This window comes from Melospiza georgiana, chromosome 2, assembly GCF_028018845.1.
Source record: "Melospiza georgiana isolate bMelGeo1 chromosome 2, bMelGeo1.pri, whole genome shotgun sequence".
Taxonomy (NCBI): Eukaryota; Metazoa; Chordata; class Aves; order Passeriformes; family Passerellidae; genus Melospiza; species Melospiza georgiana.
The window spans coordinates 4,743,910-4,888,088 of record NC_080431.1 but is presented as its reverse complement, the minus strand read 5'-3'; the positions used below and the strand labels follow the sequence as shown (position 1 = coordinate 4,888,088).

The window sequence follows — 144,179 nt, the reverse complement described above, 5'->3', positions numbered from 1 at the left end:
CTTTTTATACTAAAAACTACGTACATCATATTAACCTTTATTTCCCAATTCCTTTCACCCATATTAGCAAGTGCACCTTCACCATGGACCAATCCCAAAGTGCCAACATCACCACAGAAAATGGATGACAAGAAGAAGAGAAGAAGAACAAGACACACCCTGATCCCTCCATCTTGTCTCCATAACCCCCCCTCCAAAATCCTAAAATCTATATTTCACCCTGTAAATACATCATTCTCACACCATTCATTCCCAAGTGACTCTCATGTCCTCAAATAGGTGGCACATCCCTCGAAGGGTCAAAGTCAAGCCACCAGGTGCTTTTGGCAACATTCCAGGATCTCCGAGCCCCCCAAGGGTTCTCTCGGTAACTCTGGACATTGGAGTGATGTGCTGAGTTCCCACACTGGTGCAGCACAGTTTCAGTTGCTTGCAGTTTGTGTTGAGGTTTCATATCACACCACAGGGCTCTCTCATTGCCTGTGGCCTGACATTTCTAGAGCAGGCAGAGGCGGCAGTGAGCATTAGTGCACAGAGAACATGCTGGAGGCATTGTCTGGATCTCCAGATGGGTTACAGGAGGCAATTAAGAAACTCTGAGCTGGCTAGACTTCTATGACAATGACAAGGAAGAAAAAATTCAGTATCTTGTTGGCTTTTCCCTGCACCTCAGGCCTTTGAAGGGACAGAGGTCACTTCACAGTGGTTCTTTCCTGGACAATCTTCAAAAGTTTTTGTCCTTCCTTGATGGGTTCAGCTGCAGTGATATCCCTTATAAGGAGACAACTCTATCACCAGGAAACCTCTTTTTCCAGGCTGATATTTAAACAAAGGTGTTTCATGTGTGTGCAGGGTGTGGAAGAGAAGCAGAGGGGTCAAGGAGAGGTGTTTGTGCAGGGCTGGTAAGAGAGATTTACCCTGGCAGTGAAAAGTGAATGTGCATGACACAGCTGAAGGCAAGCTTGTGTGTTAACAAAGAGGAACACAAAATGAGATGAAAAGTGAGCTAAAGAATAGGGATTTGACAGCACTCAAAGACATGGTGTGATCCTACAGCAGCCACTCCACCATCTGTGGCCACTCTGGGACAAACCTGCCATAACAGGGAACACCCTGCACTCCCTTGCTTCTTGCAGTGCTTTTATCTGTGTGGCAGGAAGGTGCTGCAGTAGCTGGGGCTCAGCACCAGGTTCCAGGAGTTGTGGCCAGCAGAATCCCCCTACAGCTGCTGGCACCATCCTGATGGATTCAGGCCTTCCTGGAAATTCATGAGGCCTGGTCCTGAGGATCTGAGTGGCTCCAACAGCGAAAGGTTTTAAAACATTTGCAGCCAGAACTGTGGCCAGAATGCTGCACTTGGGAAAGCCTTGGGGAAAACCCAACACAGAGTCATGACAAAATTATATTAAGAACCCCCAAACTTTTGCAACATGTCAAGCTCCAAATTAGCCATCTCTACAGCTCAAAGCATGTGAAATCCTCTCCTGTCCTTGGAAGGGGAGCACCCCGGGGAGAAGGAGATCAAGAAATCCTTAGAAGCACTGAGGAAGCCTCAGCAGGGATTTACCTTCAAGGGCACGGAACTTTACTGCCTGGGGTAAACCAGCAGGTCTCAGCCTGGGGGCAGTGGTCAAAATGAGCAATGTGAGCTGTCAGTGTGTGCTATGCTTGCCATGACCATCATCCTGCCCAGGATGAGCCCGGGCTCCTCTCAGGTTCCACATGAAGGGCACCACTGAGCCACTGAGCACCTCATCCCTGCTGGCCCAGCTACCAAGGTCTTCAATGCAGAGAGGATTTCTGTACAGACACACAGCTTTCCCAGTTCACAACCACAGACATTCATCCCTTTCCTTGAAATAGATTTGCATGCTGAAGCTGAGGAGGTTTGCAAACCAAAACAGGCAGGGCACCTCTGGCCTTGGTGAAGCACGTGGCTGGTGGCCAGCAGTGTGTCAGAGTGGCAGAGAAGTGAAAGCTGTCCTTACCTGATACTCGAACAGCTCATGATTTAACTTGCTTGTGCTCGCCTGAACTCAGCCTGCTGCAAATCATAAACCCATAACCTCAGCCAAAACTGAGGGATTTGAAGGAACTTGGGAACTCCGTTCCAGCAGAAAACCTGGGGCCAGAACAGAAACATTGCACACAGTTCACCTTGCCCATGTGTAAAGTCAGCCATACCCCAAGTGCAGAAGCCCAGGGGTCCCGATGAGCAGCTCAGGGTGGGGAGAACCCCACATCCACATGCTGGTGTAAAGCCAAGAGTGACAACACCACCACAGCAGAGATGGCAGGAATAAGGTGGAAAAACCATTTTTCATGGCCTTGACAGTGACCCAGAGTCCCACCAGAAGAGGAATTGCTTTGGAAAGCACTCTCGCTGGGGATTTATGGGCGAACATGACTGTATATTTTACAGTACATTCTTATGGCCTCATCGGTCAATAATCTGCATTTAACTCAGTCCCTTCAGAGTGTGATGGGCCATAACGCTTGTGAAGCAGCTGCTACATGCTGAAATAATAATCAAGGAAGCAGAGGGCAGAGCTGATAATTGACTCTGCTAATGTGCAAGTCGGGACTTTGAGTTATTGATCAGCTGTGCTTCAGTGGCTCAGCAAGAGCCTGGTCCTTTATGCTTGGAGTTTATTGACTCAGATGTTTCAGGAAGGGGGTACTCTCTTCCCCTATGTACTGCTTTTTGGGTTGTCTCCTCATCTGGGTTTTTTTTCAGCATTTCCCCTGGGACTGGTGTAGCACAGACCCCTGAAATTGCCTGGCAAAGCAGTCTTGCCCCTGCATCCAGCCTGCTGCTGTCCCACACACTCAGATTTCATCATCAGGGACATAAACACACAGTGCTGAGGAGATAACAACTTGCACCCCTCAGCATTTCTTTATAGCACCATTCTGGGCACAAGTACCCCTTTGAATCCATTGCTTCCTCCTGCAGGTCTTCCATCTACCTCTCCTCTTTCTTGAGTCACCTTCTTGAGCTTTGCTGCAGCTTTAGCATGTTCCTCCCTGTCCCCAGAGGTTGTCATGGCTGATCAAGCCATGTCACTGACACCTATGCAGGGACAGGAGCTGGACTCAGTGATTCTTGTGGGTCCCTTTCAACTCAGGATATTCTGTAATTCTGTGTTTGTCCCCATGCTCAGTGATTCCAGACACACTCTCGGCTTCCATGGCACCCCAGGCCCTCAGTCACATGGAAGGGGATGTGGTGGAGCTGACCTGCGAGGTGTCCAAGGCCACTGCCCAGCACACCCATCTCTCCGTTGGCTGGTACCTTCTTCAGGGAGCAGGAGAGCAGCCTGCCAAGGAGATCCTCACCCTCTCCAAGGACTTCATCCTGAAGCCAGGGCCCTCTTATGAGCAGAGGTTCCTGGAGGAAGATGTGCAGCTGAACAAGGTTGGGAACACCACGTACAAGCTTGTCATCAGGGGAGTGAAGCCATCTGAGCAGGGGCAGCTGTACTGCGAGGCAGCCGAGTGGATTGAGGATCCTGACAAGACATGGAAGGACATCTCCCGCCACCAAACTCAGAGGACTTGGCTGGCAGTGTTGAGCCGGGGTAAGGCCTTTGCAAACTCAAAGTCACCTGTTGGCTCCAGCTCCCCTGTGCATTCCAGGCTCTACAGCAGCAGAATTCAGTGCCCCTTCACCTGCCTGTGCCACAGCCCAGGGACACACAGTGGGTCTGGCTGGGCACTGAGGGGCTGGGCTGGGCTGAGCTCAGGGCCATGGCAGCCCTGGCTCAGGAGCTGATGGTGCTTTGGCTGCTCGTGCAGACGAATCCCCGATGCCAGCAGCAAGGCCACAGCCTCACAGACCTGTGCGAGGTGTTAGCAGAGGGCACAGCGTGTGCCCACAGCAGCCTGGATGGATCCTTGGCAGTGCTGTGAGGCCACAGCCTCACAAACCTGTGTGAGGTGTTAGCAGAGGGCACAGCGTGTGCCCACAGCGGCCTGGATGGATCCTTGGCAGTGCTGTGAGGCCACAGCCTCACAGACCTGTGTGAGGTGTTAGCAGAGGGCACAGCGTGTGCCCACACGGCCTGGATGGATCCTTGGCAGTGCTAACTCCAGAGTGTGGAAACAGGGTTGTTACACCGCCTCAAGGCTCTTGTGGCCTTGAAGTCAGCTGCTTGTCACTGTGCCTCAGCACAGGGACCCAGGGATGGGCTGTGTGTGCTGCACAGCTCTTGTTGGGGGTGGTTTCCCTGTCCCTGCTGCCACCAGCTTGTTTCCAGAGCAGCTGGGGCTGCTGTTTGTCAGGCCTTTCCTCTGAGCCCCCTGTCTGCCATCCCTCCTGCCACAGCCTCTCTGGCTGTGCTCCTCACCCTGCCCTTCCCACAGATGTGTGTGAGTAGCTGTGCCCAGGGGAAGGGAGAATCTCTCTCTCTCTCACCAGTCAGCTTTAGCTCAAAGCTGCCAAGACAAGGCTGTGCCTAGTGGGTGTCCTTTAACCCAGGGTGCAGTAAAATGGATCAGTCTCCTGCTGAAGCCCTGCCTGTGGGGGTGATGTTCCCTGTCCCCGCTGCTCAGGGCGGGTGGAGGAGGCCTCAGAGCAGAGCTGGGGCAGCGAGGGGAACTGGTGTCCCGTGGGAGGGCGGTGAGTCAGAGCAGGAAACCAGAGACACAGACGGGTGAGAACTCAGCACTCCGAACGTGGCTCAGGGCAGCAAGGTGCCAGGAGGAGGGGGAGGGAACTGTGCTCTCTGGTCACTTTGTTTCCTGAAACCTGTCTGAGTGGCTAAGCTTTATTCCCCTCATTGTGCACTGTTTGCAGCAAAGGCTTTCCCAGCCTGCAATGGCAGTCAGTGCACTCCTGTTGCATCCTGTTGTTGAGGAGGGCTTGGCATGACTGGTAGTGTGAGGATTCAGGCATCAGTGCCATGGGATTGTTTAGAAACCCTGTCAGAGTTTGGTATTTGTCCTGTGGTGTTAAAGGTAGAAGGGAGGTGATGGTGGTGAGAGGACATTGTGGTGGCAGCGTTGGTGCTCCTGGTATTGCCATGGTGGGACAGCAGTGGGTGTGCAAGCCCTCCATCAAATTTGCAGGGCTGGTTTTTTCCTCCAGCACCCAGTGGGGGACCCCAGGGCTGAGCACCCCATCACTCTGAGAGCCATCAGCCACTGTGACCATGGCTAGCTGCTCCAGGGGCTTCTATAAACTCTGCAGCAAATATTTAGGAATGCCAAACATATCTGCAGCAGCTGGGATTCCTGTTCCCAAACTGTTTATGAAACAGTGTTTGAATTCACAGGGTGCTGTGCTTTAGGTAAATTATTTGAGCCCTTCCAGTTGTGGTCTGGGAGCTGCTCTGTTTCCCTTCCAAACTAGAGCACATAACCTTTCACTTGTTTTGAGACTCAGGGGCACCACAGTGACCCAGGGACACAGTGGTGTGAGCCAGGGAATGGGGGCTCTGTCCTTCCTCCAGGTTTTTGGCCATCCCAGTGCTTTGTGGGGCCATGGCTCAGGGTTTTGGGGTACACAGTACACAGTGGGTCTCCTGCTTGCAGCCACTGTGCAGCCAGGCTGATGCCAGGAACCAGGGGCCTTGAATGCCCAGTGAGGAAGGTGAATGCTGTCATAGCACCCAGAGATGGGGTCCCTACCTCAGACACAGCTGACTGACTGCCCCAGAGGGTCTGCCAAGGGGAAGATGGCTTTAGGTTTCCCCTGTCACTGCCTTCTTTGCTCAGCACCTCCTGCTAATTGCTGTGGGGAGCAGCATCCACCTTCTCTTCCTTCCTTCCTGCCTGATGGGACAAGTCTTGGCATTTCTGCTTTCTGTAGGAACTTAACCCAAATCCTCTCCAGCTTGGACAGCACCTCTTGCCCACAGCCCACAGCAGCCTCTGGGGGTTTCAGCATGCAGGAAGAGCCACAGTAGATTCAGACAAGCCCCTTCATGCACCTTTTTCTACCACAAGAACATAGTTAAAACCACCACTGTGATAAAAGCCCTTTGTGCCCCTTCTTGGCTTACAGGATTCGTGTTCCATGAGGTAAAGCAGCTCCAGGAGGTGAGGCAGAGCAGCACCTGCAAAAGCTGATGCCTCTGAGTTAGGGCAGGGCCCAGTTCCAATGCCTGAGCTGGGCAGGGGCAGGCTGTGGCCCATGGCTGTCCCAGTGAGTGCTCTGTTGGGTTTATCTGCTCTTACGGGGGGAGCTCAGCTCCCCAGGCTCTGGCTCTTCCTCCACCTGCAACTGCTGCTGAGTGTCCACAGCTGGCAACCCTCTCCCCAGGGTCAGGCTTTCCATCCTGACCACTTTTCTTATGAAAAAACCCCCACATTTTAACAGAGAATTCCCTCCTGCTGCCCTCTGCACGGGCCCTGGTGCTGCCAGGCAGGAGGGCAGCACGGGCAGGGCCACCCACCACCCTCCTTGTTTCTGGCTGCCCACAGGCACAGAGCTCTCCGTGGACCTCACTGCCACTGAACCCTCCCTTTCTGAAGGGGACACCTTGCAGCTCAGCTGTGTGCTGGAAGCCCCAAAGAGCAGCAGCTTCAAGGTGCTCTGGCTCCTCAATGGCGTGGAAGTGGCCAGGGTTGATCCCCACGGGGTGTTGACCTGGCAGGAAGAATACGAGGAGAGAGCCAGGCTGGGGCAGCTGCGAGCAGTCAAGCCCAGCAACACAGTTTATGTTTTCACCATCTCTGAGGTGGGGCTGCAGGACAAGGGCACCTACCAGTGCTCTGTGTCAGAAATGAAGACTCCTGGAGGCTTGCAGAGCATCCAGACCGTTGTGTCATCAGGCATCCAAGTGGATGTGAAGCCAGCAGGTTAGTAAATCCTCACAGCTGCTCTGCTGGGTGAAGTCTGCAGGATCCTTGGCTGGGAAATGCTTCAGGTCTGGCCTCATCTTGACAAGGCAGCAAGAGTGCAAATATGCCATAGTTTTTGATAGATAATGGGAAAAGCATTTGCTTTAGCCCATATTAGCATGGCAGACACAGTAGCTGTCAACAAAGTGTAAATCTTTAGTCCAGTCTCTTCACAGTAAGTTTTGGGGCAAACAGGTAGAATTCTGAGGAGTCTGGGTCCTCCTGTGTCTTTGGTACTGAAAATTGTGAGCAACATCTGCTGCTACTCCTGTAAATGACAGGAAAACCCAGGAGAACAGGCACATCTGGGGAGGGGGATCATTGTCCTTTCCATCAGGGTACTCTCACTGTTTTGAATGGATGATTTGTGAGAAACCACTCTAAGGAAAGTGTGTAGGAGGCTCTTGGTTTCCTTGTCATAGCTAGATAATGGTTATTCTGATGTAGCAGGGGCTGCCTGCTGGGACTCTGTTTCTTAACTCATTCTTTATGTATCCGTGTCCCAAGAAAGACATAAAACAGAAAGAAAAAAAAGGAAAACAAAACAAAAACAGAAAACAAACAAACAAACAAACCCCAAAACCAAAAAACTGAAACCACAAAGCTTTCTCCAAATGTATGTGAAAAGGCTGGTTGAAAATTTCAGGCAATTCCCCAATATCACTGGAGGTGTATCGGGGACAGCTAAAGGTGATACAGAAACTCCATCATCACAAGGCATGAAAAGACTCCTTATTATTAGAAATCTACAGTTCTTATAGAAACAATGGTGGACCTAAGACCTGACTGGCCTTTAGGAATCTTCTCTCACAGAGTTGGTGAACTATGAATGGCACATTCTGGAGAACCATATCTATAAACAACAGTTACAGAAAGACAGATATTAATTATTTGAATTATTTCCTCGAAGTTTCCCACAGCTTCTACACAGCTTCCCAGGATTTTCCTGGGAGAACCCTGTCTCTCTCTGCTCAGAGGATATGTAATTACTGCACCCCAACTGCTCTTCTGTTCCAGAATCAAGATTTGTCTGGTCTTCCATGTAATGCTTTTGGAAAACCAACCAGAGTTCATCTAGAAAAATTAATCACTGTGTTTAAATATGAAATCTTTATATTGGAGAGCAAATAGTAAAAGAATAGAATTATTTTACTCCTGCTCAGCCCTGGGGATGCAAATCCAGTGGGAAATGCTCTTCCATGGTCTGGGAATGGTGTTCCTGCTGTTCCTCAGGGGCCTGCTCCAGGTAATTATGGCATTAATTAGTCATGAGGGGTGCCTGGGGAGTAAGATAAATGGTCTCTCCAGATTTATAACATCGCAGACATCAGTCTAAACAAAGGAAAATTGGGAATCATCACTGATGGGTGAGCCTGGCTGGGATCTGGGGGAATTCCTCCAGAAATTCAGGACAGGATTCAGGGATGGAAACCCCCAAAAATATGGAGCAGGGGGGGGATTTTCCTGCATTCCTGGGGCACTTCCCATGGCAGATCCTGCACTGGATCCCTGTGGATCCCTTCCAGCCCAGGGTGTTCCACATTCTGGGATACTCAGCAGAATCTGACCCCAAAGCCCCATTAAAGCCCCATTAAAGCCCCAGACCCCAGGTTTATTCTGAAATGCTGATTTTTGCCTTCTCACTCTCCAGAAAATGAAGTTCTGGGCAGACAGGAGCCCCCAGCTTGGCCCTGGAGCTGCTCCCAGCTCTGCTCCTCCAAATCCACATCCCAAAAAACCCGGCTTAAAATGAACCATTGGCACCTTAGGCAGTTAAACCTGGCTTAAAATGAACCACTGGCACATTATCCAGGGAATTCCTGATTTTCTACCAGCTCTCCTATTCCCAGTGAGGGATCTGCCCTTTCCCAGTGCAAACACTGCTCCCTGATGGAGTCCTGCCTGGGTTTTGGTGATGGTTTGGTGATTATTTGGTGATTATTTCATGATTATTTGGCGATTTTTTGGCAATTATTTGGTGATTATTTGGTGATCATTTGGTTATTGTTTGGTGATTATTTGGTGTTATTTGGTGATTACTTGGTGATTATTTCGTGATTATTTGGCGATTATTTAGTGATTATTTAGTGATTATTTGGTGATTATTTGGTGATCATTTGGTTATTGTTTGGTGATTATTTGGTGTTATTTAGTGATCATTTGGTGATCATTTGGTTGTTGTTTGGTGATTATTTGGTGTTATTTAGTGATTATTTAGTGATCATTTGGTGATCATTTGGTTATTGTTTGGTGATTATTTGGTGTTATTTAGTGATTATTTGATGATCGTTTGGTGATCATTTGGTTATTGTTTGGTGATTATTTGGTGTTATTTAGTGATTATTTGGTGATTGTTTGGTGATCATTTGGTTATTGTTTGGTGATTATTTGGTGTTATTTAGTGATTATTTAATCATCATTTGGTGATCATTTGGTTATTGTTTGGCGATTATTTGGTGTTATTTAGTGATTATTTGGTGATTGTTTGGTGATTATTTCCATTTTGAGAACTGTGTCATCCTCTCCCCAGCAGCCTGGCCTGCCAAGCCTGGATTACTGAGGCCAAACCAGAGATGGAATCAGCACTTGTGGGGTTTGATAAAAGCCACAATGACATCCAAACCCTCCCAAAGCCACAGAGGGCAAAACTCCTGTGACAGCCAGGGCAGGAAAATGATCTGGCTTTGAAATTCACAGCCCACAGACACCAAAGCAGAGGTAACCTGTGCTTGTACCAAAGATTGCCAGGATTTACATGGAAGGTTTATTTCAAAATAAACATTTTATTCTGCTCAGAGAGAGATGGGGATGGGGCAGCATTAAAAGGGGCTGGTGCTGGGCAATACCACCAGGGATGGTTCAAAAGCACTGGTAAATAACAAATTAATTCCTGCATCAAAGGACATTTGGGTGGCCTCTTCAGTACTTTAATTTAAATGAGCTTCTGCAGTCCTTTGGTGCTGCACTTTTGGTACAAAACAAAAGTTAAATAACAAATAAATTCCTGTATCAAAGGACATTTGGGTAGCTTCTTCAATATTTTTAAATCTTAATTTAAATGAGGTGCTGCTCTCCTTTGGTGCTGCAATTTTTTGACAAACCCAAAGTTAAATAACAGATTAATTCCTGTACCAAAGGACATGTGGGTGGCCTCCTCAGTACCTTATATTTAATTTAAATGAGGTGCTGCTGTCCTTTGGTGCTGCATTTTGGGAGAAAACAAAAGCTAAATAACACATTAATTCCTGTATCAAAAGAAATTTGGGTGGCTTCAATATTTTTAAATCTTAATTTAAATGAGGTGCTGCTTTCCTTTGGTGCTGCATTGTTGGTACAAAACAAAAGCTAAATCATAGATTAATTCGTGTATCAAAGGACATTTGTGTGGCTTCTTCAGTCCTTGCTCTCCCTTTTTTGGTGCTGCCTTTCCCTCCATGCCCAGGGGAACCAGAACCAGATCCCAGCTGTGCAAACCTGCACAGGTGTGCAAGGTTACATTTTTCCCCTTTTTTCTTTTTTTTTTTTTTATTTCTTTCTCCGGGGAACCTTTGCTCCCTTTTGCTCCTCAGAGATGGAATGAAGGTGCTCAGGGGACACAAGGTGAGCTTGGGGTGGAGATCAGGATTTGTTGGGGATTTTTTTTTGCTTGGGATGGGGATGAGGGTTTGTTGGGGTTTTATCCAGGGCTGATCTCAATGCCTGGGGGTTTTCCAGGGATGTGCAGGGATCTGAGGGCTTGGCTGGGCTCAGGGCGGCCCTTTGGGGATCAGGGGTGTGTTTGGGGCCAGGCTGCTGCTGTGGGGACAATTCCCTGCCACACCAGAGTTCTGTCCTTCACTGCTCCTCCTGCTGTGGGTGAGTCTGAGCTCCAGGAATTGGGGTCTGTTCAAAATCCCAGAACCCCAATCCCTGACCCCAACCCCTGATCCCTCACCCTCTGCTCAGGGGAAACACAGGACACCAATCCCTGATCCCTCTGTCTGGAGGGTCCCTGACCCTGTGCTTGGTGCTTTAGGGGTAACCCAGGACCCCAATCCCTGATCCCTCACCCTCTGCTCAGGGGGAACACAGGACCCCAATCCCTGACCCCTCTCTCCAGAGGGTTCCTGAACTTTTGCTTGGTGTTTTAGGGGAAACCCAAGACCTCAATCCCTGATCCTGCTCTGGGGGCACCCTCACCCTCTGCTCGGTGTTTGGGAACACCCAGGACCCCAATCCCTGTGCTCAGGGGGAACACAGGACCCCAATCCCTGACCCCTCTCTCCAGAGGGACCCTTACCCTCTGCTTGGTGCTTCAGGGGAAATCCAGGACTCCAGTCCCTGACCCCAATCTCTCTGCTTGGTGTCTTGGGGGGAATGCAGCACCCCAACCCCTGATCCCTCTCTCCAGAGGGACCCTGACTCTCTGTTTGGTGCTTTAGGGAATACCCAGGACCCCAATCCCAGACCCCTGACCCTCAGCTCAGTTCTTTAGGGCAAACCCAGGACCCCAATCCCTGACCCCTCTCCCCGCTGCCACCCCTGCCATAGGACATGGCACGGGACAGGTGAGAGCCCAGGAAAACTCCCCAAAATCCCTCTGTCCTTCTCTTCTCCACCTCCTCCCTCCTCCAGGTGTTTCCTGCTGCTGCTTTGGGGTTTTTGTTCCACTTTAACCCAAACCCCACAGCCACCCAGACATCGTGCTGTTCCCACAGCTGCACCCAAGGGGGAATGGCCCAAAGGGTGGGAAAAGGTTTTGGGATTGTTACTGGGATTGTTTTCCTTGTCTGTAGCTTGTTTTCCTCATTATATACATTCTAGTAAAGAGCTGCTGTTCCTTATCCCATATTTTTGCTTGAAAACCCCGTAATTTCAAAGCTACAGCCTGCAGGGGATTTTCCTTGGATTTTCTATTCCAGGAAGGTTCCTGCCCTCCTGGCAGACTCCTGTCCTTCAAACCAGGACAAAGGGATTCACCCCAAAGGCTGGGGAGGAGGAGGATCCATGAGGAGCAAGAAATCCCTGGCTGGTGCTGCCATTGTGAGTGCTGCATTTAAATAGGGCTGGAAAAATCCCAACCCTGTCCCCATTATTTCTCCTCCATTTTTTTTCCACTCCCCCCTTTTGCTCCCCTTCCTCTTGCTTTTCCTTTCTCCCCCTTTTCCCCCCATTTTAGCCCCAAATTTCCCTCTATTTTTACCCCTCTTTTAGTCCCCTTTTTCCCTCCTTTCCTCCATTTCCCCACAGTTTTACCCCATTTCTGTCCATTTTTCCCCTTGCTTTTTTCCTCTTGTTTTTTCCTCCTTGTTTTTTCCCCCTTGGTTTCCCCATTATTTTCCCCCGTTATTTTTCCCCGTTATTTTCCCCATTATTTTTTCCCATTAATTTTTCTCATTATTTTCCCCATTATTATTTCCCCATTATTTTTCCCCGTTATTTTTCCACATTATTTTGTCCCATTTTCCCCCATTATTTTTCCCCATTATCTTTTCCCCTTTTCCCCCATTATATTTCCCCCCATTATTTTCCCCCCTTATTTCCCTCCCTTATTTCCCCCCCCTCATTTTCCCCCCATTTCCCCCCATTCTTTTTCCCCCATTATTTTTCCCCATTATTTTCCCCCTGTTATTTTTCCCACTAGTTTTTTCCCATTAGTTTTTTCCATTATCTTTCCCCATTATTTCTTCCCTTTATTTTTCCCCCGTTATTTTTCCCATTATTTTTCCCCATTATTTTTTCCCCATTATATTTCCCCCCATTATTTCCCCCTTTATTTCCTTCCCTTATTTTCTCGCCATTATTTTCCCCCCATTTCCCCTCTCATTTTTCCCATTATTTTTCCCCATTATTTTCCTTATTATTTTTTCCCTATTATTTTTCCCTATTGTTCTTCCCCATTATTTTTTCCCCGTTCTTTTTTCCCCATTATTTTTCCCCATTAATTTCCCCCATTATTTTTCCCCATTATCTTTTCCCCTTTTCCCCCATTATATTTCCCCCCATTATTTTCCCCCCTTATTTCCCTCCCTCATTTTCCCCCATTCCCCCCCCCATTTTCCCCCATTATTTTTCCCCATTATTTTCCCCCTGTTATTTTTCCCTTTAGTTTTTTCCCATTAGTTTTTTCCCATTATCTTTCCCCATTATTTCTTCCCCATTATTTCTTCCCATTATTTTTCCCCCATTATTTTCCCCCGTATTTTTCCCATTATTTTTTCCCATTATTTTGTCCCCATTATTTTTTCCCCATTATTTTTCCCTATTATTTTTTCCCCATTATATTTCCCCCCATTATTTTCACCCTTTATTTCCTTCCCTTATTTTCTCCCCATTATTTTCCCCCCATTTCCCCTCTCATTTTTTCCCATTATTTTCCCCCACTATTTTTCCCTATTATTTTTTCCCTATTATTTTTCCCTATTGTTTTTCCTTGTTATTTTTCCCCATTATTTTTTCCCTATTATTTTTTCCCCATTATTTTTCCCCATTATTTTCCCCCGTTATTTTTCCCCCGTTATTTTTCCCCATTATTTTTCCCCATTATTTTTTCCCCATTATTTTTCCCCATTATTTTTCCCCATTATTTTTCCCCGTTATTTTTCCCCATTATTTTTCCCCATTATTTTTCCCCATTATTTTTCCCCATTATTTTTTCCCCATTATTTTTTCCCCATTATTTTTTCCCCATTATTTTTCCCCATTATTTTTTCCCCATTATTTTTTCCCCATTATTTTTCCCCATTATTTTCCCCCTGTTATTTTTCCCATTAGTTTTTTCCCATTATCTTTCCCCATTATTTCTTCCCCATTATTTCTTGCCATTATTTTTCCCCCCCCATTTTCCCCCGTTATTTTTCCCCCGTTATTTTTCCCCCGTTATTTTTCCCCGTTATTTTTCCCCGTTATTTTTCCCCATTATTTTTCCCCATTATTTTTTCCCCATTATTTTTTTCCCATTATTTTTTCCCCATTATTTTTCCCCATATTTTTCCCATTCTCCCCCCCTTTAGGAGCCCCAAGGAGGGGCCCAGCCGTGCTCCTGCTGCCAGCCCAGGATGGATCCCACACCCAGGGGGGGCTGCCAGCCCTGCTGGGGCCCTGGGACAGGATCCCATTCCCATTCCCACCCCAAAGGGGCTCAGCTGCTGCCATGGGGGATCCCAGGGCATCCCCTGGCTTGGGAAGGGGCTTCAGGCAGCCCCACCCCAACTCCTGCACCAGCACTGCTGACAGAATAAAAACTGAAAATTTACACCAAGGTCAAGTTCTGAGCCCTGCATCAATTATTGGGGACAAAAATGACATAAAGTGACCCCAAAATGACATCAAATGACCTTCAGTGTCCTTGCAATGACCTCAAGTGGCCCCACTCAGAGACTCAAAACCCAAAACCCAAAAATGACCTCAAGTAACCCCAGTGACCTCAAATGACCCCAATGACCTAAAGTAACCCCAATTTTACCCCCAAATGACCTAAAGTAACCCCAGTCAGAAACTCAAAAATCTCAAAATCCAAAAATGACCTCAAGTAACCCCAAAATGACCTTGAATGACCTTCAAATGACCCCAATGACCTAGAGTAACCCCCAAATGACCCCAAAAATGACCTAAAGTAACCCCAGTCAGAAACTGAAAAATCTCAAAATCCAAAAGTGACCTCAAGTGACCCCAATGACCTATAGTAACCCCAAAATGACCTTGAATGACCTTCAAATGACCCCAATGACCTGGAGTAACCCCAACATGACCCCAAAAATGACCTAAAGTAACCCCAGTCAGAAACTCAAAAATCTAAAAATCCAAAAGTGACCTCAAGTAACCCCAATGACCTAGAGTAACCCCAAAATGACCTTGAATGACCTTCAAATGACCCCAATGTCCTGGAGTAACCCCAACATGACCCCAAAAATGACCTAAGGTAACCCCAGTCAGAAACTCAAAAATCTCAAAATCCAAAAGTGACCCCAATGACCTAGAGTAACCCCAAAATGACCTTGAATGACCTTCAAATGACCCCAATGACCTGGAGTGACCTTGAGATGACCCCAATGACCTGTAGCAGCCCCAGAGTGCTGCTGAGTGTCCCTGGTCTGGTCTCAGTGGCCCCGAGCAGCCCCGTGAGCTCCTCAGCCTCAGTTTCCCTGCTCTGACCCCACAGAGGCTCCTCGGGGGCTTTGTGCTCCCTGCCCTGTCCCCCTGTCCCCAGTGCCCCCAGCTTGGGCTCCGGGGGTGTCCTGGGTGTCCCCAGGTGTCCCCCAATGTCCTGGGGCTCCTCTGGGTCCCTGCTGGGCTCTGGGGCCTTGGCAGGTCCTGCAGGGCTGGGGGGCAGCTCCAGAGCCCCAGGGACACCGGGGACAATCCCAGATGGCACCAGGAACACCCCCAGGGTCACCAGGGACAGCTGAGTGTGACAGAGCCCAGCAGGGTCTCGGGGCCTCTCCCCTGTCCCACCCCAGTGGCCCTGGGGAACATTGTCCATAGTTCAATAATTTGGGATTTATTCAATCACTGTTATCAGTAAAACTGGCAATCCTTGATCAGTTATTGATTACTGAAGACAGAGCCATGGATTGCTCATGTACTCAACCATAGATCAACAATTCCTCAAATCCTTATCCCTGTTAATAATAAATAAAAAATTCCAAGAATTATAGTCTAGAATTGGGAGGGAGATAAATTATGGAATTCTAGAATTGTATGGGTTTATATATATATATATATATATATATATATATATATATACACACATATGTATGTATATGTGTATGTATAAATATATATGTGTGTGTGTGTATACATATATAATTCAAAAATAATATTTAGATATTTATACTATATATAGTATATAGTATATAGTATATACTATATACTATATACTATATACTATATACTATATACTATATACTATATTATATATTATTATACATTTTACATTATATATTATATATTATATATTATATATATTATTATTTATTATATAATATACATTTATGTTAATATACAAATATATAATAATATATTATATGTTATATGTCATATGTTATATATTATATATTATATATTATATATTATATATTATATATTATATATTATATAATAATATATATAATATAATAATATATTATGTTATATATATGTAAATATATAATAGATATATAATGTATATTTCTTTTATATTTCTATTCTATATTTTTATATATAAATATATGAATATTTTTAAAATTCTTTTTTCCCTAGAATTGCTACGCAAGAACTCTCAAACTATTCAGAATATTCCCATGGATTCCCTTGGATTCTCTTCCTGGGTGATACCTCCGTGTTCTTCTCATTCCTGCTGGATCAGAGCCTTTATTCCATGATTCTCTCAGAATATTTTTCATTACTTTAAACCTTTCCCTGACAGCACCCACGCTATGAACTGGAATTTAACAGAAATTGCCAAAACAGTTCTAAACCCGTCCCAAAGTCAGCCTGCAAAGGATCCAGGAGCCTGAAATCCTGAAATATTTTTCCCAGGAGTCACAGAAGCACCACAGCCCACACAGCCTGAGTGTTCCAGCAAAGGAAATTTTATTTCAACAACAAAACTTTGTTTTGGTTTCTTTCTTACTGACACAGGGATGGAACTCCAAACAGAGAAACTCTGAGTGAGCTGCACACCAGACTGGAAACAAATAAATAATATTAATTGTATTAAGATCAGTAATTTTAATGGTATTAAATCTCTTAATTAAATTTATAAGTTTTATAATATAGATTAATTATTAAATTTATTAATGTTAGAAATATTATTAATATTAATAGAATCTCTGAACATTAATGATGCATCTGCAAACAAAAGGAGCACTTGGACCTTAGAGCTCAGCTGTTCCCTGGGAGAACATTGGCCTTCTGGTTTTCTTTCTTCTTTAAAATCTGAAAGGATCAAACACAGCTGTTACAATTCTACATTAATGTCACTGCTATTCTTTTGTTTAAAAAAAAGTTTGGTGAAAATCTCCACATTTCACCAGTGATATTTTCCAAACTGGGGTTTCAAGGAGCAGGAGAAGCTGAGCTTCAAACCCTGTTACATAAACTGCTACAGGGAAGTAAAAATACAATTAAAACCTTTGTAAAACACAGCTCAAGCCTTGCTATTAAAGTTAACCTGTTCGATTCCCAGTAAAAAAATTACAAGGATAAGAATCAGTTTACACAACAATCTGTTCTTGTGAAAAACCAGCTCACACCTACAAAGAAAATCCCACTTGTGCAAAACATTCATTCCCCAAGAGACAAAAAATGTAAACTATGTAAAAAGAGAAAAATGTGAGAAACAAATGCATTGGTCATTACCAGGTAATAAACAGAGTTTCACTAATTTACTAATTAATTAAAGTCACACACAGTACCTTATAACACCATATAAAAATCAACTCTAAATAAAAATTCACCTATTCTACATAAAAACCCCCACATGTCTCTGTCAATTATGACACCCAACCAGGCTAATTAACTAATTAATGACTGAGATTAATCAGGAGAGGGACGCAGGAGAGCAGAGATCTGCAGGGTGCAACCCCAACCCAGCCCAGGATCCCATCCCAGTCTGGTTTGGACTGGGAGGGACCTTGGAGAGACCTTGGAGGGACAAACAATTTCGGGACAGGAGGAGCTCCCTGTGCCCCGAATATCCCAAACAATTCCTGGACAGCAGGAGCTCTCTGTGCCCCAAACATCCCAAACACTTCCTGGACAGGAGGAGCTCCCTGTGCCCCAAACATCCCAAACAATTCCTGGACAGCAGGAGCTCCCTGTGCCCCAAATATCCCAAACAATTCCATGCCAGGAGGAGCTCCCTGTGCCGCAAACATTCCAAACAATTCCATGCCAGGAGGAGCTCCCTGTGCCCCAAACATTCCAAACAATTCCATGCCAGGAGGAGCTCCCTGTGCCCCAAACATTCCAAACAATTCCATGCCAGGAGGAGCTCCCTGTGCCCCAAATATCCCAAACAATTCCATGCCAGGAGGAGCTCCCTGTGCCCCAAATATCCCAAACAATTCCATGCCAGGAGGAGCTCCCTGTGCCCCAAACATCCCAAACAATTCCTGGACAGGAGGAGCTCCCTGTGCCCCAAACATCCCAAACAGTTCCTGGACAGGAGGAGCTCCCTGTGCCCCAAATATCCCAAACAATTCCAGGCCAGGAGGAGCTCCCTGTGCCCCAAACACCCCAAACAATTCCATGCCAGGAGGAGCTCCCTGTGCCCCAAATATCCCAAACAATTCCTGGACAGGAGGAGCTCCCTGTGCTTCGAATATCCCAAACAATTCCTGGACAGGAGGAGCTCCCTGTGCCCTGAATATCCCAAACAATTCCTGGACAGGAGGAGCTCCCTGTGCCACAAACATCCGAAACAATTCCTGGACAGGAGGAGCTCCCTGTGCCCCAAACAATTCCTGGACAGGAGGAGCTCCCTGTGCCCCAAATATCCCAAACAATTCTTGGACAGGAGGAGCTCCCTGTGCCTCAAATATCCCAAACAATTCCAGGCCAGGAGGAGCTCCCTGTGCCTCGAATATCCCAAACAATTCCAGGCCAGGAGGAGCTCCCTGTGCCCCAAATATCCCAAACAATTCCAGGCCAGGAGAAGCTCCCTGTGCCCCAAACATCCCAAACAATTCCTGGACAAGAGGAGCTCCCTGTGCCCCAAACATCCCAAACAATTCCTGGACAGGAGGAGCTCCCTGTGCCCCAAATATCCCAAACAATTCCAGGACAGGAGGAGCTCTCTCTGCAGCCTCCCCCTGCCCTGAATATCCCAAACAATTCCATGGCCTGCCCCAGCAGCCACCTCTGCTCTCATTCCCCATTTAGAGCCATTCCAAAAGGAAAGGGCTGGATTTGCTTCCCCTGCAGCAGAACAAAGCCCAGAATTCCAAATTCCAGCAGCACCAGTGACAGATTTTCCCTGGATTCAGCTCTGAAATAACACTGGCATTACAGCCAGTCCATCATCTATCACTGAATTCATGTCAGAGTCCACAGGCAGGGAAATCCATCCATGGAAATGAGGAGCTGCTGGATTTCCATGGAGCCTGGAGTGCCACCTCTCCCCCCCAGCTCTCCCTGTGTGCATCCCTCATTCCTGACACCTTTCCTGAGCTGGGATGCCACCTCCAGTCTCACTGCAAACTGCTTGCAGGGATTTCTTCAATCAAAAATCCTGGGAAATTTGCTTTAGGGAGCTCTTCTAAGCAATGCATTTTCTCATAGATTGAGAAGTCAAGGTTTGCTCTGGATTTCATCTTCATGGGGGTCTGGAATGCAGGGTGGGCAATGAGGGACACCCAAAAACCTCCCGTGGCCCAACAAATCCAAGCTGATTTGTTCCTGCTGCTACACTGTAAAACAAACCCCAAAATCCATATATAGAAATATCAAATAATATTAGAAATCCATGTGATGCTTACCTGCAGACATTCAGGGAATAAAGCTGGGTTTTTAACCAAGTCCTGGAGTCTGGAGTTGAAGGAAATTCCCATCAGGATTGAGGGGACAGCTGAGATGTCTCCTGGCTTTGGCTGCACAGGGGGACTCAGAGGGCCAGGCTGAGCACGAGTTGGGAGTGCAGCACTGCAGTGACAAAGGCAAATCAGACCAGGAGCTGCACCCACAGGGACACAGCCAGCAGAAATACAGATGTGATTGTCCCACTCTCCCCAGTCCTTGTCCAGATCTCACCTGTCATCCTGTATCCTCTTCTGGCCCCCACAACACACAAAAAAGGTGTTGATAGAGTGGAAAGGGGCCAAAGGAGGGCCACAAAAATGATCAAAGAGCTGGAGATCCTTCAGCATGTGGAAAAACTGAAGTAATTAGGTCTTTTCTTCCTGGAGAAGGCTTGGGGAGCAACCTCATCACAGTTTTCCAGGACCTAAAGGGTGACTACAATTTAGACAGAGGTTCTCTCTTCACAAGGAGCCACATGGAGAGGGTACAAGAGATTTCATCTGGATATAACAAATATGTTTTTTTACAGTGAGAACAAATCAATCACTGGGATGACTCCCCTGGGATGTGGTGGAGCCTCATCACTGGAAGTTTTCAGGATGTGACTGCACAGGGTGCCAGAGAATCTCATCTACACTCTCTGTTTCCCATGAAAGGTTGAACCAGATGATCGTGGGAGGTCTCTTCCAGCCTGGGCTGTTCTGTGCTTCTGACACTGGTCCCATCTCCAGACTCCAGCTTCCCTCCAGGTCCTTGCCCCTCCTGACCCCTGTGCAGGGCCCCTCCCAGGCACTTTTCCTGCTACTCAGGGACACTGCCTCCATCCAATCCTCCCAAAATTCCCTCTCCCATCTCCTACCAGAGGGAATCATGGCTGTGCCCTGACCAGACAGCACATGCCCTTGACCAGGAGCAGCATTGTCTCTGCTTGCAGACCCCTTTTCTGCTTCTTTTCTTCTGCAGAAGAATTCAATCCTTTGCTTCTCCTCTTATCTCCTCCTGAAAAAGCAGAGAATGAAAGGGGAGACAAACCTGCCACTTTGTTATCCATAATCAGAAGGGTGCAGGGAGTGGAAGAGGAAGCATTCAAGAATGCACCTGAAGGGTTTTGGATATCCCACCCACATCCCCATTCAGCTCTTGGACCCAGAGTGTCATTCGTCCTAATCTGTGCCTTTGCACTTTGCAGCAATCACCCTTTGCATGAGATCACACAACTCCTACACCCACAGCAGCACACAAATCACCAGCCCCAAGCCTGTCCCAAATAAATCACAGCTAATCCACCTGTTGTAGGGGAAGGGGCACAAATCACCCTCAGACCAAAGGGAAGTGTAAAACAAGCCCAGCATGGAAACAGACTGCAGCCACAGGGCAGCTCCCAGGGCTGGAGGGATGGTGGTGGTTACCAAATGTGTGTGTACACATTCCCACTGCCCAAAATGCCCTGCCTGAATTTGGAAACAGCCCAAATGTTCCAGCTCAGCAAGGAACATTTCTACACTGGAGCTTCTGACTTCTGTCATATCAACAGGCACCAGATGTGGGGATATTGCTCCAGAGGTTCATCCCACACTGTGGATCTGCAAATGGGATGGAGACAGAAATGTCTGATCCCAACCTGAACCAGCTGCCTCAATGGTTCAGAACAAGGTTTTGGTCTTAACCCATTACAAAAAGCTGGACAGTCCAGAGTGCCTCACCAGCCTGCTAACAAAGCAAGTGCACCAAGGAGAGAAATATGAATCCCATTTCTGTGCCAAAAGTAAATTCAATTTTGAAGAGAAACTGCATATTCGGTGCAGTGCATCCAGTGATCTCTCAGCTCCAGCCTGCTCCTTTCCTTCCCTAACAGGATTTTCCCAGCACTGCTTACCTCATCAGCCTTTCCTTGGGACTCAGCCAGGAATCCCAGACAATCTGTCCTGTTGCCTCCAAACAACTTTCTGTCTGTCACTAACAGGTCTGCAGCATCCATATGTCCTGCAGCCTTCAGTGCTAAAAACAGTCTTAATCTTCTTCCTCAGCACCAGTTATCAGAATATCTGAGGCAAAAATAGATGCTAAATTTCAGATCATTAGCAGAAAACAGAACCAATTATGAAAAAAAATAGCCAAGAGTAAGAGATCTTGCACTGGATTAAAAATAGATTGGTTTTATCCATTCTCACTGCTTCAGCCGAGCGTGCAAACTGCAGGCTTTGCAAGTTCAAAGGGGAGATGTGTCTGGCTTGGGGGCCAGCAAGGCTGCTCTGTGGAGGGATGTACTCACCTGGCTTGGGTCTGAAGCACAGAGGAAGGTTTGTGCAGCTCCACAGTTTGTGTGGTGGGCCTGGGATGCCTGGCAGGGGAGTGAGCGAGGCTGGCTTCTTCTCTGCTGAGCATGTGGGGCCAGAGGTCTGAGGAGGCAGCAAAAGGGGAGAAAAATCTGCTTTTCCCATGCAAATCTGTTCAACATTTTGGTCCCTGACACAGGTCATGGCCTCCTCAGGGATTTGAAATCATCAGAGAAGAAAAGCTGTCCTTTAGGCTCCCCTCAGTGGTTTTGCTGCAGGAATGAAATATCCTCTGACAGCATCCTTCCCTCACACCTTGCAAAGCTGGGAGCTGAAAACCAGCACCAAAGAAGAGGCAGAACTTCTGCCATCACTGATGTGCCCTTTTGATGGTACCAGCGTGGCAGGCACTGACTAAACAAAAAATCTGTCCCAAAGCAGAGAGGAGGAGGAGGAGGAGGGGAGGATGCCAGCCAAGCAAGCACAAGGAGTCTCCGGGAGATGAAGTGTGTCTTCCATCTCCCTGTCAGGGGAAATTTTGAGAAAGAATGCTTTCCAGCTGTAAGGGAACACTGAAGCTCAGTGGTGCCAGGGGACAGTTTCAGCTGCTGCTGCTGTTCCCCTGCTAAGGATTTGGACTCCAGGTTCAGCATTTGTGACCGTCACCACCCCAGGGCAGGCAGGAACCCCTGCAGCCACAGCTGGGTGACAAGCAGGGGAATTTGCTCATCTGGACACAAGCAAATCAAGAGCTTCCACGTTAAGATGGAACACTGACATGAATATTATCTGAAGATGGATTGTTTAAATGCCTTGAGAGTTTATTTTGGCTGGGACAAGCACAAGGGCTCAGAGAAGGGAACAAAAAAAAAATTATATGCAATTTCCATGAGGATTATTTGTCCTGCATCATCTCAAACAGAGTCCCAAAGCACTATTAGCACTAGGCTTAAGTTCATTTTTTGGGCTCTGTAGTGCTGCTGGGAAATGCTTGGAAGGGGGTCTACATATATACACCTCCCAAAATAAAAAGCTGGAAGATGTGAAATAAAGAGGAATATGTGAAATAAAGAGGGAATAAGAACACAGAAAGTCTGCATGAAGAAGAGTAACTTCAGCTTGGCTACACAAGAGCTTCATCTATTACAAGTACAGTAAATGGAAATAAAACTCTGAGTCAAGCCTTATTTGTCCTGTTAATTCAGCTGAGGATAAAGTCACAACACAGAGGGGAGAAAAAGATATACAAAACAGCTTTAAATAGCTTAAACTAAACCAAATCATTTAGCAGTACACACTTACAATAAAAGCAATTAGCATGCAAAATATTAAGAACCTATTCTGTGTTTAAAATATCTGTGGGCCACAAACAGAGGTGCACAAAAGACAGATTATGAGCAAATCTCAACCTCTTATACCATCACTTCTCAAATTAATTATCTGATAATCACCATGGCATTCATTTACAGAATAAGTATCCCATTTAAACTTAAACCTGCACATAAATAGAAAAAAAAAGTTAATTAACAAAACAATAACGTTCCCAGCAATGTAAAAACTCTGCTGACTCCACTCCCCAGCAGTGGCAAGAGTCTGATGGAACTTTGTGCTGAACTCTCAGATTGAGGCACTGGGGCCTACACATTTCTGACAGCAAAGCAACACATGCTGCCATAAAAAATAAGTTGCAAGTTTGTCAGTGACAAGGAAGCACAAGAAAACCTGGATCCCACTTCAGTGCAGCTTGTCCTTATTTCTACCTCCATCAAATAAAGCACATAAGCCTCCATGGAAATCACACGCTTGCATCTTGAACTGAATAGGGATAAGCAAAGAACATGCTTAAATATTTTGCAGAATTAGATCCACAATCTTAATTTCATACTGCAGTAATTCATTCTCTGAAAAATCTGTTTCTATGGAAACTTATTTTGGATCCAGCAGAGAGATTTTTCCCTTTGATTCTCACTATTAGAGCCAGTCTTTTCTCTTGTCTCTTTCTCTAGAGATATTCTAAAAAAACAGATTTCCTATTTCTTTGCCTGTTTCACAGCAAACCCCTATCTCTAAGTTCCCTCATTTGTTAAGCAGAAAAAATTCTCAACTATCTTATTGTGATAGTGTGAAGTCTTTGAATGCTGTAGAAAAAGAAAGGATAATGGATAATCTAAAAGCTTCATCTTGCCTAGTGGCCTACAGATTAACATGATTTACTGAACTGAAAGGGAATTCTAATGCTTTTAAAAGCATATTTTGGAAAAAACCCAAAACTGTTTTCCAGCCCTCCCTGTGCCCTGGCTAGGTGTGCTGTCCTTTGTGGGGGAGGAGGAACAGCCCTTCATGGAAGGTGTGAATGCTCCCCAGGTGTACACAGCAGCAGAATTATGTTTTTGTCTTTATTTCCTAATAACTCACTCCTGTTTTTGCTATCTTGGCTGTTCTGATCCTCGTGCAGCTGTTACACACACCTGGCTATTCTCACATGAAGGTTTTGCTTCTGAATGACCGTGGTCAGCTCAGACCCCATCATTTCATACCTGAAGCTGAGACTGGTTAGTTTTTGCCACCATCTCTCACTTTACAGTCACCTACACAAAAGTCTTCTCCTGTTTCATTACCAGCCACTCAGTCTCATAGCACCCTGTGAATTTCATCAGAGTCAGCCCTTGCTGCTAATGCCTTGATCAACTTAATATTACCTTGCTTTGTTTAGCAATCATCCTCTTTTCCAGCCCATTTCTGCGTTCGCAGAGCAGCACAGGTCTCATCGCTGGTGACCTCCCTTTTCTGTCAGAACCACTTACCTTCTCTTCTGCCTGGTATTTTTAACAAATAGCTTAGCCCTGCGAGGAGCTGCCAGTTTTGTCCCTCCATTACTTAGTTTCTGTAATAACCATGGACATTGTGGAGCCTCTTTTGGCTCTACACAGACTACAGCCACAAGATTTTTCCCATTCGCATGCTGACTCCTTCAAAGAACCTCTCAGATTTGTGAGCCTTTTTCAATAGCCAGACCATTTCTTTGCTTGGTGCAGAGGTCAATCCTCCCTGCAGGTGCCTGCAGGTCCCTCAGATTTCTCAAGACTGCGTGGCCAAGTGCAGCATCTTGCAGAGACATCCAAACCTCTGGATACCCACAGGAGGCACACAACAAACTCCAGCCTCATCCTAGACCCAAAAGCCTTGTGTTAGTGAAGAGTATAATAAATATAAATATAATAAATATTTAGACATTAGTTCTTCAAGATAATTCAGGTCTTTCCCCAAAAGGATCTCCAGAAGATGCCATTGTCCAGTATCAGCTACCAGGCTCCCAATCACTGCTTCTGGATTAACGACTCCATCCCAAAGAGCCTCTGGGTCTGCCCCAGAATATCTTTGTCAGTTATCTTGCTAATGTTCAATTAAATGCCCAAATGATAGCACAAAATGAACAACACCTAAATTCCCATGCCTTTGCCTCACCTGGAGAATGCCCCAAATTGATGTTCAAAGAGCAGGTTGCCCTTGCAGGATGTGTGCCTTCAAACGCGGGCAAGTGACGCCAGGACAGCCTCCCAAGGACAGAAAGCAGGGGACACTGTGCCCCACAGAGTTAGCCTGTGACATCCCCCCTACCCTTGCTCCCTGTCTCTTTAGCCCTTCAGTAATTCCTCTCTGAATTGCCTGCCTCTCCCAACATTACCAGGCAGCAGCGCACGTCCCACTCCATTAAGCCTGTAAGCCACTGGCTGGATGATATCTGACTCGCGTCCGCTTGCAATTTAAAACGGGCATTTGCTTCAGATCAAAGCAGCAGCGGCAGCAGGAGCAGAAATTAGCATCTCAGCCTCTCTCTCGCTGGTTTCATTGCCACAGTGTGTCTCCCTCATTACCAGGGAAATGAAATGTCTTTACAGTTCAGGCTGCCTCTCTGCCTTTTTATCCCGCGGCCACCGCGCGAGGCATTGCCGCCGCATTGAACATCGATTGGTCATGGCCCTTCTCTTTCAAATGGGACACTGGACCTCTCCTCCCTATTAGCATCCCACGAGGGGGCTGGGAGCAGTCACAGCCCCTCCTGGTATGCCATACTGCTTCCAGCACTCACCCATTAATTCCCTCATGCTTAAAATAATGATAAAACCGGTGTTCTACCCCCAGCAGGTCAATTTTCACACTTAGTCGACAGCCCTAGAAATGAAAGTTCCTCTCACCCCTACAAGGAGTAGGTACAGCACACTTACACACGTTAATCTTGTCAGTCCCACACCACCACAGCCAGAATCTTTTCTGGGGAGTGCAGCTGGCTAAAAGGACACTGAGCTGGTTCCTCCTGCCTGCTGTGGCAGCAAACTGAGCCAAATTCCACCCTACCACCTCTCATCCATCCTTCCCACCTCTCATCCATCCTTCCCACCTCAAGCCTCACAGCTCCTCCACATTACTCCTCACAGCCTCCACATTACTTCTTCTGCCCTGCAAAGCATTACTCCCTTCCTGCCCTGTGCAACTGCAACTATAACTATAATAATTACATAATGCCATATTATCCTCTGGAAGAAAAGAGGGAGGAGCAGGTGATTTGAGAAGGACCAAAAAAATCCAGCAGCAGGAAGATCCAATGTAGCAGTTTCTTAATGGCTAAGGAAGGTTCAGAGTTCTGTGAGTGGTTCTGCTTTGTCTAAGTTGCCAAGGACCAAGGCCAAAGGATAAACAAAACAGGCAGGGGCTGCAGGAACCAGCTGGAATGCAAAGTCTACTCATGGAAAAAAATACATCCTAAACATTTAGTCAGCTAAAGGTTTGGCAGTGACCCAGCAAAGACCGAAGAAAAAAACAGGGGGAAAAGCCCACTGCTGCAAAAACACACATTCTCCTTGCAGACCCTTTCATCATGGCCCTAGGCACACTTACAAACTTAAATTAACACCTGCATGAATAGGAAGCTGCTACTTATGGGGCTCAGGTTAACTGAGCAAAAAGGGCACAGAGGAAGAAAGTTGATGGAGAAACCTCCCTCTCTCTGCCAACCTTTTCCTCCCAGTCCACCAGACACAACAATCTCGTGTTGCAGCAGTCTGCAGCTTTTTGTTTGCAGAAAAGATCCCTCCACAGACCTGCCATGGGCTCCTGAGGTGGCTGAGTGAGGGGGACAGCACAATTCTGGGGGGTGCACCAAACCCAGGTCACTCAGAGAGCTCACACAGCTTTTGGAGATTGACCCACACACATGACTGCCACAGTAGGGTAGGGGCTGTCCCCAGCACTCTGGTAATGAGTAGCAGCCTAAATAATTCAGATTTTGACTAGAAAGATGGTCTTGATGAGGTTCATCCTAGGCCACATAAAGAAGGGGCTGTCAAGCCATCTATTAGTAGTTTGCTGTGGTAATATCTGAGAAGGTGTGAGATACCGAGTGAGGCAAGTAGGGCAAAATTATATTTAAAAAGAAGTGGAAACTGAGTACCATCTTTTTAACTTTAATCTCCAGGGAGGTACAGGGGCAAAGTACTTAAAAATACTAAAAAGAATGCAAGAAAAAAACCAACCCACTACTTTTCTGTTTGTTTTGAACAAAACCAAAGCAGACCTACCTATCTCCTTTGCAATAATACTGAAAACCTGGTGGGAAGGGATAAGCAGCAGGCATCACATATTCTTGACTTCACCAAGGTTTGTAGGCTCTCAGGGTATTCTTGGGCAAACTAAGGAAACAATCCAAATGAAAACCTGGATAAACAGCCCAAAATTAGCAGATAAGCTACGTGCATAGATTTATTGTTAACAGTTGATAGAGAAAAGCAGTTCTTTCCTTCCTTTCCCCTGCCCTTACACATCTGCATTTCCTTTCCATATCCCCTTAAACACAAACCAGGCACCAGGTGGGCAGCTAACACTGCAGCCTTCCCTTGGTGGCCTGCCTCCTTTCCTTCATCCACTTGCCACTTTCCATGAAACCTGTAGGAGTTTAATATCCCAGGAGCATCTGCTTCTCTGTCAAACAGATGGAAACCGGCCCAAGAGTTAAAGCTTCACCGAGACAGGGCTAAGACAGACAGCAGCATCTTCCACAAACTGGTGCCAAAAGCTGCTCAACACCCCCATGAAAATGGGGCTGCAGTTAGACTGGAGCAGCCAACAGCCTGAGCACACAGTGGAGACACAACCTGCTAGACAGCAAACCTGCAGAGAGGGGCCTGATGGTCACGAGCCAAGCGCAAGCAGCGCCGCGCCGTCACACGCCAAGAGGAAATCAAACATCCCACTGGGATGTGTAAACGGGACATAACCCACCAGGCAGGGGGGAAACCTCTGCAGAGAGCCCCACACGCAGCTCTGCGCGCTCACGCTGCGGGAGAGGCAGCTGGGGTCAGGCCAGCAAAGGGAAAAGCTGCACGGGGCCCAGAAAACATCCTGCAGGGAAAGACTGACAAAGCTGGAAGCAGCCCGCACAGACAGAGGTGGCTGAGCAGGGAAACAGCAGCAGATGTGTGCAAAAACTGCATTTTCAAGGGACTGAAGCACCTGCCAGTTCTTCAGGATAAAGTCAGGCAGCCTTCCTAATTGCAAAGAAAGTGAGAGAACAGGTCACCTAGAGGGGCTGTGGTGCCTCCAAATCTCTCTGTGGTCACAGGAAGCAGGTCTTTGAGTGCCTGCTGTGGTTTCTATAAAGCTGCTTTGGTCTGAGGAACGTGCTCAGAGTGTTGCCCTGATACCTGACCTTACAGCTCCCAGGGACCACATCCCATTTTGCACAATACCAGCTATTTATCAGGTAGCAGAGCTCCTCAGCCTTGAAAAAGTGAGCCCTGGATTCCAGGGTATAGAGGAGCTGCCCCACAAGCACACATATGGTTTTTTATTATATGGGACAACCTGGATGTGGCTAATACCAGATGCCAGCTGTGCAGCTTCCTGACCCACAGACAGCCCAGCTGCCAGGGGCTGGATGCTGTCTTCTCCTACAGCAGAAGCAAAGGAGGGAGCTGGAACTTTGTAGGCTCCTCTCCAAGATGGTCTGATGTCTACATCTTCCTTCTGGGATCCAAGACTCCATGTCAGTCCTTTACTGGGTCAGCAGGATTTGGTTTTTTGCGAATGGCTGTGATTCCTCTGCTCTGGACTTTTTTCAGGCCCAGCCAGCCTTGCTCAGTCTCTCATGTTCCTGGGACAGGTTTTGATGAAGACCCATTTCATTTTGGAGAGGTGATGCTCTTTGGGCACTCTCAGGATGTGAAAACAGAGGTGTCCAAGAGCTTCCCCAGCAAAGAGTGGGCAAAGGCAAGGGCGATGACTGAAATGGGACACCAATATTCCACTTCCAGTTCTACCACTGGTTTTTAGCCTGGATACCACATAGCTTTGTCATGACACCTAAAATTAGTAGAAATGTGATACTTTTGTGTCACAGCACAGAAAGAGCTGTGTTTTCCCTTTGTTCCTGCAGAGGAATAACACCACTTCCATCCACAGTGGGAGATGCATATTGCAAGGGTCTCCAAATGTACCACAACAAACAGAGCAGGAAGTGGGTGAGTACCTAACCTAAAAGACAGAAACACTTGTTATGTAAACCCTATTTGCTTAGCAATTCCAAAGCTGCCTCATTATATCAAAAACAAACACACAATTTCAAGGATTTATTGCAAGAGCCAATACAAAACAATAAAAATCCCCACTGCAAGTACTCAGTCTTCCTCAGCTGTCCAGCTCAGTTTTCTTGGCCTCTTCATTCCCGTACAGTTCCATCATCCATCCAGTGATGTTGCTTTTCTTGCTTTTCCTGAATTTGCAGTACCAGCAGAAGAGAGCAAGGGCCAGCAGAAGGATCAGAACCAGTGGTAAGTATAAGATGAAGTTCAGCAGTGGTGGGGATGAGCAGATCCTAGACAAAACAGTTGACTCTGAAAGAAAAAAGAAAGAAAAAGTGAGGCCCCAAGCTGGTTTGAGTTTCTCACTCCTAAGTGCTATTTTCTTAACACTTTTCCTTCAATCTTCAACAGCTACCAATTTTTAAGAATTCATACAGGCTACCTGGGGAGAAGGGAGAGAGAAACCAGGTAATTTACCTCAATTTCTTGTCTGGGGAGGTCAGATAAGGCCCTGGCTTGTTCATCTGAAACATCCCAACAGAAACAGCCCAGTTCTTCTCACCCATTCCAGACTGGGCTCAGTGAGGAAAAGCAACACGCCCTGCCTGACACCACTGAGATGGGGATGAGGCAGAAATCTGTCAGAGGCTGCACTCCTGAGCAAGATGGGATAAGAGGAAAGCAAAGGAAACCATATCAGGAGGTGCCTGTCCCCCCCCAGACATCTGCCCCCCCTTGTTATGCTGATCTGCTATTGTATTTCATCCCCAGAGAGCTGCAGGCAGCTGTGAGCACCATCCTCATCCCTGGCAGCTCGTGCAGAACAGCTCCCCAGCTGAGGTGGAGGCTGCTGGGTACTTCAAAGATACCTGCATCACTGGAGGAACACACATGCACACACATGGCCACCAAAAAAAAAAAAAAAAAATTAAAAAGAAAGGGAGAAAGAAAAAACACCCAGCTAAGACTTTGCCTTTTGTGAAAACCACTTGGCAAAAACACTTCTTCAAAAATTAGAGGAGAATTTACTACCAGTTACTGAGCAATTTTAGCAATGGTTTTTCCACCAGTAATGGGTAACAAGAGCTAGAGGGAGCTGATGAAGGAGAAATCCTGCGTGCTAGAGAGCTGTGATGGATAACAGCAGCAACAGAGCAGCAGGGGGGATGAAGTGCTGTCAGTCCCTCTCTGTGCAATTAAATCCAGATTAGCTCTGCTGTAGGTGCAAAGCCATGAGAGCAGGCCTGTGCCTGGCTGTGGGAGCAGCAGGCAGAGACGAGGGCTCTGCAGGGTCTCTCTTTCCATGCTGCTCAGCTCTGGGAATGGCTGCAGAAGCCAGAACTCGTGCAGGCACCCAGGCTGGCTTCAGGCATGGCACCTCCAGAGCTGAAGGCGAGTACAAGTGCCGGATCCTCTCAGCTGGGTGCAGCATGATTGATCTCACAGTTTATATTTTTTCCTCCACATGGGTCATCTGAGCCTCCTATTTTCTCAAAGCAGCAACAACTCCTGCCTATTACCCTCCTAAAAATGCTTCGTGCACCTGACTGAAACCTTTGCTTTTATTTACTTAAACTTCTGCATGCAGAATCCAGTGATTCTGGATTCCTACCAGAATAGAATCCTATTTTGTGATATATATCTTATATTAAAACTATACTACAAGAATAGAAGAAAGGATTTCTTTAGAAGGCTAGCTTAGAATAGAAAATTGTAACAAAGGCTTGTGAATGACCCAGACAGTCTGGACAACTGGACTGTGATTGGCCATTAATTAGAAACAACCACATGAGACCAATCGCAGATGCACCTGCTGCATTCCACAGCAGCAGATAATCAATGTTTGCATTTTGTTCCTGAGGGCTCCCAGCTTCTCAGGAGGAAAAATCCTAAGGAAAGGCTTTTTCATAAAACATGTCTGTGACACTACCTTTGCACCCAGCAGGCGACTCCACTCACCCCAAAGTGAAGTTTAGAGAGACCTCAGCCTAGCCAGACTTGCCAGAGAAGTCACACCAACAATTTTCCCCCCAAACCATCGAGGTCCTGGCCCCAGCACGGCTCTGTGGAGAGGAGGTGACCAGCCCCCGGCACCCAGCAGCGTTACCTGGCGGGATGGCGATGAGCTGGGTGTGCCCTGAGCATGCCAAGGCCTGCACAGCCCAGTCCTTGCCCTCGCCCTGCTGCTGCCATTGCTGCAGCTGGCAGTAATACGCCCCAGCATCTCCGCTCTCCACGCTGCTCAGCGTCAGGCTGAAGTCGCGGGCCGAGGGGCGGCGCAGGAACAGCCTGGCTGCCAGGGGCCCCTCAGGGTACTGCACGGTGCCATCGCGCCGCAGGGACAGCAGGGCACCGTCACGGCCGCCGCCCCGCACCTGGAACCAGGTGGCTGAGAGCCGAGAGCGGGGCAGGGGGGCTCCCTGCAGCCGGCAGGGCAGCGTGGCCTCCTCGCCCTCCCGCGCGGAGATGCTGCCGTTGGTTTCCTCCATCTGCAGCTCGCGCTCTGTGCGGGGAGAGTGAGAGCAGAAAGAGATGTTGTGGTGTTGTACGGCTGTAAAAACACTGCTGCCCGCACCCACAGGCTGACAGGAACCTTCTGGAGCAAAGTGTGAGGGATTGGAATGGCCTCCCACAGGCCCCTTGCTGCTGTGACTCATTCTCCCTGGGTTGTTGTGTCCCCACCCTGCCCATCATCTCTGCCCCCTGTGCAGTAATGCTTCCTACCCCCTCCAAATAAGTGATAAAGGCATATTTTGGACCAAAAACTGTTTAGGAAGCTGGAATTCTCTGATGCACTTTATTTAGAGCTGGAATGAGGCCGAGAGAGGGAAGAACTGAGTCAGGGAGACCCACCATGCACCCCAGAGGTGCAGTGATTAAGGTGAGAGCAGCTGAACCTCCAGTGTTGTTCCTTAGCAGCAATGTGCTTGCTGCAGGGTAAGGAAAACCACGCGTTTTCCTTCAGGATGCTCAGCAGCACCAGGTAAGGGCAGCTTCTCTATTCACAGCGTTGCACAACCACCCAAGTGCACCAGGTGTTGGAGGGAAAAGAAAAAGGCCAAAATTCACTTTGTTGTGAAGCATTCCACTACATCTGCCAGTAGCAAAAATAGCAGCTCGGTTGGCTTGGGAGGATGTGGTAAATCTTCCTAATTCCCTATTTCCCTTTGAGAGGCACTGACAACTCCTGCATCCCTAAGCCTCTGATCCAACACAGGAGGTGCTGCTTTTCCTAAGCCCTGCCAGCTTAGGAGAGGCCTGGCAGGGGCCTGTCATGAGTTGATCCAACCTTCTCCAGCAGCACCTACACAAGGGATAACACCTGCTCACCTGAGAGTTTGAGCTTCAGCGTGGTCCTTCCCGATGTTCCCTCTCCCAGCTTGTACCAGCCATCCACCAGCCAGAGCCATTCCTCCACCACACAGTAGTAGCTGCCCTGGTCCCCCAGGTTTGCAGACAGGATCTGCAGCTGGAATAGGCTGCTGGACACCCTCTGGCTCAGGAAGCGGGACTGTTGTGCAGGAGAGCTGAATTCAGACCCGTACTCCAGTACGCTGCTGTGGTTGGCCCTGAGGATTTGCAGGGGTTTTGTGTCTGCCAGAGGAGGCAGGAGGTACCAGGTAACAGCAAACTGTGAGTTTTCCTGGGCAAACACAATCCTGCACTGAATGGCTGCATTACCACTGGCAATTTCCACAGAGCTGTCTTTCATATCAACCTGAAGCTTGCTCTCTAAAATGGAGAAACAAAACAGTCATGCCAGATGCAGCTGCCAGTACAGGGATACTGACAAGGAGGGGAATAAAGCTGAGAGAAACACACTGGAAGAGGAGTAAGGAAGAGGCTACACAGAGGAAAAAGGCTCATTAGGGGATGCTGGAGCAGAGGGAGGAGGGAAAGAGCAAATCCACACAGCCTTGTTCAAACAATAGCAGGGAATCACAGCTGGGTGTTAGTGGGCAGGACAGTAGCAGAGGAGGTGCCTTGGAGACCACGGAGCAGGAAAGGGGGATGGAGGCAGCCATTGTGCTGGAGCTGGGAGGCAAAGCCTCTGTCTGAAGCAAATGTGTCTGTCTACCACTGCTCCCACCAGCAGGCTACACATACGTGACAAAAGCGGCCCACGGCTTTGGAGACTGTGAACAAGTGTCTTTTATCATAGAGAGACTACAGAGCCTCTGTGGGTTTCACTAACAGTTGCCATCTCAGGTGTTTGCTGTGGTTATCAATCCAAAACCACACAGCAGAGTCCTGCACACCCTCTGTGATCACACCCAGAGACTGTTCAGTGCTGTGCAGCTGAGGAGAGCAGAGGGAGGGTGCTGCCTGCAGCTCTGCCCTGGGCAGAGGGAAATCCTGATGTGTCTGTGCTGCTCCTGCTCCGAGGGAACCTCTTCCCACAGCACATCACCTGTTGCTGGAACCTCTCCTCCAGCAGGGAAAAGGCTGCAAATCCATATCTTTAAAGGTCCTCCAGCCACCTGTATTTCCCCTCCACCCTCCCCTCCATGCTCAGCAGTCAGGGGAAGGAATACACACAGGTATTACCCTCAGGTAGGGAGAAATTCCTCAGCAGGAGACACCATCAGGGTTTTAAGGGACTGTAGGCTGAGTTTCCATTCTTAGCCCTTTCCTTGCATATGAGCTGAGCAGCAGGACCCCCTCTGCCACAGAGGCTGGGGACAACGGAGCTCCCTTAAGGCTCAGCCCCTGGGTGCTGGTTTGGGGACAGGCAGCAGAGTTCTCATTGAGATGGTCCCTCAGAATGTCTCAGACCTCCGCCCTTGGCCACAGGCTCAGCAGGGCACTCTCCCTCCCAGTCCCAAGGGATGTGGTGGCAGCAGGTTGTGGAGAGGGCTTTGGGACAAGAGGGAGCTGTGGTTTCTTCCAGAGGGGCTGAGGAGTAAGGAGGCACTGCAGGAAAAAGCTCTCACATTTCCCCTTCCTTCAAGGATTCCTTCTCAAAACTCAAGCAATCCACTTCAGAGCCCTTCACTGCCTCTCTTGAGACTGGTCAAAGCAAAATATCCCAACTGATACCTCTTTACATCCCCGTAGAGCCTCTGCCTCTGTGAAATCTGCCAACAAAACCTCCCTGCTTATCCTTTTCTCTTTGCACCCCATTACTCTTCCTTTCTCTCTAGACAAACACATTTTCACCAAAAGTTTGCTCCACAGAGGCACTTGCACAAGTCCCAGTGTCTGCTTATTGTCTCAACTCAGCGATGAGGATTTCCACAGCAACACTCACTGGGATGAGGGGGAGGTGGGTGTTCCCAAGGGATCACAGTGCTGTCCTGCATTTCACAGTGTGCATTTGCTGCTCTGAGGAAACAGGTATGGGCAAAAAGCAGAAGAGAGGGGACAGCAGTCACCCTAGTTAAGACATTGTGCAAGCTCATCAGATCCACCATGAAAACCACAGAGACTTGAGCACACCTGGGAACTAGATGCAAGCTGATGTTTTAAACTTCAGTATTTAAAAGCACACCCGTCCCAGAGCTGGCTCTGTGGAAGCTCAAATGTTCAGAGGGGGACACTGGAGATACTCAGAAGCCATCTGGAGATGGTTCTGGGCAGCCTGCTCTAGGTGGCCCTGCTTGCACAGGGAGTTGGACCAGGTCACCTCCAGAGGTTCCTGCCAATCTCCACCATCCTGGGTTTCTGTGACAGGTGAACTGAGCACACTGGAAAAAATAAGACACCTAGTTCTGAACTTCATCTGCTCAGCACCAAGGATACCCCTCAGCAAGTCAATGAAGTGCCAGGGGATGAGGGGGCAGGCAGGGTCTTGCTGCTAGTATGACCTGGCCTGATACCCACTGGGGCACAGAATGCTCCAGAGAAGAAAAAGCTGCTAGATCTCAGAGAGGAGGCACACACTGAGTGCTTGATCTTGATGAGGAAAATTGCTGTTACACTCTCAGAGATCACCTCAAGAGGAAGCAGAGCACTTGCTGCAAAGTCCTTTTGTTTTAACTCCAGGTCTCCTCTCTCTGTGCTGCTAAAGATCATTTACCAAAAGGGCAGAGGATCTGCCTGCCTCTTCCTTTCTCACATAAATCCATGGTGCTGTTGTCCCTTTCATTTTCAATTTAATTAACCAAGCTGAGCACCTCACTGCCTGTTTCCCTGTGAACCTTGCCTGCTGACTCTTGGCTTGAGCAGTGGAGCAGGCAGAGGGACACAGCTCATGTGGGCTGCTGGCCTGGGGGACACAAAATGAAAATGCCCACTCCAGAGTGGGGGAAGCAGCTGCACTGAGAGGCTCATGGAGCACCAATTATGAGATCCAACCTTAGATACTGGAAATGGAAAAGATCTGTCCTCCTTCCCTGTCTGCTACAATCCTTCGTGGATGTCCCTCCTATCTGAAGACAGTCCGTAGACCACAGCAACATGTAAACTCCTAAAGCACCAACTGACATCAAGTAGTAAACAAAGTGCTGAAGCAAAAAGTCAAGAACTCCAGCATCTCTGCAGGCTCCAGCTATGAGGTTTTATATGAGGCTGGTGATTTTCATGATTTGCAGCTTCAGTTTCTGCAGCTTCCCCTCAACCCTATTGCTGCCTGAGCCAGCTTCCTCCCTAGACCTCCCTACCTTCCCAAATATCCTCCACTGGCTCGGGCTGCCTTTCAAGAGAGGTGGCATTAGAACCAACAGGAAACTCCCACTGCACATCACCCTCTCCCAGTTCCCACCATCTTTTATGGAGTCACAGTCTCCAGCAGCAGCTGCAACACATTTGGAGCCAAATGTTGTGGTCTCATGCTGCTGCCATCTCCTCTGTGTAGATGCTCTGCAATTACACCTGCTCATCTTAATGCCATTTTCAGTAGAGATGGGTGCTCAGAGATGCTGATTATTGTCACCCCTTTGCCTCAGTGCCACCCTGCCCCAGCTGGCTGTAGCTGCAGAGCATCCCAGCTCCACAGGGGTGAGGAATCAGTAACAGTGGAAGAGGAGAGAGCTCCAGAGAAAAGAGCTTAGACAGGGTAGGAAATATATTAGCCTATGCCACAGCAAACCCATCAGTTAAAATACATGAAAAATGCATAATTTCAGTTCACTGGGTTGTGATTCCAAAAATCCAAGGATTTTAGAGGAAGGAACAATTACTGCAAGGGAAAAAAAAAAAAAAAAAAAGAGCAAGAACTCTCCTTTGCTGGCAGAACAGACACGAGGGCAAAAATCCAAAGCAGCCCATGTTCTCACGCCTGCCTGCAGAGCTCGGAGGCTTTGGCCAGGACAAACCCCGCAGCCCCAGCTGTGAGCAGGGCACGCTGGCACCGTGGTGCTGCTGGGGTGGCAGCAATCAGGCTGGCTTGGGGGCTGGGGTCTGTGTGGTTGCAGCATCTCTCTTCCATAAGAGGATGAGGCTCCCAGCGGGACGCTGGCAGGAGGGATGGCAGCGCAGCCCCTGCCTGCAGGGCTGGCCATAAAAGGGAAGCCTGGGCAGGGCCCTGGCTGTGCAGCCCAGCTGTGCCTGGCAGGAGATGCCTCCCCACGGAGTCCCTGGCTCCCTGAGGCTCAGTGCTGGCTCCCAGCCCAGCAGGGAGGCCTGGTGCTTTCTCAGCACACCTTCAATATACCCTGATCAGGGAACGCAGGCATATCCCAGCATCAGCTTCAGGGGCTGGTTTCTCTCCACTGCCTCCCAGAAGCCCACATCGTGGGGTGTACCTTGCACCCCAAACATTCAGCTGGGCTTCTTGGAGGGGCACTGCTTCTTTCCAGAAAACGGGCTTAAAATCCTAGTGGCAAGGCTGATCCCTATATGCTTGGTGTAATCTGCCAACAAATAGATACTGCTTACCAGCAATAATTTCCCAGCACCAAATTTGCCTCCAAGGTTTTGTCAGGTGCTGAGGAAGCACCAGAACAGGCAGCACCATCTCCTGCAGCCCTGGGGACACCCCAGCCATCAGCAGCCCTGGTTGCCCCTGGTGACATTTGATGGATTTAAAGTTGCAGGAGAGACCTCTGCTGAAGGTTCCTCTTACCTGGCAGCACCACTCTTATTCCCACGGCATTGGAGCTGGTGCTGGCTGCTGGCTGCCCCAGGGGCAGGACGTTCCTCCTCCAGACCTCCACCTCACACTGGTACATCCCCTCGTTGGCAGGCAAGGCGCTGTGGACGTGCAGCCTGAAGGAGCTGTCAGTGTTGGCCAGCTGGGCTTTCCCCTGGAAGCGTGGCTGTGCTGCCCCCCAGAGCACAGTGCCATTGGCAAGGACCTGGACCAGCTCCTGCAAGGGACCCGCGGGCGGGCTGGGCTGGAAACGCCACCGCACAGACACCGGCACCTCCTGCAGGGCGTAGCTGGCAGACACCTGGCAGAAGAGCTCAAAACTCTGCCCGTAAGGGACCGTGGCCATTCGGCTTCTCAGCGTGGCCTGCAGACCCAGACCTGCCCGGGAGGAGAGAGCCCTTGGCATGGGGACACAAATCCTACCCTTGGCATGGGGACACAAATCCTACCCTTGGCATGGGGACACGAATCCTACCCTTGGCATGGGGACACAAATCCTACCCTTGGCATGGGGACACGAATCCTACCCTTGGCATAGGGACACAAATCCTACCCTTGGCATGGGGACACAAGTCCCGCTCTGTGCCGCCCCACCGCCACCCTTCCCTTCCCTTCCCAAGAAGGAAGGCCACGGTCACTGCACACCACGGAGATGAGCAGATCTGCACTCAGAGGAGAGGGCAGGAAAAGCAATCAGAGGCCAGCACCAGGGGTGTATCTCTGATCAATTCCGCCAGACAACTCAGCAAGTAGCTTTGTGGAACTTAATTACTGCAAGTAATTATGCTGCTAGAACAGAAATTTTGTATTCCAGCTTAAGGAGACAGGCCTGCTGAGCAAGATACTGCCCCCTCAGATCCCCGAGCATTTTAGCTGTTGTCTCCCACTGGTCTCTCCCAAAACACACCATGGAGGACTCTGGCATCGTGGTAGAAATGGAGAAAACTGAAGCACTGCAGGGCCAAGTGATCAGCCCTGAGTCACCCTGCAGCAGCAGAGCTCAGAGCACAGCAGGCCTACATACCACTGATGTGTCCACCTGTCAGAACCCAGGAAATTCCTCTGGCTGCCCTGGAGGACTCGAGCCCCTGCCCAAGGGGCTCAGAGACCTTGGCACAGAGCCCAAGACCCCTGTGCCTTTGATCTTGACCCATGCAAAAACAATTACCAACCTTTATATGAAGAATTACAAGTCCAGAGAGTTTAAGTAGAATAATAGTTAGTTTATCATGGGGTGAAAAATGGACTTTTGCGGGTTTTAGAAAGGGGACTTGGGGTCCCAAGATGGAGGAATTTGGGTGCACCCTGTGCTCCTTCCTTCTTCTTCCTATCCTCCATGATCTGGGTGATGGCGGCACTTTTGGATTGGTTTAAGATAGGAACTCACTGTCTAACATAGGTGATAGGTACTGGGAAGTTATTGTAAATAATGTACACGTAGCTTTTAGTATAAAAGAATATAGAATAAGCAGTTGAGGGGAGTTGTAGTGGAACCATATTGTTAGTCCTGAGGTGTTAGGAGAGCAGCAGCTGCTCCTAGGATGGGTCAGGGGCTGGTGTCTACTCTGTGATAAGATGTGCTTGGTGTGCCCTTGAGAGTTAGATATTTTCTTGTAGGTAGAGCTCAGTAGGAGCATGAAGACATAGGCTTGGATTATCACTACTGCTTCCTCTAGGATAGTTAGGAAGAAGAGAACTAGTAGAGTTAGAAGTGAAACTGCTGGTATTGTGGAGAACAGGGCTGTTGTGGCTGCAGAGATGAGTTGGATGAGAAGGTGAGTGTAGTAGATAGGGTCAGGCGCTCGGAAAATCTCGCGATGTCACGGAAAGCAGTAGAATTCCTCTCCCCCTAACTCCTAGTGATAAAAGATCACCCAAGAATGTAGTCCCCCCTAACATTAGTAACTTTCTACTACTTACTAACCAATTACAGTAAAGTAAGACCCCCTGACGTAAAAAAACAACTTTCCCAGTATAAAATCCGACGAGACGAGACAATAAAAGTCTTGAACCGTCCACCATACTAGTATCTGCATGTGTTCTTAGCCCGAGTGACCCTGAGCAATAAGTTGCCGTGCCGTCTCCTCAGAACCAAGTCGCCTCGCCTTGCATCAGAAATCTACAGGTGAGTTGGATGAGAACACCATCCAACTGTGAGGGCAGCCAGTGTGCTTCAACCCAACCTGCCAGACAGACCTCAGTGGGTTGGAGAACGAATGTTAGAGATAAGAAATAATAAACAACCTTGAGAATGAGAATAGAAGAATCCTGACTCCTCATTCAACTGCTGGGCTGGGAAAAAGATCCACCCACTTCTCAAACCCAGAAATGGCCAAACTCACCCATGGAGGTGACGGTCACCGCTGCCTCTCCCTTGCCTGTCCAGTTGCGACCTCGGGCCCACTGTGTGGCTTCACAGCGGTACTGCCCGCCATCATCCTCGTCCAGTGTGCTGGGGATCACCAGGGTGAAGGTGCCAGAGCTCTCTTTCTGCAGCCTGAGGCTGCCCCGAGCCCCGCTGTCCCGGTAGGCGCCGCCCAGGCTCAGGGTGCCGTCCCGCTCCATGGCAGCCACCAGCTCCCTGTGCCCCGGCTGCTGCGGGGACAGGTGCCACCAGCGCAGGGACACGGGGCCCGTGGCTCCCTGCACCTCGCAGTGCAGCGTGAGGGGGTCTCCTGCTGTCACCCGTGGGGTGCTGGTGGACACAGACAGGCGCAGGTGGCTCTCTGCAAAGGACAGTGACCATGTTGGGATGCTGCGCTCCTTAGGAAATGCCAGAGATACTCTAGCGTTACATGTAAAGACCAGGCAAAGCTTGATTTTGGAAAAGGAGTTGGGGTGTAGTAATTACATGTCCTCTGAGCAGAGAGAGACAGGGTTCTCCCAGGAAAATCCTGGGAAGCTGTAAGAAGTGGTGAGAAACTTAGAGGAAATCATTCAAGCAATTAATATCTCTCTTTCTGTAACTGTTGTTTATAGATATGGTTCTCCAGAATGTGCCATTCATAGTTCACCAACTCTGTGAGAGAAGATTCCTAAAGGCCAATCAGGTCTTAAGTCCACCATTGTTTCTATAAGAACTGTAGATTTCTAATAATAAAGAGTCTTTTCATGCCTTGTGATGATGGAGTTTCTGTATCACCTTTAGCTGTCCCCGATACACCTCCAGTGATATTGGGGAATTGCCTGAAATTTTCAACCAGCCTTTTCATATAAATTTGCAGAAAGCTTTGTGGTTTCAGCTTTTTGGTTTTGGGGTTTGTGTGTTTGTTTGTTTGTTTGTTTTCTGTTTTTGTTTTGTTTTGCTTTTTTTTCTTTCTGTTTTATGTCTTTCTTGGGACATGGATACCTAAAGAATGAGTTAAGAAACAGAGTCCCAGCAGGCAGCCCCTGCTACATCAGAATAACCATTATCTAGCTATGACAAGGAAACCAAGAGCCTCCTACACACTTTCCTTAGAGTGGTTTCTCACAAATCATTCATCCAAAACAGTGAGAGTACCCTGATGGAAAGGACAATGATCCCCCTCCCCAGATGTGCCTGTTCTCCTGGGTTTTCCTGTCATTTTCAGGAGTAGCAGCAGATGTTGCTCACAATTTTCAGATACAGGAGGACCCAGACTCCTCAGAATTCTACCTATTTGCCCCAAAACTTACTGTGAAGAGACTGGACTAAAGATTTACACTTTGTTGACAGCTACTGTGTCTGCCATGCTAATATGGGCTAAAGCAAATGCTTTTCCCATTATCTATCAAAAACCCAGGCATATTTGCACTCTTGCTGCCTTGTCAGGATGAGGCCAGACCTGAAGCATTTCCCAGCCAAGGATCCTGCAGACTTCACCCAGCAGAGCAGCTGTGAGGATTTACTAACCTGCTGGCTTCACATCCACTTGGATGCCTGATGACACAACGGTCTGGATGCTCTGCAAGTCTCCAGGAGTCTTCATTTCTGACACAGAGCACTGGTAGGTGCCCTTGTCCTGCAGCCCCACCTCAGAGATGGTGAAAACATAAACTGTGTTGCTGGGCTTGACTGCTCGCAGCTGCCCCAGCCTGGCTCTCTCCTCGTATTCTTCCTGCCAGGTCAACACCCCGTGGGGATCAACCCTGGCCACTTCCATGTCATTGAGGAGCCAGAGCACCTTGAAGTTGCTGCTCTTTGGGGCTTCCAGCACACAGCTGAGCTGCAAGGTGTCCCCTTCAGAAAGGGAGGGTTCCGTGGCAGTGAGGTCCACGGAGAGCTCTGTGCCTGTGGGCAGCCAGAAACAAGGAGGGTGGTGGGTGGCCCTGCCCGTGCTGCCCTCCTGCCTGGCAGCACCAGTGGCCGTGCAGAGGGCAGCAGGAGGGAATTCTCTGTTAAAATGTGGGGGTTTTTTCATAAGAAAAGTGGTCAGGATGGAAAACTTTGACCCTGGGGAGAAGGTGCCAGCTGTGAACACTCAGCAGCAGTTGCAGGTGGAGGAAGAGCCAGAGCCCTGGGGAGCTGAGCTCCCCCCGTAAGAGCTGATAAACCCAACAGAGCACTCACTGGGACAGCCTTGGGCCACAGCCTCCCCCTGCCCAGCTCAGGCATTGGAACTGGGCCCTGCCCTAACTCAGAGGCATCAGCTTTTGCAGGTGCTGCTCTGCCTCACCTCCTGGAGCTGTTTTACCTCATGGAACACCTATCCTGTAAGCCAGAAAGGGGCACAAAGGGCTTTTATCACAGTGGTGGTTTTAACTATGTTCTTGTGGTAGGAAAAGGTGCATGAAGGGGCTTGTCTGAATCTACTGTGGCTCTTCCTGCATGCTGAAATCCCCAGTGCTGCTGTGGGCTGTGGGCAAGAGGTGCTGTCCAAGCTGGAGAGGATTTGGGTTAAGTTCCTACAGAAAGCAGAAATGTCAAGACTTGTCACATCAGGCAGGAAGGAAGGAAGAGAAGGTGGATCCTGCTCCCCACACCACTTAGCAGGAGGTGCTGAGCAAAGAAGGCAGTGACAGGGCAAACCTAAAGCCATTTTCCCCTTGGCAGACCCTCTGAGGCAGTCAGTCAGCTGTGTCTGAGGTAGGGACCCCATCTCTGGGTGCTATGACAGCATTCACCTTCCTCACTGGGCATTCAAGGCCCCTGGTTCCTGGCATCAGCCTGGCTGCACAGTGGCTGCAAGCAGGAGACCCACTGTGTACTGTGTACCCCAAAACCCTGAGCCATGGCCCCACAAAGCACTGGGATGGCCAAAAACCTGGAGGAAGGACAGAGCCCCCATTCCCTGGCTCACACCACTGTGTCCCTGGGTCACTGTGGTGCCCCCTGAGTCTGAAAACAAGGGAAGGGTTACGTGCTGTAGTTTGGAAGGAAAACAGAGCAGCTCCCAGACCACAACTGGAAGGGCTCAAATAATTTACCTAAAGCACAGCACCCTGTGAATTCAAACACTGTTTCATAAACAGTTTGGGAACAGGAATCCCAGCTGCTGCAGATATGTTTGGCATTCCTAAATATTTGCTGCAGAGTTTATAGAAGCCCCTGGAGCAGCTAGCCATGGTCACAGTGGCTGATGGCTCTCAGAGTGATGGGGTGCTCAGCCCTGGGGTCCCCCACTGGGTGCTGGAGGAAAAAAACCAGCCCTGCAAATTTGATGGAGGGCTTGCACACCCACTGCTGTCCCACCATGGCAATACCAGGAGCACCAACGCTGCCACCACAATGTCCTCTCACCACCATCACCTCCCTTCTACCTTTAACACCACAGGACAAATACCAAACTCTGACAGGGTTTCTAAACAATCCCATGGCACTGATGCCTGAATCCTCACCCTGCCAGTCATGCCAAGCCCCTGTCAACAACAGGATGCACAGGAGTGCACTGACTGCCATTGCAGGCTGGGAAAGCCTTTGCTGCAAACAGTGCACAGTGAGGGGAATAAAGCTTAGCCACTCAGACAGGTTTCAGGAAACAAAGTGACCAGAGAGCACAGTTCCCTCCCCCTCCTCCTGGCACCTTGCTGCCCTGAGCCACGTTCGGAGTGCTGAGTTCTCACCCGTCTGTGTCTCTGGTTTCCTGCTCTGACTCACCGCCCTCCCACGGGACACCAGTTCCCCTCGCTGCCCCAGCTCTGCTCTGAGGCCTCCTCCCCCCGCCCTGAGCAGCGGGGACAGGGTACAGCACCCCCACAGGCAGGGCTTCAGCGGGAGACTGATCCACTTTACTGCACCCTGGGTTAAAGGACACCCACTAGCCACAGCCTTGTCTTGGCAGCTTTGAGCTAAAGCTGACTGGTGAGAGAGAGAGAGATCCTCCCTTCCCCTGGGCACAGCTACTCACACACATCTGTGGGAAGGGCAGGGTGAGGAGCACAGCCAGAGAGGCTGTGGCAGGAGGGATGGCAGACAGGGGGCTCAGAGGAAAGGCCTGACAAACAGCAGCCCCAGTTGCTCTGGAAACAAGCTGGTGGCAGCAGGGACAGGGAAACCACCCCCAACAAGAGCTGTGCAGCACACACAGCCCATCCCTGGGTCCCTGTGCTGAGGCACAGTGACAAGCAGCTGACTTCAAGGCCACAAGAGCCTTGAGGCAGAGTAACAACCCTGTTTCCACACTCTGGAGTTAGCACTGCCAAGGATCCATCCAGGCCGCTGTGGGCACACGCTGTGCCCTCTGCTAACACCTCACACAGGTCTGTGAGGCTGTGGCCTCACAGCACTGCCAAGGATCCATCCAGGCCGCTGTGGGCACACGCTGTGCCCTCTGCTAACACCTCACACAGGTCTGTGAGGCTGTGGCCTTGCTGCTGGCATCGGGGATTCGTCTGCACGAGCAGCCAAAGCACCATCAGCTCCTGAGCCAGGGCTGCCATGGCCCTGAGCCCAGCCCAGCCCAGCCCCTCAGTGCCCAGCCAGACCCACAGTGTCTGAGCAGCTCCTGAGCCATGGCTGCCATGGCCCTGAGCTCAGCCCAGCCCAGCTCAGCCCCTCAGTGCCCAGCCAGACCCACAGTGTGTCCCTCGGCTGTGGCACAGGCAGGTGAAGGGGCACTGAATTCTGCTGCTGTAGAGCCTGGAATGCACAGAGGAGCTGGAGCCAACAGGTGAGTTTGAGTTTGCAAAGGCCTTACCCCGGCTCAACACTGCCAGCCAAGTCCTCTGAGTTTGGTGGCGGGAGATGTCCTTCCATGTCTTGTCAGGATCCTCAATCCACTCGGCTGCCTCGCAGTACAGCTGCCCCTGCTCAGATGGCTTCACTCCCCTGATGACAAGCTTGTACGTGCTGTTCCCAACCTTGTTCAGCTGCACATCCCCCTCCAGGAACCTCTGCTCATAAGAGGGCCCTGGCTTCAGGATGAAGTCCTTGGAGAGGGTGAGGATCTCCTTGGCAGGCTGCTCTGCTGCTCCCTGAAGAAGGTACCAGCCAACGGAGAGATGGGTGTGCTGGGCAGTGGCCTTGGACACCTCGCAGGTCAGCTCCACCACATCCCCTTCCATGTGACTGAGGGCCTGGGGTGCCATGGAAGCCGAGAGTGTGTCTGGAATCACTGAGCATGGGGAGAAACACAGAATTACAGAATATCCTGAGTTGAAAGGGACCCACAAGAATCACTGAGTCCAGCTCCTGTCCCTGCATAGGACAACTCCCAAGAACCTGCAACCAGGGCCTAAGGGACCTGACAGCACAGGAGAAAAATCTTCTGTAGCTGGCTGACAAGGCTTCCATCAGCTTGGGTTGAGGTGTGAAGTGACTAAAACCTCAGCAAACAAGAAAAACAGTGAATCTCTTTACAGTATCCTCGCCAGTCAAACTATAGTCAGTATTAATTAGGCAATCCCAAGGAGATTAGAGCCCATCCCCTCACTATCTCAAATGGTGAGATCTATCACCAGTAGACTGGTGTAGCACCAAGATAAAAGAGAAAACAGGGCTGAACACCAAGTGGAAGCACCGTATCACCATGTAGACTCAGTGGGCTCACAGCTGGGCCTTTCCCTCTGTACCTCCACCCCACTCCACCCCACTGCCTTCCCTCTCCATGGTCTGCAGGAGCTGCTACCTCCCTCCATCTGTGGGGATCCCACTTGGGTCAATTCCCACACCCACAGAGCCTGGGAACTCCTCTGCCTTCCTAAGTGCTCAGCTGCAACACACTGTGTCTGTGTCAGGAGCTGAAGTCACGCCACGGGAGAGCAGAGGCTTCCTTTTCCTCCCCTCGCTCTGGCTGGGAGGAAATATCCACAGAATCACAGAATAATGAGGTTGGAAGAGACCTCTAAGATGGAGTCCAAACTATGCCCTAACACCTCAACTAGACTACAGCACCAAGTGCTTTATTGCATTCCAGTACTTTATTATTCTTCCAGTGAAAAAATTTCTTCCTAATATCCAATCTATACCTTCACTGACGTAGCTTGAGACTGTGTCCTCTTGTTCTGTCAGTTGCTGCCCAGTGGAAGAGACCAACTGTCCTGGATTGCCAGGACCCCTGCCAGGGGGCTCAGAGAGCCTGGCACAGAACTCAAGACACCAGTGACTTGGATTATGACCCATGGAAAAAGTTACCAACCTTATATGAAGATCTGCAAGCCACGAAAGTATAAGTAGAATAATAACTAGTTTGTCACAGGGTGGAAAATAGAATTTTTGGGGTTTTTAGAATGGGAGAAGAGGAGGCTTAGAGGTTCAGGGGGGCAAGATGGAGGAATCTGGGCATGTCCAGCCTTTCTCCTTCTTTTTCTTGGCCTCCATCTTGGCATTTTTGGATTGGTTTAGAGTAGAAGTTCACTGTCTAACATAGGTGATAGGTATTGAAAAGTAATTGTAAATATTGAACATGTAGTTTTTAGTATAAAAAGATAACACCACCCCGGGGCAGGCAGAGTGCCTCTGGCTGTCCTGCTGAGCGGACCTCGGCAGGCCAGGAGAAAGAATTTTATAGATAAGAAACAATAAACAACCTTGAGACCAAGAACTGAAGAGTTCTGACTCCTTTGACCGCCTGGCTGGGAAAAGAGACTTTCTAACGTATCTTGGGCTCACTGTGAGCAGCTAAAGCCCAGAGAACCGACCCCCACCTGTCTAGGGGGAAGGAAGTTGTAGAAAGCAATAAGGTCACCTCTAAGCCTTCTCTTCTCCAGGCTAAACAGCCCCAGCTCCTTCAAACATTCCTCAAACCAGAGAACATGCAAGGTGATGGATATCTTGACACACCTACCTCAGACCACTCACCACCCCTTTCCCCAGTGTCCCTCTGACAGATGAGATGTCCCTGTGGGGACAGCAGCGACCTGTCCCACTGGGAGCAGAGCTCCCACTCAGGACCCACCTGTGAGGCTGGTCTTGGCGCTGTAGCTGCCGAAGTACCTCTCGTCGGTGTTGGGCGTGTGGCACTCGTACTGGCCGGCGTCGCGCTCCTGCAGCTCGGTGATGTGCAGCAGCACGGCGTCCCCCTGCAGCCGCTCCACGAAGATGCCGCGGCCGCGCACGCGCTGCGTGTAGATGGCGTAGGGGAACGAGGGGTCCACGGTGCTGACGATCTGCACCTCCCGCTCGGGGGCCGAGGGCAGGTAGATGGACCACTGGAAGTTCTGCTCCGCCGGGCCCTGGTAGCCGCTCACCTTGCACCACAGCGTGATGTGGGAGCCCTCCGTGCGGTAGAGAGGGCCCTCCTGGACTGTCACCAGCCGCTGGGCACTGGTCAGACCTGCCGGCACACACGGTGTTTGCAGGGGGCAGTTACAAGAACAAGCCCTGTGACAACAGAGCCCTGAACTTTCTTGTCTCCTGTCACACTGGGGGTCACACGACAGAGCCCAGAGCATTGTGGCCGGAGGGCTGCCGAGCCCGTTTGTGCCTGAAGAGCCTCTCTCAGGCAGCATTGCAGGGGAAGCAGCGACCAGGCTGAGAGCACTGGAGGAAGCTTGTGGTGTGTTAAAATGAAGAGGGCCAGGCTCACAAAGCGTGGGGGACAGGGAGCAGCGGTGCAGAGCTGATCGCTGCCAGAGGAGGAGATGGCAACACAGAAGCTGAGGGACACGGGACAGTGGGGGTCAGCAGCAGGCTGGATGCTGCAGAGATGCTCCATAGACAGAAATGGAGGAGGGCACAGGAGAGGGGGTCAGAAAGAACTCTCCTCTGAAGGCAGGGGGCACAAGGAAGCATCAAGAGCTCCCTCCGTTTCTGCTTGCAGAGGGTCTGGGGATTGCCACCCACAGACTCTCCCCTTCCATACAGCTCCCAGCAGTGACATTCGCTCTGTCTGGAGCTCAGCATGCACACCAAGCAGAATGCCCACAGGACATGGTCCTGAGTTAAAAAACAACTGTGGTGGCTAGGGAAGAGAGCCGGTGACAGGGCTGCCTAGGAAACCTCCAGAAATTCCCTCCCAATGGGAGAGGGAGCGAGGTAACACCCTCCACACTGCAATCAGCCACTCAACGGGGACGTGCATGTCCCCTCACTGAAACCCTCTCAGGGCTTGGGCTCTCGTTTTGGAGTGAAAACACAGTGCAAAAGGAGCACATGCTGATGCACCTCTTCCCATGGCACCTGAGCCAGAGCAGCGCTGGCTGAGCCCCCACATGCCCTGCTTTCCCCACAACACTCCAAGAAAACTCCGGCCACTGGGCAGGGCACTCACCCAGGAGAAGGAGGAAGAGGAAGGCAGCTGCCAGGCACTGTGCCAGCCCCATGGGAGTCCTCTCTGCTTGGATCCTCTCCCAGAGGGGTGCTGGTGGGTTCTCATGGGCGATGGCCACGCCGCTGTTTAGAAAGAGGCTGGGAGGAAACTGTCTCTCAGTGGTGGTTTCCTCTGCTCAGAATGGCAGGGAGAAGTCACGGAGCGGGGTGCATCAGCAGAGCAACACCCCCTGGGAGGTGACAGCCTGCACCCTGTCCCCAGGCCACCTGGGCTAGTGTGACGATGCCCACAGCCCCTTCTGTCACTGTGTCCATGCCAGATGCCCACCTGTGGGCACCACTGGTTGTGGCTTTGCTGTCCAACAGCAGCTCATGGGCTAAACCCCTGTCTCACTGCTTCCCCTTTATTGCACGGAGCAGCTTGCTCCCTGCTGACAGCGAGGAGGGGACAAGGGGCTGGGTTCCAGGGAGGGATGGAAGCAGATTTCTAGGGATGAAGGTTCCTCCAGCTATTGATTTCCCATGGCTGCAGCCAACAGCATGATGCCTTGGGTACAGGCTAGGGTGTCACAGTGCTCCTTGAAGATGGCTGATCAAGCTGTCCCCACAGTGGGGGCATCCCTCCCACAGCACCCCCACAGCCCATCCACTCCATGGTCAGGAGGAACATAGCAGCCAGTCCAGTCACTTGTTGGTTCTTGAAGGATCCCCACAGATCCAGGAATTGGCCAGGAACTATCCTGTATGCAGATCCCAAGGATGTGGGAGATCCTGGCCCAACACTTCTGGCAGCAGCAGTGGGACCACAGGGAGCTGCACTGGAGGGCTGAGGTCAGGAGGCTCCAGTGCAGTCCCAGGGGCTCTGGCACATCTCAGAGATAAGTGCTGTGGCTGCATCACCTGGGACATGCTGCTGGCTCCTGCTGGCAGGTGCCAGGGGTGTCCTGGGACATGGTGGGTCATCCAGGGCCACATCCTAGGCAGGGAAAACCCAATCTCTGAGTCATGTAGCCAAAACACTAGAGATGGGCTCAGAGGCACTACTGAAATGATTTGTTTGGGGATTTTGTTTGGTGGGGTTTTTTTTTTTTTTGGTTTTGGGGATTTTTGGGGTGGCGTTATTTTCTTTGTTTTGGGGCTGTTGGGCTTTTTTCCCCAGGTGGCACAAAGCATTTATCCCTGAGCCATGCTGCTCCTGGCTGCTGCCAGAGGGACTGACTGAATGACTTAATTAGCTCAGGGATTCACAAGCAAAACCCAACCATAAAACAGCTCCTCTTGCTAGATCCCAGGGGGCTTCCAGAGGGAATGAGATTCATGTAACGACCCAAAACAAACACCAGGTCCCTCCTTTCCCCATTTATAAAACCAACTCATATGATAGGCTGGGAAGTGGAGGCAGAGGCCTCTTGCTGCAAGGCTCCACCCTCCATCACCAGCTCCTCAGAAAACCAAATCCAGACCAGGGGATGGGCTGTGGCAGAGGCAGAGGTCCCTGCAGGATCCCACCTGAGCCCTGTGGCAGCAGGACACAGCCATAACTGCATGGTAGGCTTACGTTCCGTGCTGCAGGATTAAACCTTCCCATTTCAGAAGGAAAGGGATGGAGAGGTTTGCTTTCCAAGAGCAGCCCACTGCCAGCACTGCCCTGGGGGATCATCCTGTTGACAGTAAGCCAGCCCAGTTACCACTTTGGAGGAGGGAAAAGCATCAAAAGCATCTCTGCTACAGTGACAGAGTAAATGGAAAGGAAACTTGGAGTTCAACCTCAGTGAGCTTCCGACAGCCAGTGTGCAGATAAACACACGCTTGGGGACAGTTTAACTCCAAGCTTGCAGCTCTAATGATGCATGAGTCACAGTTTGCATTTGCAGTAGAGAAACTGGGGAGAATGGGATTGCCTGGCCCAGTCCTATCCCTGGCAATAATGGTGCTCTGTGGACAAAGCCAACAGATCCCTCTTCCCAGGAATGCACAGTGTAAAACTCATCCTCTTCCTCTCTGGGAAATCAGAGCAGCCAGACGTACAGCAGGGCAGGGTGAAGGGAAGGGATCAGGGAATTCCTTACAAAGACATCATTGCTATTAGAAGCCACATCAGGGAGTCCAAATCCATGGGGAGAAAGTTTCCCTTGCCCTATTTGCATGACACCAGACAGGAAATGACAAGGAAATATGCTTCTTGGATAGCACAGAGGGTCCCTGCCTGTGCCTACACAGAGCAGAGGACTTTCCTCCTCTGAGCCAGGTGCTGCATGTGCCCAGGGCCCACCTGGTGAACTGAAGTGCTGCACTGGCCCATAAGGATTAAACACTTGGTCTCTGTCTCCTGGAACAGCCTGGCTACTGCCAGCACCACAGCAGGGCCACCTCTCAGTGCTCCTCAGCACGGTACAGCTATCTCCCCCTCCAGAGCATAAAGCTGAGGATTGGGTTGCCCAGACCACTGGCTTTGTCTTTCACACTGGTGATGACCATCTTTAATTGCACGCCTCCGTTCTCGTTCCTCCTGCCTCTCCCTGGATCCCTTTGAAGGTGCCCTCTTTGGATGTTGCTCAGCCACTTAGGGTCAAAGCTGTGCAGAAAAAGGCCACCAAAAATGCAGCATAGAAAGCTACCAAGGCACCATGGAAAGTTACCAAGTGAGGTGGAGGCTCTGCTAAAAGAGCCATCAGCAGCATTCAGAGTGACTTGGAAACCTCTTGGCTAGACAAGCTCTGATGTTCAGCTTACACACTGCAGTGAGCCTGGGGAGAGATGGAAATAAGGCAGGCTCAGCCCCACATCAGGGTGGAAAGGCTGTGGAGGAAGCTGTTGAGGGTGAAGGAGGTGACTCAGTAACCAGGGTTGATTTTTAGGGGGAGGAGTCTGTTGAGAACCAGAAGGGATTAGGCAAGCACAGGGGAAAGGCTGTAATCCAGATCCCAGTCTGGCTCTGTGGCTCCCACGAGTTCCTTCACCCCATTTGGGCGCCTGGGGTTAGGGAAGCTGTGGTTTCCTGTGCCTGCAGCCATCACACTCACTGAAAATTCACAACAAACGCCACCATCCAAAGGAAATCAGACCTCAAACCGTGTTAAATGCAAATCCAGCTTTGCACAGGAAGGGTTTTCAGCCTGTGTGGCTGTAAACACCTCTGTGCCTTGCAAAGAGCAGCTGCAGAGAGCTCCCCACATTTCAGGATGCTCTTGTGACCAAATGGGGAAGGGGAATACAGCCCAGGGGTGCAGGCTGTAGGCAAGCTCTCCAAAAATGCTGCCTCTGCCTCAAAACTCATTAGATTGACAGGTCTCTGGAGCTCTGTCCCCCACCCAGAAATGCCACTGCTGTATGCCCACGGTGATGTGGAGAGGCAGGAGGACAGGGAGGGATGGAAGCTGCAGCTCTGAAAGCAGGAGGCTGGCGCCAGGCAGCGTGGGGGGACAGGGGGAAGAGCACAGCATTAGCTGGGATAATCTGGCAGTCTTGGGGGACGCGCCAGAAGCCTGCAGATAATCAGGGGAGCTGGTGCAGCAGACTTTGAAGTCTGCCATCAGGTTTTCTCAGCCCGGCTCAGACATCAAAGGCAGCTGGTTGCTGCCCCCAATTACAGAGTGAGCCGGCCTGCTGCCTGCCTTCCCCAAGGCCGGCGGCTCAGCCGCGCTCCCCGGGGCACACGCTCACGGCCAGAAAGCTCCTGACGAAGCAGAAATGCCCAAATTCCCTGCAGCTCCTGCTGGAGCCAGCCTCACTTCACTGCGAGCTCGCCTGGCTGCCACGTGGCTTTCACCTTGGGCTGTGGGAGCCAAGTGAGATCTCGGGGGATACTGATCTGCCCGCTGATGTGCTGTGGCGTTTGTCAGGCCCAGGAAAACCAGACAGCCACAAAAAAAAAGGGGAAGACTAACAAAAGAGAAGAAAATAACAACCTTTTCTCATGGTGGTGGGAAAGTTGTTGCCTTTAGTCAAATCTTGCATGGCCCTCATGGGACATGGCTCCAACACACGGCAAGGTCAGGGTCTTCATGAGCAAAACTCCACAGCAGCACAGAGAGGCTGTTGGGGTCGGTTTGCACTGAAAAAACACAACACAGTACAGCAAGTGAAAGCAAATAATTCAAACCACAAACAAAACAAGAGAAATTGAAATCTAAGAGCAGAAGTGGCTGAGAAGCAGAGAAACACCTGTCTTGTACCAGCTGCAGCTTTCAAGGACTCTGGCCACGCTGAGTAGCAAAGAGCCGAGAACACGCACAACTCTTTTTCAATGAACCGGTGTTTGCTCTTATTTGCACCATCATTTCCACTGGGGAAAAAAAACTCAAAACAAAACAAATCAAATCAGAGAGAGCAGCCTGCCCTCCATGAATGCTGGTGATCCCCTCTGCAGCACACACAGGGCCCCATCACGTCACGGTGAGGGCTCCAAGTGCAGCCCCCCTGCCCAGCCCGCTCTGCGCAGCACCAGGAGCCGCCCCCGGCCCGCTCTGCGCTGCCAGCTGAAGCAGCATCAGCATCTTTTACGCAAGCAGCATCATGAAAGGCTCTTTGAAGCACAGCAGCAGGGGGATGAGCCTGGTTGTTTCAGTTCCCCATGGACACAGCCTGGGCAGAGGCCGGGGAAGAGAGGAGGGAGGTTAACAGAGGGAGAGGAGAGCAGTCACACTGGAGTTTCTGTGGGGGGGAGCACAGGACGGTGTTACGTGTTGGGAGAGAAACTAGGTTTTCATATTAAGCTGCTTATTTAGGTCTCCAAGTTATGGAGATTCTGCACTTCAAAACTAATTAGATTGACAGAGCTTGGATTCGATTACAGGATTTCCAGAAGCAAGAGGGTTTGAAAAAAATGAAATTAAATAGCTGGCCTGGAAATGCTAGCAAGAGAATTAAACACCCATTGCTGCAACCAATTGTTAAATGCATCTAGGCTGGGAAAATGACAACTCCTATTCCCAAAACCCACTGCACCAGTGGCTGCAGCAGGGAGGTGCCCTCCTAACAAACCCAAGTGGAATATGGACAAAACCATGCTTCCCAGTCCTAGTGGTAGGCAGAGGGTCCCAAGGCACATCAGGAAGCACATACCTCTCCAGTGGCAGTGTGTGAATTGGGAAGGGTGTGAATTTTTCCCTGCCCTGAGGCTACTGCAGTGAGCAGAGCATCCAGGAGCTGTAGGCAGGCAACTGCGGGGCTGGGGCTGAAGAGGGAAGAGCTGGAGGTTCCACAGAGCAGCACTGGAGCTGGCAGGGGAAACCTCGCCATGTAAAACCTCACCACCTATGCAGAAATAAAGTCCCATCCTTACCAGCCAGGACACCAAAGGGTTTTCTGCACCAGAGAAAACTGGCCCAGCACTGCCAACAACGTGGGACCATCTCACAGCTGTGCTCCTGAAATGACAAAGCAAGGGAGCAATGGCAGAGCTACACTTGCACCTCACCTACCATCAAAGGCTTTGCTCATCTGCCTGAAAGAACTCCTGAAATGACAAAGCAAGGGAGCAATGGCAGAGCTACACTTGCACCTCACCTACCATCAAAGGCTTTGCTCATCTGCCTGAAAGAACTCCCTCTTTCCCACTCCTCTGAGATCACAGGAATAGCAGTGGCTTTTCAAGGCCCAACAGCAGAGCCAGAGTGGCTCTTTTTAAAATCCCAGAACTGCCAGCTTCAGTTCCTCTTGAAGCTCCAAAAGCATATTTTCTCTCTTCTCCTCAAGCATCCACATGCAGGTGTCCAAAGAAAGTCAGCTTGGGGACTGAGGGGTTGCCAGGGGAACTTTGCCTCCCAATGTAGGATGGGCTGGGTGTGTTTAGCTACCTGGCCATGCAGTAGATGCTCTGGTTCCTACATGTCACCTTTTCACCCTCCTTAGGTTTGGGTAGAGCACTCTGGACAGCATCATCCCACACTGTCACACCACCACAAGAGCAGAGCACATTGTAGGCAATCCTGAGGCTGCTGCTCTCCTCCGTTTGCACTGCAGAACGGTGTCTTGAAAGGCTAAGTTGTGTTTACTCTGAGCCAAACAAATTCCCTTCAAACAAAAGGCAGGAGCTGCAGTGAACTCCAGGGAAAGCCTGCAGGGTACGCTGCTTTGATTAAACGGAGATGGCAGGAAGAGTTGCAAATGTACACAGTACATCTCACTTGTTTGTGCTCGGGTTGTCAGTCTCAGTGTGAAAGCAACTCCCCCTTCAATGCTGCCACTGAAGGGCTTGATAAAGGATGTGCTCAGGACTGCAACGCAGCAGCAGCTCTCTTCCTTTTGCCTGACACCTTCCACACAAAACAGCCTGCAGAACTCCCCTGCTACTCACAGGAGAACACCTCTCACCACCAAAATGTGTGTTTCAGTCAAGTTGGGAAGAGGTGACACTCTGGCAACACGCTGCTGCCACCAGTGACACGAGGTAAAGGAGGGTTTAAAGACAGCAGTGCCATGCCCAAGGGTCCTGAGAGCTGTCTTGTTAACACTGTACACAGTCAGGTCGAGGAAAGGGAATTTAATGAATAGCAACTCACAAAAGACCTTTATAGATCTTTCTGAAAAGACCTTTTCTGCATTCATCCATGCAGGGAACTGTAGGAGACAGAAAGAAGAGAGGGGGAGAAAAAAGATAATGGCACAAGGCAAAGACATCTCAGCACGGACCTGAAAGGCTACAGGAAAAGCCATCAACTTCAAAGGGACCTTAACATCTTATTTCTAATGAAATGGATTATTCTACCAGTCCGAGCTCTCTGAGCTGAAGGGGCTCTCCCTGAAAAACCAGAGATGGACATTTCTGAGCTAGAGGAAGGGGCCATGCTTTTGTCAGCCTACAGTGATGGGGGCAGGGGAGGGACTGGGCAGTGACAAAAACCAGCTAGTAAGGTCTGTCTCTGCAGGAGAAAGACAAAACCACAATAAAGTAGAAACATAATCCTTTTTTTTCTTTTTTCTTTTTTTTTTTTTTTACTGGAAGACTCACCTTATGGCAATGATTTTGCTCTAAATACTCCAAGAAGCTTTGTCACTCACTGTTGGCACAGCCACTAGGAAAGACACCTTCAGAGGGACTGGACACTGTGGATAACACACCAGGGACTTCAGTGTGAGACAGGGTTGACACCAGTAGCCACAGAGCAGGAAAGCTGCCTGGCTGAAGCCTAGGAACCTGCAAAAGGATAAAACACACAGAGCAGACTGAATTCATCCTGATAACCATCATCCAAGGGCTGTTGCACCTAGGCAGAGGTGTTATACCAGTAACAAAAGGGAGATCAGAATCCACCCTGGAAGTGTTTTCATGGATACATAAGCTATGCTTGGAGAGAACTTGAGGACCCATCACCTGTCTGTGGGTTGAATAATGACCACTGCTCTCTACTGGGATTTCTTCCCTCCTCCCCAGTCCATCACTAGATGGGGCTGCCATTACCTCATTTCTCAGCCCCTACCTGTTTGCCCAATACCTTTATACAAGTATCTTGCCTAATTCTCATGTCTTGGGTGAGCTGTGCTTTCCTCTACAGCAACAGTGAGAAACAAGTGCCTTCAGTTCTTATTCTGAGATGTGTATCTCAAATAGCTCAGATAAATTACATTCTTTAATTACCTGTTACTCAAGTCCAGGGTAGCTATCCTGGGTGTTAACAATGAATCATGTTGTTATCCTGAAAAATGAAAAATGTTCAGCACAGTGGTGGCTGTGAGCAGACACTGAGCAGAATTTGTGTTATGATAGCAAGCAGATGGAGAAAAAAGGCTAAACCATCTTTCTTAGAAAAAAACCCTATCCCTCCTGCTTTGGCAAAGAGAATATAAATGTCTCTTTGGAGTCACTTCTCCATCAGAAATGCTTTCTTTCCTTGCATATTGCCTGGGTCCTCGTGAGGAGAGTGGCTACAAAACATTTGTGTGTATGTGCAAGGGTGCCAGCCTTGCAGGTGATTCTGCAGTGGGCACTGGGCTGGAGCTCTGCAGCCCGAGCCCTCAGCACATAACAATAGATTCAAGAACACTGACAATGTACCCCTGCTCTCCTCCAGAGAGAGAAGCACAAAAGGCCATTGTCCTTGAGATGCAGAGAGACAAGGGCAAGAAAAGACTCCTGAAATGAATCATGAAAAACAGAAGAGATAAGGCAGAGGAAAGAAAACACAGATTAAATCAGCAAACAAGTTTCAGGACACTAAAAGGATGTACCTGAACACCAAAGGAGAGGTTACAACTACTGCACTTGCATTCAGAGCATGCATTTGGCTGTAACCACACACAGATTTCATACATCCAGGCAGATGCTAAGCAGCATGGATATTTTCTCTTTTTACCACAGTCCTACATCCCAGCACCTGCACATTATGCCAGGGCCTTTGTAGAGCTGAAGTCAGCACAGAGGCAACAAGAGCTACAAAGGTAACACCAGTCCTGTCCTCTCAGACATCTCTGGATTCTCAGATGTCCAGGTATGTTCATATTGCCAGCTCTGCTGCAGGAGCTCTGGAAGCTCATCCTCCCTTCTCTCCTAGCTCCACCCTTTAGGAAACTTTTGGGAATTTAGTGTCTTTGGCACTCCTTACCATCCGTTAAGTATGTCAAACTATTGCCAGGATCACAGAAGCAAGGAACTAGAGGGCACAAGCCAGGTTAAGTTGCTAAGGAGAAACAGAACTTGGTGCTCGTTTGCCTTGCAGCTTCATCACTCACCTCTGATGACAGCAGACTAAGTCTGTGCTCTGCTTTAAGGTCCAGCACATGCTGGAGGTTATTAAATCCCACATGAACAAAGTATAATATAATGCTAGCTTGCTTTCCCAAAGCCTGCATTGCAAAGTCCTGCCTCTCTACCCCCTTGGCAGAGGTGGAAGCTCTTACGCTTCTGGCACTTGATGGAATGCAGCTCTGCTGCCAGGGAGAGGAGAACAGCTTGTGTCTATGGCAGCTCTCCTGAGGGACCTGGAAATCCACAGGGCCTGGTTTCCTGCATCAGCCAGGATCAGTCATCTGCTGGCGACAGCACAATGCCATTTTCCTCAGTAGCAGAAGGGGACCCCTGGCAAAAGGCTGTCTGACTGAAAGCTACACGTGGCATTTGAGGTGTATTTGGCACAAGGATGAGAAGTGGCTTTCCCTTCAGTTAGCACATCCCACAGCTTCAATCAGTCACTCAAGACTCTCTCCTGAAACACCATTTGTCCTGATACCTGCTGTGCAGGCCTCAGTCCCCTGCAGCCACAGAAGTGTGGCAAGTCCCACAGGAAAGGCTAAAGCCACACATTTCCTTGGAAGATTTGCATGGCAGGGCTTCAGCTTCACATGACAAAGAGGAGGCAGGTCTCCTCATGCATCCTGCTTGACACCAGCCAGCTCCAGCCCAGAGAGGGGCTTTGGACCGGCCCTGACCCGAGCAGGGCAGTGAGCCAGAGCCACAGCAGCACCAATAGGGTCTGTCAGAGAAAAAGGACAGCCAAGCATGCTGCCTGAGCCTGCTGTTATGAAAGCAACTAAACTCTCAGGCTCTGGCACAAAAGTGCTTTTCAGACTGCCCCTAGGGCAGCAGGCCATACCTCCATCAGCAGCTGGGAGAGCTGAGCCCATGGCAGGTACAAGGCAGTGTTAGAGACCTGACACCTCCCATCACTCACTGCAACACCCAAGCACTTACTTGCCAGTACCCCCTTGCATTTCCAGACTTACATTTTTCAGCTTTCCTTCTTATGACAAAATCCAAGCACGTTTACAAGAATGGTATTAGACTCAGGTCATCCCAGGGGGTGGGGAAGGCAAGTGAATTTCATAAAAGCTCATCCAAACTTACCTGTGAGCTGTAACCCGCACAGCTCGAGGCCAAGGACTCCTCCACCACTCCTTCCTGCTGTCCCTGTGTCAGAGGCTCTGCTGAGGGACTACTTGTGACATTCCTGGATCTCAGCTGATGGCTCCTGCTGCTCCTGAAGGATTTAGAGCTTGATGCCACCTCCCAGCCTCCTGCAAGCACACTCAGCAGAGCACACCTTTCCATCTAGAAAGAAGCCAAAGGAACACACTTTGCTGTCACCTGGCCTGCACTGCAGCCTGTCAGACACAGCACACACCACTCTGAACACAAACTCACCTTGCCAAAGCCTGCCTTGGCCTCCCAAAACCACTGCTGCCTCAAACAACTTCCTGCTGGAAAGGAAATGTGCTGGTTTTGGCTGGAATAAAGTTCATTTTCTTCACAGTAGCTAGCATGGGGCAGTGTTTTGGATTCGTGCTAGAAGTAGTACTGATAATGCAGGGATGTTCTCCTTAGTGCAGGGCAGAGCCTGCACAGAGCCAAGGCCTTTTCTGCCTCTCTCCCCACCCCAGCAGTGAGTGGCATCACAAGAGGGTGGCAGGGGACACAGCCAGGACAGGTGACCCCAGGGATACCCCAGAGCAGAGAGTGCCATGCTGGGCATGTAAAAGTGCTGGGAGGAGGAGGAAGGGGGAACATTCACACTGAAAGGTGTTTGCCTTCCTGAGTCACCATTACGTGTGACAGAGCCCTGCTCTCCTGGGGATGGCTGAGCACCATGGGCAGCAGGGAATGAATTCCTTTGTTTCCATCTATGGCTTTTTCTTTCCCTATTAAACTGTCTAGATCTCAACACATGTATTTTTATCACTTTTACCCTTTCAATTCTCCATCCCACTGGTGGGGGAGTGAGCGAGTGGCCGTGTGGGGCTTGGCTGCCAGCTGGGATCAAACCATGACAGCAAGTCACTTCCTTGCTGTAGGATTTCAGTGTCCTTGCATGGTTGCTGGGGCTAAAAAAACATCCTAAACTCAGCCATTGGCAAAGAAAGCATGAAGTTTTCTTCCAACACTATTGATTTTCCTCCTGGTATTCTGGAAATGAGAAGCCTCGTGAAGGGGTCAAGGAAGACTCAACATCTAACACCAGGTTTTACAGCAGATATTGAATATACACTCCCAACTGTGACTCCTGTCCTTAGCTAATCAAAATAAAACTCTCCCAACAAAAAGGGTGACTTGTACTAGGGTAGAAACACAATAGACTCAGAAAATAATTATGCTTCCCAATTCAGCCCAGAAATGTAGGCAAATATTTAAAACTCGCTGTAAAAATAGGGTTCACGCTTATTTTACAGTGCTGGAAACAGGACTGTGATGTTTACATTTTATACCTTCAACAACAGTGTCTGCACACATGCAGGGAACAAGGAAAGAACTGCCCCTAACTCAGACATCCAGACCCACAGCACAGACATAATCAAAAAGGACATAATCTTTATTTTAAACATAAAAAGGAACATTTTACACGGCATTGTTAGAACTATTCGGTACCTGCATTCCAGAATTGTGCCCAAAACTTTATTTTATAATTTTGAAATTAAAACAAAAGAAAGAAAATATCTTGCCCTTCTGCTGTATGATGTTCAAGGTTGCCCTGGATTGAAATTCCAAGTGCCTGGAGGAATTTACCAGCTTAACCAGGAGACGTGGCAATGCAAACAGAGGAAGATCAATGTGAGCCCTTAGGATACTTTGACAATACCACAGGTTGCAGCAGGGAGGATATGGATGCTTGTACTGCACCACAGGCAGCTTACTCTTCTGATACTCTGCAGGTTTAATACACAACCAGATGCACACACACCTCCACTCACACAAACCCTGGTCACACACAAAATAATAATAACAATAATAATAATAATAAAAAACATGAAAAGTGACCTAGATTTTTTTTTCCCTTAGAGAGAAGATTCACACTCTATTTTTAAAAAAGGGGATAATACAAAATTGGCACAAGTAGAAGGAAACCTGGGGGCTAGGTCCAGCCCATCAGCTTCTAGCCTTCCAACTACAGCAAATACAGGGTGGGATGGGATGCAGCATTGCCTTCCAAGGGGCTGTCAGCAGTACAAGCTAGTGGCAAAGCTTCCTTCACTTGGAGTGACAAAGTTGGTTTGTTATGGGCTGTGGAAGAAGGTCAGCATTAGATAAGGACATGGGGACCTTTCACTAGAGAAGAAGGGAGCCCTGACCAAAATAACCCTGAGTTTTTTTCCAGCAGGGAGGAAGTGTGCTATATTGTGTGTTTGGGAAGAGCTGGCTCATCCATTCCCTAGTTATTGCCCTGCTTATCCATTCCCTAATTATTGCATTATGGTCACAATCCTCTCCCCCTAAAACTTAACCAAGGGCATAGATAGACAAGGAGTCAGTCTGCCAGGACAAAAAGTCACTGATGCTGTGCTTAGAACTTCACCACCACTTCCACCCCTCCCAAGATGTCCCGGTGCCACAAACCTTCTGAGAAGAAAGCAGATGTTAATGCAGGAAAGAAGCTGCTAGATCAGCCAGCATCCCAAACACAAGAATAGTGTTTCATAACATCCCAGGAAAAAAAATCAAGATTTCACTAGAGACAGAAGAGGAAGAAAAAGTCTTGCTGTCAAAGTACTATCTGAGTGAATTCTTTCCTGAACTCCCTTCCTTTGGAAAGAATTGCTACAGATTTCTGGGCTTTCACAGTGGAAGCTGGAGACTGCTTCTGCCTCATTCTTTAGGAAAGGCAGCTAAGTCTGCCTGCAGCAGAGGCCTTGTCAGAGCTCTTCCAGAAAGAAAAACATCAGGCCAGAAAGAAAACTTGCTATGTACCTTCAGGACAAAGTCTTTTAGAGGTTCATAGGTCTGGGGGTCCCAGTTTTGGAATACTACATGAAATGTCTTAAATAACAAACTGAAAGCCCCAGCTCTGCAAATTAAGCCCATTTTGAAGATGTTTCATACTCATCTTTCAAAAATCCCTGGGCACCTCTATGCACACAGATGTGACTGCATTCATGTTCACAGACAGGACACCAAGCAGCCTTCTGGAAAACCCCTTCACATCGGCCTCAGAACAAAGGTCACAATGCAAGACAGAAAAAAACAATTCACAATAAGAAAGCTTAGCACAAAAAACCTTCATAGGCCAGATACCAGACCTGCAGCTCCCTGGAATATGCAGTGGGATGAGAAGCAGATTGTCTAGGACATAACTCATGTCTAATTAGCAACAGCACACCACAGCCACTACCTTCCATGGATGCTCTTCTTTACCATCTTTTAAAAGCCATGGTAAGGACTGAGCCCTGGCCTCACCTCTGCATTTCTCACCCTTCCTGACGCAAGCCAAACCACGGCTGTGACATCAGACTGTGGTGAGGTCCCACTTCCTCGTTGGTCTGTACACAGCATCTTTATTCTGACCCTTATTGCTTAGAACACCAGCCGTGCTGGGAAGACAGAACTGCCTGGCAAAGATGCTGCTCCCCCTCAGGAGCCAGGTCAGCATATTTGGAAGACCAAAGCAGGAGTTCCACACTATAGCACCGAGGAATAGGTCTCAAGCCCAGGGGGAACGCCCCTCTGAAAGGCTCATGCTCAAGACCAGGGCCCTGGGAGCCTGAAGGATTCTTGCTGCCCTCTTGGGCTTGCTCTTATTCCTACCCTGAGCTGCACTGCAGCTACTGCAGATCTCAGGTTCTGCTCACAGGTTTGAGGGTTACCAGTGAGTGACTGGCAGAAGCAGCACTGAAGTCTGGTCTGTGCATTTGGTAATACATAGTTTATGAGTCTCTAAACATGATTAGTTGGCCAACTGCAGATGAAGATCCATCTCTTATTATTTTCATAGGTCACACCATCACCTGGGGAGCAAGGTCTCCAACCTCCCTGCTGAGGCCAGCAGCAGGCTGAGCCTTGTCCCTAGATACCACGTGCCCCCCTGCCACAAGCAGGACAGGGTCTCAGGCACCATGTGAGCAGCTGTAGTGGGGGGAAGAGAAGGTGGAAGGGTGTGGGAGAAGGTGACCATAGGCAGACATCCATCAAATGTTTGAGAATCGACTCTTCAGGGTTGCCAAGTCAGTCCCTACTCACCACAGCGAAGAGATTTGAGCACTGAAAAGAAAAGGTTTTTAAAAAGTGCTTCAAAGACCTCCACCAGGCAAGTCAGGTGTCAGGATTAACTGCAATCTCTTGGAAAGCCAGGGAAGAGAAGGCATACTGACAACCATAAAACAATTCTTTGCTGGAACAGCCTCATGATGGCTCCAGCACAGGAACCTTCCCCAGCCTTCAACCCAACACAGAAAAATCTCTAAGATACCAAGGTGGAAAGAGGGAACAGGATGGTGTGATGGGGACAGAGGGGGAAGGTAGATTGGTTAATACAGTGAAAGTCTAACACTTACCAGCCTCTTTCCCATTCATCATCCTGCCCACCTTGCTTTCATACAGGGACATCTTTCCAAAACCAAGAGGGGGAGAAAAACAAATGAACAAACAAACATTAATGAATTTTGTCACAGGGCCCTGCTGAAAGAAGGCTCAACAGTTTGCACATTAGAAGGACATGATCCCTACGCAGAAAGTGCTGCTGGAAAAGGAGAACTCCCAAGTTGCTAAATATGGCCTGATTGTTCTCAGGACATGACGTGTAACGAGGAGAAGCTGAGGTCCAGGCTGAAACCAGAGAGCAAACGCACTGTCTTGTCTGGGCCCGTGAGCACAGTCCAGGAGCCCCGTGAGTCTCTCCCGAAATGCAGCGTGCCCGGCTGGGCGCTCAGTCCATCTCCATCGACATGAGGCGGCGCCGCTCGCGCCGCGTCTCCTGCACCTCCTTCTTGCAGCACCAGCGGGAGCTGCAGTAGCCGATGAGGCAGGACAGGAGCCCGATGGCCGTGGCCAGGCCGATGCCGATCAACAGCGGGTACTTGAAAGCGTTCAGAACTGGAAAAGGAAGGCACAGTCATTAGACACCGCCGAGAAACTCAGACATCCCCTTCATTTCTGCCTGCCTGAAAAAGGAGAAAATTCCACGTTATTCAGTCAGGGGCAGATTAATTATTTCAGAAAGAAATTACACTAATTTTCCTTCTTGATTTTCATCTTCCCAGGTTTGAAAAATTGGTCATTTAGTCTCTCCCTTTCCTCTTCACCCTAATTCTTCCTCTATAATTTCAAAGCCTTCAAGAGGCTGGAAGCACCAGAAGAGCCCTGGAGTGAGATAGCAAAGTAGAGTTTATTTCAAAAATTATCCTCTCACACATTTCTCCAAACAAAATATTGGATTGTTTCCCCATCAGAGGCAGAGTGTGGCTGCATTCTTTGTAATTGCCAAAAAGCAAGGAGTGGACTCCTTGTGCTTCGAATTATTAGAATTACTATATATTTACCCTATCTAATCAACCTTCAAAGCTGGTGCCTAAACAAAAAAAAAAGATTTTGAAGTACCTACTGCTCAGTTAAAAGGCAGTAAGAACTGAAAGGAGTTTGGAAAGTACAGTTATAATAGTTATCAGCACAGTGGGGAGAACAAAAGCTTCTTGTTCATTTCAAGTTCAGGGAACTTCCAAAAATGACCTCTCCTGGAAATATCAAGAAAGCAACTGGTTCAAAACCCCTCCTGCATTCATTTTACTCCTTAGCTGAATTCTGAATGCAGTATCTAGTGTGCAACTTCCTGCTCATGAAGTCTAGCAACACTTGCAACTCCGGGTGGAAAGCAGACAAGGCACAAAGTGCAGGGAGCAACAAGTCTTGTCATCAGAGAGGGAGGAAGGAGGCAGAGCTCTGATTTTTCTCTTCTCAGCTTTGACACTAACCACAATGTGACTAATTCATACACCCCATCTGCAAACCAAGGCTTCCTCCAGCAGGCAGCAGAAGGGTTAACACTTGAAGAGAATACTGTGCCCTTGACTGGAAGATGCCTCAGCTATGGAAAACATCACCAAGAGGTGATCAGGAAACAAAACGCTCCAACCTTGTATCTATCAACTGTTTAGGCAGAACAGATTCTTCCACTCTGAAGAATCTTGAATCAGAAATTACTAACCATAAAAAAAAAGATGACAAAATCTAATGAGATTACCAGAGGCACCTTTAAAAGCAGTTACGGGGAATGTTTGCCACAAGAAGACATAATAAGGTGTTAAAACCGAAACGTTTCAGCGTCTCACCATCCATTTTGACAGAGAGGAAGATGGGTTTGGCTCTGATGTCGGGCTCGCGCTGCCACACGCCCGTGGCAGAGCGCACCCAGGGCGTCACCAGGCAGTAGTGGTTCCCGAAGTCCTGGTCCTCGCAGCCGTGCACGCGCAGCCGGAACTCCAGAGGGCTGATCCGCTCCAGGCTCAGCTCGCTGCTCCCGTTCCTCCTGCCCTGGGACACGATGCCCCTCCTGTCCAGGGAGGCCAGCAAGATGGGCTCCCTGTCCAGGGCAAAGGAGCGCACGGCAAACCAGGAGACGTCAAAGGACATGTCATCTGTGTGCGGGGACAGAGAAGAGTTCAGACGTGTTGGTGAGTCCTGAAAAGCATCCACAGTGCCATTTCTCAGCAAAAAGGGTAATCTGTAAGCAGCACAGCCAGCACTGGTCTAACAGCAGAGGAAAAAAAAAAAAAGAAAACAGAAAGGAAAAAAGAGAGTCCCCCGAACATGTCCTTTCTAGGAAGATTCAAGCAGTGAACTGCAATGAAATGCATTGACAGGAAGAATGGAGTTGTACAGAAAGGGTGACTTACCACAGGGATGACACTAAAGTGATTTCTTGCCTTTCTGCCTGCTATTCTGAAACTTGTATTTAACTCTGATCTAAGTTTTTAACAAGCAGTCTTAGTGTGTGTGTATATATATATATATATACACACACATACACACATTTATACATAACTTTTATATATTTATATATAACTGTAGAAGTTCTACAGTTATGCTGCACCTATAGTGAATGGGAGTGGGGGGTGCTGGATATTTGCTAGCAGAGGGTGATTTGCAGTCACTGTCTTCATGAGGGCCTTACACAAGCACAAGATCAGAAGGCTCTATCCTGAAGGCACCTTCGTTACATTTACAGTTTGCCTAAATGAACACATATTCTGAACAGTGCTCAAAAAATTACCTGGAACAGTACAAAACATTCAGGAGCAAAGACTGACCATGCTGCTTTTATACATTTTTCCCAGAGTTGTGGGTTCCTGTGACACACCAGACATGATGCCTTGTGCAAGTTTCACCACCCAAAGACACAGTCTATAATATGGATTTGCAGAAACTTACACTTTTGACACAGCTGGCAGGCAGTCAGAGTCCATCAGCACATCCAGCTCACTGTGTTCATGCAAGGTCCTATTGATCTCATTAGCAAATCTCAGCCCTAAGCCTATTAGGCAGATGTAGCTGAGTATCTACTTTCAAAATCGCCACTATTCTTTGCTATCATGAGCCCAGCAACACCTGTCAGAGTCTGAAACCTGGCATGACCCAAAGCCTGCTCACCTGTTTCCTCACAGGTCTTCCTTCCTGGCCCATCAGCAAACCAATGGGCCCAAAGTGGAAACAGAAATTACTATTTCTGTTCCGAGTTTGGAGTACTGGTGCAGTGGGTACACACCTAAGGCAGTCCCAGTGATTCTTGGCAATGTACCAAACCTCCATTTTCTAGTATTGAGAGCTCTGAAAAATACAGTACTAGCAATCTGAAATTTGAAACTGATCTTTTGGCTAAATGAGTGGGTTTTTATCTCTTAAACTTTCACATTTGACCTCCAGGCTAACGGAAGCCTTAAGCCTGCTGTTGTACTGAAATCGTTTACAGATCTAAGTGAAGATGATTTTTAAGTCTATCAGGCAAGCTAGCATTTTGGAAAAGAAGGGAACTTCCATATTTTAAAGGAAGAAAAGGGACAGCCTCAGCTTTTTTACTTGAAGTATATTATCAGCTGGCCATGTGGGACATTCCTTCTTACTGCAGAAAAAAAAGCCAAACAAACCAGTGTTTGGGATATAATTAACTCCTTCCTAAGGTGCACTGGTTTTACACACACCTACAGAAACAAAACAAAAACATGAGGAAGCACATGTTCCTAGCAGAGACAGTGTGTGACCAAGCTGTTTTGGGACACCAGCCAGTTTCTGCCCTGCCTGCCCCAGCCTGGTGCTCTGGGCAATGCACAGAACCTCGGGAGAGCACCTGGCCTGCTGTGCAGCCCTGCAGCAGGAGCGAGGGTCCCAGCCCTACATGGGGCTCAGCACAGGTCACTTGAACCAGCAGCCCTCAGAGCAATCCCTCCTGCCTCCCATCCTGCAAATCCTACTATGAGTTACTTGGCAAGGCACTCGGACCACTTCCCTTGAAACCAATGTTAATAAAAATTACCATAAACACATGTTCAGTCAAAGAGACCAAACTTTGACCTCTGCTTTGTGCACTCATCCAAATGTCTATGGGAAACAGGGCCTCTGCTGGAGAGAGCTCTGTTTATAGAAACCACTCTTCATCCCTGCTGTCTGTTTATGCCAAATATAGTAATAGCACTGGTCCACAGGCAGCACGTTGGGAATTACCAATTCCTTCCAAAGACCCAAGATTGACACTTGCTTTTGTGCTTCCAGGTGCTGTAGGAGCACATGGACACCTTTCAGGATAAGTCAAATTATACTTAACACATCACTGACCTTCCTTAAGCAATACATTTAGATATTAAAAGATAATAACAATAATCTAGTCTTCAGATCCTCAGGCAGCTTTGAAGAATTCCTTCTTTTGCATCTCAGATAATTTGAGGTTCCTGTCCCTTCACATGAGTACAGGCACTTGCTGTCATTTTGAAATATCTGAATCTATCTTCTGTAATTACAACGTGGGACAACATTATTATGCCAACATATTTTATTAGCCAGTACACAGTTTGCAATTAGTGACTCACTACAGACAGTCAGAGGGAGGATTTGGCTCCGAGCACTCTGTCACTATCCTCCTTGAAATAGCTTAATACAGCAAAGTCATCTGATTCATTTCTCTCTATCTCGGGGTTTCATGCCATAAAAACACAGACAAATATAGCAAAGCCAGGACATAAATCTGGTGCTCCCTAAATATCAGAGATGAACATACCTAGCAGCTCCCAAGTGCTAATAAATATGTAGATTCACTGACATAAAACAGGGCACACACTAGGCATCTGCCTCCTTCCACACGTCTTGCATCAATGCTGATGAACCACTCAATTTTTGACCCAAATCTACAAAAACTCCACTTCAAGAACCACACTCCCACTCAACAAAGGTTTCTTTTCCTGCTTCTGTCTGTGCCACAGTCAGTAGTGTGGGACACAGTGAAGTGTCACATCCCAGTGCCCACAAGGGCATCAAGGACCTCAGTGCCACCAGGAGATGCGCCCTAAAGGAACAGAGAGCACTGGGAGCTGCCCCCTGAGAGCTCTGGGAGCAGAGCTGGCAGTGCTGCCGTGCTTCCTCCCCTCCTCAGCCAGTGAGGATCATCAGCATGTAAAGCACATCTTTAGGCACATTTCGATTTGACACACAGGGCTAAGCTGTCTGGGTCTTAGCTACTTCCCTGACCAATCACTCCTCAAAAGAGGGAATCCTATTTCTAGACCAGCTTCTTAGGAACCATACACTTCCACTGCTTAGAATGGAGCTCTCTCAGCATCCTGTTACAGTGTTGAATCCCAATTTTGAGACCCTTTTTGTTTACTACATTTAAATGAGGTTGAATAGGGCTTCCTAGAGAGCTGAGCAAACCACTTCAAGCCATATAAGGGGTAAACAAGCTGGTTTTGTTAAATTCTCCAGAGTGCTCATTGGGTCTGGCTGGAGCAGATAAAAAAAGCCCACATCTCCTTTCAGACACAGTAAGTAATACTCTTAAATCCCTAAGCATACAACCCAAGAATGGGTGATCTGGGAAGTCTAGAGAGATCATTTGTGAAAATGTGTATTCAACAGAAGTATCAGAAGCAGCTTTTATATCTTCAGGGCACAGAAGAACTACTATTCCCCACTGACACACACACATATTCCCCTCGTACCAATTCCAAACACCAAGCACAGCTGCCAAAGCAAAGGAGCACTTCTTTAGAGGAGCAGTTGCTGCCATGTACTGGGCTTAGTAACACACACTCGATTTCAGCAGGGTCTCAAAGAAGCAGAGGAAATTAAAGCATGTAGCAGTCACGCCAAAACCTTTTCTACCCTTTGAAAATTTCCCACAAACACACACTGGAAGCATTGTGAGCTGCCTCTACCAGAAAAAGGTTCAAACCATAAGTGATGCCTCTGGAATAAAAAAATTAAAAAAAAAAATCAATCTAATGAACAAATGGCACTGACGAAGATAACTGGTCATTCAGCTTTTCTTCAGCTCCTTCAAAGTACTAATTTTTTTAATTGTGCATACAAAGAGGGAGAAGAGGTAGCCCCTGAAACCAATGTACTACAGGAGGCATACACACTAATGCACATGCATGCCTGCAAAGTTGAGTGTCTGTGTGCACAAGAGCAGAGCTGGCTGGCATACCAAATACATCCAAAGGATGTGCATCTAACAGGATATCTTGGGAAGCATCCTGCTCCTCCTCTGCTCACAGGGGATCCCATACCACAGCCCTGCAGCAGATCTGACACAAGAAGTACAGATGGCCTTGAAAGCCACCACGCCCCCTCAGAAGGGAGTCAATCCATTTGCTCTTTTCTCCTTTCTCATCACATTCCCAAATGGAATGACCATGTCTGTACTGCAGTCATCTGTTTCCTTCCAGAAGATGCTGATAACTCTTGCCTTGTTTCTCTAAATGCCAGGTGTAGGCTTTCCCTAACAGCGTGCCTCGTATCCCCAGTGGGATGAGACAGCCCTGTATTTTCACACTCTGTCTAACATTTGGCACTAATTTAAAAAGCAAGTCCTCCATTCCGATTGCGAATTAAATTGTGATAGTGACACAGCATAAAGACAGATCAGGGATGGAACACAGAGGAATAAGGCTACCAGCGAGGAACTACATGTTTGCCACCATACAAGCCCTCAATCCCTTCCTCTAACCATCTCCATCAGCCCCCTCCAGCTCCCAAGGCCAGGAAGGCAGATGGATGAGGGAAGTCTGCACACCCTGCATCAATTCCAGCTGTTCCCTGCAGCTCTTCTGCCGGCCTCATCCAGAGGACCAGCAAGGACTGTGTTTCATCACACAGCATGACTGGTTAGGCCCCAAATCCTGCTCATCCTGCAACTGGGGGCTCAGAGCAGGGACTGAAAAGCCCCCTCAAAGCCTGCCACAACCACATTTTACTCCACTCTAGGTTTACTTGTCTGTGCCTCATCTGCCCCATTACAGACTGAAAAAGAAAGAAACCAAACAAACCACCAACATGAAAGAAACAAGATAAAAAAACCACCACAGAGGTCTGCCATGTCCAAGATGACATTACCCAGCCATGGAACAGATTACAGTGCTGACATTTAAGACTCTGCTCTGGTTGCCCATGACTGCTGGAAACAGCATCACCTCCAGCTCCAGGGATAAGCTATCAATTCAACAGACACCCACAAACCCTTGTGAAGTTGCCAAGTTAAGTTTTAACTGTGCTGCTATGAGCAGCTCCTCAGAAGGCAACACCTTTTTGATTATCCTTATCCTGTCCATGTTCCTTCCAGTCTCAAGGTACCAAATACACACAAACCCATCCCAAACCCAACTGCAGTGCAGTTCTGACAGGAGAGCCCCACTGCTACTAATCAGCCTCTTTTCACAGCATGGATAATGCTGGAAGGGACCACTGGAGGTCATCTGGTCCAACCTCCCTGCTCAGGAGTTATCCCAGAGCCCGTGACACAGGATTCTGTCCAGAGGGCTTTTGCACCTCTCCAGAGAAGGAGCCTCCACAACATCTCTGGGCAACCTGTTCCAGTGTGTGGTGACCCTCACAGTAAAGAAGCTCCTCCTCATATTCAGGTGGAACTTGTTGTGTTCCAGTTGTCAAGTTTTAAGCGAGTCAGGGGTGCTGAGGCCTCTTTCACAAGGCAACGCTGAGCTCATTGAGGCTGTCGAGCACCAGCAGAAGCAGCAGCTGCTCCCTGTCAGCAATTATTGCTTTGGAAAGGAAGGCAGCTGCTCTGGGCACTGCCTCACAACAATCCCTCCAAGAGCTTGAGCACACCTCAACGTGCAAGAGGCTTCCTGCAGAGCAGAAGCCACAGGACAGGCTGAGGTGGATGCACAGCACACGCTGCTGCTTGCTGTGCCCAATATCCCAGGCTGTGAGTCTTTTGACAGCAATAAGGTTTACTCAGCTTTTCCTCCCTACCAAGCATTTCAATAATACAATCTACAGACTTCTATCATTTTTTCACAGGCAGCACACGACTGTAATCTGGCAAATTGCTTCCCTGCCACGCTCAGATTTAATGTAGAACAGACATCTTGTAATTTCAAAGTGATGGGCCTTTACTAAGACTGGTGCCTCATCTCATCAGCCACTACATCATAAGTAATATTTTCTGCACAGCACCTCTTTTGTAGTGGTTTATGTGTAGGCTTTTAAGTTTGGCATAAATCATGGCAACTTTATATTTAGATATATTCACATATATTTATATTTACATATATATTAGTAGATTTATTTTAAAGAGATGCTTATATCCATATACATAATGACTCAACTGACTCCAAACCCAAATTTTGGGTATAAGAAAGAGAGTTACTCTCACAGCATTTTGATGAAAAGCAGCTCAGACAATGCTTGGCAAGCAGCTAGGTTTTGAGCAATTTTCTGAACTTTTCAGCTCTCCATAAAAATTTCCTTTTGTGTCTGCTACTCTTCCCACAGGAACTAGGTACTGTATTTCTTTCTTCCACATAAAAAAGGATGCTCAACTCTGAAGGCAATGAACATTCATTTTGGCATTTAGGCTGCAGCAGTCAATTATTATGATTTTTAGATTTACCTTAAGCCTTAAATTCACTCTGAAGTAAGAAGCTGAATGGCCAGTTGTCTAAGATTTCTTTAGAGATGACCATTTTCTTCTAAATGGTTTAACCAATGGACCTCCTTTCCATTTAAAGGGAATAGGAATAGTTTTCATGGCCCATCTGATGGATGTAGGTTGAGATTACCTGCAATGGGGTCAGTTGGTGGGGACAGCAGAGGGGGATTGGATGGTAAGAATATTTTTTTTCCCCTCTTCCCTCAGGAAGTAAAATGAAAAAAATCCAAACTTGCTTTAAATTGAGCTGTGTAAAAACAAGCACACTGTCCTGCTTTTATGCAGTTCTACAGAATTGTTGGTTCTCAGCTCTCCAGCCTCACTCAAAGGACACGGGGCTGTAACTTCTGAAGGCAAATGAGTTACAGGTGAAATAATTTTGCTGAAATAATTATTTCTATTACCTGGCTCTAGTGGCATTCCCTCCATCGTGACGATGCACAGCAAATCTGCCACCTCACCCTGGTAAATTGTGGGGCTGTCAGAATGCACCGAGACATTGAACACAGGACCTAGAAAAGAGCAACCACAATTATTCATGACAGGCTTTACTTCAATGTCCAACACCTTTATTGCACTTTTTTGAAGTATCCTCTCCTAGTTTGTGGAGACAGAGCTCTGAAGCAGGGACAAGCAGACATTTAAGTTTGTTGTAAAATAGTTTTTCATTGTTAGCTATTTAATCCTGTACTAAAACAAAGTACCCAAACCATCAGACCTTTCAGCCAACACAGAGGCTGCTGCCCCAATCTGCCTCCTGCTCTCCAGCACAACAGCAGCTGGTCTTCCACTGGTGACTCCTTCAAGAGCATGGGAGTTCAGATCTTCAGGCTAATCCAGAATGGATCTTTTTGTTGAAGCTGTCAATAGGAATTCAAGTTAAAGCAAAACAGTATCTTAACAATACCAATGGCTCTACACTGGAACAGACAATACAAGAAGTGCATCTGATAATACTTTTCTGTGGGTTTTCCTTCAGGCTCTGCCACAGATAGCATCTTCTGAAGATGTCTCAAAGCCCAAGGGTACAGTAACTCCTTCAGCTGCAAAGTGGTGATGATATCAATGAAAACCATTAGGCTGTTTTGAAATGCTCAGATCCCATGACAACACTGTGATGTTTTAAAAGACTTTTGACATGCATAGGTTAAAATCCCCGAAACTTCTCCAAATTTTGAAAACAGCTGCATCTTTAGTGCACAAGTAACAAAATCACAATTCCTCAGATATGCCAGCACTGTTAATGCTCTCTATTTCACAGGGCAGAAACTGAAGAATATACCAAAATACCTCTGTGACTTCTCTTACTAATCAAGGAGTGAATAGAAGGAAAGCTGATCCCAACAGTGACCTCCAGGATGACTTTGGGGGACAGAGCCAGGGAAGCCAAGAAGAAACTTGCGACTCAGATTAAGAAGTAACCCTTTTTACACTCCCTAGACTCCCATTATTACCTGGCTCACCGACTTCTGGCACAGCAGCAGCAACAACAAGCAGAGAAGGGTGGCTTGGGAAGAAAAAAAAAATCTGTTTATTTGCTCTCCTCCACTCTTTTAGTACAGGAACCCTAAATTTCAAATCCACTGAAGATCAGTGGCAAACAATGCTTTTAATGAAGAACACTTCAGGAAATCATCCAAAACAACCCACTTGTGCCATGCCCTCTCAACAGATTTCTACACTGATAGCTCGCCACATGGCACACACCACATCACTCCCAAACTGAGGTTTTGGAAAGAAACTTGGATGTATCATGAAGCTAGAGCTATAATTTTTGGGGCAATCTTTCTAGACTGCAAGGGCCTGGCTTGTTTTGGTCAACAGAACACATACAGCATGCTAAGAAATTAATTCCAACTACAGTGAACTAATTACTTCTCCAGCTTTCAAAATCCCCTCTCCCCCAGTTTCCACCAGCCCTCTCCTCTGCCCTAGAAGCACTTGTACTTTTGTACACTAGGGTAGTATGCAGACATACAATCTGAGAGTTTGACACTAGAAGATTTTTCTTAAAATTAACACTGCAAATTACCCCCCCAAACAAGGATAAAAGGGTGGTAGAGATGCAATAGAGGTTATACATGGATTACCAACCAAGACTTGTTTATGCTAGAACACATTTAAGGAAACAAGAGACCCAGAACACTGAGATCAGCTGCTCAGGTAGTGACTGCACAAGCAGGCTGCAGCCCTAACTTAAGCTCAGCATGATGGGATCCTTTTCCCAGGAGATGAACAGAGATTAATCTGAATGCTTCCTCAGCATCTGTCTCAACTGGTTTTGTGTGAATTCAATTTGTTTCCTGACATTCACACACACACAACAAGCCTATTTGATTATTTGATAAATCAAGACATTTCCATCCTCTTGTTCAGAGTTGGGCAGACAGAAGTTCAAGGTCCTAGGGGATTAAAGGCAGCACGGATCAGGACACTCCAGCCAACTAAAAGCAGAAAAGTTTCAAGCTGTGTGTGAACTGTCAGAGAAAAGAAATAAAGAGACTGTCAAAATCTGCTAGGAATGTCCCTGCATTCCCAGCACAGTCCCTCTGCTGCACTGATCAAAGGCACAACAGCACCACAATAATCCTGATACTGTCCATAGCTCAGTCTATCCTCAGTCTATCCTGCAGCAGGTGAGGTGACATCCCATCAGGAATACAGGACATGCCCTGCTCCAGCAGACAGGCTGGATGCTGGGAGGGGTTGGGCAAGAGAGATGAACTGCATGGTTCCAGCTCTGTCAGGCTAAGGATGGGCTACCTTGCCCCTGCCAGGTTAAACAAGAGGGCACATAGGATTTTTCAGGCTTTATTTCTAGGCTGAAAGTCCAGGTGGACCCTGCATTGAACAGACACTGCCTTCAAACCCTGGCAAACCAACAAAGCACTGATGTGGAGCAGAGTCAGAGCATTCCTGGCCACTGGATGTCACAAGGGTAAAAGCTGAGCTTGGCTGGTCACTCAGCCAGGGAAATGCAGCACTCCCAACACACTCCTCAGTTTGGGTCACCAAGCACTTCTCCACTGAGCCTCCCACACCAAAGCCAAAACTTCCCAGGCAGGAAGGCTCCAAGGCATCAGCTGCATTGGCATTTCAGGATTGTGCTCTCCCTTGGTAAGGCACAAACAGTTCTTTCCCTTCAGGTATTTCCCTAGCAGGCAACATCGCTTGCAAATTACCTTTTCTACCTCCAGGGACAAATCACTGTCCTGTGCTAGGACTGGATATCAATAGTCAAGAGGTGTGTTGGGGGTTGTGTTCTTCCCTGTTCAGCTGAAGAGGGAAAACAACATTTAATTATTTATTAAAACCTAAGCAAGATTAATTGCAGTGACAGTTCCTCAGTTCAGTCTTGAAAACTGTGTGGCTGCAGCTTCCTAGGGTTGTATATTCTTTGGGTTATATATTCTTTGGGTTATTCTGAGGCCCACATGACCCTGGGCCTCAGGCTGCCCTTAGGCATGAAAGGACAGAATAAAGCACCTTCAGAGATTTACTGCCCTCCTTAAAAAAACCTGAAGAGGCAGGAGGCTGAGTGCCCCATTCCCCCACCCAGTGTTCAAGAAGCTCTGGCTCTGGACCATGACAAGCAAGGCTCAGAACACAAAACTCAAGTACACTTTTCTCAAGTTTTTGCCCTCAAACATAAAACAAACAAACAAACAAAAAAAAAAAAAAAAAAAAAAACAAAAAAAAAAGAGAAGACCCCAAAAAACCAAACAAAAAACCACCCAAAAAAGAGGCCACACATCTCAGTGCCAAGGTTACAGATGCAGGCATTGGTAAAACAGGCAGCTCCCAGCAGACACTGATGACACTGGCCCAGGGTCTCAGCACCCTCACGCTCAAGCACTTACAGTGTCACTGGGAGAGCTGGGGAGGTGACAGGAACTCTCTCCTTCTCTGAGATATGAGTTCATGCTACATTAACACCGAGAAAAACAGAACTCTGCAGATAACAGATGATGTGGCTTTGGCCATCGTTGCCACCTGCATTTAACAGTTTGAAATACTGTAATTGGCACCTAGTGGTCACTGGGGAGAATAAACAAACCAGAGTTTAGTTTCAATTGCAGGGCTGACAGATCAAGCATGACCTGTAAAACTCATCAAGAACAAAGCAAAGTTAAATGCTGAAAAGCTGTTCATGAGCTTGAAAGCTGAGAAATAACTGGATTTTAATAACTTCAGATTTGAAGATAGTGTCATTCCTTCAGGTAATTTGGAAGCTAAAGAGCACAGATTTACAAAACAAACTAGCATTCCCAATTCTAAGAGCTAAGCATCATAAATTGCCATGTTCTGTTGAGAACTTTGATTTAAAATAAGAAAAATATCTGCTCCCCACTATAAATAAGGCCTTATGTAAGCTTAGATAAAACACCTAAAGAAGTTTTCTTCCCTATTTAACTAATAACAATTTTATATTAAAAAGCATCTGCAGTCAGGATGGTAAGAGTTTTCAGAGTATTTCTTGACCCCTGAACACTTGAAAAACACTACACAACTTTAAACAGCAAGTGAAGAAATTGAAGTCAGAAGTTTACTAGTACAAATCCAGAAGTGCTTAAGAGAAACCAGGTTCCAGAATCAGGATTTCTTCAGTGTACTTTTCTCTGAATGTTCCCTTTTATAATAGATCACAATGCTCAAACTGTTGATTTCATGTCACCAGGAAGGTAACTCCAGGAGCCAGACCCTGTAGTGATACAGTTTTGAGCTAAAAAGTGCTATGCTAATTCTTCTACGCTTAAAAATGAAAGGAAAAACTGTTTGTAAGCTGAACCAAGATTTGTTTAATATTTTGTGCTCAATCAGATTCACACTGAAGGGTCTGCAGGGTGGAAAAGAGGAGTTCAAGCTGATCAAGGTAATTTACTCAACTTCAGGATTAAGACAAATTCTGAGCCCTCTTTACCTGATGTCACCCTACTTTTTCCCTGCTTTCCTTCCCTGCTCAGTAATCTGAACACTTTAAATCTGCAAGAAAAATGGGAAAATGAAAGACAATAATCAAGAGCCAGTTAAAATCCAGTCTGTAACAGAAGAGGTCCTAATTATCTAGGGTCCTGGGTGATGTTTTGTCTTTGATTATCATTTTACCCTGTACTTCTCTGCAGAAATAAGGTATAGTCTCCCCACAGACACGAGCTACCTTTATTTCCCAGCCAAACAGAGAAGAGAAAGGTCAAGTAATCTGATGACAACAGAGACCTGGGGCAGGCTGTTCCCCCCAGGAAGCCCATGCCCAGGCCATTACTGACCAGGGGGACTGGAATTCCAGCACACAGCTGCCCTGCTTCCAATCAGACAGCACCACAGACCACAACGGGGAAAACAACTGATGCAACCCACGAGCTCTGCATCGTCCAAAATATTACTCATCTCTGCCCTGGCACCAAATCCTTCACTCTTCAACTGAGAATTCCATGACCTGCTTTTCTCCAGTTAATAAGTTTCTTCACCTTCACTTTTCCAGACTCCTGCCCTTTCCCAGTTTCTCCGTGAAGCTGTTCCCTAACAAGCTTTGCCCCCAGCCCCATAATGGCTGTTACTGGAAGAAGCCCTCGGTAGTTAAGTCTGTGGTTTCTACTTCCAGCTACAAATTAATGCACACAGGCACAAAGGCACACAATGACAAAGCACGTTCCTGCCCATTAAGAGTGGCTGGAAAATACCAGCCTTTCCTGCCAAAGAGTTTCTGCTGCGCTGCTTTTCATTCATTTCCGTGATTAAGCTTTCTTTCCTTTAAGAATCTTTCTATTCGCCCTTCTTGAAATTGAGTATCTCTCGGGGTCATTGCAGGGCATCATTTCATTTTAATTGCAAGCTCAACATCAATACTCAGCTCATATTTCAGCAGCTCTTGGTTTATCTCAGCTTCTTCCAAAGTGGACGATAATACATTGCTGTGCAATGAGCTCACATGCAGATGTAATCCAGAGTTGAAGATTTCATTGAGATATTTCCCTTACAAGTTCTCTTTTATTTTTGCCTCTCCAGAACTTTCTGCCCTCTGCTGAATGGCACAGAGCAGAGACAGCTCAGAGCACAGCCAAGCTCCAAATGGATCTCTCACACAATACACTTCTCAACATGAGATTAAAAGCTTCCTTCTCCCTGCTTCTTTCAAGGGAAAGGAAAATAAGTCACTTCTGTGGAAATCCCTGATTTTAGAATGTGTGTGGTGGGCAAACACATTCTAAACACCAACCTGGGTTGCCCAATGCATGGTGAAAGGGTTTGAAGATTAAAGGACATATGCCAAACAGAGTTTATGAAGCTGTCTTCATATACTGGCTTGAGGAGAACACAAGGGACAGAAGACTGGTGTGTTCCAGGCTGAAAGGAAGGATCTGTACACATGCATCAACAAATAGCTCAGGAGGAGAGAGGATGCACTGGAGTAGAAAATGTGCAATGAAATTAAGAGAACATTTCAAGACAGGCACTGGCAGCTGCTCTTGTTCCTCACATCACTGGGCAACATTTTAAAAAAGACATGGTAGAACCTCTGCCCTACACTGGGAAGACAAACAAAAAAGCACTGAGGAATATTAAATTCTTCACATGGGACAGCTTTCCCTGCCCACCAGATAAGCTTATTTTGCTTACAGCAGCTGGACATACAGAAGGCATTCGTTTTATGAAACTGGTCTAGTGATCCATGTTATCCATGAGGTCATACCAGAAGATTCACAAGATCCTCTCTGGTTTTAAAATACATCCAGCAGAGAACAATCTGCCATTGATTGAATATTTGAAAACTAATGGCCTAGTAGGCTCCTCCTCACCACACTCCCCCACCCTCACTTCCAGTTCATATGGTCCAGTGGACAAAATCCACATCTCCTTTTTTTTTTTTAGTTCAGGGTGTTTCAAACAAATGCCTTTACATTAACATTTCAGATCATTACCAAATTGAATAAATACGCCCCTCTGCAACAGCAAGTGGAGAAAGAAGAGAGGAGATCTCTGCTTGCAGCCAGCAAGTTCTGCCCTGAATGGAAAGAATCTGAGCAAGACATTTTCCACAGATGTTCATGGAAAAACATTTCAGAGCACTGCCACATTTCAAGCCTATTGTGGCAGGAAACACTGAAGTTTCACATGTGTGCAGTCCCCAGCTCACATATGAAAAGCTCTGCCACTCAGAGAGATCACATGGCACAGTGTGTATGCACGCTTAAAAACTCCCCTTTGAAACATCACTCAGCTCAGAGAGATCTGGGAGTGAGTCAAATGAGAGAGAAGGATTTCCAGTGCCAGCAAGCCTCACCATCCCCCATCAAAGGGGAATCAATAAAAACAACTGAGAAAGAAATTCCTCCTAGGACTAAAAGCTTCACGTAAAACCCTTTAAGGGCTTCCTTTTGCTGAAAATGCTGCTTCCCTATTGATCCCCTCCCCACTCCAACAGCCATGATGGAAGCTGAAAATGCTGCCCAAGCCCAAGATTTCAAAGTTTGGAGGAGACTGGAATACATCCTATTTTTCAAAATTACGCTGCTGTATATATTTCCTCCAGCAGTTATAGGTAAGTTGTCTTTCTGTCACACTTTGAGAAATCAGTGCAATTGACTCCTTAACAGTTTTCCTATCAGGGACAAACACTCATAAGATACCACACCCCACCCTCCCTACAACTCAGGATTTAGCACACTGCTTCTCCCCAGGTTTTGGGGATTTTTTCCCAGTTGCCTGGAAAGCTGCATGCCCCTCTTTTTTTCCTGCACCTTTCCTGTTAGTATCTTCCCTCCAATTTTGAAGAAATTTTTCTCACAAATAACTAGTTCTCTCAGCGCTTCTGCCTTTCACCATGCCCATTAGGGAAATTCTGGCACCAACTTCTTTTTTCTGAAGAACAAGTCTGACAGCTGCTTGTGCCACAGGATGCAAGAGAAGGGTGTGATATCTGAGCTGTGCTTTCATAGCTGCTCCACAGCTTTGCCATTTACCTCTGGCTCCCTGACTCAGTCTGCATCAAAGACAGGAGGCTTCAGCACACAAAACCAAAGTAACACACCCACAAAACATCTTCTGTCTTGTGTACTTAATTCCAGATGATTTCCCAAATAGTAATTCCAGAGTTAGTCCATTCTAACTGTACTCATCACATGTTCTCATCGTGCCCAGAGGTGAATATCCAGCAGGGACATCTGAGTAACAACTGAAGGACACAAAGTTCATCCATCAATTAAAGAAATTGCAGGTATTTCAAAACAGATTTTGCTACATGCCAAGATTATTTTGGGAAATAGCACTGCAGCAAATTGTGCCTGGGATCTCATTTCTTTCTTCATTCTTTGGTAAAGAATGAAAGGCTGACAGGGCTCCCCCTGCTCCAGCCCTGCTACTGGAATTCACACATTCCCAGGGCACTTCTACACGCTGCCTCCCTTTCTTCACTCCACGCTCCAGAAATCCTATCTGGGTGGAGGGGCTGCGAGGAGAGGCTGGCAGCAAAGGGAAGCCAAGACTACAACACGCACGCTTCCCTCCCTCGCATTGCTCGCAGGTTTCCCTCTGAACCCTGCGTGTCAAAGCATCCCCACAAACTTTCTGGATGGGAGTTCAAAGTGACACAAGACCAGCAATATTGGGAGAGGCACAAACCACCACTTTGCAATGTGCAGGAATGCCTCCGCAGAGGAGCTTGGAGGGGCAGGGTGGGGTGTTGTGCAGATTTCATTCTTGCTGGTTTCTTTTATCACTCCCTTTGCAAATACTACTCTCCCACTGTGTCTGACCCAGATATGAAGAGTAATAAGGCTAAAACTGCAGCCCACTAAACCATCTTGAGAAATTACCTAAAACTGAAAGAAGCTGAGTCAATGCCCTCTGTCTGGCCAGCTTAGATCAAATCTACATCTCAAAGCTTCCTATGAAGTGATGTCCTCATTGCCAGGCTGTCCTCCTACGGCCAGCCCTTGTCCTTTTCCCAGTGTGCCATATAAGCAAGCTCAGATCTTAGGAACCACATCATCTAGAATAATTACCTTAGCTGTGGATGCAGCCAGAAGTCAGGCTGCTCTTGCCTAGACAGACACATCTCCTAAATAGGCTACAGCCTGTTACTACCAGCAGAATGTGAGCATGAAAGCCCCACCAGCTCAAAACCCCACCAGCCTGGTTTATCAAATCATGAGAGGAGCCCTTCACTCGTTTGTGCACCAGTGTTATAAAAACAGCTCCCACTGCACTTCCCAACAATAGAACATGACAGAAGTCAGAGTTAATATGCATCTCTGATGATCCAAATCAATGCCATCCATCTCTCCCTCCCTCCAACACAGTATCAGGACAGGCACATTTCTATAGACAAGTCTCAACAGGCAGGCTTAGTTACAGCTGAAGGTAAGAGTTTCAGCAAGCAACTGAGGAACAGGATGTCCTTCTGGATACTGAAATTCCTCCCAGTTTGTGGAGCTTTGTAGTTCAGCCACGAGGGACCTCTAAGGTCTTGCAGTGGCAGGATACACTTACTGGGATGGCTGAAACGTTACCCTGACCTGGCCATTTTCTGCAATTACATCAACAGTGAGGTGTGCTCAGGGAATTTAATGCTATGCTAATAGAGTCTGTTTTGGAACAGAAATCCAGTTTATATTAATGCTCTTCCAGAGCAGCCACTACTAACAATCTAGTGATACAGCTGGCAAATGCAGCAGCAGTTGCTCCATACTGAGAATGAGCTCTGAGCCTGCAGGACCATAAAAGCTGCATTAGCAGAGAAAAACCCAGGGGTTATGATTACAGCCAATTCATTAAACATCTTTCTGTAAACAATCAATAGCACAAAGGACACAAGTACCACCAAAGAAGACAAGCACAGCTCTCAGCCATCACGCCATTTGTTCCGAAGAGCAGATATTTCTGAGACACGGGGAAATCAATGGGAAAGCATCACAGAATTGCCTCCCTGTCTGGCTCAGACACGGGGCTGCCAGGCTCTGTACCAACCTGATGTCTGGAAGTCTATCTGGATGGGGTTGGACAAGCCATTGACGGCCTCACGCCACATGCCGCCGCCGCCCGGAGACCAGGCGGTCACCACGCAGCGGTAGAGCCCGGCGTCCGAGATCTGGGTCTGGTACATCCTGTAGCGGAACTCGTTCTCCTGCACCTTCTCCAGCACCACCCCGTCCACGCGCGTCTGGTCCGTCCAGTCCTCCAGGCGCACCACCGAGTCCTGGCTCAGGGAGATGATGCGCGTGGTGCCGTTGGGACTCGACTGGTCCGCCAGCGGCTTCTCGGCCGTGATGAGCACCGAGTAGCGCGGCGTCTTGATGTTCTTGGAGGACACTTTGCACGTCATCTCAAAGGTGTGGCCTGCTACAAAGAATGGCTTCAATTTCACCGCCTCCACTGTGAGCGTGTAATCTGAAGAGGGAAGGAAATAAAGCGGCAAGAGAGGGTTAACAAGCAGGCTCGGGTATTTCTGCAGCACCATCCAACCTAGGAGGTCACAGACAGGCAAAGTTTCTTTTCTGGAGGAACAAATCCCAGCACATTTATCTAAACATGTGGACACCCCAAAATGCTACTCAACAGTACACAACAGTTTGGGTCAAGATGCACAAATTCAAACACCAAATACTGAACAAATAGAATACACAGCTTGCCACAAGACAGGACCTCCAGGGTTGCTTTATTCAAGAATAAAGATATTAGACAAGATTCATGTGACCGTGTTCGCAGGGGTCTTAGGATGAGGGAAGAGACGAGGATCTGGCTCCATGTTTCAGAAGGCTTGATTTATTATTTTATTATATATATTACATTAAAACTATACTAAAAGAATAGAAGAAAGGATTTCATCAGAAGACTAGCTAAGAATAGAATAAGAAAGAATAATAACAAATGTTTGGGGCTCGGATTCTCTGTCCAAGCCCACTGAGATTGGCCATTAATTAGAAACAACCAACATGGGCCAATCACAGATGCACCTGTTCCATTCCACAGCAGCAGATAATCAATGTTTGCATTTTGTTCCTGAGGCCTCCCAGCTTCTCAGGAGGAAAAATCCTAAGGAAAGGATTTTTCATAAAAGATGTCTGTGACAGATTCAGAGTCCCAGTTTGGCACTGGCACTGGAAGAGCACCCACAGTGATGGGGTAATAAGGGCACTGCTGAAATACTCATGACTAATGACAAAAGCTGCCACTTGCTAAATTGGCAGCACTTAGTGTAGTGTCTTTTATTTCCCTTGAAAATCCACCCTAACGGCATTCCTAACGGCAATCCAGACACATTCAGCTGAAAACACACGACAAAATTCGGTGTAACAGAAGCCTCCACCCCAGGCACTCCCATACAGATTTACACACACCTCTGCCTCTGTGCCAGTCTTTCCTCCCCTTGCTTCTCATACATTTCCTTCCACACAAGCCTGCCAGAAGGGCTGACATTTCCCATTTGACATCAGGAATTCCAGCAGCACTTACTGCTTAGTTTCCTTCCATTCTCTACTGTCTCCTCAATCCCAAGAATCCCTTAATTACAGGGTTTGGGAAAATTATACATGTCGGAGCACAGCTCCAAGACACACAAAATACAAGCTCACAGTGAGAAACTGAGAAAATGAGGAGTGACTGAAACCAGAATCAGATAAAAGGAAAGGGAGTTGCTAGTTTCCTGGCATTGTGATGAAAAGACACTCTGTACATCATGGTTCTTCTTAAGGAAGGGGGGGCTCGGGCAGAATACATAGGAATAACAATATTGCAAAAATACAGCCAATCCAACTCTCTGGACTTACTTTGCTGCACCATATTCTCACTTCTCTCCTTTATTAAAAAAAAAAAAAAAAAAAAAAAAAAAAGTGTAGACCTGTTAAAGAGCTCCACAGCACCTCTTTATGCAAGACAAAACTTCTCAGGAACAGGGAAATAAGCAATGGTGAGACTGAAACACATTTCCCAAAACTGAACTTAAATGCAGTAATATTTATGTCCTCCCCACAAGAGCAACAAGATACTTGTCAAGATTACATTTTGCAATGTTTTGCCTTCAAGCAGCAGTTTTCACAATGAGTAAACACAGCCCACAAGATGAGAAGCCCGGTATGACAACTTTAAATCAGTACTGTATAAAGCAGATCACAGTACAAAGCTATATAAAGAAGCAGCAGGAGCAGTGAAGGCTGAGATGCTTCTAGTGGTCCAGCTGAGCACAGAATTATTTGATACTCCACACCAAACCCCCCTCACACTTCCACCCACTAAGCAAGTGACAATACAAGAGTTGCACATTCAGGCACTCGGGGTACAATCACAAATGAAGCTGTACAGCATCAGAGTCATTCTCCTCTCCCTTGTGAAAAGACTCATCAGATACCAAATTCCAGACTTCAAACCCGTTTTGGGTCCTCATTCTGTGTCTGTGAGACTCTGATATTTCCTGCAGTACTTAGGAGCCCAGCACAGATCAGCTTTTCACATACTTTTAGGAACATAGTAGACAATTATATTTTGTCCCAAAAGCAGAAGCACAAACAGCTAGTTATACTTTTCTGGCACATATTGTTGCTTTCTAGGCCATATGAGGAGACTCTGGGCAAAAATCCCTCCTTACTTAAATGTTCTTTATGTTGTTGATCTTCACAGCAGAACACAGAGTCCTAGACATCAGAAAGGAAATCTTACATTTAGTCTCTGGTATATGTGCTTAAGATTAAACACCCTCACATGTCCAGAGCAGTTCAGCTACAACTGAGATAATTCTCCCTACTACGTGAGTATCAAATACCTTAACTTCCACACTCCCTGAGCCACAGGTCAGGCAGCAGCACAAAGGGCAGTGTCTTGTCCCCAGCAAGGACAGAGCAAATTTTGTCCCTAGACATCCTTTATTGGTTTTCCATTTGAAGGCAATAGCAAATGCTTTTCCCTAAGTATTTCTGCTAAAGGAAAAGGAGAAAGGAGTGGTGGCAGCATGGGACAACAGCAGAAATGCCACTGGCAAGAGTTTGTGGAAGAGAACAACTGAGGCCCAGAGATGCAGCTGGAGAACAGTGATAGAGTCCAGAAGGGTTAGAAATTACATGCTGAACTAAGAACAAGGAGATACATTCTTATGAAAGTTCTTTCAAAGCATTTTTCTACCTTTAAAAACCCCTGAGTTTGGATGAACACACAAGGCAGAGGCACCCCCTCTTGTGTTAGACCATTAGAAATTTAGAACAGAACAGAGAAGGGGACACACAATCCATCACATACAGGTGCTGAATATTTCTTTTTGCAACAAAGTCAAAAAAAGATCAAAGGGATGCTTCTGTATTTGCCATAATATTACAGACCTGCATATGTAGCAAAGTAAAACAACAACAACACAAAGACTCCATAGCCTATCAACTAGGAAAACCTGGATCACCCTTTTTAATATGCTGGTTCTGTGCCAATATTGTTCTCCTTCAGTAGCAGCAGATGAAATGTAATTAGCACTCCTTCACCCCCACCTAGAGAAGCGTGTTGCTGTCTCTGTTGTGAGAGTCCACATTATGAAAAAGAGGGCAGCCCAAAGATCCGGCACTTGTCTTAGAAGTAACAGTAATCTGCACAGAAAATTAAGAGGGAAAGGAAAGTCTCTTCATGTTTCCTATGTTAGCAGAAATTACTCATCAGATCTTGCAGCATAAGATGAGCCAGAGAGGTCAAATGAATGCTTTCTTCCAAGAACTGCAGCCTAAGGTTTCATTTCTAATCCTTTGGGAATTGCCAAGGAAGCAATGTGTGTCTTGACCGCTACTCCACACACTTGCCTGTCTGCATACACGCCTGCAGTCCCATGTGGAGTCTCATCTCCTTCTTGTAAAGCTCCAAGAATGAAAAGCACAATAAAGCACACCCTGCTTGGTCATATACAGGAGGCTGCAATCTGCAGTTTGTTCTGGAAAGCAGTAGGGGAAGAGTTCCTAAGTAAACCATACCCAAAGCTTGGGCACTACTCCAAGACAGAGGGCTAGCAACAGAAGAAATCCTGGCCAAATGACTCAAATAAAATTTGAGTAAACTGTACTTTGGAGCTTGGCAGTGCAAGCTTCTGCCTTCCATCACTGGCCAGTCCAAGTGACTAAGCCACACTGTAATTCTCCTCTTGCTCTTCCACCACAAAATGTGTGCTCAGCTTCAAGAGCTTTTCCTGGGTAGTGACCAAAACCAGTTTTCACCTCATCTACACCAGGCAAATTTCTAGAGAAGCCCAACAGCTAAAAGGGCAAGAAGACTTTAGAATAAAGAGCAAACACCTTCCCTGCACTGCTTTGACTCCAGCTGGAAAAGCAGCACATCGGCCAGGGCTGACATCAATGTTGGAGCCTCACAACACTGCTTGAGGCTGCTGACAGGAATCCTGGTGTTCATGAAGGCCCCTCCATCCCCGGTGCAGGGAATGCAGCAGGCATCAATGCAGTGACAGCTCTGCCATGGTACCACACCTGTACCACACCTCGAGGCACAACTGCAGCCCCAGCAGCTCTGGAGGCACAGCAGGCACACCAAAGCCTGCACTGCAGCCTGCACCAACACAGCACACACACCTGACTGCACAACTCCTGTCCCCACAGCCAGACTGGCACAGTCACACTCCAGCTCAGTGCCATGGGGATCCCCGTGCCTGTACACATCAGCAGTGATCAATAAAAGTAATGGCAGAAATATTATCTGCTCTCTATCTGCAGGACTGTATGAAAGATTAAGGCACCCTTGCTCCCAATTAAGTGTGATGGGAGGGCTAGGCAAACATTTAGGACAATAACATGATGTTAAATATAATTATTTTGTAAATTAAAGACAGAAGTATTAACAAACCCCCAAATAATAGTACCTTTGGGATTTGGAATTTCAATTAAAAGATAATGTTTTCTTCTGCTAAGTGCTCCATGCAGATGTGAAGTTGACAACACTAGTTTAGGAAAAAAGCATTGATTTTTTTTCAATGCAAACAGTATCTGTGTTCTAAATGTAACTTGTATTCAAATAAATAAATAAAATTATCTTTTAGAATATCAAACTCTTTTCTGGGTTGAAATAATTTCCAGAGCTAGTCAGAAAAGGTTTCCTCCCTTTCTTTACCCCTTTTTACTGACTGGAATTTGTACTCTAAATAAGCAAAACATAATACAATTGATGTTTTTAATTTCTGAGATGAGACAGAGATGCCTTCTTTGTCACCTTGGCAGGGGAAGAAGTAGAAGGGGGGAAGAAACATATCAGGCAGACTATGTCAAAAACAATGGTGATCTATGATAGCAATTGGCTGCACTTGCAAAGCTGAGTAAGCAGAAAGATGTGTGAGCATTATTGGCCCCCGTAGAATAAAACAGAAAACAGAGACAATAAAACCCCAAGTTCAAATGGGCAAACACACAGCTTATTATACAATGCACAAAAAAGGAAAAAATGGGTTTTTTACATGTTTACACGATGTTTACATTTTGAACAAAGGCTCTGAACACCCATCTTTGCTGAAAGACCCACAGACACAATACAAACCCACTTCTCCTTTCTCAAGAACTCAGAACAATTGTTTTCAAAGTGAGATTTCTCCAACATCCTCCCCCAAAGCAGTGCTCTAAAATCAACAAAGAAGATGCGAGCAATGAAATAGATGGAAGAAAAGTCTCTGTATAGGCATAAGCCATGCAAGGAAGAGGCAAATTTCTCTTCTCTCCTTAGGCAAACACGTGGGAGCCCGGCTGCTGGCTTTTATAAGCACTGGGAGCAGTTAGGGACTCAAATCACCAGAGATACTTGTCAAAACAACAGTCAGAGAGCACAGGCAGCAGCAGATTAACTCCTTCAGAGCTGCTGGCTCCCAGCAGCCGGGTCTGCAGCTCACACAATAGCATGTGGCAGGGGACAGGGCACACACAGAGGCATCTGGGGCTGCACTGCTCAAGGGGGAGTTGATGGGGGTAGAGAAGGGGAAATCAAAGCTATATTTCACCCTCCCCACCTCATACACATACAACAGTATTTTTCAGGAGGGGAAGGTTTTGTAGGAGAGCTCACTTTCACATAATAAATCCCCCAACCCCAAGCTTTGCCAACAGAACGTACTTTTCAGCACGGGGACTATAACATTTACATTTGTGCTGCAAAATTAGCAGAGTTTCTGGAACAAAACCAGAACCAAGGGAATGTTCACACCTGTCACGGTTTGTTTTCCCTCAGAAATGTCAACACAGGCTGAGACTTTTCAACTCCAGCTGGTCTCTGTAGCTGCTCCGAAGGCGACGATCCATTACACTGGCATGCACATGCACACACTCCGTGTTGTGGCATAACACTCAACTAATTGTGACCAACATCCAGCATTAATGAGACTTCTCAGTCCTGCTGGAGAAGTCAGCTTCAGGGGTAAAAAAAAAATACAAACGAACAGACACAAAAAAAAAAAAAAAACCAAACTTTTCCCTGGACCACACACGTGTAGTACTGAGCATCATTTCTGTCTCCACTGAAGCAGAATCAGAGCAGAAGATTTCCAATTTGCTGTTCAGGGATTATCCCTAAACAACTTCAAAATTATTTCAAATTGCTTGTCTCTCAAATACAGTTCTCTGCCTGTGGATGCCTAAGCTATACTGTTAAACTAGTCTATCAAGATAAATGCAGCTTAGCTAAACACAGATTTTTGACAAAGATATTGCATCCCAGGTTATCCTAATCTTTCTGATGCTCTTCAACAGACTCTCTTGCATGACTTCACTCTGAGCCAAAACAGTATCACTGTACAGCACATCCAGGAAACACAGATCCCACTTTAAACCAGAGTTAAGCAACTTCAGGTAACTATTAAGCTTCTAAAAATCCTCCCAGAATAAGTTAAATACTGACCAGAGCTAATTCACTTTCCTCTAAAAAAAGTCAAGATCCAAGCAAACCACTTAATTACTTTGTTCAGCTACCCACTGAACAAAGTGGGTAGTTTTACTCTGGTAATACTATGCCCATGAACTTCCTTAGATGTGCCTTTTAAACATGGGCTTGTACAAGAGAAAAATAAAACCACAGGTCCCAAACTGTCAGACAGAGAAGACAAAGTGACATTCCTCTTTTCACTTCAGTACAACCCTGCTGTTAGCAGCAAGATGCACCCTAAAGAGAACAAAATACTCCAAGTCACAAAAGTGGGCAACGACCACAGCAGCAGCACTGCTGGATGCCACCCCTGCCACTTCCAGCCCAGCTCCTGGAAGTCTCAGCAGCTTGATGGAAACTCTCCTTTGATGGTGTCTCCTCCTTTGCACTTCCACTCCAAACTGTTGCATAGAAGTGGTAGTGATGTAAAATAAAGGAGTGATGTAAAGCAGTTATTCCCCTCCACAGATAAGAGGCCTTTACACAAGTTCACAGTGCTTTTAAACCGTCATCAACACAGAACCCCATTTCCAAAGCCCTAGCAGGCCTTCTGGCTGACAAGCCTACTCTCAGCCACCCAGGTGTGAAGTTCCTACCTTGTGTAGCCCAGAAGATGTTGACAGATGCAGAAGCCACATCCTTGCTCCTCACCCAGCTGTTGTTGCGGTGCCTGCTCCACGCCGAGATGACACAGAAATAATCCCCCCTGTCACTCTCCGAAGTCCACTGGATTCTCAAGCTGAAGGTGTCAGCAGACTTTTTAGACAAGATGATTTCCCCATTCTGAATCCTCTCTCTGGCCCTGTCCCCAGGCAGCAGAGCCCAGTCTGCATCCATGGAAGCCAGCAGCTCCTCCGGCTCCACGTCGTCACCGGGCAGGCGCTGCCGGTAGTACCAGGACACGGAGAAGCGGATGTTTGCCTCCGTGTCCTGGACATTTGTGATCCTGCAGTTCAGCTCTGTGGGGTCATCTGAAAACTTGGGTGTTTTAGAGGCATTCAGGAACACGTCATAGTCTGGCTCTGCAGGAGAGCAAATGCAGAAGAAACAGGTTAGGAGCTACAAGAAGGGAGAAAATGTCAGACTTAATTAAAATATATACTAACTTCTAACATCCAGTTTTAGCATCCAAGCTAAGTGCCACAATATGCATTTTTCTCACAAGTCCTTGGAACTTTGCCTCTGGTTCCTGGACTTGCACCTCTCTGACACAGGTACCCCTAAGCCCACATTTCCAAGCAAGACACTCCATTTCATAGGTCAAGTCAGACCATTTCAGAACAACCAGGACTAATAGATCTTGCTGAGGAAAATAATTCCCTTCTTAAGCCTATCCCCAAGAACCCACCTGTGGGTTCAATTTCAACACAACCAGACACTTTAGCATCTGTCAAATGCCTGGGGCAGCCTGCAGCAGGACACTGGTTATCCTCTAGCTTTGGACTGACTAGAGACATCCCATTTTCCCAATATCTCTCCAGGATAAGAGGCCATCTCCCATCATGAAATGCCTTATTTTTACACTTAACCATCCCATTGTGTCTCTACAACAGCTTAAGAATGGTAAAAAAAAGCCAAACAGTTCACCCAAACCAGGGGACACAGAACACCACTGGCACTGGCCAGAGGCAGCACCAAGAGCTGAGCACAGTAAATTTCAGAGATCAGCAGTTTAAATACTACCTAGGTCAATAAATACTAAGTAGGATAAGAGTTGAAGATGTGTAGATCAGAAAAAGCTTCACAGTCTGAATAGAGAAGTCTGTGCTGTGCAATTGTGAGGCTGGAATACCTCAGGCTGGAAAATCAGTGCCCGAGTTTCACGGGTTAAGAATGGGGCTGTTGTATTTAAATCTGAAATAGCTGGCTGCCCAAAGCCTAAAAGCGATAAGGGAGCCGCATGACTATTTTCTCTCAGACTACAGAGATAGTAAAGGAAAAAGATTACAGCAAGAACCTCACACCACAAAGGAAATACATATTTATTTACTAGTATTAGAATATTTTTGTCTTGCTGTCTGCTATAATTCAGAAAAATGACCAGCTTCCCAACTGTTCGGCCAATACTCATCACACGGCTTTTACAGCCTAACTGTATTCAGCACTCTGTATTTATTTCCTGCTTTATGTTTTACTTGGCATTTTGCCCTCCTAGAAACAATTAACTGAAGCTATAATTGGGACAAAGAAGGCAATCCAAGGCTAAAACTTAGGCTTAGCTCACCAACAAGCCATAATAATAAAGCATCTTAATAGAACTGCTGTGGAAACTCTGTGTACATATGCACTTTTGGACTTGAGATGCAAAGGATAAAAACAATTGTAGCAAACAAGCTACAATTCTGCTGCTTCTATGTCAGCCTGCAGAAAAGATCTCTCACCAGCGTCCTTGCATCCAGCAAGAACAAGGGCAGCAATACACACCAGACCCCAGAGAATCTGGTAATACTGGTGGGGAGTTTCTGTGACATTAGGCAACCTAAAATGATAAAAGCACTGCTTACAAAGGCTGTGGTACCTACTACCAGTGAGCATGTGGAGATTTCTGCACTATTTCAGGGCAAGACAAATAAAAAGAAAATGCACAGAATTTTGCTACAACCAAAGCACAGATTAATAATGATGGCCAAACCCCACTTTTGGCATAAGGCCCCTTAGACTCTATAGCTACACTGCTTTTCTCATTCACAAAAGAGTAGTTTACTCCAGGGCCTTATGATGTATTGCTCACACTCCACAACTCTCTCACCATTCCCCCTTTGCCACGCCTTCCCCTCAAAAAGAAAGCATTCAAGACCAACTAATATCTTCATAGTACCATGAAAGCAGATGCACTTCTCTAGACAGAGGCACAAGAAGGAAAATGCCACAAGAATCCCAAGTTCTAAGAAAATTGCTTGAGGTTTGTTTCATTTGTGGGCAGGGGAAGAGCCCTAAGAAGAGAGTTTCTCTTTGATAGCACCACTCCAGATAGGCGCTTCACCCTGACAGACACTCTAACAGAGGATTTAGAAAGAATAAAAGGCTGGCTGGATAAACCTCATTCCTCCACTCTGTCAGCTGTCAAAGAACAGCCTCACTGACAATTCAACGACTTAATACTTCAGGAGCTCTTAACTTCCATTAAGGAGGAGGAGTTGGTAAATTCTGGATGCAGTTGAAAACCTCAAACACTGAAAATTTATTCTGCTTTTTCTCTCCCTAGCAACCAAGCATCTGCATCTGCTGAAAAGCAGATTTTATTTTCTCTGGTTCCCAAATAATGCTGCATTAGAATGGAAAGAGTAAAGAGAAGTCCTACAGGTACAGGCACAAAAAGAGAGCACACAAGTGTGCAAGTGCATCTGTACACACATGGACACATGTGCATGACTGCACATACACACAAGTGGGGAAAGGAGGGAACACTCACAAGTGTAATGTGCAATGTGAATGGCTGAAGGAGGACAGGAAATGAAGACATTAATCACTTGTGCACTTTAGTACACATTACAAGTGTACTTGGAGACGGCCACGGCTCAGCTGCTCTGCACAATGCTAAAATGCAACATTTAAAGTCATTGTTGATGGGATTTAACCTTATGGCACAGCTATTTATTGCTGAAAAACAGGCTCTCTATATGCTAGCCTCATTCAGCACTTTCGTGTTGGAGGAGCTCTGCCTTTGTAAGTGGATAGTACCACCAGTTTCTCATGACAAGAGGATCTGAAAGGGTACATTGAAAGGGTTTGGGCCTGGATGCTTGCCTCCAGTCAGAGCTGGGATCAAGCACTACAGCTCTGCCAGTTCACATCCAGCTTCATTCATGCTTCCAATACCTTGTACAATTTAGCAGGTGCACGTACCTTACTTACACCATTCTGCAACAACATCCTGAGTGTCACTGCCTCTAAATTGCAGCTATTATCCCCTCAAGAATCAACTACAGAACAGATTGGGTAGGCTGACATATCTAGACCTATCTGTAAAACAATAGGCTTTTTAAGAAGTTTTACTGGAGTTTCATTTTTAGTAATTCTCCCAGGTAACTTTTCTTCTAAGGATATTTGCAGAAACAGAAATATAAGTGAGAGAGATGCCTACATACAGATAATAGATGCAAACAAGAGAAACATTTGTGCAGAAGAGATTCAGCAAGATCCTCTCCCTTTTCTGACGGGGCCAAGGATTGAGGGATACGTTACCCATGAATCTGACAGCACAATCACTCACCCAGTGCTGTCACCACCACACTGACTGGTGCAGAGGTCCTCTCCACCACCTTGTGCCAGCTCCCATTGTGCAGTGGCACCCAGATTGCAGCTTCACAGAAGTAGTAGCCAGAGTCCTCCACATCCACATCGCGCACCAGGAGGCGGTAGGAGTTCCTGTCCACATGGCTGAGGCTGATCAGAGTTGAATCACTGACAACAGAATCGTGGTCCATGCTCAGCAAGAGCTGAGCATCTGACAAGGTGTCATCAGGTGATGCAGAAAAATACCACATCACCTCTGCTTGGAAAATACCACTTCTGTCTGTCGTGATGTTGCATGTAAGATCCAGGGAGTCTCTTTCGGTCACAGACACATTGCTGGTTGAGATGACCACATCTAGAGCTTGGAAGAGAGACACAAAAATTCAAACAAAAATTTTTTTTTTATTTGTTACTTTTAATAAACATAGTTCGCTCTCACATTCTATAACAGGAGCTTCTGAGGAAGCTCAGCAGCCCAACCTTCAAATGCCTATTGGATATTGAGCCGAGTGATCTATTACAAGGGCAATACACATTATCAGTCAAGCAAGGGATGTGTGATGAGGGGAGAAAGGGAGGGAGAACAGCATTTTTATAACCCAACAGCAACTGGTCCATGAAGGCTTTGTCTTATCCACAGACTGCAGATCACCTTTGCACAGCAGGAAAATGTGTACAGAATTTTTCAGTCTCACAGGAGGGTCAAAATATTTTGGGACTATGCCTCAGAAGACCAAGCATCTACAGAAATCACTAGGAACTACACTGGAACTCAACATGGCTTCTGCTGACATTTTTGAGCTCCTTGAATGGAGCAGATTTAGATGAGAAGCAGCCATGGCCAACATGCTGGAGTCCTGACTGACCTCAGGTGTGCTGCAAAAACATGAAATGGAAGCAAACAGAAGGCAGCAGTAACTTCTATACTGCTGATTTCTGCACTTACTGCTCAGAACAACACACACTGGGGACTTCAAAGCAACACCAACAGCCACTCCAAACACACTCAGCAACCACTGGCCTGTGAATATTTCTAATATACATATCACATATGGTCACAGCCAGCATTCAAACAGGACTAGATACAGAATATTCAAAAGAAAACCATGCAAGCACAGTGTCAAGACCAGGCTACCATGTATCTTCACTTGCTCGTTCACTCGTTCTACACTGCCTGAAGATTAGATCTGGGTCTCAGTGCAGCACCGTTCCCACAGTGTGTAATGCAGCTACTAAAGTCTCCACTGAGGCCAGTGGATAGGGCTGCTACAGCAGTGGCTCTTCTCAGCACAAGCAAGAATAGAAACACCTGCTTTAAACCAGCAGATGAGTCTCTGATGAGATTAATGACTTTTATGAAAACCCATGTTCTACTACATATTAGTTCCCCATCTGCATAAACTTCCTCAGACTATCATCTGGAATGAGACAACACATGAAGGCTAGAGCCAAACAGAGTAGTTAGAACTACTGCCAATAAAGCCAAGCAAGGCTCAATCTCACCCCTCACCACCTGACAACACAGAGCAGTCAAACTGGACAGAGGGCAGCAGGCCCCACCTGAGTGCTGAAATCAAGTCCAGATGAATCTCTCACTGGGACTTGCCTTGGGACTGTCTTATCATGGGATTACAATCAGTAGGAAAGCCTAGCTAATTTAACAGACTAATACCAGAATACAACTCAGACTCATCTGCAAGGTTAAGAGCAGCAATTCTCCAAGCAACATTTCTGTCTTCATGAAAGTGATGGGCATTCACAATCTGGCAATATATGCACATAGAGGGACTTGGAGAGAGTCTACCCATAGGCATATAACCATTTACATCTCAAGTTCTTTTAGCAAGCAAGTGCAGAGATTTCAGATGTCAGCACAAGATGCTCTTCAAGTTCTTCTACAGAATGTGTATACAGCACTTTGCTGGAGAATAATCCATCCCCTTTAGCATAACTTTAAAAAAGCCTTCATGCCCCTGATGTAGTGCCAGTGCTGCTAATGAATGAGTTTAAAATGAAGGCAAAAAACCCAAAGAAAAACAAACAAAATCCCCCACAACAAACAAACCACACACCAAAACCACATCAAAAAACTGTACCACTGCTGGTCTCGGCCAGCCTCATGCTGTTTTCAGCCACTGATTAAACCCCACCTACTTAAACCAACACTGCAAAAGTTGACAAAATTGAGAATTACAGCTCTTAATTAGGCAAGTCCTGTGTCAGCAGAGTGCCTGCAAGCTTAGCTGTGCAACAGATACCCTGAAAAAGAGGAGGAAGATTAATCCAGTAAAATTTCACAGGCTAAGTACCACCAAGACACTAAAACTACATCCAAATGAGCCAATCAAAAAAACCCAGACATTTGAGTTCTCCCTAGCGACTAAAGGATTACAAAAATGAAAAGATACCCTTTCTGTCTGAACAGTTCTAAAATACTGTGATAATCTCATATTTCTGAAGGACCATCACTGCCTGTTTTTCCACCTATTGAGTGATAAGGGGCATCACCCCCGCTCTCCCTCCTCCAACCAGCAGTGATAATGCTAATGGAATCAAGTGCTTAGTGCATCTAGTCCTGGAATCTGTATGGGCAGGGATATCTGGATATGCTCAGCACAGCGCTGCATGCATTTCTGTCTCCTTAGCCAAGCATGCAATGATGTGTTTAACAGAACCATTACTGTCCTAGACCCCTGCCAACAGAGCAGAGCAATCAGACCAGTGATAAAAAATCATTGGGTAATTTGCCCTGTTAAATTATCACTGCCTTCCTCCTTTCTCTTGATCTTTCCACACTATTTTAATAAACAGCACACAGAAGAGCTCCGCATCTATCACTGAATCACAAGCCACTTTCACAGGGGAAGTGCAGGTATTTAGTGCTATGGAACCCAGTGTTAATAAGAGAGCAGAGGGAAGGCTTTGGGGGACCAGGCATTAAATATAATGTTTATTTATGAAATATAAAAAAATATATATATAAAAAACCATGAGCACTCTGAAGTGAATGAGGGATGAGATAAAATCTGCGTCTAGGCAGGAACCTCTAAGAGGTTCCAGGGAATCATTCCATGCCCTTTTCTCCAAAATAAAGCTAGAAAAATTATGTCACAGATTTAACAGGTGTGAAAAATGAATGTATTTTATGACTGGCTTTTCGCAAATATTAAAATGAATATTATATGTGTTGTGTTAGAAAGTAATGCTGTATTAATTCTCTTAAGTACTGTGTTAAATATAGTTTTAGGTTATAAAAAATGTTAAAATAGAAACTATGCTATGTAGGATACTTTTTTTAAAGAAAGGACTCGCAGCAAGATAGCAGCCACAGGACACCTAAATCTTTCAGAGAACAGGAATTTATTGCCCTCTTATCAGAAGAAATTAACTTCTTCCCACCTCAAAGGTGCTGTTAGGATTTGGAGGAAGAAGTTGACAATGGCCAGACAGAATCCTGTATTTGAATGGAATTTATGCATCATGTATGAAGTGTATGAATATGCAACAGGCTGTTGTTTTTAAGGGTTAATCCTTTGTTAACATGTGCCCTTTTTCGGGCTCGTGCTGCCCAGAAAAAGGTACCCGGACATCCTTAACTCTTTGTACTTATTGTCTCATATTGTCCTAATTCAATTTGTCCAAATTGTTATTACTCCAATTGTATTACTATGGTTTATTACCATTTCATTACTATTAAACTTCTAAAATTTTAAGAACAAGTGATTGGTGTTTTTCACAACAGGCCAGCCATCCACACAGTGCTCCAGGTCCTGCTGGAACGCACCCTCGCTTCCTTCAGTGACCCCAAAGCACGGGAGCCTGGACACAGCACCGCGACCAGGAGCACTCACCGGTCCTCTGGATGGACACCGTGGCGATCTCCACGCTCTTCTCCTGGATCTTCTGCCACGAGCCGTCGGCCCCTCGGACCCACTCGCTGACGAGGCAGCGGTAGGCGCCGCCGTCGGCGGAGGAGGCCTGGGACACGGAGAGCCGGTACGTGTCGTTGGCGCCCGTGTCCAGGCGGACGTCCCCGCTGCGGTAGCGCTCCTCGTAGCCGGCGCCCGGCTGGAACTTGCCCTCGTGCGTCAAAGACAGGACGTCCCGCCAAGAGGAGCCGCTCCTGACCTGCCAGGTGACGTGCAGGTGCGTGTGCTCCGGGGACGCGGTGGTGGCCGAGCAGCGCAGCTTGAAGGAGTCGCCCTCGGAGAGCCGGAGAGACGCGGAGGAACGAGCTTTGGAGCCGCTCACGGACAAACCGTCGGAAATCACTATTTGGGAAGAAAAAACCCCAAACGACACAAGCATCATAAAACAGAATCAAATAGAGAACACCCACAGTGAGCTGCTCAGATGTGAGGCAATAAAACCACCACAGAGCAACACCTTGCCAATCATTCCTTCTCCCACACATAAATATATTCCAGGAAGAAGGAAATTCAGCTGAAAAAGCACTAAAGGAAGTGCTCTGCTTTAAACAAGACAAGACAAGAATTCATTTATCCTTCCACTCACTCTAGTTTCTCATCCAAACATCATCTTTTTGACTATTCCCATACAAAACTAATCTTGATATTCATGTGAGTAAAAAATAAGATATGGGAAAAGAAATAGTGTCCAAATTTAATACTGAAAAATGCTAAGTGATAGAGCAAAGCTAGGACAAGACTGTAGTATCAACATGCTATAAAGGAGAAAAGGAAGATTACCTCCTTCATACAGAGAGATCCCTAAATGACACTAAAACTGAGAGAGAAGGCAGCCTGTGGTTTTTACCTGAACGTAGCTTCTCTACCAAGAGGATTAGGGACATGAAATATTTGCAGACATCTTCAGAAAACCCACCACTTAGTGTTTTATTTACATATTTACTAGACAGAAAAAAAAAGTGGTGTTTATAGTAAACAGCCTCTCTTCACTTCTTCACCTCACTTGCCTTTGCTATCATATTTCCCAATTTTAAATTTTGGCTTTAGGAGAATTAAAGAGGAATAATAAGAAGAAAATAAACAAAAAAATCACAATGATTATAAACAACAGTAAAATCAACATTCTTAAGGGTACATCTATAATCAATATCAAAAACAAATTTAAAGCACACCTCACTCTTCAGAAATACCTTTCACTTGGACCTCTGCATCATAATTTCCCTGAACGGTGGCATCAGTGCTGGGCGTGGAACATTTGTATCTCCCTTGGTCAGCTGGCTGGATGTTCCTAATCACAAGTTCCACAGCATCGTTGCTGCTCCGTCTCAGTTTGATATCCCCGCGGCCCACGCGTTTTTGGTACTCCTCAGAGGTGAAGGTAGAATCCCAGGTACTCACTATCCGCACGAAGTCAGTGTCCCGGGAGAACTCCCAGTCAAAGTTCTGCTCACTGGGTCCATCATAGTCACTCACGCTGCACGGGATGGCCACCTCCGTGCCCACCACTCGGATTAGGGGACCCGGGGGCACTCTCACAATGCGCCCTCTGCACAAAGCTGGGCGGGAGAACGGAGAATAGGGCACAGTTAATGACAGGCTTCAACCAGGAACACACCAAAAATTAAACATGCCAAGGTTGGGCATCCCACTCTGCAGTTAAGTACAGGCTTCAACGAGGAACACACCAAAAATTAAACATGCCAAGGTTGGGCATCCCACTCTGCAGCTCTTGCATTCCACTCTGCAAGAGCAATATTTCCCATTAATATTTCGTCTCACTGAAGCAGGAACCTCTAAACACACCATTTTTAGTGTGGACAATCTTTTTTTCGCTGCTTTTCTAATACCACGTGAGGTAACAAAATACTAACTGAGAGAAAACTGTAAAGAGAAAAAAAAGGAACATAATTAGCCATAGATCCAATGGATAACAGTTTCTCTACTACAAGGCAAGTGCTACGTAAGATGTTTAAACAACATTAATAAGTGGTTTTCATTACTACAATGAGGGCATAATCTAATCAGGAATTTTTATAAGACTACTGCTGATACCACTAGAGAGTCTGAAGTAGGAAATTAATTCTCCCCTAGATTGAGGGCCAAGAGAATTTTAAGTTGACGTTCTCCCAAAATGAGTATAGTCACAACTGCCCTAAAGGGTCATGGCTTCTCAAACACAGGTGAGATTGCTTGCCCTCCAAATTGATTCAAAAGGAGGAACTGATTAAAACGGACACAGTTTGCCTGAGTGGATTTCTGCAACCACAAGTTTCCTCTCTGGTGAAGGCCCAGAAGCTGGGAGCATGAGCAGAGCAGGATCCCTCCAAAGCAGAGGAACACACAGTGCTCAGACTGTGTTTTCTGGGACTATCTCACCAGAAGCAAAGGACAACAGCAGTTTTCTGCAGAAGTTGGCAAAGCAGAATGTTATGCTCCAGGCAGAAGTGTGAACCACTTAAACAAGCCAGAGGACCTGGCAGAGACACAGCAAGAGACTCTTCTGGTTGATTTGGCTCTGTAGTCCAGAGAATAACCCCAGCAGCTGCACATGGATTTTGGCAGGTCCTTACTTCTCCAAAGAGCAAACTGCTTTGATTCATAGTTCCAACCAGAGAAATCTCTCAAAAGATGAGTACTACTAAACTCAGCCTGCAAACACAAACAGCTTGCTGCATCCCACCACCTCCATATCCATAGCAAAATATTTTAACAGCTAGGTAGAACAGAAGCCAGAACACTGAATACAGCTCTTGATACAACCAAGAAGACATCTAACAACAACAAAAGCAATTGGACCAAAAAATCAATCTGAGATACTGCAGAGGAAAAGACAAACAACCCCCCAACATGCAAAGTACAGCATCTCACATCTGCTACAATTCACTAAGCCCATTAGAAAAGCCAACAGCTAGTGATATGAACACCAATATATTTGCTGAGCCTTTCCCTCTTATCACTCTGCACATCTTGCTGTAGATTAGGACTCCACTTGCTGGCTTAGGCTCATCATGCCAATGGGTGTCCAAGGGTGGGCAAAAGACTCTTGTGAACAGAAACCTCCACTGGGGAACCTGCTATAATGCACAGCTTGTCCACTCCAGAGCAGCGTGGAGAAGGATGTGTTAAAGAATAAGATTTCTGTGGGCATTTTAAAACTACACAAGCAGCTGTACACACTGAGCATAACTGCAAGAGAAAAAGTGTAATTTTATTTGCAGTTATAGTTTGACAAACAGTTGAACCAAGGACTAAAACTGCCCAGTACAGAACTCCTACCATGCTTTTTGCTTTGCAGGCTGTTCACATGTACAGGCTCAGTCATAATAGTCCAGCTTCCTCACTGCCATGACCTTCTGTATTCAACATTAGTACTTCATTAAACTTATTTGTAATGCAGACTGGGGTTAATCTCCTACCCCTTCTATCCCTCCCAGAAGACTGTTATTATATACCTGATCAAGTGATTGACTAGTCCTAATAAGGAAGCTGGGCTTTGCTGCACCATTCACATGTGCATTGGAGAGGAAAACCTCCACTGACAATGTACTGCTCCACAGACAGATGTCTTCAAGGACACCTCTCCTAACCCAAGCACCACGCTAAAATCCTAAAATCATCCACAGAGAAAAACAATCAACAGAAAATAAAGCAAGCTACAGGGCTCTGATATACTTCCTCACAAAGTCTTAAGTTGCATTCAATCCTTCAACTTATCCTCTTACAGAAGGCAGTAGCAGCAGCAGGTAAGCTTTAAAGCCTGACAGTCAAACCAGCTTCCAGCAAACCAGTGTGAGAAGTCAGCTCAGGATCCTGACTGAGGGCACTCCTCAAGCACTGACATCTCTAGAAAATACTCTCTGGTGACACTAAAACAAGCAGACAACACTGTTCTGCATGTGTCTTCAGCTGCAGACCCACACACTGTGCACTGCACTAATCCAATCTAGAGGTGACAAAGGCATGACTAATGTGGCAAGGGCTGCACATTTGTGTTTGAGATTAGCACCGACAGCTCAGTTCTAGTCTTCTTCCAAGGTCACCAAAGACCCTTTGACACTAAATGAAGGTGGGGGTGATTAGCACCTTCCTGCAAAAAGGCAAACCAAAGTGAAAGACAGGAGCACAGGGAGTCCTCACCAGATCTGTAAAGTCATGACTATCCCACTCCCACAAGCAATTCCTGCTTAACCCAGGGCTGGAAGGAAGGCAGTGAAACAGACTGCAGGAGAGAAGAGGGATGAGGTGTAACAGAATTTTATACATTTCAAACAATAACACTTGTTATTGCTAAAATAAATCAGGATTCTGGTAAGGCAGGAGCAGAGGCAACACCACCAAATAAGAGATTGAGAACTTCCTGCAGAGCAGCTGCTCTGCCCTTCCCACAGTGAGGATGAGTGTGCACAGGGCAGGCACCCCAAGAGTAAGCTGCATTTCTAAGGGACCCAGCAGGCTGGGAATTCAAGGTCCTGCAGCAATGTCATCCCTAGAGACTAAACAAGGTGTTCTTTGCGTGCATTAGGGATTAACATTTCATGTAACTGTGGCAGAAGTAGCTACAGACACAGTGCTACAGACACTGATCTTGGCAAAAGGTGGACTCCATATTACTCTGGCAGATAAGTGAGGAGCTTTTGCAAATATTTTATTCTTAGAGTCCTGTGTTAATTACATACACCCCCTCACCTTCCCAGAGCAATCATGATACAAGAGCTCAAAACTACGTAAATTTGTTGGAAACATTTATTTTTCATGGCACCAAATATATTTCACTGTTAATATGAGGTGACAGGTTCTTGATGAATTCATCTGAATCTCATTTAACTATAGAAACAGATGGAGGAAGACAAAACAATGTACACACTAGTGAGAGAAAGCAACAGAACTTTGACAAATCTGTATTTCTCAGCACCACTGATCCCACCAAAGATGTGAATTTAGTGAGAACTCAGTAATTGGATCTGAGTTAGTGTTGGACATCAAATTTTCTAAAGCCCAAGGTTAACTGTTAAATACAAAATTCTATTTTTATTGAGTTACCAGACCACCAGATGAAATTGCAAGGAACTGTTTTCCAAAACAAAAGGTAATGGAGCCCCTGCAAGGAGGACAGCACACAAACACAAGACATGGGACGTATTCCTTGGGTTCATGAAACAGGTGACAGCACTACCAGGCAACACTGGCCCTTCTGCAGGGCTGGGCCAGAAACACACAAATGTATGACAACCACAGAGCCCATATATTGTGAAACACTTGATTAGAGGATTCTCCCATGGGAATGCACGAAATACTTCACCAGAAACATGGACAAGGTGTAGCTCAAGGTAGAATAATACAGTGGGGTCTGTCATGTTAGTAAGACAGGGGCAAGACAGCTCAGACATAGCCAAGGCAGCTTTGAGATAGTATTTTTTCCCTAGCAATGGCTTATAAATTTGTCTAACCACCCAGATGCACCATCATTGCACTTTAATGCTGGCATTAAGTGAAATCCTTCCAAAAAGGAGAACAAGGAAAGCAGATGATTGAATAGATGGGTTGTGAAGTTAATCTGAGTATAAATAGTAACCTGTCATTTTTAGGATAACCAAGAAAACAAGGCCGCAAAATTGTGCAGGACCTACAGAACAGGTAGATGTTCAAACTCTCAACAAGCTACAAAACTCCTCAAGGAAAGGGCTGGTTAAGGATTTCCCCTTGCACTGGGGACATTTGGAAAGTCTTCTAGGAGCTTTATTTTCATATACATTTGGCATCTGTGTATCACTTATGAAAGGACAAGATGACAAGTAACCTGCGGAGCCTTCCACAAGGCTGAGAAGGTATTATTGTTGCAAAGAACACACTTGTGCTTCAGCACTGTTTCACAAGGTGCTTCCTCCAGCCTGCACTAGACAGCTCTCTCTAATAGGAAAACATGTTCTCGTGGCAGCCCGGAGAAGGAGGTCGCCTCCACATCCGCCAGCTGAAGGAAAATGCAATCTGACATGCAGTAGGAAGCCAATTAAAGTCAAAAAAGTAAGAGCTAACGAATGAGTAAATTGGCTCAGACTAAGCACTCGAGCCTCTGCATCAGAAAGACTTGGAACACACAGTCCAGCTCCTCAACCAAGGCAGTCACAGGAGACACAGCGACAACTTTGCTGACGCCTTTCATCTCAAAAGAGCTTTCCGAACAAAAGGTTGTTTCATTTGCCAACTGAACATTACCATGTCTGGGAAGGAAACACCCAGCAGCCCTTTCAAATTCACAACAGTTTATGACAGGAAAAAAAATACTGCAGCCAACTTTGCAAATGGTGGTAGCGATCCTCCCTCCCTGGACTCCTCCATCTATTTCCAGTCAAAGCAACACTCGCTGCAGCACTGTGGGAGTGACTGAACCAGGCAGGGGCAACCCCTCCTGTGCCACACTGGAGTGTGAGCAATGAATCCCCTACCACTACAGCCATTTCTAGCAAAATCCCAAACCTCTCACTTCTCTACTGAACTGCTTAACCACAGCCTTCATGATGTGTAAAGCCATTTTCCAAACTGAAGGAAAAAAGTTATTTTTGCCTATTTTTTTTTTTTTTAGCCCACCAGAGTCACGTGCACTCAAATAACTCTTCCTCCATTTTCAAAAAAAGAAATTATCAGGCTCTTGATGGAAAGCATTCAGCAACTTTCCCTAGTGAGCAGGCAGGTAAAGGGACAGGCAGTATGTCACACATTCACAGCCTCTCCTCCTGGGAAGGAGAGCCAAAGCATATCAGCACAGGAGATGATAATCCTTATCTCCAATCTGCCCCTCTTCCCCTTGCCTATCCTCCCAGCTTCAATTATGATCAGGCAGCTACACATCAAGAATGTCATCAGTGACTGTCTGGGAGAGAAAGAACAAGTTATACCAACATGCCTACAATGCCTGAAAATCTTTCAAAACTTTCAATAATTGTTACAGCAATTATTTTTTTTCATATATAACTAACATGAATTTCCTAGAAGAGGCATATTTAAACAAACATTTTACTTTGGTATTTCCTCCACTTTTTAAATGCAGTCAATTAAATTTTCTACACTACACTGTACAGTCTGAGAGGAGAAATCAGAGATTAAGCAGAAAAGGAAAGTTCTTGAAAAACCAGAAAGGCAGCTAACTATCAAATTTTCCATATTAGTCTCAAAAAGAGAAGGAAAAAACCAAAACTAAGTAAGTGAGATCCCTTACCATTCCTGCTTAAAACATGACATTATCATACCCTTCTTTCCAGTGCAGACACACAGAGCAGGGATTGGGATGTATGCTAAATTATGTGGTAGGCTATTCCTATTCTTTCCAAATTATCTAATTCAGATTGCCTTAACCAGCAGAAGCAACCCAGACTTTACAACTGGCCAGCCTTCACAGGGAATAAACAACAAACAAAAAACAAATTTGATTCTTCATGTCAAAGCTGTAATCATCTGAGGCACACAGGGTTCCCTCCATACCTTGCAAGAAAACAGTCAAGTTACACCTCTCAGACTGTAGAACTGCCTTACCTAAAAACAGTCAGATAGATTTTTATGGCTTGAAAGATCTGCAGCCTATCATCTGAAGATATCAGAGAAGAGCAAATGAAAGAGTCCGTGAGAGAGACATTTACATTGTTCTTTCCCAGGCGGCTAGGATTCTTTTTTTAGATAATGTAGAGCTCTTATCAAAAGGAATTAGCCTGGGTGTAATTGCTTAAAACCCATTATCTCTATCAGGATGAAGAAACGCATACTGCATCTTAAGTGGAGCCTCAGAAAAGCCATCAAACTGCAAGGCTGCTGGATTGCTCTTATCTCCATACCATCTGAGATCCCAGAAAAACCACATCTCCAGCACAGGGTGAACGAGCAACTACCTTCCCAGCTGAACTCCATGTACACCACGTGGACTAACATTCACATGAAAGCACATGAGTGTTAATTTTGCAGCACAGGAATAACCTGCTTTCTTCACCACTCATCCCCTCACTCACTGCCACCAAGCCATGGGATTACAAAAGCATCTGAACAAACCATGAGGCTTTCACTAGGGCACAGTTCTCAGTTATCACAGAACCACAGAATGGTTTGGGTTGGAATGGACTGTTCAAGATCATCTAGTTCCAACACCCTGCCATGGGCAAGGACGTGTTGCACTAGACCAAGCTGCTGGAAGTTTCAGCCAACCTGACCTTGAACATTTCAAATATGAAGCATTCACAGCTTTTCTGGCCAACCTGCTCCAGTGTCTTTCCACCCTCATCATAAAGAATTTCTTCTTAATATCCAAGCAAAACCTGTCCTCTTTTAGTTTAAAGCCATTATCCCTTGTCCTGTCACTACATGCCTTGGTCAAATGTCTCTCTCCACCCTTTTTACAAGCCCCTTTAAGTACTGAAAGGCCATAATATCATCTCCCTGGAGTCTTCTCATCTCCAGACTTAACACCAGCCTTTCTCCATAGGAAAGGAGTTCCAGCCCTGACAGCAGTCAGAAGATCTTACTGTCCAAAAAAACAGGGACAGTAAGAGAACAATACTTCACCATATGAAACACACTCTATCATTGCACATAGTCAGCAGTTCATCTGCTCACTGCCCAAAAAGATTCACTTTGGAAAAACATCAGTGAACCATCTCACAAAAATGAAAGCCACCTTCTGTCTCACAAAAATGAAAGCCACCTTCTGTCTCTCTCCCAAGGCAGCTCCAACAGGCAGCATTGCCTCTCCTGCCATCTCAGGCTTTTGGGAATGAAGCACTGGTCACCTGTACAGCTCCTCTCCTTTGAAGACAAGCTGACTGGCATCTTTCACTCCAGCACATCACCCATCTCAATCCTGTACCAAAACAAGCTATGGGAATTTGCTGCAAGCGCTTCTGTGGATTACTCATGCTACAGCAGAAAGAGAAGAGAGCAGCAAACTGCAGTGGAAGCTGCAAGGCAGAAACCAGGTTGCATGTGCAGGTAGAGTTTAAAACAGTACCTAGAGTTTAAAACAGTACCACTGGCTGCAGCCAGCACAGATCCATCTGTACACCACTGATTCCTGGCCATGAGGAGAGGTTTGCTACTGGAAGGTAGACCAAGGCATATGGCAGGCAAAAGGGAAAGGAGAAGCCATGCAAACCTTTCCCAAGTGTGCAAAACAGGAGGCTACCTTGTAAAACAGAGCAGCTCTTGGCAGGCAGAGAACTGTGGTACCACCAGTCCAAAAAAAACCCAAAAAAATCAACCACCAAGCCAACCAAACCACCTAGCAGGCAAAGATAACACTAAAGATCATGTTTTAGATTCCCTGGATGTCGAACAATTCCATCACATATAATCTCTATTCCCTTTCCCTATCGCTGACTGACAGTTAAAGATAAAAAGCTGTATCTAAGAACTACTTCTGACAAGTCTCTAAAATGCATCTGGGAGTGAAAAAGAAAGGGGATAGGAAAAAATCCCCATGAAATGCCAGAATTAACATGCCACTTATTCCTGGGTCTCACCTGACAAACCTGTCCCTGCTAATGGCCTTCATTTACTGTCCTCCCAATTGTCTCCATCTCTATCCTGCTCTGACAGAGCAGCCCATTTAGGTTACCTGGTGACATCTGACCCAAAAAGTCCAGGCATTCTGGAAGTGGTATTTAGAATGCCACACAAGACAGGTGATTGTCTGTTGTTCTTCCTCAGAAGCAATTTGTGTTGCAGAGGAGAAGTTCAATATGTTGCAGTCTAAAGAAAACAGTTGACAAAGCACTAAAGCCCACAAGTCAAGGCTTAAGAGCATAGTTGGAAACCAGGCTGCAAATATTTCCAGAAATGCTGTATCTACAGTATCTTCACATTTCCTTTAGTGGGGAGGAAAGACACAGGTTAACAAATACCTACTACTAATGCCAACTTGAGCAAGAGAAGTATTTTTTAAAAGTCCCCAAACTGGAATATACAGAATTAAAATCAGTGCTGTTCTGCAACATCATTAACTTGCACTTATCTCTTATCTTAAATCTTTCCCAAAGCATTTGGAACTGAGTTGAGCAGTCCAAATCCATTTGTTCTATTCTGCAATTTCCTCTGGGCAGAGACAAACCATTTTCTTTGCTCTGTGTGGAATGCAGCACACCACTAGGATTAAACTGAACTTTTGGGAGATTTAACTGGAGTAAACAATCAAAATAGATAATTTCTAAAGCTGCATCTACATTAACTAAAAGTCATACATTGAGTGAAAATCCAAGACAAAAAAAATCTAAATCCTAGAAAGATCACATTAAAACTCTATAAGCTACTATGGTTTTTTACCAATGTATCTTTCACCAGGACATAGCTCATAACAGAGCTGATAAAGCTGGAAAGCTAAGAAAAAGCATTTGTCAAAAGACTTTTTAAAAAGCTGCATGAATAGCAATAGCCATGTGTTCCACAAGTCTGTAATTCATATAATATATATGTATATTTTAGAAAGGAAATCCTGAAACAATCCCTTCTCTCTCCAAAATAATTTCCATTACCATCACTCTTTTTTTCTCCCAAAGCAGAAAGCATTGATTTTTATTAACATGAAGTAATCATTTGTTTTCCAAGTCATCTTTAATGCTAAGTAATATACAAAAAAAACCCTTTAAAAATGCTAACAAATACAAGAAGCGCTGAAACCAATGTGAAGTCTTTTATTTTTCATTAAGAATTATACTAAAATCAAAAAGCAAAGCAAGAAAAAGCACAAACAGGTCCTGGAGGTTTTTTTAGGGGGAGGTTCTTGAGTGATTGTTTTGCCTTGCTTTTAGATGTGAGCTTTTTATTTGGTGTTTGGGATGAAGGGGGGCAGGCTGCAGGTTTTTGTTAGTGGTTTTTTGTGTTCTTTACCTGCTTAAATTTGGTGGCATTTGTCTACTGCAATTTAACCCAACACCCCACTTATACCAGACAAGGTCCTGTCTAAAGCCAAGTTAAATCCAAAGGGGATTTGGAAATGAAATTTAAAAAGCCAAATACTTCCATAATCCAGATATGACAAATCTTCACCTCCCCAAGAATTATTTTGGGGTTCACTTCAAATCTCCACACACAGGCACTCATTTCCTAACAAGCAATTCACCAGATGAGCAAAGGCATCCTGGAGGCTCCAGCAAAAGCAGCAGCAGAGGCCCATCACACAAGTCAGCAGCCACAACACCACATGACACACACACACACACACTCTTGGGCTCCCAGACTCTCCAGTTGGGATGCTGAAGGGCAGCTTCCCTCTGCCTGCATCTGCTGCTGTGAGAGACGATGGCACGAGGTGGCCGGGCAGCCAGGCTGCTGGAACTGCTCAACGGGGCAGCATATGGCACTGGCCCACCTTGGCTCCACGCTTGACAACTGATTTGCAGCCACAGGAGCCAGTGGGGGGATGGAGCTCAGTGTTTTAGAGCAATCCTTTTTGCCTGTAATTTAATTTTCTAACGGTCTCATCTTCACCGTAAATAATCTCCGAGCAAGCGGCCACGTTAAAAATGCCAACAGCAGATGCACACAGAATGGGTGTTATGGCATGGAAATGAGTGCCTGTGCCTTGCAGGACTGTGGAGCTAAGTGCAGTAGCACAGCTTTTGCCAGGTCCTTTTGCAGCAGATCTTCTTGGACAGATTAACCCACCAGACGAAATTAAAAAGCAAGGAACGGATTAACAGGCATTCCTGGTTTCAGGCTTAGTGCTCACTGTATCACAATTTCTTTACATAAAGATGAATGCAAAAGAGCCAGGCAAAGATGACATAAGCCAACAGTTATCTAACTTGTGCTCTAGCAACTGGTGCCCCCAGAGGACTTCACTTGGGCCCCTACACAGCCACCACATCCATACTGCTGCCTGAAACCTGGAAAACTGGAGGCCAGTGCTTTCCAAGCCCTCCTCTCAAAGCCTACAGATCCAATTAGCACCCAAAAGCCAATTTCAGGTCATGCAGAGCAACAGTGTTTAGTATGTTAATCTCTGTGGAGCCTGCATGGTATTTTTCTCCTGGACAACAAGGAATTGCACGCATGCGTGCACACAGAGTATGATTTAAGAGACATCAGGGCTCTTCCTCCTTTAAGACAAGATTTACATAACTAATTCTGTAATTGAGAACAGGACTGCAAGGTATTTACACTGCTTGGTGCTGCTGAGCTTTTATTATTTGCTATGGGAGAGACAATGAGAGACTCTCTTGCCCCAGAAAAGATAGGTAGTCTCATCTGTAGCATAGAAAAAAAAAAGGAGACACATGAAATTACCCATTTCAGGAAGAGATATTTTCCATTACAGAATCATTTCTCTCTTCCAAAGCAGAGGGTCAGCAGTTCAGTGGGAACAAGGGAAGAAAAGAGGTCTGGATAAGAAAAAAGATGAGAGGTCAGGGACATAAAACAACATCTAGAAGGCACACAGGGATTCCAGTCAAGGTCTCTGTGCAACCCCCACGCAGACTGTTAAATAAAATTACCCCCAGATGGGTCTGCAAAACAGCTGGCTTTGAAAACAGGCATGCCACAGCACTCTTCATTATTTGAAAGGGACAAATACCAACACAAGACACTTCTGGAAACAAGAAAAAGCCTCACAAACAGCATTCAAAACAATAATGCTGGTTTCATTAAGACTCCTGAAAATTCAGAATAAAGTTTTAGGTTAGTAGCTGGAACTCAAGATGGCCTCCTTATTTACTTCACTAATATTTAAACAAAAAAAAAAATCTGCATCACAAAGAAAAATAAGACTACCACAATTATCTACTTTGGCACCAGCACAGTCTTTTAAAAGAGAAAAGGCTGCAGTGCTAAGCCCCCAAAAATCATACTGCATCTTTGGGGGGTTGCAGTGTACCAAAAACCCAAGACACCTGAAGCACAGCAGATATGCTCCTGGAGTGACACTTCTGGGTCAGCTACATCCCAAGGAATACTCAGATTGCTTCCCAGCAAAAAGCAAAGTGCAGAAACTGGGACTTACCTCAGAAACTCAGTCCTCAACAACCAAAATGATAATGAAGATGCAACTGTGTGCTCATAAAGGACGCTTAAAGGACTGTTCACATTTGAAATTCAGTGTGGAAATAGAAGCTCTCCCCTAAATCACAAGTGTGAGCCAAAGCCATGAACACATGTGTGGCCAGGATTTGAAATCCACCCACACTTCGCAGCATCACTTATGCCTGCTCAACAAATTTAACAGCCAAAACTTCCCAAAAAAAGCATGCAAGAGTCAAAAATTTCCTGGCATTCAGTGCCTCCAAGAGCTTGAAGGCAAATTAGCTGTGTAATTAGCTGTCTGTGGCCCTGAATCCTACCTCTAGAAAGCTGTTCTCACACGTGAAAGGAAACAGTATTGCATGTGGCTGCTGTTTAATTTCCTGGAAGATTAATTTTACTGGACAGAAGAAGAGGCTTTCTGGAACAGGTGGGCAGGTATGTACATGTGGGCAACACAAAAGAGATCCAGAAACCAGCAAAGCATTGAGCAAGCACCTGGTGAAATTCCACTCCAAATTACCCAATCCTGGAGAAAAACAAACATTTCTACTTGTGACTTATAGAGTAAGCAAAAAAAAAAAAAAAAAAGACAACAAAGCACTCTGCTCTTGTGTGACCAAAGTTAGGTAGTTCTTGAAATGAAGAGGTTCAATTATCAAAAATGCCTGAGCATTAATCTCCTGGGGAACCAAGCCTCCTTTCTAAAGTTCCAGGCTCACAGTCCCAAGCCTTCCATCACCTGTGAAAACCCAGCCCTGAATCCAATGCAGGCACTTTGTTACCGCCAGTAGCAGAACAGCAAGGCTCATCAGTTCAGCACCTGGCCAAGGAAGACCAGCAGTCATTTCATGTTCCCCATCACAAATTTAAAGTCTTTTCTCCCTTTAGATTATATGCCAGTAAGTTATCTCTGTTATCTGCTTTGATTAACTTGCAGCATTTGCTGCAGTATCTACTTCTGCCTCAACAATCAATCCTGAACAGCCTCCCTGGTACACACAGGAACAGGTAGCACTGCAGAATGTCACACACATTTAATTTCTGGGGAGAATTTGATGCCATTAGACATGAGAAAACCCACATGTAATAAAAGTCTATCACAGCACAACACCACTTGGAGCCTTGGCAAAGTCTGGAGTTCAGCCTTCAGCTACCCACTTTCATTTAAGTCTGACCAAATACACATCTTAAAATGCTTCCTGTTATTCCTGCTTTCAAGAAATGTATCTCTCCTAAGTAGATACTTTGCTGCTGTCATTGGCATGCTATGCATTGGACAGTCAACACCAGAGGTGATGAAAGAGAAAGGTAACACAATAAGATTATCTAATAGGTGCCAACACCCAGAACATCTCAGAAACCAGCTTCAGCGTTAGCCAAGTGCAACACCCATGAGCCAGCAAATACTTGGGGGAATTAGCCAAAGTTAAGCACATTAAGGTGAGGTTGGATGGAGCTCTGAGCAACCTGGTCTAGTGGAAAGTGTTCCTCTCCACAGCAGGTGTCTTGATTTTGCATGGGACCAAAACCACTACAGCAGGGGGGGTGGAACTGGATGATCTGTAAGGTCCCTTCCAACCCAAACCATCCTATGATTCTATGAGGATACCACCTCTGATTTAGGAAGCTTCCAAGCTACATATGATCATGAAATGATACACTAGGACAGTAATGTGTTCACTCTTCCCTAGGCTTCCACTCATGGCCACCACCAGAGGCAAGACCTGAGGCTGAACACATCTTTGGTGTCAGCCTTCCCCTCGCTTCCACAGCCTCAGGAAGCAGGAGCTTGGAGGCACTGTCCTTCCATCACTGCTGCTCCTCAGGGCAGCCCAGGCTGTGACTAGGCTGGGCCCAGCAGTGAGAACAGAGACAAAAAAAGGAGTGAAAGAACACAGAATTTTCAAGTAACTCCAAAATCAGAAGCGAGGGAATCCTTTTGAGCATGAAACAAGAGTGAGAGGCGGGTAGAGAACCAACATGACATTAAAATAGCAGGAGGAGGAGAATACAATTTTTGAAAGACACCCAGAGGGAAAACGCCTAATTGTTTCTTTTCTGCTCCAGTCTCCATGCAGAACTATTCTAGGTTACACTATTTAACAAGACAACCTACGCACAAAATAAGTAGCTGTTAATATTTGGGTGAAACCTGGGATATGCTGAAATTATTCTGTAACTAACACTTATAATCAGCTCACATTGAAACAGACAGCAGATTGCATGCACCCCAGGCATCCTCACATTTGCTGCACTGGAAAGAAGCGTTATGTCCCAGAGCACATTGTTCAGCAGAACAAAAGCCTCTGCATCCCAATGGACAGCACACCAGCCATTTTATGGGTCCTGCACTGGTGCATGTGTGTAGCACAACAACCACAGACAACACCTCGAGTGCACATTGCAAAAGGAACAGTGCAGGGCTGACTAAGCCTCAGAAGTCTCCACCAGCCCGTGTAGATGCAAACAAAATTTTAATATCACCTGAAATGATGTCTAGTGCAAACACTGAAGCTGTCTATCACCGTAAGAACAGAAGAGAAAAGTACACCATCAATTTAGAAAGTCAAGGGTGCTAAAATTCACCTGGAGAGTTGTAGATGGATTTGGCCACAAACATTGGAATTAGCAGTCCATGCTTTTAAAGCATGAGGGAAGAGCCTTAGTGGCAGCTTTGGGATTTCTAGAGAACAGGTATCTCTCTGAATTGTCCCCTTCACTCAAGGGCAAAGAGCCCTGGGGTAACAAAGGATGCACCCACTGCACAGAGAGCCCTTATTCCCCAGAGGTACTGGTTCTGATGGGCCCAGAAAACCAAAGCATGAAACACTCCTGTCCAACGAGCAGAGCCAGCCCTGACCCCCGAGCACATCCTGGAAACCAAGCCGAGCCAAAGACTCCTGCTCAGCAGCCCTAGCACTAGGGACCACAGGAACTGATGGATCCCTCCCAGTGCAAGCACAAACACAGACCCACACCTAATGAAACAGAAAGAAAACAGAAATGTGACATGTATTTCTACCACACCAACCTAAACTGGAGAGGGGCTCATTTGGCACCTAAGCCCTTAACTCAGGCTGTAAAAAAAAATGAACTGAAAGTTTGATCTCATAAGCATTAACAACAACAACAAAAAAAAAAACCCAAACAAACAAACAAAAAAACCCAACTAAAAAAAACCCAAAACGACAAACAAGCAAGCAAAAAACCCCAAATAAAAAGATAAAGTAAGTAAGAGACTGAATTCTGTGCAGCACCGAGAAGTTCTCCTTGCTCACATAACTCATGATAACATCTGAAAAGATAGCATTGTTTAAAAAGTCAGTGCTATATCTAAGCCCCCTTGGGCAAAAGAAAAGGAGTTATGCCTTCAGTAATGTTCAGAAAGAAGCATGGTATACGTGTACTCAGATTTCTCAATGGATGGTTTAAAAATAAAGTATCCTCCTCTCCCAGGTCTGCACCTAGCCATGTCCAATGTCAGCAATACATAACAATAAGCCTGACAAGCCTTTCATAAATAAATACAACAAAACTGTTTATTTCCCTTTTAATTTCTTCACTGTTTATAAATTCACACTTTAGACCTTCTAAGTACTACTTACATGCCCTGCTCAATTTTTATTTTACTACACCACATAACCAACTGGGTATCTGTCTTGATGGAATGACAGTCATAAGTCATGCTAACAGCACCACTATCCTGTAGAAAATTTGTTTATTATTAGAGAGCAATCAGTATTACTACTGTTACAAGAAAATAACAAAGTGGCTAAAAGGCACTCCTGCTGCTAGTGAAGATCTAAATAGAAGGTATACACAGAATTTACAGGGCTCTAGTTAACTGTACAACTCTGCTCTCACCTCCTGTCTCCCCACTTAATTTTTCAGAAAAAAATAACAGGTTTTCTTAAAGATTAATAATCTGAAGAGCATTTCCCAGGAGCTTAAACCTGTTCAAATCCACAACACCAAATTATGACGTTTCAAAGAATTCAAGCAGAAGAGCACCTGCCTTAATGGAATGTAAGAGCAGCCTACAAATGCCTCCACTGTTCGTAGTTTTATAGCCTAAGCCCACCTGTAGTCAAAATGCAGGGCACAAAGCACACAGCTACATCATGTTTTGCCTTTCCCCAGACAAAACACAGATTATTTCAAGATCTTTATTCCTTTCACAAAGAATAAGCAAGCCTTGGACAAGGGATTGCCAGCAAGTCTTAAAGTACAGAAGTCCAGTCTGTCCCTAGATGGAAAAGCAGCAATCTTTGCCTTTATTGTAAAAGGATATCCTCTTTAGCAAAGAGAATTGTGTTAAAAAAAAAAAAAAATCTGTTTAATATTTGAGTAATTATCATCCCTGGGCAGTTTTAAGGTATTCATATTTCTGCCTACCCTGCTCAAACTTCACTTTCATCTCTTAACAATTCAATGCAAGGAATTCACTACCTGTCCATCACCCACAATTGCTCAGTACAATCAGTGAGTTCTCCCAGAATTCTCCGAGATCCTATTGAAAAAAAATCTCTCTACTGATGAAAAGAACCATCTTCATTACTCCACCTGGCAGATGCATTCTTCCCTTCTAATCATTATGTGAGTTTACAAATCTAACAAAGCTGTACTCGCATCACATTATTCAGATTACAAATTCTCTGGGAAAAGAAAGCTCGTGGGCATGGTGCTGTAAATCATCAAAACCACTTCTGACTCCTAGCTGATACCCACTTTGAGAAAAGGTATGTACACAGCTGACTGCTAGGGAAGAGTCACAGGCATGGTCAGTCAACTGGTTATCACTGAAACAAACATCTGTTTAGCAGCACTACTCAATAATCAGAATATTTTCTGCAGGAAGGACACATTTATACAGGGCAGCTCAGACTTTGAGTGAAACCTACCCAGAGTATTGTAAGCCAAGGCTGTTAAGTTATCTGCAGAGAGCCTGAAACAACAGCAGAGGCAAAAGCTGCATCCTTGAATGTCAACACTAGAAGCCAATAACAAATTTAACATCACTACTGTGGATTGTTTCAGGATTTATGTATTTTTATGGAAATGCACAAGAGTTGAATGTTCAATTGCCATTATCACAGTCAGGTTAAGTCCATGAGGCAAAACTGGGGTTACAAGAAACATCCAGCAGGAAAAGCTTAAACTGAGGCTCCCTAGTTTTTGTCAATAAAAGAGAAGAGAACAGACTTTAACAACCTAAATTCACAAGCTCCTGCTAATCCTGGATGTCAGACACTTAAATGTTTGTCCCTATTTCATCCTTAAATGCCAGAAATGTTAAAGGACAAGGAAAGAAAACATTCACAGAATCACAGAGCATCGCAGGTTGGAAGGGACACATGATGATCACCAAGCCCAGCTCCTGGCCCTGCACAGGACACCCCAAGGGTCACACCATGAGAGCAGTGTCCAAACACTTCTTGAGCTCTGTGACTCTTGGTGCTGTGACCACTGCCCTGGAGACCCTGTTCAGTGCCCAACCACCCTCTGGGTGAAACATATTTTCCTGATATCCCACGTAAACCTCCCCTGACACCTTTGTGCCATTCCCTTGGGTCCCTGTCAGCACAGGGCAGAGAGCAGTGCTGCCCCTCTGCTTCCCCTCATGAGGGTGTTGAAGACCACAACAAGATCTCCCCTCAGTCTCCCCTTCTCCAGACTGAACAGAACAAGTGCCCCCAGCTGTCCTAGTACAGCTTCCCCATCAGTCCCTTCACCATCTTCATAGCCCTAATTCCAATTAGTTTCTATCCCAACATAAAACATTTCTCTAACAATCAGAGGTAGATGGTGCTAAGGAGGGGGAATACAGAAATGGACAGTGGAATTTCTGTATGACCCCCACCACAAATTCAAATAACGGTCTGCCAACTAATTCATTTTTGGAGCTCATTCAGCTTTAAACTCCAGTTTTATTATCACTTGGGACTCGTGACAGGAGCCTCCATGCAATGCATAACTCAGCATTCATGTGGCAAAAATCTTGAAAATTACAAGTCACAGAATAACTGTGTAGCAGAGTGGCAGTATTTATGTAACCACAGTAATATAAGGCAATATTCTTTAGGGATCTTTCATTAGACCAGCTGTCACAGTAACAAAGGATGGCATACATGTCCTTTTTCTGAAACAGATACAATGAGAAACTTCCGTAAAGTTTCACAAGCACCAAGATCCTGGAGAAAAAAATCTCTCTACTGCTATACCTTGCCTATCATTCTGCCTCAATGAGCTCAAACACAGCTCAGATCACATCTCACAGCTCTGCCCATCACAAGTGTACACTCCAGCGCTTCTACCCACAGTAACTTCCCTGCAGAACAAAACACCCAGGATGACCTGACAAAATCCTTGCTGGCATTCACACTTCTGATGCTGCAAAGAAGACTATTTAGACAGAAGTGGATTCAAATGGAAGAAAAAGGCAGGCAAAGGATGATTTCATGCACAGAAACAGATGTTCTGAAAGAGGGCAAGAGAGAGATCCCACTCTCCTAAGAATGCCAACAATACATACCACCAGATGAGCAGAATTCTGTCCAAGCGCTATTCAGGTTTCCCAGCAGGTACTCACTGCCCTTCACCTACTCCAACACAAAGCACACATGCCATCTTTTCCAAGGAAAAGCAGAACCTCCTCAGCACAGGCAGGCTAGTGAGGAGACAGTCTGTGGCAGAGGCTGCTGAAGCAGACCCACAAGTGCCCTGAAGCTCCCACCAACCTTCCAAGCTATGCTTACTGCATGAACCAGGCATCCCCAAGAAATGCCACAGCAGAACAAGAACACAGGCAAGCCATGCTTGCTCCCCTCTGAACATCTTTAAAGAGTGTCCAAACCCAGCCTGACTTCCCCAGACACATCCCTGCTCTGAAGAAGTACTGAAGGTCTGTCTGAAACATGGTAAATGTACCAAGAGGGAATTTTATATCAAATTACAAGAGAAGGGTACATGAAATTGCCTGTGAGGAACTTAGAGATCCTGCAAAGACACAGACACAATCATCAGACCATTTCCTGTCATCATCTGGTGACATACATCCAGGACAATGCAGAGGTCTTACAGGTAGGGCATTAATTACCACAAGTTAAAAATGTGCTTGGCTTCATGTATTGAAAACAGTTGCCACTTCATGAGCCTTTCAAGTTTCTAATGCATACAAAACCAGCAATTGCTGGGGCGCTGCAGAAGGAAGTGGTGGTGTTAACCTCCTCCTAGTGCCAAGGAGCATTCAAATAACTTCAAAGGTCGAAGTTCTTCACTCACCCATGCAAACAGAACAGTGAAAACCAGGGCAGACAGGGCTGTCCCTCCCTGTGCATGTGTCAGCCACAGCCAACACACATCTGGCTGTCTTGTATCAGGAACTGCGTTCTGAGCTCACCCAGGAGCCAACCTCAGCTGCAGGGTTTTAATTCCAAGAAACATCTGTGGACTCGTGAGAGTCACTTGACCAAAGCTCTGCTTTGGACTGCAGTCAAGATCCCACAGCAACAGGGCAGCCCTGACACTGGAGGATTAGAGCTGAGCCCAGATGCCACTCGTGTGAAAGCAGAACTCACGCTGGACCTGGGCCAAACCCACATATGCAAAGCGTGTTCTCACCCCAGTGCACCCATACCAGAAGTGCAACCAAAAAAAGAAATTACAGACGAAAGCCAGCGTGTTACTTTGATGACAAATGCATGTTCTGTCAAAGTCCAGCTAAGGGGACTCATTCTGGGGTAGGAATTGTTAAAGCAAGGAAAGGACCCACCTTACAGGTTTGAGTACAGAAGTGCCCCGTGCACTGCCCTGTGCCCACCTGTAGGTTACCACCCTTGCCCAGACACACAAAGAGGTTTAAGTGTCTGCGCAGCATCAGACAGGGTGGAAAATCTCTCTATGTACATACAAACTAAAAGCTGACAGCTCACATCAAGAGGGGGATCAGTGAAAAATACTTCAAACTACCTTTAACAGCTACTTTCTAAGAAGCTTTGGCCTATCTCAGTTGATCCTTAGAGGTTCACAAGGCAAAGTCCAGAACAGGCACACGCCCTGCGGCCTCTGGTCCCAAGCAGGAACAAGGCTACCATGTGAGTCTCATTTGTTCTTCAGCTATTTTGGAAGGAGATCCCCACCCAGTAACTCTATTCACAGCACTGCAGCCTCCCCTCAACCCGCCCTTTCAGACTTTAAAGGCAGACACCAGCAACAACTCAGATGCCTCAGCATACCCTGCAGCCACATGCATCACACTTCAGTCCTTGTTTTAAACTCTGCAGGAGTCTACAATTAGATATTCCATTTACCTGCCAGTGGTGAGCAGAAAACTTTGCTGAGAAAACCAGGGATTTTCAAGATTCAACTGCAGAGCTTTGAAAAAATGGCAGTTTTTTACCAATGCTGGTTTGCGGTGATAACTGCCCCAGCACCACCATGTCATGCAGACACACCTTTAACTAATTCTTCCATTTTAAACAAGCTATTCCCCCATTTCCCTTTCTCTGTGGAAAGCATGCCCTGCTCCAGTTATCTCTCCTCCCCTTCCTTCTCCCACTTCCAACTTCAAGCACCAGCCATACTTCTGTGCCCAGTGACCCTGGAGGTATACATGCTATTTTCTCAACTTTTCATTTTAATAGATAAACCTACAGACCTAGGGATGTGAGCAGCTTTGCAACTATTGACAGGTGCCTATCAATAGAGCTGCCAACAGACAGGGTTCAGTCAATAGCTTTAGGGACCATTCAACCCCGCTTGGTGATAAGACAGGGAAGACCCAGCCTTGTGTTACTTCCCGCTTCCAAACACTGAATGATTTTGTCTCTAACAAGCTGCCATGTTCTTTATTTTCTCACTGATGAGGCCACCTCCAAGCACTTAAGCTCTGCTTGCCCAAAGGTACAGCATGCCTTGCCTAGAACCAAGCCCTGAGATCAAACAGGAACAGGGCTGATGCGATACACTTCTTATCCCACATTAACTTAACGCTCTGTATAAACTGGGTGGGAACAAGAACACTGCACACACACCATAAAGGCTCTTCACACAGACAAACACCATCCACAGACATCACCTCCCCAACACACAGTATATTGCTGGGCTTCTAAAGAACATAACATCTCTTTTGGGGGAAGGCGGATGTATCTGGGTAAATATTATGGGTGAAGCTGTGAAAGCACAAAACAGTCCGTGGCAAAGGCAAAAGGCAAAGGAAGATACATCACCCCTCCTGCCCTCTAGGAAGAGGATTAGAGCACAAACAGAAAGACTAACACCTCACTGCTTATTCTAACAGTTTCCATTAACAAATAATTGCCAATTTTCACCTCAGTATTACATGCTGCATTCAAGCACAAATACATGTACTGATTAGACATGCATTTCTGAGGGAGAAAATGGGCATTGAGACTTAAATTACCATCCACAAGCCAAGCAAATTCTGGATTTTTGCTCCAAATGAATATGTTTGGTACCCTGAAAACCTAGGAAGCATCCTCCATCAGTTCAGCATCTGTTTCATATTTAGAAGCTATTCTTTGCAAATGCAGGGGTCACAGTGCTTTTAAAGCAGCCTCCGCCAATTCCCTTTCGCGGGGCAGATTTAATAGCGAATTCCACTGCCACAGGATTCAGCGTGCAATAATGAAGGGTAGCGTGTCAATAGATGAAACTGCACACATCAATAAGGAGCTGGCAGAGGTCCCTGCGGATGCCTCTCTCGCAGCAATCGTTCCAATGCGCGTAGGAGAACAATGGTTGCAGCCCGCTCAAAGATTCCCCACAGCCACGCCGCATCAAAGGCCGGCTCAAACGCCGCGCTGAAGCCCTGCTCCCGGAGCCAGCCGTGCAGCATGCACGGAAACAAAGTCCTTTACGCTGGCAATTGTTCCTTTTAACGCTGGCAAACCTGAGCAGAGCCAGCTTGTTGCTGGAACTGGACTCTTGCTAACCAATGACCCCCAGCAATGGTTCCGCCAAACTCTTCTCAGGGGCTGCTGATATGGCAGGGAGAGAGTGACTCAAAGAGCTTGAGAACACAAATTGTAGTCACAAAGCAGCACAGCTAAACCACATCTTTAAGAAAGGCAAGTCCAGACTAATCAAGCCTGTTAAACAGAAAGAGTGGAATAAGAGCAGCTACAGCAGCAGGAGTTGTTTTACAGCCAGTGCGAAGTAAAGAATGGTGATGGATAGCTGGGAAAAAAGCCTGAGAGGAGAACTGAAGCCAGGGAACAAAAGTTAAAAGCAACACAAAGTTTACATTGATTTTTTTTTCCAAGCTACACGTAAGAAAGATGATATATATATACACTTTGTGTGCTACAAGCAGCACTCTCACAGCAGCTCTGATCAGCGATCCACACAGAGCAGTACATCAATCCAGCATTGGCCAATTTGGCAAAAGCAGAGAAAAAAAGAACAGAAGTGGGGGGCAGGGGAGTGGGGGGAAAGGCCTTCACACACATTTACAGAAGTCTGAAACTGGAATAAAAAGGAGGGCTCCATTTCTCCACCCCTAACTGCAGTTGTAATCCTCTGACACCTTACAAGCAATGACAGAATGCTTTCTCTAGGGACCTGAGACTAATTCCCTATTAAGCTTTTACAAACTGATGCTTTTCCAAGTCTATAATGTGGCCAAATTTGGACATTTTCCTAAGAACAGCAAAAGCCACATTCTTGATGCAGAGTTAACACTCCAGCCAAATTTCCAGTTCTTGTTCTAAACCACAGCAGGGTTGTGCTAGAACTTCTAAACTTGGCAGCTGAGATTATTATTGATTCAAGAGTGACAAGGAAGAAATAGCTAGAACCTGCAAGAATCAAAAAGGAAAAAAAGAATTCACCCTGCTGCCTTCCCAAGTGTAACTATTGGAAATACTGGAGCACTTTAAGGAAAGAGAGAACGAGGGGAGCAGTGTTTCCTGGGGGGGAGGAAAAGTCAACCTGTGGTAGATATCCAGCCCAGAAAATTTCAGCATGAATGCCTGAAGTCCTGCAGAATAAAAACAATTTAAGAGATGGCACTCATAACAAACAGTAACAAGCAGATATACTACAGGCATTGCTGCCAGCCCTGCTTATTGGCAGCTGTGACAGATTGCCTGGGAGCTCCAGTCTTTAATTAGTTCTCATTCCTGAAGTTCACAAGTCAATTAATTCTAAAAACCACCCTCAGATCCTTTTTTAAAGGAAATCCTGTCCAAGATTCTCTGCCTTTCTTACCTCTTCTTCCCATAGCTCAGCTAACAGTTCAGATCCTTTAGAGCATCCACGCAAATTCCATCTGGCCGTGGAGATTATCACTAGTCAAATACTTCAGATTGCTTCAGCAATTCTTCATATTTCTGCAGCGGTATTTTGCCTCTGCTGCACACAACATTTACTGCTCCCCAGGCTGCTTCTTCAGCCCCTCCTTCCCCCCAGATTGCCTCCTCCAGGGTAATGAACAGCAGCACCAAGTGCAATACTCCAGTGCCAGTTTCAAGCAGTCCCCATGGCAGTCACATGGACCCAAATCTACAAGCATTACCACATTGCTTTGTAACTTTTTCAAGACTCAACAAAGGCATTTAGCAACACCAGTTGTACCTTCTACCTAACTCACTTCAAACTTGGTCAGAATGCCAAAGATTATTACAGTTTTCACTGGAAACCCAGCTTTGAAACCACTTCCAGCTCTGGAAGGAATGGGGAAAAAATCAAAACCAAAAAAAACCCATCCTTTTTTTCTGTCTCAGATTTCATTAAGAAGAAATCAATTATGCTTTACAATTATGACATCTTACATGTATATGAAAAAGCCAGCTTCTGATATGAACTCAAAAAACCTAAGAAACTTTAAGTTTCTTAATTCCTGTCTTGCTTCTTATCCTATTTTATATATGCTGATCATCTGGAAAGGCATTATTGAAGATTTTTGGCACAGCAGGTACCTGTCAATTTATCCAAAAGCAGTTTGGTCTGAAACTGATTTTACACCTTTGGCCTTTGCAAGACACAAGGTGTATTAAAAGTTTCTCATTATTTTTAAAGTCTCTTCTCAGCAGATATTTGCGTCTTGAAAGACAGCTAAAATTTGAGGCTTTCTAGAGAATCAACTGACAAAAAAAAAGGAAAATTTGAGAACCATTACTATCTCCCTTTAAGCTCATTTCTTCTTTAGAACAGGAAATTCTAACAACTTCAAACCTGCTTATGACACAGTCTCTCCCTGCCTTGTTCAATGCAGTTTTGAGGTACCTTTTGCAGGTTAGGAACTGGGGTCATGCTGGAAACTGCTTATTATTCCTCGACAGAAATGGAAACATGGCTAGACAATTTCACCTCACAGGTCTCTATAAAACTTTAAAGTCTATAAGACTTTATCACTTACTATCACAGATCTGAGAAAGCAGAACAAATACGAGAGGGCCTGGTAACATCTCCAATAAAAGTAAAAAAAAAAAAAGTATTAAACAGATATTTTTATTTGCATTCCAATATACAGACTGACTCTATACTCCATCTAATATCTTTCTTTTGACAGTACTAGAGAGTTTTATAGACATTGACATAACCACTACTTTGACCCAGCTCCTTGTCTTCCTCAAGTTCTTTCCAACTTAACTTTCAATCAACTTCTATACATAATCAGAAAGAATTCACATTTTCAGACAATGTGTCCCCTTTCCCTTCCCTCTGAAACACAGAACTTCACACACCATAAAATATATCACTGAAAGGCATCTAAAACCAGACAACTGAAAGGCTCACTTTCTAAAAATACCTTATTCAGATATGTACCCATTTCCCTTCTAAAAAAAACCATACATTTCTGTTCTGCAGGTTAGTGTTTGACAAGGATTATGGAAATGGGGAAAAAAAAAACCCAACCCACAACAAGAAGAAACAACCACACAGAAACAAATCAACCCATGAATACATTAGATGTGAAAGCTGAAATCTCAAACGTCCCTGAATGTTAGTTTATATAACTAGACAGGGATGGATATATATTATTTCTTAAGCACATTCCCCTCTAATCAAGCATGTGGCTGCATTTTTAAATGACCCCTACTGCTTACTTCAAATCTTGTTCAGGCAGGTTTACACCTCAGTTCGGGGATTAGAGCCAAACACAACAGAGGCTACCTAAAGAGAGCAAGCTGTTGCTGCGCTGAAATGCAGCCATCAAGAAACCTGGGGAACAAGGTCAAAGCATTTCAGAAAAAGCACCTAGACTCCCTAAAAAGCAGCCCCAGACAGGCACCTACAAAGATGCAAGAGAGCCAGAGAAGGTGACTAAGCCATCATCTGCCAACCCTGAAGAACACAGGACGTAAAGGAACAAACACTCACTCCACTGCTCACCCCTCGATTCCCACATGTTCCCGCAGCCTACACACCAAGAAAATACATCAGCCTGACAAAGCCACAGGGAAGGAGCTTCCTCCTCAGCAGCACCACCTGCCCTTCCTCCAGTGCCTCACCAACCCAGTTCCAGTTCACTTGGTGCTTCTAGTGCATCTGCAGTCTGCAATTCCCTCTTGGAAGCCTTTCTGGCCACCTCCTAAGTCACAGGAGATAGGCGGGAGTAGCTGTAAGCCTTCTCTGAGTACCAGAGAGGATCTGAGCCTGCCTCCTCCCAAGAACAGGCAGGAAAAAGCCACCAGGGCCAGCCCTGGGCACAGCTGCAGGTGAGCAGGCAGCAGATTCCACTCCAACACACCTCGAACACTCCGCAGGCAATCATCCTTTCATTGCCTCCCTGCCCTAAACCTCGAGGCTCTCCCTTTCTCTAATGCTCCCACTTCAGCTGCAAACGCAGGAAAAGATTAAAGCGCGCTTTTCCTTGAAGTGCATGATCACAATAACTTACACTAATTACCAAAAGCCTTCTATTGCAGAGCTTGAATTAAACCTTGATTCAAATGACTAATTGTTGTAGCTTCTGAGGAAAAGAAACAAAAAATAATTTCAGACACGAGATGCAGGAAACAACTCCATCAATCTAAACACACAGCTCCTGGGGTTCTGGCATGCTGGAACTGACTTTCATCATAGCAGACAGCGAGTGCCACACGGGTCTAAAAGGTGAGTAAGAAAAAGGCCATCTCTGGGAAACCCATTATCAGCGGTTTTCCCCCAGGATCCACTGAGTACATGCTCTCCTCATGCCCCACAGCATTTAAATGAAAACCTTTTTTTTTTTTTCAGATCCACTGAAATTACCACCTTGGACCTCAAACAAGAACCAGGAAAAAAATCCAGGAGGTGGAATGCTTATTGTTTACTTTACTGTCTGAGCCCTGGTAACAATCAGATGCTTGTTTTGTTTTTTGGCCGTCTTGTCCTAGGAGAGATGTTTTGGTTTCCAGAGCATTTCACAGGTTGATTAGGTAGATTGGCTGCAGAGTGAAATCACACATGAAACAGACAGAGCAAAACGCTCTCATAGTGCCCTCCTTTCTCAGGATCTAACCACATCAGAGGAAGGAAGAAAAGAGACACTAGATGAAGCCTTAGTATCAGGATCCCACAATCTCCTTACCAAACAGATTATAACTGTACTGGATCAAAAAGAATGTTTTAATCACCTTCTCTCATTTGTCACAGCCAAATACTTCAGCCTTTGCATGCTTTTGTTGGATTATTTTGTAAATATCTGAAGAAAATAGTCAAGTCTAAGTACTCACAAGGGATAAACTTGTGTATGCTTCAGCTCCTTCCCTCCACCTCCCTTACACAAGAATTCCTCAATACTTGCAGCAAAAGCTCCAACCCATCTCTCCATTAAAGAGCTGCCAGAAATGGTTCACAGAAGTGTACTTCTCCCATCCAGAGTGTGAAAATGACTACTTTCCAAACCTCTTAACGTTTGGAATATTTCATAGAAGTGACCAAGTAATGGTATCAAAAGATAGGCACTCTACAACACACACTACAAATAAGACTACAGTTCAGAGATTTTTCTGCACACAAAAACACTTTCAGTTTTAAAAGCACCATTGCAATTACCAAAAAGAAATCCCCAAGAGACAACTCAGAACATCTAGACAAACCAGATCATGAACAATGGCCACATATCTCTGCATGCACACTCTAAGTTCTTCAGATTATTTCATCTTGATTTAAGAAGGAAACAACTTTCCTGTTCTGTGTCATCCTTGATAGTTTTTACTTTTTGCTGCATGACCTTGAGCATCTGAGAGTCTTGATTTTCCGCTTGTCCTATTAAACCATCCTCTTGAAAAATCTTATTCCCTTTCTGTTTCTAAACAAAAATACTGAAGGTGAGCTCTCCAGCTCATGACTGTTTCCCCAGCTGGCAGCACGCCTATATTGTAAAGATAAACGAGATGACTAACGTCAGCTGCAAGTAAGAGAAAGCACAGTGGACACTTTTGTCTGGTGCTATCTTGCAGACAGAACACCCTCTGCCCCAACAGCCTGCAAGCAGCCTCAGGAAAAAGACTGGGACAAGACCTGGTTTAGCAAACTGACTTTCCAACTGCAACTCTCAGCTCTGCAGACCTGGATATGAAAGATTCAACATCCAAACAATGAGGAAAGTGCTCTGGCAGACTTAAGGAAAAAAAAAAGTCACAGCAAAGTCAAAAGTACAAGCACAAACTAAGTGTGTCAGTGAATAGAGTTTTGTTTAAAGAAGAGCGTTGGCAGTGTGGGGCTGGGGCACTGTTTAGTTACTCCTTCCACCTGAAATCTGGAAAAGGCTCCCACTCACTACCTGCAATTAATCAAGTGTTGTGAATCATGAATTACGTAGGATAGCTTGCTCACCTGTGGGACATGCTTGCTCACCTGTACCTGATGCCCTTCTGGCTGCCCAGAGCCGACACAAAGCCACTCAAACACTACAAGAGAGAGCTATCTAACCCGAATAATCTTCTAGTTCTCCACTTCTACATTCACTGCTACTTCTGTAACAGGGTTAGCAACATCACTACAAGTACAATGTTGGGGGGAAAACAAGGGGAAAAAAAAAGAAAAAATAAAAGAAAAAAATCCCACGACAATCCACCACCCACCCTTTTGTGTAGAGCTTGCTTGTCTTTATTCCTGCACGCTGCCTGGCTGGCACTGACACCAGGAAGGAACAATACCACATGTCACGCTCACGACAGCTACACAATTACCTGAACACAGCGTAAACCATCACCTACACAATTACACGCTATCTCCTAGCGGGAGAACTTCCCGGCAGAGGCAGCAAACCCCGGGAGCCCGGCAGGAGGGCTCAGGGAAGCGCTGCTTCCCCGCACCCCGCGTGCCCGGAGAGCCCGAGCAGGGTGCGGGCCCCGGGGGACAGGCACAAGGAGGGTCCCCGCTCAGCCAGCGCTTCACCTCCGCCAGGTGAGGTCTCAGAGCGCTCCCACCTCACCGCCAACACAGCCCCGCACCGGCTCCTTTATGGGCAACTACGGCCCCACCGCCACGTTCCGCGGCCGGGGAGCCCCGAAACCCCGGAGCCTGCGGGAGCCCCCGGGCAGCACCCCGCGACCCGCCCCCGCTCCGGGAGGCCCCCTAAAGTTTCGGGGAGATGCCCGGCAGCGATCCCCCGGAGGGAGCAGCGGGGCCCGGGGGATCCGGGCCGGCCGATTCCGCCCGCTCCAGGGGCCGGCACAGCCCGGCGGGCAGGCGGCACAGCCCGGCCCCGCCGAGGGCAGCGCCCGGCCGGGCTCCGCGGGCGGCTCCCTCCCTCCCGGCCCCGCCGCGCTACCTGCGGGCAAGGTGCCCGAGCACCCCCGGCCGCCCCCGGCCGCGCACCCCCGACTCACCGAGCAGCAACAGGACGAGGAGGAGGAGAGGCAGGCAGGACGCCCTCTCCCCGCGGTGCCCCATGCTGGCAGGGCTGCGCGGCGCCTCTCCCTGGGCGAGCGGGACCGCGGGCGCGCAGGCTGGGCTGGCCCGGGGGCACCGGCGGCGGCAGCGCTCCTCGGCCGGCCGCTCGCTGCCCTGCGAGCGCACGGAGCCGCCCGCCCGCCCCGACCGGCCGCGCCGCGCGGCGCAGCCAACCACAGAGACAAACTTTCCCAGCGCCCGCCCCCGCCCGCAGGTAGCGGGGGCGGCGCGGGGTCCGGCCCGGCCCGGCCCCTTCCCCTCAGGCGGGAGAGGCAGGGCGGAGAGCGGGGCCGCGGGCTCCGGGGGAGCGCCTCGCCGAGAAGGGCCCAGCGGAGAACGGCGCTGCCCTCGCCGCCTCCCTCCCTTCTTCCCTCCCGGGGCCGCCGCCGCCGCGCACACGTGGCTTGGGCAAGCGCCGGTGCGGGGAGGGCGGGCTGGCCCGGCCGGGAGCGGCCCTGGGGCAGCGTGGGGCCGGGGCGCTGTTTGGCCGCTCGTTCCTCGGGCTGCGGAGCCCGTCCGGCCCCCCCTCACGGGTGGGGTCCCCCCGTGTCCGCGGCCGGCGCTCGGCGATCCCCCCGGTGCTCACATCCAGCGCACGGAGCCGCCGCACACGTGTGGGGTCACTGCCGGTCCTGTGCCCATCACTGCCCCAGCCGGGGCTGGCTGCTGGGCTGCCCCAGGCACGGGGGGCACTCCTGCCCCATTCCATGCATGTGTGACCTCAAAAACCAATGCCGAGTGCGCCCATCTTGTGCCCTCCCCTTCCACGGGCAGCACTGGCCTGCCCGTGCTCCGGCGATTCCATCCTGCTCACGGCCTGGGTTAGGAGCTGGAGAGCACAGACACTCAAGTGTGTCCTTACCCCAAGCACTTCATGGACAAGGCCACCACTCCCTCACCCACTGGTGCCAGACAGCCCCCCAAGCAGCATTTTACCCTTTTTGGGGCTGAGTTTCTTTTCCCCTGCCTGAGGTCCCAGTTTAGTCAATAAGGGGCTGCTGCAGCACAGCATTCATGCCACCAACTCCACCACCTTCCTTCCCAGCCTGCTCAGAGATTTTTGTTTGCTTGGGGATTTAATTTCCTGTTTGTTTGTAAAAACAAAGAGCGGAGGCACTGGGCGGCTCTCTAGTAGCTCGGACAGTTATCTGCTCTTTCAGTCCCCTTGCCACATTCTCTGGGAAATCTGTGCTCTCCTTGGGCACGTCTTGCTGTCTGTTGTCCAGGCTCCGTGGTAGAGAGGGATCTGTGATATACATTTTCCTGTGGGGAATCTCTGGAGCCCATGCATGGTTTGGGACAGCTGCTCCTGCACAAAATGGCTGGGTAAGGTTTTATTCCAGAGTCTCCAGTGCACCTTGCTCTCGAGCATGACTTGGCTTGGGCGAGGTTCAGGAAGTGTGTGCTGTGTTCTTGACTGAGCATGATTATCAGACTGGATTTTAGGCTGGACTTTGTTACTCCTTCCGCTATGCTTTACAGGAAAAGAGGGCATTGCCTAATAGGAATGAAATGAGACCCTCCTAAAACTGATGAGGAGAACTTTCACCCTCCAACCACAGTTACCTGAGCTCCTGCAAGGAGTAGATCGACCTCTTTTCAGAGCTGCAGCCACGAGCTGTCTGGAGGACACTTGGTCCTGTGCACAACTGAAGTTTTCCCAGCTCCCAGACACCAAATGAGGCTGAGTCCACAAATGTGACTGAGAAAAAACTGCCTGAACAAAGCAAGGCTGTCTTCAGATATGTTCAAAATGCCCTCATATCCCTGCTTGTTCTTGCTGCCTGTTCCCACGCATTCTGCTCTCCTCCTTTACCCAGCATTTAAACACACTTTTTCTTCACTGGAGGATGTCACTTCCATGAACAAAGACGTGTCCCTTAAATCAAATTCAGAAAGCAGGTTAGATGTCTCACCCTTCCCAGTCAGCTTCTACCACACAGGGTAAACTCCTGATCCTTCATCGAGCTTTATGAAACACTGCTGTCCTGAGCCCTGGGTTGTGTTCTCAACAAGCACCTCAACAACCCCGCTGCTCCCACCTCTTTTACTTCAGTAAGAACCACTTTTCCCCCACATATAGTCAGAATTCCAGACAGAAGGGCCACTATAACCCATTAATCTGACCATATACAAAAGCCAGAGATTTTTTTTCCTCAGCAGCTGGATCAAAGTGGGTTAGAAAGACAACACGTCTTAAAGACTCCAAGTAATGGCAACTGCTTCTTCCACCTACTAATTTATTCCAATGTTTAATTATCCTTGCTGCTAGGAAATTGCTTCTTTCAAGGTTGAATTTGTCTAACTTCAACTTTGAGACATCAGAACTTGTTATGCCTTTGCCTACAAAACTGCACACCCATCCCATTTTCATGGTTAAGTAACTATACATGGTGCTTCTATCACTTCTTGTTTAACTGAATAGATTGTTTCCTTTGAAGCCTCACATTGTAAGATTTCGTTTTGGTCACTGCAGATTTTTTGGACTCCAGTGTTTCTGAGTGTTTTTTTGACTTGCAGGCACCCAGCATGGGTACAATGTCATTGTGGTCTATACACACATGCTGTGCACAGAGTAAGAGTAATTTCTCAGTCATTGTTTTCTCCCTTCTCTCATAACTAAAAATGGAAGTAGACCATTTCCTGTGCTGTACAAAAAGCTTGTGGAGTTCATTACCCATGTTGAGTCCCCAAATCTCTTTCTGCATCTGTGTTTTTCCTGAAAGCATCTTTATCCTGCCATTCATCACTATGCGCTTCCCTCCTCAGCACATGGCCTTGCAGCAGGGTGTGTTAAAATACAGTCTGTAACATTGTGACAATTTAAGCAGGTGTCTGAGATTGTCATTCAATTTGAGAGCCGTTTCTCCAAGGCTGGTAAATTGCCAGCACAGGTGCCAGAAAGAGCAGGTCTGAAGCTGACCGCTGTGTTAGTCTACCTTCTCCTTCAAAGCCTGTTTTCTTCTCCTTTTTGTGTGTCCTACTTTCAATGGATTGTTACATGTATGTGATTATGTCATTTTTCCCCCTTGCCAATTCCATTTTGTATCGTTCAGCTATGAGAGCCAGTCTGAGCCAGAAGCTTTCTCCAAGTTGAGACAAATATCTTCCTCTGTTTTTGTGCATTTCCAATGTTTATTCATGAGCTGCAGAGTAAATACGTGGTCAGTTGTTTGTTTCTCAGGAAGGCATCCCATTTGACTTTCAGTGTTTAGCATGTTGTTGATTTGAGTAGATAGCACGTACTTATTTATTGATGATGCTGTAAAAATGCTTGCTTACGTTTCTTCATACCTACATTTCTGCATAATGTATAGGCTGAAAGTGCCTCTCATTTGGGGTAACTAGGCTAGCCAGCAGAATTCCGGGGAAGGATCAAGATTGGAGTGTTATATTAAACACACTATTATGCATGCACATGTTCATGAAACATGAACACACCCTGATCCTAAAGAAGCCCACACGCAACCACTCCCTGCTTGCACCACTCCCCCAACATACACTTGCTAGCCTTTGCAGTTTCTCTCTTGGCAAACATGGATAAACAACTTTTGTTCTGCCCACCTTGTTGCCTGAGCAGCAGAGGACAGAGTGAAATGTCTCTGTATGAGGCCCACATCCAACACAGAGTGCAAGAATAAAGGACATTTAGAAGGATTGATCAACAGCAGAAGGACCTGGCCTGATGAGGACCCAGCACCCTGCTTAGGGGCAGAGATGCAAAAGTGCTCCTCTCATGCAGTGCAGACTGCAGGCTGCAAACCTTAACGAGGGGAGAAACCTTTTGGTGCCATTGCCTGGCATGTGGCAGCCAGGAGCTCTCCACAACAAACGAGAGGCATGGGCAGACAGACAGGTAAGGCCGTGCTCCACTGCCCCGTCAGCAGCACAGCAGCCTCCAAGGCAGGAAGAGGGCTCTCTCAGTGGTTTCCAAGCTGTTTGCATGAGGAGCCTGGGGAGAGGGAGCCACAGCACAAACGTTGTCCTGGAGACATCTGTGCAGGGATGTGCTATCTCATTTAAGGACCTTTTTCTCAAGAGCTAGGGACTTCATCCCCAGCGTGCCGGCGAAATTCCACGTTGCTTGATTTCACTCCGCCCCTAGGTTCCCTTTGTGTCTCCAAGCAGGCACAATACTTGTCTTCATTTCCTCTTCTCAACTCTTGTTAAATTTTGCCTTGCTCCAGTGAACAGCGTGCGTGTTCCAGCCAGCGGGCTGCCCCATCACGGCTGTGGCTGACGTGAGCCCCACACTCGGTTTTGTGAAATGTTTCTGAGCGTACCTGGATGGAAAATACATGCCCCCCCCTGTCATTCCCCTTTAGCAGCTGAACAGAAATATGGGCAATAGTAGAGAGCTCACAAAGAACTGTGAAAAACTCAGCTTAGCCATTTATGTATTATGCATTAAAACCTGTCTCTATTGAGCTGTCCAAGATAAAGTCCTACTGGCATGTGATCAAAAGCGTAGGAAATTACCTTGATTTGTCCTGGCTAGAGCTGGCTGCCTCATGTAAAAGTATTTGTGAATAAATTATTTGCAGATTGATGAGGAAAAAGTGAGTAATTTATTTGATGAATATTGTTCAGCTAGCTCTTGAGCTAACCAAACCATGAGGAAAAAATATTGGTGAATGATTTATTTGAAAATCTAGCTGAAATCTGACAGGAGAAAATGGTCAAACAATCTGCCACAATTATTCAAATTCTGGTAGACCTGGATAATGTTCACACGCTACTGAAGCACACCCCATTGCTTCAAGCCATGATGGTAGAGAAGATATTGAAATCAGAATTCAAATCTTCAAATCTATACTCACCTTCTTCTTAAAAGAGATTCTCCTCGACCACAGACCCAAAGGTACCTATTAATGAGCATAGAACAGATTCTACAGTTTGCAGTTATTTATTCTTATTTATTATTAAGACACTCTGGAAACTCTCTTGCTTGATAGAACAGCAATGAAAATTGAGTACCTTTTACTCCTCTACAGCCTCCCTTCAGTGGATTTCTAAGCACTTTACAAATTTCAATGGGTTTAATGTTACAGCTGTTCTGTGAGGCAGGAAGGCATAATGAAATCCAGGAAAAGTGGAAAGTACACCACACGCTACAGGTTTCTTTACAACATAAACTGAAGCTTCATGAACATCTTTAGGCTAGATTCCTTTCAACAGAGCACATCTTTCTAAGACTGACTAGATTTTTCAAATCTGACTGCCTGAGCTTGGGTTCCTAGCTACTTAAGCACTCATAAACATGCTATGTGTTGAAATTTGTTGGAACTTTTGAGCACCAAACACACAAGGAAAACCCCCATGTGTCGTGATATTTCCATGCATACAGATTTACCAGCATATCTCTAGATGCCTGATGGTCTCACAGGTTAGAGCCATCGCAGCTGCAAAACAGGCAGGTTGCAAAAAGCTGCCTGTGGCTGTGGGTTGCACATCATGTCGCTGTCACCACATGAGCAAACCACATGCAAAAAGGTTATCCAACCTGCTAAGCAGTAAATGACACATCCTCCTACCTCCTGCCTCCCTCTTGCACTTCCAGCAGCAGGGCTGCAGTCCCTCTGTTGCTTCTTGGTTGAGATGGTGAATGAAATATGAGGGGCTGCACTTCAAAGCGCTGGAGAGATGTTAAAGATCTGCTGTTAGATGTTATGGCAGTTCCCACTAGGGCAGGAACAGTAAGGATAAAATCAACACCCTATTCAAACTACCGGACATTTTCTTGTCAGCTTGAGTGCAGACAGGATTTGATCTGTAGTACCTAAGCAACCAAAGAATTAGGGAGCAGAAAATACATTCTAAAGCAGTACATGACAAAATTATCCCCCCAACAACTTGCACTCTGAACTCCTACAGAAGTAAATAATTAAATAACCAATCTAAAAGATGCAATTTTTTTAATAAGGAAGACTGAATATCAAATTAAAATCTGCTGTCGGCCTTAACACAAATAAACTATAAAATCAGAAATAAATATTTGTATAATTGCTGTTGATCATTAGAGGCAGTTTAAAATCCAGATTTACTCAGTGTGATTTTTATTCTCCTTCCCACTGGCATGTCTCCTCTCTTGAACTAGGAAAAATCAAAAGGAGTCAATTTTGCTTTCAGGTTTTCTCTCTTTCTGCGATGTGACTGCAAAAAATCATAGGGGAGGATATTGCTCTGTTTTAAAGGAACAGATTTCATTAGATACAGAGAAGGAAAACAATAGAAACATTTCTCTTGGCATTTATTTGTTTTTATATGAATTCTCCTAGGCAAAATTGAAGTCACGAGAGAGGGGAGTCTCTGTTTATAACGTGGGCAGGTACAATTCCACAATTCTTACCCTGCTCCAGATTCACTTCATGATACTGACCAGTTACACTCCATTTTGGGAGCTTGCTTTTTTTTCAGTAAGGTCAATCTGAACTTAGCTCTTCTTTGTGTTTTTTTACCTGTGGGACTGCTGTCTTCCCACATCAGAAATAGGCTCAAATCCTTTTCTGACCTTGATTGCAGGACATCCATGTGATGAGAATAAATCAGATTAAATCAGAAGCAGGAACAGTGTATTTCTTTGGCAGGTCCCAGGACTTCACATATTGTTGCCTTCTATTGCACAAGGTGTGTAACCCAACCTTGACTTTAGGCCATTCTGAGGCACAGAAATTATGGAAACAAGAGGCCAGGAGGTCTCTGCCTATGCTAGACTGAAATGCTGCACATAATATACACTGAGCTGTCACCTATTATCCTGAGTTGATTTAAAATCATCTATAATCCAGGGATGAGAAGTGAGCACCATAGGATGTGAAAAATCCTTCTCATACAGCATGACAGTGCTGTCATTATACCAGACCATGAAAGAAGAAACACACTGTCTCCTCAAAAAAGGACTTCTAATTTCTTGAACACTATGGCTAAAAGAATCTTTTTGAGTCCATTTATATTAACAGGAATTAATTAAGAGATTAGGCTAAGGCTGGTGATTAGGGCCCTGTCTGAGAATGTGGGCACACTCTTTATTAACAAGAGCCTAGAAACAGGAAGGAGGCTCCACACCCCCGTGCATGTAAGCTAGTGCAGTCACTGCATTCCAAGGAACTGAGATCTCAGTACAAAGGATGATCCAGAAGTCAGTCTTCTGGGGATCTTCCCTCCCCTTGATGGGACTAGAGGAGATGCTATGAAGAGAGCTTTGTGTTCTCAGACAAAAAAAAAATGTCTGGGAAAGTCAGTGAAGTCTCAACGTGTGTTTTTCAGGTTAATTTCTAACTTGCAGCGCCAAGCAAAGAGAATAGAGATGCAAAATACATGCAAAATAAAACCAACATAAAAGTTCAGTGACAACTGGCATATTGAAACCCTGCTTTTAACAGAGTTCCAAAAACCAACTCAGAGAGCTTAATACACAAATAATAAAGCAGAGCAAAGCAACCTCTGTACTTACATATTTCCAGTCCTTTTGGCATCCTAATTGTCCAGCATCTCCTGCCTACTGCAATTTGCTCTCCTTTCCTCTGTTTTGTTTTCACATTGAATGACCAGCTAACTAGCTATTGAGCCAGGAGAGACAAAAAAAGGTCAAAAACTGCAGATGTCTCAGTGTTTGTGCCCAGGGGACATCAGATAACAAGCTGTTACAGTCTGCCTGCAAATCCACTGGTTGACTTGTTATTCTTGAGTGTCTGCGTAAGGCCTCATTGATTCTAGTTTGGCACTGTGCTGTTGACCCTGCAGCGTTTTGAGGAGATCTGCAGTGCAAAAGGCTCATCAGCTCATCCAGCACATCTTCTGTGAGTCTTGGATAATGGTCAGAGAAGTAACTCAGAGAAGCTGTATCTCACCCCAGACCTCCAGCTGAGGGCTCCTGCTCTCTGCCCGGACGCTCCATCACCTGTGCCTTGGCAAATCTTGCATCCTGGGAAATGGGCACTGTTAGAGGGTGCTCCTGTGTTGGCAGAACAGGGAATGTGTCTGCTGATCATGTGGTTCCTCAGGACAGCCCAACAGCCCCAAGAAGTCACAAGGTAAACCACAGCACAAAGTCCCCTTGCCTACTCTGTGACCGCAGGGACTGCGAGCAAGGAAACACATTCAGATTCAAATCACGATATATGAAAGTCTCACTAATTTAGACCCAAGGGACTTCAGAAGAGGGCACATTTTGGCTCTCTGTGAGAGCACAGTGTGTGCATATAAAGTCACTGGGAAATGTTCAATGAGGCTACACATACTGTGTCCCTCAAAACACAGTTCTGTGATTGGGGAGCAGTGGTTGTTGTTCATGAACTGCATGTCTTATAGCAGAATAAGAAGGGCTGATAAAAACAGCATGAATAAATCCTATTAGCATTGTTTTAAGGAGACCTCCACTCCAGCCTTGCACAGATGAGTGAGCAAAGCTGGGCAAGGCTGCACGGGGGCTCTGGCTATTTCCTTGTATCCCTGAGGGAAACGACATTTCTCTGTTGGTGGAAGGAATGAGAGCCTGTCCGTTCCCTGCCACTCAGACTCCCCATGGGCTTTGAGGCCGCTCCTCACCCACCACCATGCTGTGGAGTGGTGTTTCATGCAAGCAAGATGACTTCAGGGCAGGGGGGATTGAGGAGCAGGGAAGGAGTAGTGCAAAAGGAAGTATCACTGCATTTCCAGAGCTTGTCACGGAGGATCAGGACAGCTGGGTAGCCTTGGAGACAGAAATTGAAGGTGTGTTATGGGGATTTACATGCTGGTTTTGGAAGTCCTGTTTCAATTTAAGATGATTAGCAATATCTGTGAAAGCCCTCAGGAAGCTGACTCCTTTACATTTCCATAAAGGAACCAGACAAGGCATAGCCCTTTTCTTTTAGCAAGAATTTCCTAGCCAGTGGCTGGAGAAATGTGCTGCTTTTCTCCTTGCTGCGAATAGGCAGCTGCTGTGCTCACTAGATTATAACCCAGGCTGCATGGGAAGATTTGATTTAAGGCAAGCCTGGCTGATGACTCTCTGCATGCAAAACTTCCAAACAAGGAGGAGGGAGCAGCTGCAATTACAGTTTTCAATTGGGAAGTGAGAAAATAGAGATAATTTCCGTTTCTACAGCAATGTGAATAATTATCAAAAAGAAAATGGTCGACTGGCAGCTAGAAGCCTTGCTCCTGCTACCTAGAGCAATGGGCCAGGAGCAGCAGCACAGGCAAAATCCTTGGACAGAGTCCACTTCTAAATTTTAAAGCTCCTTTCCCCATTCTCATGTTTGTTTGTTTTTCATTTACACGTACTTGGAATTTACATTTCCCCACCCTGCCCTGAGAACACTGTGTATTACAAGGTTTGCATGTGAATATCGCTTCTGAGATTTCACCTTGCCTCTGCTTACATCTCAGCACCAATCAAACAAGACTGCAAGGCATTCCGGCACTAAGCCTCCATAAAGCATCCCCTTTCTAGATTAAAATCAACACTGTTTATTCTCAAGAACGTTTGAAAACCAGCCACGTTTAGCAGGTGATGGGCGCTCCCCACGAAGTTGCTTTGACATAGCACTAGTTTTCAGGTGCTCTCCTGTCTCAGACAGGAACTCCTAGCAAATTTCATGAATCCAGAGACTGGCAAATCCATGGCAATAGCCTTCTGAAGTGCTAATAAAATGCCAAGCCAATTCTGGAGTCATAGTCTGGCATACGAATTTGGGCTTGTTTATCAAATGTTGTGATGCTTCTGCTGCCAGCTAAAAGAAGGTGGTGCCCCCTGTGAGTAACACTGGCTCAGCTGATCTACCTGGCCACTGCACAAGAAGTCCAGTGGCACTCATCTGGTCTGACTGCAAATGCACTGAAATTCACTTAGCTAGCAACACTGAAAATCCACAGGATCCTAATTAGAATGATCAAGTAGTCAACTTTAAAACATCGGTACTATCTGCTACCGAGCCCACAGACTCTCAGAAATAATGAGCATTAAAGGAGAAAAAAAAAACCTCTTCAGAAAGGAAGCTCTCACTGATACCTTAGATAGCAGGTCATGCCTTTTGCATTTCTTGATGAGCTTCTGTAGCCAGTCTTCTCCGACTGCTCCTGCCAGCACATGTTGGAGCACATCTCATGCCTATTCAAACAAACAAAAGAGGATGTCTTGTCTTTCTCCTTCCTCCATACTGTGGGGAATTACTGCTCTTCTCCATTCTGCTTCTCATGTGGAGAGAGTAATTTTTAGTTTTTTATTGCAGTAAAAATAATACAAAGCTTCATGAATGAAGCTGGCAAAATACAGAATTGGGCTTTACTCTTCATGCACAAAGATAAAATGGTAACATAATATTTAATCAGGGAGTGAAAGAAAGAGAAGTGAGTTCATTAACTTTTCCCTTGAGTGAAAACTCCTGTTTTCATTCTTCTTTTATTTTTATTCAAATAATTTCCAAGAGAACACCATCCATATGCAAATGCATATGTGTTCTCAGAATACAGCTTTCTTTTATATAGATGATCATGAACTCACTTCAATAAAGGGAAAAATGTCAGGATTTTTTCATAGAAATAATTGGCCAGGCAGCCAGCAGTAAAATCTCTATTAACCTCCAATTATCACTCCCACATTCCCAAGAGCTTGTATACTTCAGTGGACAGTGTTTTGCAGAGGTGGACATTACAGATCCAAACTGCTTTTACTCAGTCCTTCTGTGGGAAGAATCACATGCTACTTTTTGGGGTTTGTAGGGTTTTTTTTTCCCCACTAGTTGCTAATGAAGAAGGAGCAACTTTTTCATGGAGTTTTCCAAGAAGCAAGATCCATGCTCTTTGGAGGCTCCATAATGCTCTGTGAAGATCCATGTCTCCACTTCTGGATGCTGACAGGAGGTTTGGATTTTTGCCAGGAGTGAGCTCAGAGGCAGAGCTGCCTGTGACACAGAAGGACAGGGGAAGGGCAAAGACGCTTTGATGTTGAATGATGAGCAAACATCATTCAAAAGATGACATTTGAATTGTGCCCTCATGCACCAGAGATCAGGGAATGGGAACGTGATTTGTCCGGGGCAATGGCAGGGAAAAGGCTCAGGGTGACAGCTTCCAGCTAAATTGTGAGGGAGTGCTAAGCCTTGACACGATTACCCATCTCTACCCAAAATGTGAGGGAATGCTAAGCCTTGACACGATTACCCATCTCTATCCAAATTGTGAGGGAATGCTAAGCCTTGACACGATTACCCATCTCTACCCAAATTTTGAGGGAATGCTGAGCCTTGACACAATTACCCATCTCTACCCAAAATGTGAGGGAATGCTAAGCCTTGACACGATTACCCATCTCTACCCAAATTTTGAGGGAATGCTGAGCCTTGACATGATTACCCATCTCTACCCAAATTGTGAGGGAATGCTAAGCCTTGACACAATTGCCCATCTCTACCCAAATTTTGAGGGAATGCTGAGCCTTGACACAATTGCCCATCTCTACCCAAATTTTGAGGGAATGCTAAGCCTTGACACAATTGCCCATCTCTACCCCTTGACCTGTTTAATAAGCACCACTTGCCAGATCCCTGAATGGGGTCAGGCACCAGCTCTGCCTTTCCTGAGGCATCCACATTACAGGGAGGAACCTTCTTGTAGAGGAGACATCCCAGCTAAAAGAAGCCACACAAGAAAGAAAAGGGAAGTTCAGCTCTGGGAATGCCTGCTCAGAGCCCCTGATCTGGACTGTGCTGCTGAGCTCCACCCCAGCAGCTTCCCCATCCAGGCTCTGGTGGCTGCACGCTCCAGTCCTAAAGCACAGAGCACGACAGCACCGAAATAACTGCAGAGTTAATATGTCCTGAAGGTCCCCTACTTTCACAGGAGCATGTGTAATGTCTCTTCCAAATGATCCCTCTTATGGGTGTTGCCCCCGGATACACCCATTTGGGAAGCAGTTTAGTTGTGCATAAGTTTTTGAAGAGATGCAAACACAACCATTAAAATAATCTAAGCAATTCCCACACCCTCTCTGTGACTTAAAAAACCTACTTGTCTCCCATCACCAGGACATGTGATTTCTTTATTTTTCCTCCTGTTATTTCCTTTTAGATAACCACATTATCAGAACCCACTAATTTATGAGGAGCAGACAAAGACCAGGAGAATCAGTCCCTTCCTTAAAGATGTTACTTCTGTCAGATTAATGTGTGAAAAACAGCCAGGAACTTCTCAATGAATCTTTCTGGAATATTTCCTAAGCAGCTGCTGATTCTTTCTGGGTAATAACAGAAAAGAAATCTGAGAGGAGAAACTGCAGCTGCTGCCACAACAGAAAGAGCTTATTATGAGACATTGCGCTCTTTTGTTTTTTCACTTCATTTGTTTGGGTTTTGGTGAGGTTTTTATTTTTGCCCAAGTGATAAATTGCTAGGGAAAATCCACACCAGGAAATTTTTATATATACATATATATATATATATGCCTACCAACATGCAGGTTCCCATACAACCACAGATGATGTCAGCTATTTGGGTTAGTAATGATTTCGTCCCCTGTGGTGCTTTCATTCCCTTGCTACAGGACTCAAATTCTGCGCTGGAGGCACTGGGCTGGGATTTGAATGATTTGCCACCAGTGCCTGTCTCTTTCCAGTGCACTCTGGCTCAGGTTACTTCCATTTACAGTGCCACAGTGCATCACAATCCCAGTTATCTTCTTTTCTGCCTCCATGGTTATTGTGTTCCAATACTAAACCTTTCCAAAAAGGGATCATACCTTCATCAGATTTCTTGGCCCTATTGCAATGCAATAACTGATAAGAGGGAACACCATCTGCACAAAAATACAATTCCCAAAGCTGCACTTAAGGCAACATTCCAGTCCTTAATTACCCAACACTGAATCAGAGAGGAAAGAAAGAAAACCAGCTCCAGGCATCTGCTCCCTCAGTCCCTGAGGAGGAAACCTGAGCTGCCAGCCCAGAGTCCACCACCATGCAGCATTCCTGCTGCTCAGAGAGCACGGGGGTCCTGTGTTTGCCTTATACCCAGAGCTGGTAGGAAGTGAGAGATTAGGAAATGTGCTGTCAGGGCAGACTCAGCCCAGCACTGCCAAGAAAGTACATTTAGAAAAGCTCAGCATTTTGAAAAGAATCACCAAAACTTTTTGAGTTCCACAAAATGCTACTTTGAATTCACATTACAAAACTGTGTGACACCAAGGCCAACGACCAAAACAAGGGGGAATACCTCATTTTGTAATGCAGTCAGAATTCAGGTGGCTGTGGGCATGCTACCTGCATGCCAACAGAAAGTGAATATATTTCTGGTCACCAGCAGGCTTTTCTGAAGCACTTCTGACATCCTCCAACACCCTTCTTTACTGCCAAGCATCTAAATAAAATAAAACAAATGTTAACACTGAGCAAGTAGGTTATTTACCCTCTTAGGTACTCCATGCCCTCCTCTGGAGGCTGCACACACTTTTCTCCACCACAGTTCACTTGCTGTGCAAGTTCAGTTTGGTATTTGTCAAATCCTTTCCAAATCTGGAAACACTGATGTGTCACGGAAGTATTTCTTTGTTCAGAGGTTACCGACTGGATTAATTGCAGTGGCTTCTCAAAGGACAACTTAATCTGCATTAGCAACTCACCTGCTTCTCAGTGCAGCTACTGTGCACGTGTTGGCAAGGATGGATGGGAAATTAGGACACAGAAATAATTTTTGCTGTGTGTTTTTTGATGTGTCTCACCTTACCTGCCTAAATGGCTGGCAAGCATTTGCCACAGTACTTAAATGTCTTATGAAAATGAGTCAACAGAGAACCTCAGGCTGGTTGGGAAAATTTTTAACTTTCTCAGGCAATCAACTAGATCATATTCTCCTAAGCAGTTGAGTCCCTATGTTATTTGTCCATTTTTTAAAACAATGTAGTTTTAACCAGCCATATGACTTTGCAAACAGTCCATTGTATGTCTTGGAATCAAAACTGCTCTGTGACACAGACATGTTTCATTATTGATTCAACAAGTTTCAGTTCCATATGGCTTCAGTTACAGAATAACTAACTGGAGCCTTTCCTTCCTCGCACAAAAGCATCGTCAGCTAAACTCCAATAACAGAAGCTTTATTTCAGGCATGTGCAAGGGGTGGAAAGAGGCTAATTGAATCTGATCTGATAGTTTTTCCAGTTTTAAAAATTAGTGTGGATTGCCATTTCTTCTAGATGAAGGAGGGGGGGGAAAAATCTACAAGAGGCCAGATTCTGAGCTGATGCCCCAGCTGATGACCTGGTCCCATTTTACAAGCAGGAAAATAGTAGTTCTAGAAGGGAGACTCCCTACAAATGGGACAGGATGGTGTGGGTAAGTGGTGAGGGTTATGGACCAGCATGCAACTCCTCTGCAGATCAGAAATTAATGGCAGCACCACAGCATGGGGGTTTTGCTAAATCCATACCTCTGATTTGGCAGCCACAGTGATTCAGACTTCCTCCTGCAGCTTGTGGTCCTCAGCCAATGCCCACTCAAGTCAACAGAAATTTTTTGTTGACTTCAAAGGAAATTTACGTGGCCTTTATTTTCAGCCTTTGAGTGCAATTAAAGCCATATTGCGTTCAAATGCATGGTGGACACTGTTCCTTGGATGATGCTTTTCTTCCATCACTGCTTGGTTGGTAGGACTGGTGATGGTAATACCAGTAAAAGTGGAATCATTCTGCTTGTGCTGTGAAGCTGTCAGTGGCTTCCAGGTGTTGGGAGATCTGAGGATTGAGGGCTTTGCCTCAGTTCCAGCTTTACAAATATACACAAGGAGAGGAGTTTAAACCTTCCCTGCCTCTGGCATCCCTTCACTTAATTGCACTGTCCCTTTCTTTTCTCTAGGTTGTTCCACTGTTGCTTGAGCCCTGTAAAGTAGGACATTACAAAAAGCTTGGTGATAGAAGCCAGTTTTGCTGAGATTGACATGATTAGTCAGGGTGCAGTGGGGTCCTGAGGGAGGGAACGGGGACCCAGATCACTCTGAGAGCCAAACAAAATCTTTCTGTGGGCAGAAGTGAGGTCTGAAGAGCTCCCTGCCTACAAGCCCAGTGTCTGCAAGGTTTCACTCCAGCTCTTTTCCTGGTGACCCTTACTGCTTTTGACAAGTCACCAGGCAACTGCAGATCAAAATCACAAGCTCAGCCCCAACTCCAGTTGGCAGTGCCTTAACTGAGACTGGCAGTGGCTGATTTTCAAACCAGTGAAAAGGTATAAGAACCTCACCAACTTGTTGCTGGGAGGGACAGGGCTGTGCTTGAGGCTCTGGGCAGGCAGGAAGCATCACAGCTGTACTCAATGCAGATCCAAGTGTAGACACACTCATGGCCAAGTCCTGCTTTCAGGTACTCCTTCAGTACAGAGAAACCGTGTGGCAGCTCCTGTCTTCTAACCAAGAGCAAGTGACACTGTCCTGCTTTTCTCCATCAGCCTGCAGGATGGGGTGACAGCCAATCTATGCATACTGCCTCTTGCTGCCTCATGGCAGAGGTTGCAGGATGATGCTCCCACCCCTGAGGTCTGAGCAGGGTGCCCATTCCCATGGAAGGACTTCTGCTGTGTTGTGTGCTGCACTGTGTTCATTGCAGGGACCAAATGTTCGGTTATCTCACAGGGTGCATACGTTCAGAGCTGAGCTAAAAATGGACTGGATGTGTTTGCTGCATCTTGAACTGCCTGGGTGCAACAAAACATGATAGGCTGTTCCAGTTGTTCAAACTTGTATCTGTGTTTAATCAGCCCAGGTGCCCAGCTGTCTGCTAAAGGAAATCCTCCTGGAAGCCAGTGAGATGGGCTTTTCTTTATGAAATCTCATTACTGTGATAGGTGGCAGCAGTGTCTGTTCTGCAGGTTGGCATTACCTTCAGTTTCTTGTAACGCTGCCTGACTTTAACTGGCTGGGCTGACATCTTCTGTGAGAGGTCTTGCCTAGGGCTGATGCATTCCTCAGCCTTTTGTAAGACATGCTATTCAAATCTGGTTACTCTGGTCCTGTTAATTTCCTCTTAGGTTCTTCTAGAACACCATTGTAACGCTGAAGTGCTTACAGCAACTCCTGCATTTATAATCACCAGCTCACCTGGTGAGAAACAGCAGCTATTCCTGACAGCCCCTCTGAGCTGCCCAGGGTCTGCCTGCCCAGGGTCCAGCCTGCTGGCACAGTGCATGGAGGTTGAGCAGGACTCACTGATTTCTGTCACTGCACCCCTATGATTTCAATGGGCACTGGGCAATGAGAGCACAGAGAGGCAGTGATTACCCACAAATGCCTAATGAAGTGATGACCATGATATCCCACAGGCACACAGCACTGCAGGCAGGGAGCAAGTCCAGTTCTCTGGGACAGAACTCTGGTGTCTCCTCAGTGAGACAGGGCCTTCTTTCAGCCTCCACATCAACTGTTACACACTTTCCATCTTCTCCAAAAAAGGAGCAGAGGTCAGCTGGCAGCAGGCTCCTCTGTCCTCATGCTTTGCTGTTCAGCCCCTCCACAGCTGCAGTCTGGGCACTAAGGCAGGGCTCCACGGGCTAAAGGAGCAAGCTGGACACTCATGGGGGCCAAAATCAGATTGCACAAGGCCACCATCATTCTGGCTCTCCTCCACCACTTTCCTGCTTATGGAGGGCTTGCTTTCCACAATCTTCAGCATTGTGCTTTTAACATCTTTTTCTTTGTGGGGTTGGTGGTGGTTAGAAAGATGTCTAACAGAAGCTGACCATCTTTTGTAAATATTTCTCAGTGGTGACTCAGGAGATGACAGGGCAAAGCCCCAGCGACATGTACCAGTCCCCTGGGAGGCCTGTCCATCCTTGGGAAAGCAGGGTGAGGAAATCTCAGCTCTTCTTCCCGTGAAGCTCCAGCTGAGGTTGGGCTACCAGGCCCCAGGTGCCTGGGAGAGGTGCAGACCACTGATCTCTTCTGACTGAGCAGATGATACACAGCCAGGATGGGCACCTAAATTCAGGTGCCAAAAAGGTCATTGGCTGACATAATACTTATAGTTTCTGGCTCCAGAGATTACATGCCCAAGAGCACGACTCTTTATCCATCCTGGCATCAGCCCCTGCTGGTTTGAGTATTTAAAACAAATGTTTCAAGCCCAAATTCTTCTTGCAGCCATAAAATGCCATAAATGGAGGCTGCTGGCAGACATGCAATCCCTTCCTCCTCTTCCATGGCTGGTCCTACTTTATCAAGCCTAGCACCTTCCGCTGGGAAATGCCAGTCGAGATTTTCCATTTATAAAAACGCATCGTAGCGGATCTCGCAGTCTATCAGAGCATGTGGTACTCTGTGTGCTGCGAGCCCATCTTCACTGCTGCACTGAGCAAAATGGGCAATTCTCCTTCTGCAAGGCAGCTATTCAGATCCCAAACAGGGCTGGTTATTTTTTTCCTGACTTGCAGTTATTAAAAGCTCTGTCTTTTGCAGGCGCCTTGTTGTGCTGGATCAGAAATAGCGATGCAGGGGCACTGAAGGTTGAGCCCTGTGTTTTGCTAACACTTTGGAAGACGATGCCATCTGTGACATGATTCAGATCAGTGGTTCAGTGAAATTCTGTTGGCAGGGAGTTATTCACCAGATTAATGTTTCAGAAGTTCTCGTGCTTCCAAAATGATGCTTTGCCTTCCATGTCTCTCTGCTGTTTTCTTTCACGTCTCCAAAGGTAAGCCCTGTCAGAGTGCCTCATTAGCATGTCTGGACAAGGCAAGAAATACAATCTCTGCTGGCACAAGCCCATGGTGCACAGCTTGAAAGGGTGCACAGAGGTCCTGATGCTTGGAGCAGGTCATGCAGATGCCACCAAAGCCTGTACCATGGGCACACAGCGAGAGTCCCCCCTCAGACACCTCTTCCCTACAGCATCCCAACACAGGAGGCATCCCCAGAGCACATGCAGAACACAGTGTGGATAGGAAATCTGGTTCTTTCAAGAAAAACTAATTTTGGCCATCTGAAAACCTCCATGGCAAATCATCATGTGCCTCATTTGTGTGAGCAAGACCAAATTGAAAATGCCTTTGATTTGGATACCCTGTCAGGACTATAGCTCCCTACACACACCAGACTCTGGTTTACAAGCAATCAATATATTCTCAATACTCACTTGCAGAGATGGACTTTGCAGAGGCCCCCTCAGGCCAGGAAGCCCCATGGCTTTGGGTGCTGCTCAAACACCTGCAAAGCCATCAAAGAGCTCACAGCCCTGTGAAACACCTCACAAACATCCACCAGACAACCTAGACGTGGGAAATTAAATTCTGCAGCACCTCTGTGGGCACCTCTCCCCAGCTATTTTCTGAAATACATTTTTCCATAAAGCACCAGCAGTGTCAGACACTTCAGAGTGGCTGCAGCATCCTAAAGTTGTAGGGGGTGTTTTGAATTTACACCAGACCTTCTCTGGGCAAACTGATCTCCACACAGCATTATTTGTAATTGAAAATGAGAGGTTAGAGTAAATGAATTCTCATCACCATCACAGATATTCATAAGCTGCCCACTGCCACAGTAATTAGGCACAAAAATTAGGCAATAACAGCAGTTGTTTCTGAAGTATTTTGAACATCATAAAAATAGTTTTAATGGTTAAAACCCAAAGTGCTGGGAGCCATCACTGTGACAGCTCTGTAGATGAGAGCTGCAGCCCAGCAGTGAGATGCTGTAAATTTACTCACAGTAAATCTGGATCACTGGAAAAATAGTTAGATAAAACA

At 46.6% G+C, this 144,179-nt stretch overlaps 2 protein-coding genes across 2 annotated transcripts; both read right to left on the bottom strand.

The window, feature by feature from the left end:
- Positions 1-29,282: 29,282 nt before the first annotated feature.
- On the bottom strand, positions 29,283-47,870 carry CD101 (CD101 molecule). Its single transcript, XM_058043745.1, has 9 exons — positions 47,819-47,870; positions 46,505-46,882; positions 44,306-44,722; positions 41,083-41,460; positions 39,551-39,934; positions 37,182-37,586; positions 32,507-32,908; positions 31,284-31,679; positions 29,283-29,488 (listed from the first exon to the last, which is right to left on the bottom strand). Exons 1-9 carry the CDS (start codon positions 47,868-47,870, stop codon positions 29,283-29,285), a joined length of 3,018 nt encoding a protein of 1,005 aa, XP_057899728.1.
- Positions 47,871-59,036: 11,166 nt separating this feature from the next.
- Positions 59,037-125,698, bottom strand: LOC131096981 (prostaglandin F2 receptor negative regulator-like; the record flags this gene model as incomplete). Its single annotated transcript, XM_058045624.1, is given in 11 exon segments — positions 59,037-62,548; positions 63,781-64,086; positions 71,009-71,116; positions 80,571-80,990; positions 88,070-88,495; positions 91,687-92,070; positions 95,561-95,980; positions 96,829-97,194; positions 125,416-125,565; positions 125,568-125,674; positions 125,676-125,698. Coding segments are annotated over 11 exon segments (2,877 nt in total), but the record flags the coding sequence as incomplete, so codon positions are not given.
- Between the last annotated feature and the right edge of the window lie 18,481 nt (positions 125,699-144,179).

Coding starts and splice junctions, on each gene's coding strand:
- CD101 (XM_058043745.1), bottom strand. CDS start 47,870: ATGGGGCTGGCACAGTGCCTGGCAGCTGCCTTCCTCTTCCTCCTTCTC. Junction 32,909..37,181: donor AATAAGAGTGGTGCTGCCAG/GTAAGAGGAACC, acceptor TCTCCATTTTAG/AGAGCAAGCTTCAGGTTGAT. Junction 29,489..31,283: donor GCTCATCGCCATCCCGCCAG/GTAACGCTGCTG, acceptor TTTTTCTTTCAG/AGTCAACTGTTTTGTCTAGG.